The 121,841-nt window shown below is 39.5% G+C and overlaps 2 protein-coding genes and 2 non-coding genes across 8 annotated transcripts; all 4 read left to right on the forward strand.

Annotated features, from left to right (window-relative positions):
* Nucleotides 1-9,113: 9,113 nt before the first annotated feature.
* Slc25a30 (solute carrier family 25 member 30) lies at nt 9,114-42,817 on the forward strand. Of its 4 annotated transcripts, none has more exons than XM_074043358.1 (11): nt 9,114-9,280; nt 9,503-9,665; nt 25,948-26,067; nt 27,559-27,706; nt 31,574-31,668; nt 32,761-32,846; nt 35,589-35,684; nt 36,482-36,606; nt 38,934-39,072; nt 40,329-40,409; nt 41,492-42,817. In XM_074043358.1, the coding sequence occupies exons 3-11, from the start codon at nt 26,004-26,006 to the stop codon at nt 41,531-41,533; spliced, it is 876 nt and encodes a 291-aa protein (XP_073899459.1). In that variant the 5' UTR covers nt 9,114-9,280; nt 9,503-9,665; nt 25,948-26,003; the 3' UTR covers nt 41,534-42,817. The 4 variants fall into 4 exon arrangements, 3 of the variants coding, with proteins under 3 accessions (XP_073899459.1, XP_020007449.2, XP_073899460.1); XR_012436223.1 differs by lacking the exons at nt 9,114-9,280; nt 9,503-9,665 and adding an exon at nt 20,041-20,162 and having other exon boundaries at nt 41,492-41,660; nt 41,798-42,817; XM_020151860.2 differs by lacking the exons at nt 9,114-9,280; nt 9,503-9,665 and adding an exon at nt 20,041-20,162.
* Nucleotides 26,901-27,030, forward strand: LOC141413204 (small Cajal body-specific RNA 24). Its single transcript, XR_012438012.1, has one exon.
* Nucleotides 42,818-57,768: 14,951 nt separating the features above from the next.
* Nucleotides 57,769-115,942, forward strand: Cog3 (component of oligomeric golgi complex 3). Of its 2 annotated transcripts, XM_020151892.2 has the most exons (23): nt 57,769-58,070; nt 66,169-66,315; nt 69,105-69,166; nt 70,071-70,236; nt 71,824-71,898; nt 73,219-73,311; nt 74,710-74,835; nt 76,379-76,459; nt 79,197-79,240; nt 80,087-80,213; nt 80,955-81,046; nt 82,694-82,833; nt 84,805-84,965; nt 86,656-86,761; nt 91,117-91,241; nt 93,785-93,874; nt 96,470-96,590; nt 100,582-100,670; nt 100,781-100,915; nt 105,714-105,789; nt 109,856-109,983; nt 110,744-110,842; nt 114,081-115,942. In XM_020151892.2, exons 1-23 carry the CDS (start codon nt 57,900-57,902, stop codon nt 114,108-114,110), a joined length of 2,484 nt encoding a protein of 827 aa, XP_020007481.2. In that variant the 5' UTR covers nt 57,769-57,899; the 3' UTR covers nt 114,111-115,942. The 2 variants fall into 2 exon arrangements, 1 of the variants encoding a protein (XP_020007481.2); XR_012436224.1 differs by lacking the exons at nt 105,714-105,789; nt 114,081-115,942.
* On the forward strand, nt 72,771-72,974 carry LOC141413165 (small nucleolar RNA SNORA73 family). The gene has a single exon (XR_012437977.1). It is a non-coding gene; the product is annotated as a small nucleolar RNA SNORA73 family (small nucleolar RNA).
* Nucleotides 115,943-121,841: the final 5,899 nt, after the last annotated feature.

Raw genomic sequence — 121,841 nt, forward strand, 5'->3', positions numbered from 1 at the left:
AGTCCATTTGAAACTTATCAATTTGGTGACCAGTGACCAACATAATTCCCCATTTCCTACTGTTGAACTTGTGAACTGTGATTTAAAACATCTGGGCACACTAAAGAAATTTTAAACCAAGAGAGCATAGGATAGTATTAACCCAGGAAATAAGAATGCCCACATGACTTGCCCTGACTGTCTACCTGGCCTTGTTTCCCATTAGTCCAGATATGGCCACACAACCCTGTTACTGTTCTTAAGGCAAGCCAAGCACCCTTGCTTCAGAGCCTCATATGCTTGTCTCAGTTCTTAACTACGTTGTTCCCTCTGCTCTTACTCCAGATGCATACAAACTTGTGCTGTCACTTCGTGCAGTCTCCTCAGACACATTTCCCTGGCCACTATCATCATTCTCCTATTTATCCAGCTTTCTTTTGTCCTTTTTTTCTTTTTTTTTTTTTTTTTGCAATACTGGGGTTTGAGCTCAGGGCCTACACCTTGAGCCACTCCACCAGCCCTTTTCTTGTGATGGGTTTTTTCCAGATAGGGTCCCTGAACTATTTGCCTGGGCTGGGCTGGCTTCAAACCGCGATCATCCTGATCTCTGCGTCCTGAGTAGCTAGGATTACAGGCATGAGCCACCAGTGCCTGGCTCTTCTTTCCTTTACAGACAGTGTCTGACTGTGTTGCCCACGCTGTTCTGGAACTCTGGGCTCAAATGATCTTCCTGCCTCAGCCTCCCAAATAGTTGGGATTATCTACAGCCACGTACCGTACATTCAACTTTTTCTTTTTGGTTTGTTTTCTTATGGTGCTGGGAATTGAACCCAGGGCCTTGTGCAAGCTAGGCAAGTGCTCTACCACTCAGCTACACCCCCAGCCTCAGCTTTCTTTTTCTTTCTAATATTTCTCACTTGACAATATTTACTTGTATGTTTGTTTATTGTCTACCTCCTCCTAAGCATTGGGTAAAGTCCAAGAGAAAATGACATTGATTTATTCATTGCAGCATGCATTGTGCCTACTATAGTGTCTGGCATATCAATAAAATGAGTAAATATGCAATGACTGAGTACATGTATACACAATATTTTTTGCTGTGCTGGGTATTGAACCTACCACATGTGAGGCAAGCACTTTACCACTTAGCTATATCCCCAGTTCAAGAATATGTATTTTGAAAATGTAACTAAATGGATGCCTTAAAACTGGAATGTCATCACACCTTTTTCATTCTAAATATTTTAGTTGATTTAGATCAAGAATAAAACCTTATGAGAGCGAAGTATTGAGGAAATGAGACTTGCCTAGTTTTCAGACTACATTCAATTTCTTGGTGCCTATTGGATTTCCTGTAAGTCATAAAATCAGGCCATAAAGGAGATACAGTATGATATCAGTTATATTAAGCTCTAATTTCCAATTAGAAACCATGGAAAGTTGTTGCTTCAGAACTGGATGCACAGCCAGCATAAAAGGAAGCATCAGTTGGGGAAAATGAATAGTCTTTCCAAACACAATCAGGGCATCTGACCTCCAAATAACCAAATTATAAAGGTAATTGCTGTCTTGATTTCATGTTATTGCAACCAGAGACAGTTGAACTTTCTGAGACTTCATTTATTTAACATATGAGAGAATGGGATAGACAACTTGAGATGTCCAGGGTAACGATGATCTCTGTTGTAAGCCTCTCCTTTCATTTTTACATAAGGACCTGGTGGAAGCATAGCTGAGAACTCTGAATGATAACCTAGGAGTGAATATACGGGTGCCACCAGATTTTGTGGACTATAGGGGCTTGCCTAATGACTCCAAAGGATGACTAGGTACCAATTCCTGCACACTATAAATGTTAACTTACGTGTCAAAAAAGGCTTTGCAGACAAATAGGGGTCTTGAGAGGAGAGTATCACTCTAGATTTTCTGGGTATCTCCTAATTGTAACCACAAGGATCTTCATAAGAGGGAGACAGAAGGAGACTTGACTACAGAAGAGGAAAAGGTAGTGTGACAATGGGAGCTGGGATTGGAATCATGCCCTTTGAAGATGGAGGTAGAAACCACAAGCCAAGGAATAAGGGCATCACTAGAAGATGAAAAAAAGCAAGGAGATAGCTTCTTCTCTCAGAGCCTCAGAAGGAACCAGCCCTGCTAACACTTTGATTGTGGCTCACTGAAACTGAGTTCAGATTTCTGACCTACAGAACTGTAAGAGAGGAAACTAACACTTGTGCTTTCTGGGAAGACTTTGCATCTGAATTATTGTTGTTGAGACAGGGTCTCACTATATTTTTCAGGCTGGCATCAAACTTGTTTTTTTTTTTTTTTTTCATAACTGGGGCCTGCCACTCTGCTAGCCCTGGCATCAAACTTGTGATCCACCTGTCTCAGACTTCTGAGTAGCTGTGAATATTGGCATGTGCTACCTACCATGCCTGGCTGGGAGCAGCTGAATCAGAAGCAAGCTGTGACATTGTGCACACTGGCTACTGTCCTCAACTTCTAGAAAGCAGGATCTGCAGCAAAGATTTCGATGCTAACACTTTTTTAGGTCTGCAAGCCTGGGGCAATGAGTTGAGAGAGCAGGGCAAATGAAATAAGGACCGATGCCTGCATTGGCTCGAGATCTGTTGCCGCTTTGGCCATTGATTTGTGATGAGCTGTGGAGAGACATGGCAGGTTTGCTCAACTGGCACACCCACTCAATATGGAAGGTCATGATGAGGATTCACACTTCAGACTAGTCCGCAGAGAAAGAAGGGAAGATGTACGGTCTGGCTCCCTCCTGTTTCCCATATCCAATTGGTCAGGCTTCACCCAGGAACAGTTAATATCCTCAGAACTTCTGGTTTATTCCATACAGTCTCTCCTCAGAAGCTGCCCAGTAAATAATATTCCAAGACTTACTTTATGCTGATTCATTTATATTAAAAAATGAAGTTCAGATTCACACAAGCAAAGATGCAAAAAAGAGCAATGAATAGCTGGCAGCCTCTGGAGGCCTGGCTCAGGATGCACACAGTGGACTTCCAGCACTTTCTACTGGCCAAGGCAAGTCATGGAGCCAGTTCAGATCCAGCATGTTTATAGAAATGGATACCATCTCTCTCTCTTTTTCTTTTTTGACATACTAGGGTTTGAACTGAGGACCTTTAGCTTACCTGGTAGGAACTCTACCACTTGAGCCATGCTCCCAGCCCTGGTTTGCATTTTTGTCTGTTCTTTGAAATAGTGTCTTGCCTCAAACTCATGACCCTCCTGTCTCAGCTTCTCAAGTGCAGGGATTCAAAGCATGTGTCACTATGCCAGGCCCTGGATGCTATCTCTTGATACAGAAGCTGTGGAATTACTTCTTGGGCCTGGATCCCAAAAGGAGAGTGCTTGAGAATTATTGCAAATAATCCACCAAGAAGCCAGTTAGAGCAAAGAAGTGGAAAGGGCCCAGTCAGAGCTCAGAGCGCAAGGACTGGGTGGCCAAGTACAGCACATTTGGCAAACTGCTCCTTCTTTATTAGAGCTGAAGCTCAGAGCGGCTGAAGCTGGTGACTCACGCCTATAATCCTAGCTACTCCGGAGACAGAGATCAGGAGGATCTTGGTTTGAAGCCAGCCCAGGAAAATAGTTCATAAGACCCTATCTTGGAAAAAAAACAAAACCAAAAACCCATCACAGAAAAAAGGGCTGGTGGAGTGGCTCAAGGTGTAGGCCCTGAGTTCAAGCCCTAGTACCAAAAAAAAAAAGAAAAGGTAGGATCTGGGTCAAGAAGGCAAGAAGGTTCTTGTGTGCCATGCTAGGACACTTGGATTTGCTTGAGAGCAGCAGGGAAACAGCAAGGAGAGGCAGATGAGCAGATTTTCATTTCGCAAGACCTTCACATAACATTTGGCTTAGTGTAGTGTTTATGTTGTCAATAGCAAACCTTTAAAATCATATGATCTCACCTTGTTTTCTCTAAGTCCCTGGAAAATGTTCAAAGAATTGACTGTCAGGTGAATTCTGCTGTAGCTTTTTCATTTGGCTAACTTGTCAGCTCTAACTACTCATGTCAAGGTCATCTCCCAGTTAATAGTGTCTCATGCACAATAGTTCACAGCACAAAGTAGTTATTTGGCCTAAGGGCTTTTTCAGTTTGGAAGAATTCTTCTCAACATATTTTCTTCAGTTACCCAGAATGTTTTACCCAGGGAATCTTAGTTCCGCTTAATGGCCCTTTCTGGGTCTTACTGTTTTCTCTGGCCTGTTCTAGGATTTTCTGGAGATGAGGTTTACTAGAGGCTAGTGTTTAAGATCAGAGGATAAACAGATATAGAGTAAGGCTGAGTCTGGAGGGAATTGAGAGGCAAAATTCTAGTCTCAATCAAATATTATTGCTTAGCTATTTGCACAAAATACCTTGCTCACTAATGCTAAGGTGAAGCATAAAGACAGGGTGATAGATAAACACATACATTAAATGATGTAAGAGGTGGTCGTTAATATTAACTACTGAAGTAATAGCATCAACCTTTAATGAAGGAAGATTCTTTTTTATGAAGTCAGATTCATTTATTCACTTTGTCCTAGGCATCTGGGACCTAAGGTTTCTCAGTGAATAAACCATGTGGTGAGGCTTTCTAGAAGATGGGAGATTTGACCTGGCCTTGAGTTACAGGAGAAGAGAAGGAAATAATGGTGTGAGCAGAGGCATAAATTCCATGCTGGATTTATGGCACTGTAAGAAACTCATTTGAATCATTTGTTCCAAATGGATCAGCTAGACTTGCATCCTTTTAGTAACTCAAATGAAAGGAAATTGTTATGAGGCTTAATGTTTAACAGAGCAGCTCTGAGCTCTCAAAAATAAGGTCAGTTTCTTTTACCTTCTGATCAGAAAAGGTCTCTGTTGTACCGGAGCATGGCACAATAGGTAGGATGAGGTCTGGGACAAGCTTGGGCTACTTTATAAAAGCTGAGAGTAAAGTGGGAACTGACGAAACCCTGAACCCAGCTTCTTCGCAGCTGTGCAGATCAAGCACAGGGCCTGCGCCAGCAGTGACTCACACTTCCCAACACCTGTGGGGTCAGAGGCCCTGCAGGGCCCCAGAGGGTCTTCCAGTTACTACCAGGACCCCAGGAGCTCCAGGTCATCCAGCCGTGGGAGAGTCATGTGACTGGATCTCATTGCACCCACTATTGACCTAGTGGGATTTAGTTTCCTGGAGCCCAGTGGGACCCCTCTTGGCATTGAGAATTCTGGTAGAGAGAGGGCTAGGACTGTATAGTATTAAGGGAATCCAACCTTGTAGAGGAAGAGGGAAACTTAGAGGCCACCCAGACTTACCATCCAACAGGATCACACAGCTTGTTAGTGATGGAGGGGACTTCATCTCTGGCATACTTCCCCATCTTTTGTGGTAATGTTTTGTTGTCCAGCTCCTAACCTAGTGCATGCACAACTTGTCCTAGATAGTCTCCAACATGTCCCCGAGGCTCTCATTTATTGCCATTTTCTTCCTCTCCAAATCATCCCTTTATCCTCCTTTGCCCTTTCCTTCTTTCTCGGAAGAAAAGGTGATATCTTCCATTACAAAGTTTAAATTATTTGCTCTGTTTTAGTCAGTTAGGAGTGCTATAACAAATTGCCATAGACTGGCTTAAAGAAAAATGCCTTTTGTAGTTCTAGAGGCTGGAGTTCAAGACCAGGGTTCCAGTACAATTGGGTCATTTTTTATTCTTGGTGGTACTGGGTTTGAACTTAGGGCCTCACGCTTGCTAGGCAGATCTACCACTTGAGACATTCTGCCATTGCACAGGTGGTTCTTGAGAAGAGATGGCTATCTTCTCCTTGGCAGAGAGAAGAGAAAGAGGAAGGCAGCTTTCTCCTGTTTCTTTTTGTCTTCTTCCTCCTCCTCCTCTTTCTTCTTCATCTTCTTTTTGCAGTACTGGGGTTTGAACTCAAGGCCTACACCTTGAGCCAATCCACCAGCCCTTTTTTGTGAGGGTTTTTTTTGAGATAGGGTCTCACAAACTCTTCGCCCAGGCTAGCTTTGAACTGCAATCTTCCTGATCTCTCCCTCCTGAGTAGCTAGGATTACAGGCGTGAGTCACTGGTGTCCTTAGCTCCCTCTTTCTTCTTATCAGGGCACTAATCCCATTACGAGGGCCCCATTTTCAGGACCTAATTACCTCCTTAGTCCATTCCTGCTGCTATAACAAAACAACACAAACTAGATAATTTATCAATGACAGAAATTTATTTCTCACAGTTCTGGAGGCCAGAAGCACAAGATCAAGGCTCCAGCAGATTGTACGAATGAGGACTGCTCTCTATTTCCAAAATGGCACTTTGATGCTGTATCACACTGGAGGGGACAGATGCTCTGTCTTCACAAAAAAGAAGAGACAGAAGAGCAAAACCACATCCTTCAGCCTCTATTATAAGAGATCTAATCCCATTCAAATGGCAGAGTGCTCATGACCTAATCACTTCTGCAATGACTCCACCTCCCAATACTAATTGGAGATTAGGGTTTCCACATATGAATTTGGGAGGGGCACAAACATTCAGTCCATAGCAATCATGATGTGTTGGTCACTTCCTCTTCAGCTATGGGGCACTGTCCTCTCCTGCCTCTCTAGCTCCTGTTTTCCCTGTTGGCACCTCCTGAAGATGGTCCTAACTTGCTGCTCATCTCACTGCCCCCAGGAACCTTCCTCCACAAGCTACTGCTTGTGTAACTTCAGTGATTCTAATTTATTTCTAGCTCATCCCTATAAGGAACTCTAGACCTATATAGCAAATTGACTTTTAGACCTTTCCCTTCAAGTGTCTTACAACTGTTAGGCTAGCATATCTCAGAGCCATCACCTTGACATCTAAACCACCCTTTTCCCTAAAATCTCTGCTGTAGAAGTGGTACCACCACATACCTTTTGACACTAGCCAGTAGCCTGGGCATTTATCTCCATTGCTTCTCCTCTGCCTCCACAGCAGATCAGCCCAGTTCTAGGGGATCTACTTACTTACTCTCTCTTGAACCTACTATCCACCTTTCACTATTGCATTCTTATTTTGCTCGTCCACTGGGGAACCTATATTCACGTTCAAGCCTTGGTCAGCTCCAGTGTAACTCTCCTAGGAAGCTTTTCAAGAGCCTGTTCAGGCCATTATGTAATTGTTGAGTTATTTTTTTTTCTCTTCCACCAGAAGAGTGTGTAAGGGTCATGTTTACATGTGTGATGCTTCCATTTTTACCTATTGCTTTCCACAATATTTATGAGGTTGTTTTTTTCTGGGTGTATTTTCTCTTGTGTTTCTATTTCATTCTCTATTAAATCCAAAAGGAAATAAGACTCAAGACTCGGGGACACTAAGGGGAGGTCACTAATGGGAGGAGGAGGGTAAAAGAAGTAAAGAAAGTATATAGCTGATATACTTTCAACACACGAATGAATATAGAATTTTTAAAAGTGTCAAAATTACCATAAGAAGAGGATTAAAGTAGAAAGGAAAAAAAAACCAGAGGGGATAAACCATTTTTGGATATAATATACATGATACTGGAGTGTTGCTCCCGAGTTTGTGTCTTGGCATAGTCAATGGTTGAAGACACCTGACCTGGAGTTAAGAGTTAAAGCCAGAGCAAAGCTTATTGAAAGGATAGCAAAGCACCCTGATTGCTGCCAAAGAAAGGCTGAAGTCTAGGAGATGACATAGGGCATTAACTGGCTTAAGTTCAACTATTCTATATTTGTGATTGGTTGGCATCCAGTCAACTTCTCATTAAATCCAATCACCTGTCTGTTCCTCTCCTTATCAAACTGGATATTCCAGGAGGATCTGGTCAGCTCGTCCTGGCCTTGGAAGTTTGCCCAACAATTCTGGCCTTGAGACCCACTACCCACATGTACAGCTGCATCTTGTTACTTTGGTGAGAGGCTTGTTATTTCTCTGAGAAGCCCGTTGTTTCCCATGCCTCTTTAGATGTCTGTTTCTAAATTGTCTCTCTCATACAAAATGGAGTCACCTCTGTCATTGGTTCCCTTACACATATATACTTAGAATGTCATAGTGAAACTCCCTGTATAGCAGTCTTAAACAAAAATGTCTTTTTTCAAAAATGAAGGGCAGGAAGGTAAAACAGGTCCTGTCTGGGGGTTGGTACCAGTGTGGAGGGGAGGATATGAGGAAAGGGTGTAGGAGGACGAATATGATGAAAATATTATGTACTCATGAATGAAAATGGAAAAATAAGACCTGTTGAAACTATTCTAAGAATGGGAAGAAAGGGATAAAGGAGAATGATGGAGGAGGTGAATCTAAGATGTATTGTAAGTACTTACAATAAATCTGAGGAGGTTTATTGGAGATGTTACTAAGCAGTAGAATGCTTTCCTACCATATACAAGGCCGTGGGTTCAATCCCAACCATGAGTAAGAGAGAGAGAGAGAGAGAGAGAGAAAGAGAGAGAGAGAATTTTTTTCTTTTCTTTTTAGCATACCTGGAAAGAGGACAAAGAACATCACACACAAACCACTTATCAAATCTTCTTCAGCTTTTTTGTTTGCTTGTTTGGGGTCCTGGTTTTGGAGGTGGGAGGTGTAGGGGTCGCATCTGGCAATGGCCTCATTGTTGGCAGAGTCTGAAGGTGGCTCAGGGCCTCACTCGGTAAGCAATGTGTGGCCTCTTTACCTTTCTATTTCAGTGAACTCTGATTAAAGAAAACTTATTTGGGGGAAAGGTCACCCTGTTTATTTATGTAGGACTTTAAAAAATTGTGAAATAGACACCCACTGTGTCAAAGTAGAGAGGACATTCTCTGAACTAGATCAATAAACCCCAACCAAGGTCTTATCACTTTTCAGGTAAATAGGTGAAAGGGTGACAGTGGTGATGTAGGTACTTTGAGCTCTGGTTGCAGAATTTTTCCCAGGCTGTTGGAAAATCCAAATTCATGACCAGGGATTCCTGGTCATAGAGCCAGCCCTCCATCAATTCAAAACCCTTTTGTGATGTCCACAGAACAAGTCTGGAATTTGTCTTTAAGAGGAATGCATGTGCATGTGACTTAAACCATCAAGTGAGTAATGACCTTGAGCTGTGGGGAAGGATGAATAGAAAAGGCCAACACTGTGCTGTTATCAGTTCCAACATTAGCACAGTGTGAACTCTGCCGCTGCCTGAGCTGCTCTTCTGCAGAGGAATTTGCTGGTTACCCAGCATTTGTTGGGCGTCTGATCTATTTCAAGCTCTTGCCACATGGACTAGCTAAGTGTGAGATCTTTAGGATAATCATCCTGAGCATCTGGGAAACAGTACGTGTGTACCTATGTATTTCTTTAAGAGTGAACCTTGAATACTTGCTTAATATGATGTTCATTTTAGATTCTGCACAGGGTCCTTTCATTTTTCTTTTACCTAGTGTTTTAATTTTTTTACAGCTTTATATGTGGTATAATTTATACCACACACATATATATATATGTGTGTGCATCAAAGGTACACATATTTGAGATGTATAATTTTTTTTGATACAGGGTCTCATATGTATCCCAGGCTGGCCTTGAACTTATGATCTTCCTGCGTCAGCCTCCCAACTGCTGAGACTGCCGGTGTGTACTGCCATACCTAGCATACGATACACAATTTGATGAGTTTGGGCAAAATGCATATTCCTGTGATCCCATTGCCACAATCAAGGTAACACACCATCATCTCCAAAAATTTCTCTGTGTTCTTTTGTTTTGCTTACTTATTTACCATGAGATTGAACTTCTCAACAACATTTTAAATACAGAACACTATTGTTCAGCACAGATACTGTTATACAGCAGATTTCTAGAACTTAGACTATGGAGCAGAGCGCCATTGCCATTACTATTCTGATTGGTGTGGGTGAGGGAGAGCAATAAACTTCACTCTTTTAAACCAAGGAGATTTTGTAATTATCTGTTACAATAGTTAGCTAATCCTGATGAACACACAAGCAGACAGACAGACAAATACACGTGATAACTTTGAATTTTTAATAAGATTTATGAAGGAAATAAAATGATGGAGAAAAATCATAAGGAAGACTACTTCAAAAAGGGTGTTCATGCCCAGGACTAGGGAGACTGAGGCAGGAGACTGCAAGTTCAAAGCCAGCCTTGGTGAGACCCTGTCCAAAACAAACAGCAAATGAAAGAAAGAGTGTCCATGAAAGGCATTTCTCCTGAGGCTCCAAAGAGGAGAAGCGGTAGTTCTGAGGAGAGGGAGAGAAGAGCTTTCTAGATAAAGAAAGGATAAATGCAAAGAGCCCACTCAGGAAAACATATTACATATAGGTAAGAGGATAAAGGTGACCAGTGTGCTGGAAGCAGAAGCAAAGACATAGGCTCCCCTTAAGGAAGGATTCACAAAAAGTCACTAATTTTAGTGCATCTCCTACAAGTGTCAAACATCTGAAAGGACATCTGTGCTGGAGAGTGACAGGAGACAATGCCTTCCCCTGTTCTAACTGATGCCACCAGGTGGGGCATCAGTGAGGGAGTGTGATAGGACTTGCTTTTTTTTTTAATTTTTGATCTTTTCCTGGGCTAGCAATATGCAGCATCACACACTTTGGGATTCTAGGCAGCAGCTGTGAGCCACAGCTCCTGTCCACCATGTATTCACAAGAAACAACACTAATCTACAGTATACCACGTACGTTGCTAGCACTTTTTGATGCAGGTATTCAACCCTTTATTATACAATAGACTTTGCAACAATAAGTGTTCTGAGCATGTTAGGCTCACGTTAGCAGGTACTTAGCTATGCTATGATGTTCTTTAGCTTAGATGTATTAAACAAGTTCTTTTTGTGGTACTTGGGTTTGAACTCGGGGTCTACACCTTGAGTCACTCCACCACCCCTATTTTTGTGATGGGTTTTTTTGAGATAGGGTCTTGTGAACTATTTCCCAGGACTGGCTTTGAACCTTGATCCTCCTGATCTCTGCCTCCTAAGTAGCTAGGATTACAGGTGTGCAACCAGCACCTGGCTTAAACACATTTTTGACTTAATATTTTTAGCTTATGGTGGCTTTATCAGAATGTAACTGCATTGTGATTTGAAGAACATCTGTACATCACTATTTTTAGTTAAATCAATATGTAGTATTTTCATTTCTCTGATTTTGTATATGTTTTCATAACTGAGACATTTAGTATACTAGGATTATATTTCCTTTTTTATATAACCTTTGGATTTTCCTAGAATTATTAGGTATCTTCATCTAAAAAATGGAGGGGGGGGGCACTATTTCTAATTCATCCTCAAATTCTTCGTTGGAAGCCCAAAGTCTCCTATCAGTATTTTTACAAACATCAGGTGAGGCTTTGTTTCATTTTTTTCTTGGCAATATCTTTCTAGTATCTCTGTGCTCTTGTTCCAATTTGGACTGTTTGCTGCTGTCTGAGATTTTTTGTACTGTCTTCTTGGGGATTCCTTTCTTTACCCCTATCCTTCTGTATCTATCTCCTATTTCTTGGCCCCCATATCTTCCTTTTCTGTTTATCTCTTAGTTTTATGGAAACACATCCTCTATTAGCCTTCCTGAGGACACATGTGTGAAAAATCAGACCTTCAACTGTTACTTTTTATTTTCCTATTGCTAGTTTGTTTAGGTAATTATTATAATAATTTCCCTGAAATTTCAAGCATAGTTCCCTTGTTTTCTGAGTTGCAGCTGAGAACTTTGAAGTGACTGTTATTTTTAATCCCTTCAATGTGCTGTCTATCTATCTAAATCAGACTATAAAAGTTAAAACCAGACACAAACAAATTGGGCAAAGGAATAACTTGTGGGAGAAATGCCCAGGAACAAAGGTCTAGAAAGTAAACTTTAATTGAAAGGCTTAGAAATGAGGTCACTGCTGCTGGATGAGACGCAACTCCTGTATAAAAAAGGGAATCACAACAATATAGCTTCCACTGTAAATGGAATGTTTTACATTTCAGATTTTTTTTTCAATCATCCATTTCACTCAGCTGATCTGAGCTGGCAAATCTGTTATCATTTATATGATTATATAACTCCAGAAAGGTTTAGAATTAAATATAGAAATGATGAGCTAAATTACACTCATGGTACTAATATTTTTAGTAGCTGCCATTAACTGTAAGACAATCCGCACGGGTTTGTTATTTATGTGAAGTGTAGAATCTGACAGGTTGCCCTGTGATTTCAATTTAAAATGTACAATTAATTTTGTACTTATGATTTTAAATAGAAAGTGCAAGAGAATTTGACTAAGAGTATAATCTATATGACTGTACGAAGAGACTCTGTTGCCAGTCTGTCTTGCAAGGCTGTGAGGAGCTCTCCCTGAGGGTCTCGTGACAGTTATTCTGTGACCACTGACTATTACAAGGTTGTGCTGTTCCCCCTTTACCTAAGGATGCAGAGATCAGACTGGGAAACTTGAAAGTGAATGTTGCTAAAGGCTAGGTTAGGGGTCTGCAAATATTTGCTGTTAAGGGCCACACTGTTAATATTTTACTCTTTGCAGGACAAAAGACAAAATCCAGAGTATTCTGTAGACACATAATCACTTAAAATGCAACCATTAAAAATGTACAAAAACTATTCTTAGCTCTAGAGTTGTACAACAATAGGCAACTGGGCCATAGGCATAAAAATTAAGATGTCTCTCCAAGGCTTTACATGTTGAAATTTAATCCCCAATGTGAAGTCAAGGGGGAAACTTAATGTGGTTATTTAGAGGGGAGACCTATAGGAGGTGATTAGGGTTAGATAAGGTCATTAGGGTACAGTCCCCATGACTGAACCCTGGTGGCTTTATAAGGGGGAGAGACCTGAAGATACACATCACACACATTCCCTGTCTTTTGTCATGTGATGTCTTACACTGTCTTGGGACTCTGCTAGCAAGGCCATTACCAGATGTGGCCTTTCAGCTTTGTATCTTCAGAAACATAAACCAAAATAGACCTCCTTTCTTTATAACTTACCCAGTCTATGGCATTGTGCAATTGGTAGCAGAGAGGAGACAGACAGACGTTAAAATAAATACATGCAGAAGTAATATAACATTAAACAATAGATTTCTAAGTACAGCTCCCCAGACTTTATGTGGAATCCCTGCACTCTTGCTCTTTACACTCTTGCTCTTCTCCACTAGAAAGCGCCTAAAGACACAAATGAACATTTGTCACCAGGTTCAATGAGGCTCCAAGGAGATCCCCAAGAGAGAGGGGACTTTTACCTGGCCCATGTAGACCCTTGTCTCTAATGCAGGAAGGAATCTCAGGCTGAGACACAGGTAAAAGACTAGCAGAGTTTTCTTTAGCAAGCAGAGCAGCAGTAAAACCCAGGACAGAGCACGCTCAAGGTAGAGTGTGGACATGGAGAGGAATTAAGAGTCTTCTAACATCAGGGATATCTATGGTAAAATTGGACAGGGGATTTAGCCTAGACATTCCTTTAGATAAGTGCTCCCTTCTTCTGAGCACCTGTTATATCCCATCATTCTTGTTGTTCCAATGTTTTGAAGTGATCAATCTGGCCCAGAGACTTAAGTCTTGGTCAGTTTTACTAAATCTGAGTCATTGTTATATAGAGGCCTGCCTTTTCTGAGAATGTTTCTGACCAAAGGAGTTGTCTTACCAGTATTTTCTTTAAGATACATGTGCTTAGTTCTCAGGATACACTAATCGTCTGGGTAAGGTCAGAGGGAATGTGGATGTTTTCTGTCATATGCCACAGCTAGACAAGGAGTGTGACACTAAAGGAAAAGGCATTTGTGCTCCTAATCAAGTTATTCAATACAGCATTTATTCACAGCTTTTGGCTCCTGATTCCCATGCCTCACAGTCCCTAGCCTATCCTACCTTACTTTGAGCAGGGGTTACAATTGTGATGAAATCAGTGAGATAGACCATTTGAAAAAGCCTGTATCCAGGCCTTCATCTCCTTGCCAGATCCCAAATCTTGTCAACTTTTCAAATGTGCCTATATTTACTGGGTGCAAGCCATACCAGGTGCTATGCTGAGCACTGGGTATACAATAGTGAGCAAGTGTGGGTCCCTACCCTAAGGAGCTTACTGTCTAGTGGAAAACTGGCAAGGACATATTTCCTTCTATTGCAGTATAGCAACTGTTCTGATAGCAGAATGGATACACACAGGGCTACCTACTTCATCCAGTGTTTAGGGATTAGGAGAGAATTCCTGGAGGAGATGAAGTTCAAACTGAGAGTGGGAAGGAATTAGCAAGAGAAAGGAGTAAGCAGGTGCAATGTCATCTATGCCAAGTCACAAGGCTGAAGGGGCATGCTTGGGGAGCTGTATTTTACACAACTCCTCACTGACTCACACGAAAAACAGTATTCTCAACAAAGCACCTGGAAACAAGACAATCATGCCACGGCTCCATTTTTATAAGACAGGCTTTCTCATACTTCTGTACTGTTGCCATTTTGATAATTCTTGGTCAGGGGAGCCTGTCCCAAGCATTGTAGGATGATTGGCAGTGTTTTTAGAAGCCAGCGGCAAGTATCCAGTTGTTTGTCTGTTTTGCCAGCACTGGGTTGAACTCAGGGCTTAGTGCTTGGGAGGCAGGTGCTCTATTGCTTGAGTCACACCTCCAGTCATATACCCAGTTGTGAAAACCAAAAAAGTCCAGCTATTGCCAAATGTCTCCTGGGGAGCAAAATCTGCTGATGGAGAACCACTGCTAAAAGATGTAATGACAAAGAATCTCACTGGTTCACACCCAGGACACAGCTGGGAGCACCTGTTCTAGGTGTTCTTAGTGATCCACTTAGCAGAGCAGAGAAGACCAGGTGTCTCAGTCAGATAAGCCTTCTCCCCCGACCACCACTGAAGGTTACCTATAAAAGTGGTCTGATTAAAGCCTTTTACTCAGTGCGATGCCAAGCAGCCATCAAAACCCAAGAGACTCTTTTTTCTTTTTTTGCTTTGTTTTCTTTTCTAAGAGAGACTCTTTCTTTTTGTAGAGCCATATTACAGTGGAATGCTCTGGTACTCTAATGTTCCAGAATACGCATTTATTAAATTCTAGCTGATTCCAACCAGGTGCCGGTGGCTCACGCCTATAATCCTAGCTACTCAGGATGCAGAGATCAGGAGGATCACGGTTCAAAGCCCACCCAGGCAAATAAGTTCGAGAGACCCTATCTCAAAAAAAACCATTCACAAAAACAGGGCTGGTGGAATGGCCCAAGGTTTAAGTTCAAGCCCCAGTACTGAAAACAAAAAACTCTAGCTGATTGCAAAGAATTTGCCACTCATCAGTACTCTAGAGTGCAAACACAACTGCTAAGATGCTGAAAAGCCCGATGAGGGTGAGGAATGGTTCCTGATGTTCAACTCACCATGGGGATGGCCACTGTTTACCTCAGGAGTGTCATACTGGCTTTTGGCCCTGTCGACTTTACTGTACCAAAGACTGGAATGCAGTGTGCTAATACAAGGCCTAAATGCAAATAAGGCTAAAGTTCAACCACCTGAGAAAATGGCCAGACTTCAGAATGCAGGGTTAAGAGGTGGGTGAATGGAGTAGGAGGAAGGAGAACTGGTTCCTGGGCCTGGAAAGATCAAAGAGCTGTAGGGGCAAGGACCTTATTACACAGCCTAAGGGCTTACCCTTAATATGGAGCACATTGTGGAGTCAGTGAAGAGTTTTAAGCTGGCAAGTGATGGGGACAGATTTGGAAGATATTTCTACAGCAATTCCATTTCGCAAAGTTTGTTTTGCACACTGCTATAATTTGGATCTAGAATGTCCTCAAAGGTCCCTATGTTAAAGGCTTGGTCCCCAGCTTGCTGTTATTGGGAAGTGGTGGGAACTTTAAGAGGTGGGGCCTAATAGGAGGTTTTCAGATCAATGGGAAGAGTATGTCCTCGAAGGGAATTGTAGAACCCTGGTCTCTTCCTGTTTCTCTCTTTGCTTCCCTGTCATAAGGAGAGTAGATTTTTTCTACCATATGCTCCTGCCAGGATATGCTGCTCTTACGACTAGATGTCTAAAAGCAATGTACCTGCCTAATCACTCCAAAATTGTAAGTCAAAATAAGCCTTTTCTCTCTACAAGTTGATCATCCCAGGTGTTTGTTATAATGATGGAAAGCTAACATTCATGTATTACCTCATATAACATTCTGTGGGGTAGATATGTCAGCCTCTAAGGTGGTACTCAAAGATTCCCGTCTCCTTGTTTTCATGTTTGTATGCAATCCTTTACCCTTGCATGTGGGCTGGTCTTGTTGACTTGCTTCTAGCAGACAGAATGCAGCAGAAGTAATGGGATGCCACTATTATCTTAGGTCACAAAGAGACTGAGACTTCTGTCTTGAAAACTTCATCCTCCCACCCCCCTCCATGCACACTCTCAGCAAGGTGCTATGCTGTAAGCAATTTCATGCAGAGGTTTATGATACAAGAAACTGATATCTTCAAGTGTTGTGGATTTAACTGTGTCCTGTATACCCAAAGATATGTTTGGTCCTAACCAAAAATCCTAACCTGCCGGGTACCTGTAGTGCCACTTTATTTGGAAATAGGCTTTTGGCTGAGGTGATAAAGTTAAATGAAGTCATTCTGTGACTATAACAAATACCTGAGATGATCAACATCTAAAGAAAAAAGGTTTATTTTGGCTCATAGTTTTAGAGGTTTTAGTCCATGATTGTTCCTGTTGCTTTTGGGCCCATGGCAAGCACACAGGTAGCATGTTGCAATACTGCTACTACTTACCTTACAGTCGAGAAGCAGAGAGAAGAGGAAGGAGCTGGGGTCCCACTCTCAAGGGCACACCCCCAATCACTGGAAGACATCCCACTAGGCCCCACTCTTAATGTTTCTACCACCTTCTAATAGTGTCAGGCTTTGAACCAAGCCTTTAGTAGATGGGATTTTGGGGTACATTCCAGATCCAAAGCATAACATTGGATTGTCGTGGGCTCTAATCCTCTTTTTTTTTTTTTTTTTGGCACTAGGTTTAAACTCAGGGTCTCACACTTGATAGGCAGCATGCTCTTACCACTTGAGCCACTCTACTGGTCCTTTTTTGTGATGTGTGTTTTCGAGATATGGTCTCACAAACTATCTGCCCAGACTGGCTTTGAACTGCCATCCTCCTGATCTCTGTCTCCAGAGTAGCTAGGATTACAGGTGTAAGCCACAGGCTTCAGGCTCCTACTTCTTATAAGAAGGAAATTTGGATACAATCCCTTCTCCACCCCCCTACCCCGCCCCACACTCATAGAGGGAGAGAGAGAGAGAATACCATCTGAAGGCAGAAGCAGAGATCAGAGTGACACAGCTGCAGGCCACAGAGTGTCAAGGATTGGTAACTTGGAAAAGCTAGGAGAGACTCCAGGAAGAATTTGCTCCTTGCCCTCCACAGAGAACACAGCACTACTTACATATGATTTCTGACATCTAGCCTTCAAAGCTGGGAGAATAAATCCATCTTTAAAAAGCCATTCAGTGTGTGGTAACTTGTTATGGCAGCCCCATGAAACTTACATCAGCCAATGGCCAGCCAGGACGTGAAGCCTGCCAACAGTCACAAGGGAGCTTGAAAGAGGATCTGAGGTCTGCCAACAGCCAGCTATGTCAACTTGGAAGTGGATCATCCCTGGGTGAGGCCCTGAGATGACAGCTCCAAGTGATACCTTACTGCAGTCCTGTGAGAAATTTGGAGCCAAGGTACCTACCAAAGTGGCTCCTAGATGGCTGACCCACAGAAACTGAACTGCTAATTGTGTAGTAATCCATAATATAGCATAGATAACACACACACAATATTAATCGGGGGAAGGAAGGATAATCTATAAGCTAACAATGGTCAGTTACTTATAAAAGGTGGTCACTGACATCAGGGAGTAGTAGCATATGCTTGCAATTCCAGCACTCAGGAGCTGGAGGCAGAAAGACCCTGAGTTCCATAGTGAGACCCCGTCTCAAAAACTAAAAAAAAAAAAAAAAAGTGGTTACCGGTGGTTTTTCATAGGGGAAACAGTTCAAGAAATAGGAATGGAAGTGAAATTTCTCCAAAAGTAACTTTTATATGATTTGACTTTGAACTGTGTGAGTGCTTTATATAGTCAAAAGATAAAGATGAAAAAATGAGTCTAAAATTGAATCAAAGAAAAGAAACAACTGTAACACTGTACTAAATTGATACTCTGACCATTAATTCAAGCAACTTTGGAACATAGTACAATAACTGCACACCAGTTAGAGGGATATATCATAAGGACACAAATCCTGAACGTAGAGTGTTCTTTGCTGGTGCTATTGTGTGTAGGTCATGACTGCTTTGTGCTAATTGTAGGATAGAAAAAAATGAGTAATTTTATTGATGCTGGTGGGAACCAGGATTTTCACTACAGAAGACAGAGGATACGCATGTGGAAAGGGGAAGGCTAGTATGAACCCTGTGGTGCTGGATCTACCCTGGGTAGATGTACACTGTTTATTATTATATAGTGCAATATGAAAGGAAAAGTGCAATGGAAAAGATTTAGGGATTATAATAAAATTATAAAAGTGCTGTTGCAAGGAAAACATGGTAGAACTGGAAGGTCTTGTGCCAGAAAGCTCAAAGATTGATGGAACAAATATTCCAAAAAATCTCTTTTTTTTCGGTGGGACTGGGGATTGAATTTAGGGCCTTGTGCTTGCTAGGCAGGTACTTTACCACTTGAGCCATGCTCCCAGTAGTGTGTGGATTTAAAATGAATCCAGGAGTCTACATTATTACTCAAAAACAAAGAAGAGGAGAAGGAATTGTGCAGGGGAGGAAGATGAAGAGAAAAGGAAAAAAGAGAACAGGGAAAAAAGGACATACTCTTTTTGTTTTATTTATTTATTTATTTTATTCATATGTGCATACATTTGGGTCATTTCTCTCCCCCCTCCTTCCTTCCCCTCTCCTCCCCCTTTTTTTTTTTTTTTTTTTAAAGCCAGGAATGCTAGCTAAAAAATCAGAAAAACGGATAGAATTGCAAAGTCCCCAAATTGTAAGTGCTGTAATAAGCATTCCTTAATGTATTCTATATCCGTTGGGTAAAGGGTTGTTGGGGACATAATATTCACCGGGATTCAGTCCATCCGTGCAGGTATTAATCTCGGTCCCAGAGGGTAGCTTTGTTGAGAGAAGAGCCAGGCGCACTCCTGACCACGTGGTTGAACTTGGCATGGTGGATAACGATAACAAACTGACACTAAGTGACCCAGAAAGTGGAGAAGTGAAACAACGGAAGTACACACCATTACTCCTACTTTTCCCACTAAAACGTTTAATCTGAATCTAATCAAGAGGAAACAAGTCCATCAATCCAGAGTGTGATATAGTCTACGAGACAACTGGCCTGGACTCAAGTATAACGAAATTATGAAGGATTTTAAAAAGCGAGGGTACTGTTCTGGAGTTAAGGCGTGAAATCAAATGCATCGGGATGGTCCTAGAAGATCCTGAATTGAATACACGTGTGTATGCAAATGACCTTCTGGGACAGCAAAGGAAATATAAATACGGGCGGCATATTGGATATGATTGAAATTTATTCAATTTCTTGTATGTGATAATAAATAGCAATTTTCCAATGGTTGGGGGCGGGAGGAGGACAATATAGTGATGGAGAAAGCAAATATTACAAAACGTTAGCGTTTGGTGACTCTGGGTAACGGTTCACAATACGGTTCTTTCAAATTTCTTGTCAATTTGTACATTTTCAACCTAAAAAAAACTGGTATTAAAAAGTGCAGCCCTCCCTCCCACCATGGAGGTTCACGTGGACAGAGACCCACCCTCTGAGAAGGCTTCTTTTCCATGGCTGCCCCACGTTTCTCTTACACTGAGGAGTCGATGTCATTGTCACTGTAGAGGTCATCGAGACCCCCGCAGCTCACTGCCCAGCGGGCGGGAGCCGGAGATCTCCAGCTGGGCTCCAGCCTGGGCCCACCCTGCCGCGGGCTATAAGAGGCGTGTTAGGGGGGGCGGGACTGGAAAGACAGCAACCAATCGTAGCGAGGGTGGGGCGTGGCCTCGAAGGCGGGGAGGAGGCGGGGCTGCGCGCGGGCTGCGGGGCGCCGGCTGCCTTTTCTCAGGCTCCCGCACCGCCGCGGGTTTAGGCCGCGGCTGAGTCTGACTCGGGGCAGGTGGAAGGCGGCCGTCGCGGGTAAGTTCCCGGTCCACGCCCCGGGAGTTGGAGGTATGGTTGGGGCCGCCGCCCGTCCCCCGAGCGGACACGGCTTGGCGTGCTCAGGGCGGGGCTCCGCGGGGCACGAGGTTCCGGGAGCCCGGCCCTGTCTCTCGAGGCTTCTGCGGCGTGGGTCGCGCGGGTTCTGCGGGAGCCGTTGCGGGTGGTGTGGGCGATTCTCTTTCCAGAGCCTTTGGGATGCCAGCGTGAAGCGCGTTCTGCAGCCGAGCGTTTGCACCTGGCTGTCGCAGTCGGGTCCCCTGCCCGCGTGCGTCCCTCCTCCTCCGGGCACCGCGAGCTCAGTGCGCTGGGAAAGCGCTCGCTACTGCGTTGCTCCAGGTTGGCTCACAGTGGCAAGAGCCAGTCGAGGGAATTTGCTTGGAAAGTTCTGTAGCTCTGGGTTTTAAGGTCTTGCGGGGTGTCATTTCATAGAAAGCAGTCGCAGGAATCCTCAGTTTTGTTCCTGCGCAAGAGTAGATAGCAAAACCACATTCGTCCTCCCCGTGCAGTGAGAAAGCTGAAAGGCATGGACTGCCCTTGCCTGAGCCGTGACCGTGCGTGGCTCCGTTGATTCTTGCGAAATGAGAATAGGATTTCTAAGATTCCTTTTAAAACTCACGTTTCGTAAATCAGTGCTGAGTTTTATTTAGTTAGTTTTTTGTTCTGCACTTTTTAAAAGGACAGGAAATAGGAAAAGTTCATGAAAGGGCAGTGGAGCAGGGAAGAGAGGTTTATGAGAGCACATGGAGACCGGCATGGGATTACAGATTAACGTTGCTGACTGCAAAGGGAACGCCAAGTAACACTGAAAGACTTTATTAAGGATTAATTAATTATATGAGAGAAACGTGGAAGGCTTTCAGAAATACCAGCAGCGAGTATCATATCTAATTACCTTTCCTTACAGCTGTACCAATAAGGTCAGGTGAAACTATTAAGTAACCATATAACAATATACAGTAGAGAGAATAGGTAAATGAGCATATACCTTAAATGTGGGGAGAATCTTTAAAATTCTTCATTTGTACAGACCTCTTCATTCAGAAGATGCTTTCTAAAGAATAAGAGGTTTTGCATTTCTTGTGCAGAAAAACCCCATGTTTTACTCTTCCACCGGCTTTTTTTTTTTTTTTTCCCTTTTTTTGTGGTGCTGGGAATTGAACACAAGGCCTACTACATGCTAGGCAAGTGCTCTACCACTGAGCTACACCCCCCAAACTCAGTATTTATTTGTTGGTAGGACTGGGGTTTGAACTTGGGCTTCACTTTAAAAAGCAGGTGCTCTACCACTTGAGCCACACTTCCAGCCCATTTTGCTTCTGGTTATTTTGGAGATGGGGGTCTCACAAACTGTTTGCCCCAGCTGGCCTCATACTTAGATCCTCCCAGTCACAGCCTCTCAAATAGCTAGGATTACAGGTATGAGACACTGCCTGGCAAACGCAATATTTTTAAAAAGCCTTTGGAAGATGAAGTACTTAGAGGAAAGACCTTGCAGTTCTTCAGAGGACTTTAGTTTGAAAGCCCTGTGTGATTGAGGAGAGTCCCTTTTCTCTGAGGGCTGTTGCTTCAGTTGTGAAATGTGGGTAATGATCCCTATTTCTTAGGGTTGTGAGGATTAAGTCAAGTCCCTTGTGTAGAAAATGTGTAGAAGCAATGCCTGACATCAGGTATTCTGTAATGGCAACTGATGGCAGTTAGCACTGTGTTCATAATACAGCAAAGAGAAGTGCTCACTGGGTTTTAGTCTGACTTAAAGAGCAGAATGGGAAGTGGTCTCCGACCACTGCCTGATCCCTGGATTTCTGCAAAGTTGTAACTCCTTCCCTGGATCTGACACTGCAGGCCGCAAAGGATCCATCCATCTCTGACTCTCATTCTTGGTACCTCAGTAGACAGAGCTGGGATTTGTCCAAAAAACTGCTTGGCAGTAAAGGAATGCATGTGAGGAAACCTCCTCTCTCCAAAGATAGTTCAAAAACAAATGTGTTGTTTTACTGAACAGAGATACAGCCTGAGGCAACTGTAGTCCTGCCAGGGCCAGTTCAGGTGGATACTGGCTCACCTCCTCCAGCCTTAACCTGAACCTCTTCTTGTTTGGAAGTTTTTCACTCCTGAGGCTGTCTGGTTCTTATGTAAGCCAAATTATTCTTTCACTCCACAAACATTTAAATCGTGAAGGCCCAGTGGTCTTAATTAATTGCTCAGGAATCTTGGCATTTGAAAAGGAAATGAGAGGAATCAGAAAGACAGACGTTTTTTAACCTTCTTACTAGCTAACTTTTAAACACTGCAGTTGAATCAAAATACTTTTTTTTTTTTTCTCTTTTGGGGATTGAATCCAGGCCTAACAGCTTGCTAGGCAAGGGCTCTACCAGTTGAGCCACACCCCCAGATTCAAAGCATTTTCTTGTAGTTTAACCAAGGATGCTGATAGAGGCATGGATGCTCATTGGTGGAAGGCCGGTTTTATTTTGGTGATATATCTGAAAGCTGATGGGAGTGCTAGGCACCCCATGTGAGGAGTCACTTGTACCATTGCTCTAGTTGGGTGTTTGCACTGGAGGATTAACCCAGAGCCTTTGTCAACTCAAAACTTAGTATCAAAACTTAAAGACGAAAAAGCAGACTAAACTAGTGACAGAAAACTAGAATGTTAATTAGTGAGATATGATCAGGGTGTATCGCAATAGAGTTAAGTTTTTTAAAAAATTAAAGGTCAGTTAAAATCCCATTTCCTGTAAACTTTTGCTGATATTTGGGAGGCTGTGTGTGTGTGTGTGTGTGTGTGTGTGTGTGTGTATATGTATGCATGCGCATTCGTTCTCCCAGATGTTACCTATGTATTGATTGTAGGGAAAACAATCATTTTTGCCAGAGTCGGTGGCTCAGTCTGTACTCCTAGCTGATCAGGAGGATTGTGGTGCTGGGGTTTGAACCAATGCCCTTTTGCTCATTAGGTAGGCGCTCTACCTCTTGAGCAATGTCCCCAGCCCTTTTTGCTTTTAGATACTTTTTTTTTTTTTTTCTCTAGGTATTTTTTGAATAGTGCTGCAAGCTTATGCCTATGCCAGCCTGGGCTGCGATCCTCCTTATTTATGCTTTCTGTGTAGCTGGGATAACAGTAGTATACTACCATGCCTACCTTTTATTGGTTCAAATGGGGTTTTAAGAACTTTTTGCCCAGGCTGGTTCAAACTGAGATGTCCACTCCCAAATAGCTAGCATTACAGGTGTGCCTGGCTTAAAAAAAAAAGGACTAATGTGTAAGTTGAATAACCAGGTTTACACCTACAATCTCAGTACTTGGAAGGCTAAGGCAGGAGAACCATGAGTTCTAGGCCAGCCTGAGCTACATAGCGAGACCCTCTCTCAAAACAGATGAGTATAAATTAGATGAATAAAAGGAACAATCAACTGTAATGTCATCATTGAAATTAAGTATTTGAAAGAAGAACTTATGATCTCAGTATCCTCTGTATAAATTGGCCATTGTTTATTTAATTCACTGATTTCAATAACAAACAGACATGTGGGTGGCATCCCTACTGTCCTCATTGATGGGGCCCTGGTGTCTGTCTGTACCTTTAAGAAGCTCTGCACCAGATTAAGATTCCTCACACAGGTTAAGTACCTCACACCTGTAATCCTAGCTACTTGTGAGTCAGAGATTAGGAGGATTGCTTCAAAGTCAGGTCAGGCAAGTAGTTTGCAAGACCCTTTCTTGAAAAAAATCCCAACCCAAAATAGAACTAGTAGAGTGGCTCATGTGGTAGAGCTCCTGTCTAGCAAGCATGAGACCCTGAGTTCAAACCCCAGTACCACCAAAAAAAAAAAAAAAAACCTTGAGAAAAAAAATCATGTGAACACTAGTGTGTACCATTGCTGTATACCAGTTTTTGGAAAAACATTATATATTATTGCCTTTTAGAATAGCTACCTTTTGCTATTTTAAGATTTTTCTCTTAAATTAAGCACATTTTATTGTTTAGAAGATGCATCCTATCAGACTACCTTTTCAATTCTGCTTAGCAGTATTTCTTCCTTAATTAAAATTAATAGAGTATCTTTATCACAACCTCCTTGTGGGTTCTCACTCCTTTGTGATAGTGGACAGCCCCAGGTTGTAGCAGAAAGAGCACCATGCTTGGAGTTAGAACAAGGTGGTGCTGGCTCAGTTCTGCCCCTATCAGCTGTGTGACCTTGGGCAAGGCACCTTAAAGTGACTAGTTTTATAGTCTGTTTTTGAGAATGGTAGTATTTGTTTCTTATCCCAAACTTGATGGGGGATCCACTGACATCATTTATATAGAACATGTTGGTTATAATGCCACATGCACTGTTAGGTAATCATTGTTTTGCTTTTCAACTTGGCAGTCAGCAGAACCCAAAAGAGGGTTGAGGAAGTTACTATTGGATGGTAAATGAATTACTAGATTTATTATTAATGTGTTCTTACAGTCAGTCAGTCACTATACAGTTAATCATTATAGTAACTGAATTCAGTAGGCTAAGAATTAGTTAAGTGCAGACATTAGATGTCTGCAAGGTAATAATAGATAGATGGGAGGAGTTTGGGGGAGGGGGTTAGGGCTTGCTCTTTGGTTCTGAAATAAAAACATGACCTTTCTGATATATGCTTAGGGAGGCTTCTACCCCACTTGTTTGCAACTGCTCTTAATTTGGTTACTAGCCATAAGTAAGGAATAACTGTTACCAGATTTACAGAGGGTTCTCTTACATTATCTCTTAGCTCCTTGGCTTTGTTGAGAACTGACACTTTAGGCAGCCATGATTCATGGTGGACTTCTGGGACTTGTACAGTTGGGAAATTCCTAAACACATACAAAATAAAAACACTTGTTAATAATGACCCTAATAAATTAGAAACTATTTTAAACAGACAACAGTTACAATGGATAGTATATATACAAAGGTGTTTCTTTTGTGTTTCCTGATAATGGGCAGATTTATCACTTCACAAAGAACTACAGAACATGTGAACGTGAAGCTAGAAGCAAAGTTTACTGAGTGTCTTTAACATACATGATACTTAACCCCCACAATAGGCCTTAAAGTGAGGCATTTCATTTATCTTAGTAAAAATGTATGTTCTATCTTAATTGGTTGCATCAGCTGCTGTGGTGATGATAGTGATGAAGAAAATACCTAGCCTCGGGTTATACAGGCACTTTTGTAGGAAGGACACGTGTGGCTCTGACCTGAGTCTGCTTTTTTTTTTCCTTTGTGCCAAGCTGCCTCCCAGCTAGTAACATAATCTGGTTAGGAGAAGTGACCTGGCATTTACAGAGTGTGCTCTAGAAGTAGGTTGTGGCCATTTTAAGTAATTAATTGTCATTTTATCATATGTAGGTTTACCTTTTCCTGCTCCGGTGTACCTGAGCAATATGATGCCTCCCCTTAGGGGCTCGCTAAGGCAGTGGCAAATAAATAGCAAATGTTTATCACACAAAGAATTACAGATCTAAGATAAAATAGAACTGCCTCCTGCACCACACTGAATGCATGCACATGAATCAAGGTGGCAGATTGTTTTGAGGCCTGGATGAAAGTCAGGCCAGTGGTGAAATGAGAGTAGACATTGCTGAGCTATGTCTCAGCAATGTTCATTGCTTGAACATTGTTGTAGAGAGCTTCAGCAATAGCCCCTGAATGCACTCTCCAAATAAAACCCAAAGACTTCAGCGAAGAAACCACCTGTGTGAGAAGTTATAACTTTGAGTCATTTTCCTTTTGTGTCCAGGAAAAACCCTGTTGAAGGTGATGTTTGCATAATTCAAAGGAGAAGCCACAGTGAGAATGTCAGCCCTCAACTGGAAGCCCTTTGTCTATGGAGGGCTGGCCTCCATCATGGCGGAATGTGGTAAGTAGCCCAGGGTCCTGAGGTCTCCTTGCCTGTTGTGTGTGTCTGTGTTTAAAACCTAAGGTTGCCATTTGATGTTTGATGTGCATGTTACTCTAGTGCAGAATATGAGCTTTTGAAACATTTACCTCAGAATTCAAAAATGCCTTCTTTTGGTGTTTTAAAGACAGAATAGTCGTGTTGGCTACTTATTAGCAGCTTAGGGTTCAGAGTTCATTGAGGAGACAGTTGAGCTGTTGACCAAACAGAAGTTTTATGAATCCTGTTTGGATTGCATCTGTCTCTGTTTTCCTTGTCTTTTCCCCCACTTTGTCATTGCTAACCCCCGTGGCTGTCAGCAGTTTGGGAAGCGCCAAGGTCTTCCCTGAGCCACTTTAGATTGATTATACTTTTTCAGTCACTTCTTAATTTTGTACATCAGCTGTGTCCTATTACTGACTCCTTCATCAGTGGTACTCCACATCTGACCCCGGTGTCCCTGTGTTGTTCTCGGGAATCATTCATTCAGCATGTGCTGACTGAGCAGCGTCTGAGCCCTCTTACTGGGCTGGACAGTTCATTGACTCAGTTGCCTTGTAAGGCATAATAAGCACCCATCCACCCACCAGCTTAGGTGCTCTGTGCTGCTGGGCTTTCAGTGAATGAAGATTCATTCAATGAGTGAGTTAACATTGATCCAGTGAGTCAAAGGTACTGTCTGAGGATGGACTGTATATATTTGGGTCAGCTGTTAGGTACTACATTAGTCATGTTTACCTGCATTATCAGATTTAATTTTAGACTATAAAACATCCTTTCCTAAATGAGAAACTTTTTAGAAAATGAATTTTATATGGACATTTATTTTTATTCAGTTTCTTCTCAAGGTGAAGACAACTCTTTGTAAATGTCCTAGAGAAATATAGTAGCTCTCTGTTTGCCCTTTTTAAGTGAAAAGGGTGGATCGTTCCACTACTGACATTAAAAAAAAAAAAAAAACTTTTTAGAAATCTCTTTTCAGTCATGTTGAGCCCAGTTTTAGGCTTCACATACATAAAGGATGATAACTTTAGGTTTTAAATAAATTCCTTATTTGCATAAATAATTCTGTTTATTTTCTGTGGCAAGATCCTTGGATCTTTTGTAGAATAAAATGATGTATAAGTAAAAATATAAAGAAAGAAAAATACACTTATGCATTTTTTGTTTCTGTTAGTCTTTTGGTTCCTTAACTTTTTTTGGTGGTACTAGGGTTTGAACTCAGGGCCTCACACTTGCTCATCAGGTACTCTACCACTTGAGCCATGCCCCCAGCCATAGTGCGTTAGTTTTTTAAATAGAAAAAAGCTACACAGTGCCTGCCATTTCTTAATGTTTCTTACTTCATGTTATAGTTTGAATGCTTCCTTAGTAATATGTCACTATATGTATTTAGTGAAGTGTCTTTTTATTCAGTGTAGTATTCCTTTATGGGTTTTTACAATTTAATTGTCTTTTATTTATGATTTTAAGGCACATTTCCAATTGATTTAACCAAGACACGGCTCCAGATTCAAGGCCAGACAAATGATGCCAACTTTAGAGAAATTAGGTACCGAGGAATGCTGCATGCTTTGGTGAGGATAGGCAGAGAAGAAGGGCTGAAGGCCCTGTATTCAGGGTGAGTAAGCCTTTGTGTGTTTTTATGTCACTGTTGACTCTTTGACATTTGTAAACTTGAGACTAGGACTTCTTAGAGAAACAGTAAAGACTTGAGGTGGATTTGGGAAGGGCAATTTGCATAGTAGGTTTTTCCACTTTTAATTTCAGCTGGTTTTTTTTTTTTTTTTTTTTTTTTTTTTTGATGGGACTAGGGTTTGAACTTAAGGCTTCACACTTGCAAAGCAGGTGCTCTATCTCTTGAGCCACATCTCTAGTCCATTTTGCTTTGGTTATTTTGGAGACGGGGTTCTTGAGGACTCCTGATCTCAGCATCCCAAGTAGCTAGGATTATAGGTGTGAGCCACTGCTGTCCAGCTCAGCTATGTTCTACATATATATGTTAGGTAGCAAATATTTTGGTGAAATTATGTTCAAATGCAGACAAAAAAGCAAAACTTTTTTAAAGCACTAGTTTTTTACTTTGAAAGAACAGTATTTTCCTTCATTACTCTGAATTATTGAGATTTTGCCATAATGAAAATGACGTAGCATGGGAAGAATTGCACTGAGCTGCTTTTTCACCCATTCAGTATTTAATCCACAGCATTCTGTAGGTTCTGGTTGGAAGCGTGACAGACAAGGCCCTGCCCTCTGCAGGAAGCAGATTCACTTGGCTAGTTAAGTGAAGGGTCTTGAATGAAGGGAGTGTTAAGGGAACAAATGAAGGTTAGATAGTCTCTGGAAGCTGCAAGTGAACTTGTAACTAGCCCTAGGATCAAGGGCAAGAGTAGTAGTACAAGAGCCCACGAGGGCTGGAGCCTTGGGGGAGAGGACAGCAGTTGTCAAAGGATACCTTGGTAGCTCTCAGGGAGGGGAAGAAATCCTCTGCTTTTTTCTCCTTCATTCCTCCCCCACTGGCTGAACCCTTGGGGAGTCAGCTGGAAGGAGCCTGAGTGATGTGGTCTGTGACAGCCTCTCGGGGCACAGTGAACATGACCTCACAGGACAAGAGAGCATCATACTTTCCTTAATGAACTATCATTAGTGGGGGCTACAGATGTCATTAGTGGAATCTGTAGAGAGAAGGCCTCAGTCCCAGCCTGTGGAGTAAGAAAGGGTGGGGAGAGCTGTTTAATTTAGGAGGCACTTTTGCAGACTTTGAAGGATCAAGAAGAGTCGGCCAGGTGAAGTTAGAGGGAAGTCATATTATCGAGAGCCAGGAGTTTGTGCAGGCGAGCATGGAACAGTCTAGGAACTGCAAGCAACTGAACATGCATATGGTGTGGGGGTTGGTGAGTAGAGAAATGGGGCCAGTCTCATGCCATGCCAAACCCAGGTCCCAACTGGGAGCCCACAGCCGCTCCATGCACCCACAATCCCAGGATTTTGTTTTTCAGTTGAATTAATATGTTAGTTTAGTTTTTTGCAGTACTGGAGTTTGAACTCAGGGCCTCTTGCTTGCTAGGCAGGTGCTCTACCACTTGACTCACACCCCTAGCCCTTATTTCATTTTTGAAACAGGGTCTCATTATGTTCCCCACATTGGCCTTGAACTCCTGGGCTCAAGCACTCCCCTGCCTCAGACTCCCAAAGTAGCTGGGATAACGGGCATATGTCATTGTGCCTGGCTGAGCTAGTATTTAAAAATGAAAAATTGCACATAAATGTCTAGGACTCCTTTTTGTGGTTGGTGTTTATAACCTGTGATTCTATCTTCTCAAGAAAAGTCAGCATCAGGCCTGCCTCCATTCTCTATGATAGTAGTCACTGGAGTTAAGGATGCTTTCTGTGGTTTATAGACGCTCTGATGCATGGTGCATGTGCAGTTGGACTGAGCCTGCTCCACTCACTCACGTATCTGCCTGCTACCTGAAAACATTTGAGTTTCACACACCTATGGCAGACAGAAGCCACAGAAGGGTTTTAAGTAGGACTGATCAGGTTTCCATTGCAAAAGTCACTTGGCTGCCATGGGGAGGAAGGGTTAAAGGATGGGAATCCTAGAGCAGGGCTGTCACAAGTAGAGAGGAGGAGCTGAGCTGAGGGTTTGGTCTTGGAATAGAGAAAGAGAAAGCAAGCTGGAACTCTAGTCTGTGGGATCAAGAGCATTATGTCACCTCATCTTTGAGGCCCCCCAAATATGAGACAGGGTGGGGAGTAATGGGGAATAAGGCTAATGGCTTAGTTTCTGGTTTTGGCCAATGTGTAGCTGGAGGTTCATTCCCTGGTGTAGGAAACACAAGAGTTGAGCTGGTTGTTTGGAGGAGGAAGGTAATTAGTTCAGGGTGGAACATTTTGTAGGAAGGAGGATGTCTAAATTAAGGGTCTGAGAAACAGCTGGAAATGTGTTTCTTTTTTTATTTTTGATTTTTGTCGACACTGGGGTTTGAAGTCAGGTCCTCACACTTGCTAGGCAGACGCTCTTATCACTTGAGCCACTCTGCCAGCCCTGGAAATGTGTTTTTGAATGACTGTTAGAAACATGGACTTAGGAGTCATCTGTCTTTATTTACATGGTCTTGAAGCCATGAGCGTGGATGAGTTCACCCAAGGAGTGTGTAGTAAAGGAAGAAGGTAGGGTAGAATTCTGGGGACCCCACAGGACACAGGTTGGATGCTGTAGAGAAAAGGAGAGAAGTGGGAGAGGGGGATGCTGTATTAGGTGAGGGAGGAGAGTGTTGTTGTAGGACTGAGGGTGACTAGGAGCAAATATGACCAAGAAGTTATGGGAGATAGGGCTTGAAAAGCATCATTTAACTTAGCTGCAAGGTTGCCAATTGCTTACCTGGAGTGGGGTTTTGAGGGAGTGGGGAGAGTCCAGATTGCAATTCAAGAAGGAAGTAGAAGTGCAGAAGGAGAGCAGGGAATGGACAGTGGAGGAGCATCCAAGATGGAGGAAAGTTGGCTTGTTTTCCTGCTTCTGTCTTGAGCTTGTTTCAATATTGTGGGAAAGCTTCTAGGGAGAGGAAATTACTCAGTTAGGAGCCACAGGGGTTAGATGAGTTGTTGGTTATTGCAGCATGCCTGGCTCTGTTTCCCAGGTGCTTTGTACCAAGAATGGAAAGTCCTTGCATTTTAATGCAAATTGGGAATGAACTTCCAGTTCACTTATCTCTTCATTTGAAGATAATTATGTATGAGGGGCCACGCTTCCACATGATGAACTGATAACTGACACAAATTTTATCAAACCCTCTTGTATTTTTATTGGATTTTGAATGTTAAAGAGATCCATTTAAGTATAGTTTCAGCCAAATTCAGTGGCTCATGACTGTGATCCCAGCTCCTTGGGAAGTGCAGATCAGAAGGATTGCAGATTGAGGCTAGCCTGGGCAAAAAGTTAGGACCTCCCCCCATCTCAATAAACAAGCCAGGTGTGGTGGTGCACTTCTGTAATCCTAGCTGCATAGGAGGTATAAGTAGGAGGATCACAGTCCAGGCTAGCCTCAGCAAAAAAAAAAAAAAGAGAGACGCTATCCAAAAATAACTAAAGCAAAAAGGGCTGGAGGTATGGCTCAGGTAGCACTTGTCTATCAAGTACAAGGCCATGAGTTCACATGCCAAAAAGTAGAAACTAAAAAATTAAAAAGTGTAGTTTGGAAGGTGACTCATCTCTTTGAATTCAACTGGAGCTACGTAGTGAGACTCTGTATCAAAAAAAGAAAGAAAAAGATTATGACAAAACAGGACACTTGAATCATTGAATTTCCACATTATGATTGAATGCTATGACATTTGTAAAAGAAAGAAAAAGAAACTGTAGAATGTGCCTCTAAGATGTAGCACAATTTTCCTTTTACCACATTGTGTCTCTCTCTGCATGGGGTCGTCTTGAGGATTCAAGTGACTTCTAGATGTTTTTTTCCCCTGCTTTTTTATTTGACAGGATTGCCCCTGCAATGCTACGCCAGGCTTCCTATGGTACCATCAAGATTGGCACTTACCAGAGCTTGAAGCGATTGTTCGTGGAGCGTGCAGAAGGTGAGTGGGAGTTGCCTGTCCACTTGGGGACAGCAGGTGGGTGGTTGGTCTTGTGTTATAGGTCTGTGACTTCACTGAGAAGGCCAGGGAGAAGTTAGTGCAAAGTCTAAACTCTTTGTGCCTATAGCAAGTCTGGTCTCAGCTGAATGAGTGGGGATGACACTCACAAGGAGCCATGCTGCAAACATTTTAGTTAGTTGTCTTCCTGTCCCAAGTGACTATGCTAGAGGGTATGTTGTTATCATTTAATCTGACTTAAATTTTATAAAATCATAGGAACTATCACCTGCTCTTCAGGAAGCCATTGAATCCCTTTCTCATGCTAAGTGTGCTGAGTTCTAATACTCTGTGTAATAATACTCGGGCTGCTTGGTTCTATGATTTTGTTTTAACCATACAATTTTGTTTTTTTTCCTCCCCCAATGGAATGGGGAGCTCTCTTTTATGTGAGAGTAGGGATCAAGAGTTTTAAAAAGGGCTGGCGGCCTGGCAGAGTGGCTCAAGTGGTAGAGCACATGACTATCAAGCATGAGACCCTGAGTTCAAGCCCTAATTCCATCAAAAGGATAAAATATAAAAGCCTTGAAAAAAGGGCTGGCAGGCTTCCTCAAGTGATAGAGCACCTGCCTAGCGAGTGTGAAGCCCTGAGTTCAAACCCCAGTACTGCCAAAAAAAAAAAAGCTTCAAAAGATGCTTTGGGAAGTACTTTGATATATGTCGTACTAGATACACATGATGTGCTTTAAAAACTTTCTGTGCTGAATAAATCTCCATGTTAATCAGAGGGATATATCTCTTCTCCTGACAGGTATGTCTCATCTTAATTATGATGATTTGAATATACACACACAATTGAATTGGTAGATGGTTACTCACTTTGCATGGTAATTTAAATTTATTTTTAGATATCAAGAAATTTTGGTAGGCAGAATTCTTTTAGTTAGCAGGATTCCTTTTAAAATTACTTGATTCATAAAAGCACAAATTTCTTTATCTTACGATGAATTAAGTTGTGTGTAAATAAGGAACAATTGAAGTTGCTTACAGAAAGAACTCTGTATCGTAAATCAAATAATTTGTCTTTGTTTACAGATGAAACCCTACTGATCAATGTTGTGTGTGGAATTCTCTCTGGAGTTATATCCTCTACCATTGCTAATCCAACTGATGTTTTAAAAGTAAGCCATGATAGCTACATCTTAGAGGCACAGTCCACATCTTTCTTACCCTGTTTCTTCCCTCCTTGCTTCCCTCCCTCCCGTGCTTCTTTCCACCTTTCCCTTCCTGCTTCCCCTCCCTTCCTTACTTCCTTTCTTCCCTTCCTTCCTCATTCCCTCCCTCCTTTCTTGACAGGGTCTCTCTATGTAGCCCAGGCTAGCCTCAGAGATTGGATCCTCCTTCTTCCACCTCCTAAGTCACAGGATTACAGGCATGAGCTACCATCCCCCGATCCTAGATTTCACATTTTCTTACTGGAAACAGCATTCACATAATGAAAATCTGTGAATATAACATATGCTGTGTGTATGGGAATCTGTTTATACATTGTGTCATGTAGAGTCTAACTTTTAAGTGTTCACTAAGTAGATTTCCCACAGGTACAGATGAGCTCAGTAGTAGAGCTCATTTTGGAGATAAGGATTTTGGTGACTGTGCAGAAAAAAAAATTAGATGTGGATGTGTTTGATTTCTTTTTTCATGGAAAATCTCCCTTATTTTTTTGTTTCATTAAAAGTAGCTGGTGCTAGTGGCTCACACCTGTAATCCTAGCTACTGGGAAGGCAGAAATCAGGACAATTGAAGTTTGAAGCCAGCCTGGGCAAATGGTTCACAAGACCCTATCTCAAAAATACCAAGACAAAAAAGGGCTGCTGGGGTGGCTCAAGTGGTAAGAGCACCTGCCTAGCAAATTCCAGGCCAAGTTCAAACTCTAGCAAATGTGAGGCCAAGTTCAATTTCCAGTACCACAAGAAAAAAAGGTAGATGGGCTACTAGGCATGGTGGCCCAGGAGCTCCTGCTACTTGGGAGGCAGAAACAAGAGGAACTCAGGTTTAAGGCCAGTTCTGGTAAAGTTAGCAATACCGTTACCTGAAAAACAATACAAAGCAGAAGGACTGTGGGCGTGGCTCAAATGGTAGAACACTTCTAACAAACGTGATGCCCTAGGTTCAATCCCCCATACTGGGGTGAGGGGTAGGAAGGGGAGAAGGAAGATAGGCTACAAGTTTTACCCAAATCTAGGCTGCTTGTTAATAAGTATTTCTGAAGGCATTTTCTGACCCACTATTTTAGTTTCAGGAAATACAAGTGAAATACTTACTTGCTGTAATTAGCTGTAACACATTAGATGAACTTATTGAGAATATTAGGTACACAGCCTCCTTAAGTCTTTTTTTGAATAAAGCAAAGGAATAACTAATAAAAGTTCTACGTGAGTTACTTTCTGAATCCCTTGGGGTATTCCCTCCTCCACCCCCATTATTTAGTGTTTTGTTCTTCTACGTTGTACGACGTCCTTAGCATCCCAAGTGAGTAGGAGGAGGGCCCTGCCCTCAGACAGCCTTCGGTGTAATAAGGGGTTCTGATGAGCATTGATGCTGTATGTGACATGTTGGGTGCATTGCAGTTACACATGTCCTATAGATAGGGCACCTTTGCTATAAGTTTATCATCTTCAGTTGGGGTAAAAGAGCTACAGAAAAATAACCAAACTCCTATCATATGTCAGGGCTTATGGGAAGGCAGATCCTGTATTTTGGGTTTTTTTCCCCCATGTTACTGTGGCAGCAACAGTTCTCTTTAGAAGTAAGAGGTCCTGTATTTTTCCCTGAATAAATATAAGGTACCAATTTTTAGTAAGAAATCCCTTTTTATTGTTAAGAAGGGAAAGAGCTACCTCAAACATTTCTGATGGGATCTTGGTCATGTGGCTGCCCTGGCATTTGAGAGGTTCCCTAGTAAGGTCAAGTGTAACGGTATCATGTGACCATCACATGGCCAGCTTGCCTGTGTGCCTTTTGCTTCAGTGAGTGAAAATAGTAGTGGCTTGTAATAATTGAACTCTGCTTCCCTGTGTGCACTGCAGCCAACTACACTGGATAGTGCTCATTAATTATGTTAAATCTTTAGAATTACCATCTCTTCCTGTCCTTCCTACTTAGTAACCTGTAGGGAAATAAACTGTTTTCTGTCTTTCCCAAAGGTCTTAAAAAGAAAAAAAAAAAGTTTTTTGAGACTTAATAAAATGCTGTAGATAAAGGGCAGGGGAGGATTGGGGCTTAAGCCAACCTGCGCAAAACGTTCATGAGATACCATCTCAACCAATAGCTGGGTGTCGTAATGCATGCTTCACATTCCGGCTGCGGGAAGCACAAATAGGATTGTAGCCCAGGTGTAAAGTGAGAGAGACCCTATCTCAAAGATAAACAATACGAAAAGGTCTATGGAGTGTCTCAAGTGGTAGAGCACCTCCCAATAAGCATGAGGCCCTGAGTTCAACCCTCAGTAACATGCGTGCGTGTGCATGCGCGAGCGCGCACACACACACACACGGCATATATAAGTCATGCACCTGTGGCTCATGCCTGTAATCCTAGCTACTCAGAAGGCAGAGATCAGAAGGATCAAAGTTCAAAGTCAGCCAGGCATATAGTTCATGAGACCCTATCTCGAAAAAACCCTTCACACACAAAACAAAAAGGGCTGGTGGATATAGCTTTAGAGTCCAGGGTTCCTAAGAACTAATCCTTAGAGGCTTTTAGTCTACTGAGAACATTTTAAAGTAGCATCACAGTTGTGTGTATGCTATACTTTTCTTCTAAGGGTTATTAAGCAATAGACTGAATGCCTGTCAGAGGTATGTGGTGTGGTGGTGGGGAAATGTGCCAGTTTCCTTCTCACGTTGGTCTTTAATCTTCAGATACGAATGCAAGCACAAAACAGCACTGTTCGAGGAGGAATGATAGGCAACTTCATTAACATTTACCAGCAGGAAGGGACAAGAGGATTATGGAAGGTAAGCTTGAAGAACAGCTCTAACTAACTTAGTTCTTACCCTTTTTTCCTGTGTAAAATTTACGTCATATTTCTGTCACTTTATTTTATCCAAGTGGCAAAATGGAGTAAGGGCAGAAGAGTGGCATTTTCTGCTTTTGAAGATCTTTTTCCTTTATTTTCCTATCTGTAAAATGGGAATGTAATGAATATGTTATGATTTTCAAGTCTAAGAGGTTTTGTTAAAGTTGAGCACCTTTCTGTTTGTTTGAACCTTTACTTATTTTTGTTGTTGTTTAAATCCTTACGGAAAATGTCTCTAGGTTCCACTTCCACTGGATGATTATCAGTGTGACTTAATGGCTATTAAATGAGATCTGTGTTATTAGGCAAGGCTGGCGTGGAATGCTATTTCCTAATTTCCTACTGACTTCATAGAATAGACCCTAAATGTCATCCAGTATGATCCCTCATGTGACAAGGAAACCAGAAGCTCTGTATGGTGATTTGTCCTAGCCAAGGCCTGGCCCAAGGTCATACAGTTGGTGTCAAAGTCATCGCTTTTGAGTTCTTGCTCTGGTTTTTCCTACTCTTTGTTTCTACCTACTAATCAGAACACATAAGAAATTGGTTGTAGTTTGTGGAGAGGAGCCTTTGCACATTTGTGTTCTATGGAGGAATATCTGAATTTTTTAATTTTAGCAGGGATTTATTTTAGTATAGACGGGTGGGGGCAGAAAGAGAGGGAAACCTTTCCTGCCCTCATGCGGAAGTGGGAGCAGAGACCCCATCTGAATCATTTTACTGATGTTTTGCCAGGGTGTGTCCCTCACCGCTCAGAGGGCTGCTGTTGTGGTCGGCGTGGAGCTGCCGGTCTATGACATCACCAAGAAGCATCTGGTGCTCTCAGGCCTGATGGGAGACACTGCCTACACTCACTTCCTGTATGTGTGTGGATTTTTTAAAAATTGAATACTTTAGGTATGCATAAACTTAGGCAATTTAGTATGAATTTATAGTTTATTATGAAAGTAACTATTTTATATTTGAAAAATTGCAGGATAGAAAGAGAAAGTAAAAGTATGCATAGGTAGCTGTTGACAGTGTGGTTATAACAGTATATTACATGTGCTTTATTGCACAAATACGATCACACTTTGTATTCTTATTTGCTTTTTAAAATTTAAGGATATATTCTGATATCTTCCTGCATTAGCTCTTACAAACTTCATTTATTTTTATAACTACAGATTACTACATTGCATGAACATGTCATTAGCAGGGTGGACGACTGGGGAGCAGATAATGAGAAGCCTATGAGAACTTGACATAAGCACAGTTGTGCTTAATGATCTACAGGCTGAGTTTGGCATGGCCCCAGCTGCAGAAGAGAGTGAAGGCAAAATGCAGCACAGCTGCTTTTCTTAAGTTGTTTATGTTTAGAGAAGTAGGAATGCAGGTTTCTCTTGTTATAGTGTCATGCCCCTCCTGGAGAACTGTTGCTCCACCTCCTTGTTTTTTACAAGGATTTTGATTGGCTGGCTGAGGCCTGCTTGTGAGGCTGCTGCAAGAATGACACTGCTGCTGCTGTGGCTGAGTTATGCTAGCGATTAAAGGGAACATGGGGCGATGCAAGTCAGAGGGCCAAGACTTTAAGAGAGGTTAAAGAAAACATGGGACAGAGTGAGTCTAAGGAAAGAGACTTTAAGAATAGAAAAGCAAGGTTTTAAAGAAAGACTTCAGAAGTAAGATTTTAAAGAATAAGAGAAAAGAAGCAATGAGGTTGTTGTGCGTCTCCATCCGAGCACCCAGCACACCTGGCCCCAACTTTCTGCAGCTCTGTCTTCTATCCTTTGTCCTTTCTGCATCTCCAGTTGCCCCCAGTTAGGTCAGGAGAACAAGAGTTTGTGGGAAAGCTCTCACGGGGCGACTTTGTCCAAACTGGGATCTGTTCTGATTGTTAGTGATAGGAGGAGTATATCTGGTATCTAGTGGTAGAGGCTCTGCATGGAGCTAAATGTTCTGGTGTGTTCAGGACAGCCTCCACAACAAAGAATAATTTGCCCAACATGTGAGGAATGCTGAGAGTGAAGAACACTGTCTGAGTTAGTGGATTCTGTTAAAAGTCTTGGACAAGTTAAATTTAACACAGTTCAATTGAGCAGAGAAAAGGTTCATGAACAGGGCAGCACTCGTGATGAAAAGTGGTTCAGAGAACTCCATCCCACAGTGTGTGCAGGCAATATTTATAGCCAGAAAAATAGAAAGGGCTTATAAGGTAAGTACACCCACACAACCATTCTGTTTTTTACTTGTTTTTTTTTGGCTGTACTAGGGTTTGAACTCAGGACCTCAGGTGTTCTTATCACTTGAGCTAATCCACTAGCCCTGTTTTTACTTTCAATGCTATTTAAGAAACTACAGATAGTCAACCTTTTAGTATAAAATAGCCTTTGTGTTAGATGGTTTTGCCTAAGTGACAGTTAATGTAACGGTCCTGAGCACATTTAAGGTAGGCTAGCCTGAACTATGATGTTCGGTAAGTCAGATGCATTAAACACATTTCCGTTAACGGTATTTTCAACTTAGGATAGATTTACTGGGCACAATCCCATCCTAAGGTCGGGAGCATCTGAACAGAAATAGTCTTTTTGACTGAAATTCTGCATTTGCCTTACCTGGATGTTTTTGCAACTTTCAGCTGAATGTTTGGCTGAGACTTGGCTGCTTGTTACAGAGCATATTTTCATGGTAGGTTGCAGGTTGTTTACACATTACTTTAGGCTATATTTAATTATAAATGGAGGCACTTTCAGCCTAATGTAATTCAGTTTAACAATTTGTAATATGTCCTATTTGTAAGACTGGAAGTCTAGTAGAATCTGCGGCCTCTGGGGGCATTACAGTGAGGAGATCTTTTTGTTTGAGCAATATGAACATGATAGGGCCACAGTTACTGTGATCCTACTTAAGGTGACTAGATGGAATACATCATGTTGGACTCATTCTTCGTGTTTCTTTTACTCTTTGACTTCTGGAACCCCAAAGGTGTCCTTGCTGTGGCTGGAATTTGTAAGCCAATATAATCAGTGTCGATGTTAAGGAAGTTTGTCTAGCTCCCCAGATACTGACCTTGTTCTTGGTACATTTCATGTTGCTCCCTGTGTTGCTTTAGCATAGTTCTGGGAGGAGGCTGTTTCTGCCCTTGATAGTAGTTGTAGTCGAGTGCTGGTTATCTTAATGCCTTTTTCCACTATTACCTTCTTCGTAGCTCAAGCTTCACCTGTGGTCTGGTGGGGGCCCTAGCCTCAAACCCTGTTGATGTTGTGAGAACCCGTATGATGAATCAGAGAGTCCTTCGAGATGGCGGGTGCTCTGGCTACACAGGTACCCTGGATTGCTTGTTACAGGTGAGATGAGTATCTGCTCAAGGTTGGGAATTTTACACACACACATAATGTGCACACACACATACATATATATTTATATTTAAGTAAATTATGACAGCTATTAAAGATGAATGATGCCCTAAAACCCTTAGATGTACATATGGCACACTTTTCGCCACAGTAGGGTTAACTTTTGTTTGTTTTGTTTTTGAGTCAGGATCTCACTATGTAGCTGGTTTTAAACTTGCCATTTCTCCTGCCTCATCCTCCCAAGTGCTTGGATTTCAGGCATGTACCACCACACCTGTCCAAGGTGAACTTTTATAGATATAAAATTTAGGTGAATGTTTAGAAGTGAAAGTTTATTTTGTGTTTAATTTCACTCTACTGTGGAGGATAATAAAATAGTAATATTTTCTGTGATCACAGAAATATGTATCCTTCTAAAATACATCATCTTCCTATTGAGTCAGACCAGATAAGTATCCCATATCTCGGAGTCTTGCTGTAGTTCTTAGCTCAGATAATTGGTCTACTGTTAATGAATGGATGAAAGTTTTTGACTGTCTTCCCTGCTTGACTGCCAGCAGCCGAGGACTAGGGACCACTTGTTCCTGTTCTCTGGCATAATACTAGCACATCTTACTCTTCAAATATTGCTTTAATGAAGCTAATATATTGTCACTTTTATCTGCCTAGCAACTCAGGAATTAGAAGTAGCTTGAATAATATCCTTTTTTGGGGAGCGGGGGTTACTGTGCTTGTGCGCGGGACCTTGCACTTGCTAGACAGACAAGTGCTCTACCACTTGAGCCATGCCCCCAGTCCTCTGAGCTATATCTTTCCATCATTACTTCTTTATTTCTTGACCTGTTTAGTAGCCAGAATGGCATGGAAACAAATGACCCTAGTTGGAATTAAATCTAATTTCTTATTCATTCAACTACTGTTTGTCTGTTTTGTGACTACCCTTTATACGTGGGGTTGTTTGGCAGGGAGCTTTAGTCTTCCACCTGTGCAAAAGCCTTGAAAGAACAAAGACAGAAGGCAGAGATTTCTAAACAGTCCTTCCAAGCAGGATTTTAATTTAATTTCTTACGGAGTTGGAGATGGAGCCCAGGACCTTATGCATGCTTTGCAAGTAAGCAGTCTACCACTGAGCTACACTCCTAGCTCCAGGATTTAATTTATGAGAAAAATAGATCAGTCTGACCACTACTCATACATTTGATATAATTAGAAAGTTTGAAGTTAACTCTTTTTTTTCTTTAAAATAGACATGGAAGAATGAAGGGTTTTTTGCTCTATATAAAGGGTTTTGGCCAAATTGGTTGAGGCTTGGTCCTTGGAATATCATTGTATCCTTTTCTGTTATAGTAGATCTGGAAAAAAAGATGTAGCCAAGGAGTACTGTTTGTATAAAATATCAAATTATTAATTATAATTTAGAAGTAAGTTCTTATCCTTTTGAGTTCCTTTGATTTTAAGAAATAACTACTTAGTTTCTGTTTTAGGAAATACAAAATCTCTGTGCTATACACCATGGATCTTTGTTTAATGATGGTAATCATTCAAAAATAATTACCCCTCAGTAATCATTGAAAGGTAATGATACTCATAAAAATATCTCGTGGGATTCTGCTCGGTAAGTTTGAGGGTATTTATGATTTCAGAGAGAAATGGGAATTGATTGTATATTTCTCACTGTTCTGGGGAAGGATGTGGTTGGCAGCTGGTCCAAACATACTTCCTGTAGACTGCAAACAGTAATAGGAATTAACTCTTCAAGTGTCTGCCTGGTCTGTATTTTTCCTTCACAAAAAGCAGGAGGCAGGAATGGAGTGAGAGTTCAGTAGATATGAAAGGACAGAACTAAGGAGAAATGTTGGGGTTCACCATCCTCTTATTTCTCTTCATCTGCTCCACCCTCCCAAGGAAGGCTGCCTAGTGGAAGCCCTGAAGGAAGATTTTCCAGGCTTTTCTCTCTTTGTTACACACACACACACACACACACACACACTCTCTCTCTCTCTCTCACACTCACACTCTCTCTCTCTCTCTCTCTCTCTGGACATCATCCCAGAGAAGAGACACACACACACACACTCTCTCTCTCTCTCTCTCTCTGGATATCATCCCAGAGAAGAGACAGACAGACAGACACACACACACACACACACACACACACACTCACACACTCACTATGGACGTCATCGCAGAGGAGGCTGAGGCTAGGGACTTTATAATCTCAGCTGTGATGTCTCTCTGTTGGGGAGGTGGTTTAGGATGGAGTTCCTCATGTTTAACTGTGTATATGCTGTAGCTCTGCCTGTGTATTTGTTAGCAGATGTGCTAGTTGTTAGTCTGTTTTTATATATTAGAGCTGAGAAGATGACATTTTCTGAATTGAAGATTTGTTAGCCTTAACCCATAACTACAGTTCTTTGTGACATATGAGCAGCTGAAGAAACTGGACTTGTGACAAGGCCTCATGAGACATCCCTCTGAAAGTGCAAACTTCTGCACAGTAGAGCTTCCTGTGTTTCTTTCTGCTTTGCACTGTTCGGCTCTTCACAGGTTCTGGGACGAGAGCCACAGATGAAGACAGGGTTAGTTCAGATCACTGTGTGTGTTGGCATCAAATGCTTCATCAGTGTTAATGACCTGTGACACCCAGGCACAAGTCCTTACCACTGAAATGCCCTTCAACATCTGAGATAATATATAAAAATGCTGTTTTCTTCAGGGACAGTAACTCCAGATGCTTCTCAGCTTACAGCTGGAAAAACTCATGAAAACCATCGATGGAGCCTCTAAAAGGGTGTTACTGTGCTTGAATTGCTGGGAGCTTTTGCTTCTTGTCAGCTGAAGACCTTTCACATGTGGAGACCCAGACTTTTGAACCCCAGCTGTAACCAGTGCAAAAAATAGATTCTTGGGGAATTGTACTGCTTTATAACTTCCTATTTTGGCAGGAACTTTCACTTATAATAAGTGATTTAAGCCTTTGAAGACTTGACCTTTGTGAGGAATTGTTACAGTATATTAATACCTGCATTTATGGTGTGATGTGTTGGCTTCAAAGGTTATTAAGGTATATAAGGTATATGTTGGTAGAAGGTGATTTCAAGCCACTTGTCTTCTATCTTCGGTAACATTAGTAATTTGCTGTATGATTTTGCAGCAACGATTATTGTTTCCCAGTCTGTAAAGTGACATCTATTGATGTAGGGATCAAATGAAGAAATAATAGTGTTACTATATGACACACTTACATCATGTTTGCAGCTGTGATCCTTCAGTAAGCAGCCTGTATATGTAGAAGGAAGTCTGTTATCACGGGCTTTTCCCGTAATCATGACTGAAGCCTTTTGTTAAAGACCTTGGTAAAGAAAGAACACTGGGAGCTAGAAGTATGGCTCACATGGTAGCAAATATGAAGATCTTAGTTCAAACCCCAGTACTGAAAAAAAAAAAAAAAAAAAACCACAGAACACTGACTTAATGAAGGTTTTAATACATTTTATTTAGCAAAATGTTACTAGTGAATCAAAGAGTTTGGATTTTTTTCCCTTAGATTTTTATCTTTAACTAGTTTATGCCATATTTGTTAAAATATTTCCTGTCTGGATTTCCCAATTAGATTGGGTGGGGAACACTTGTTTGAAATTTTAAAAACGACTTCTTTCTTTCCTTTTTTTTTTTTTTTTTTTTTATTTGCAGTGCTGAGGATTGAAATCAGGGCCTCAGGCATGCTAGGCAAGGTCTCTACCACTGAGCTACACCCCTTACCCCCAAGTAATTTTTTTTAATACATCTCTTTATCTAGTTTCTGATAAAAGGTATATGTTGTTTCTCCTAATGATGCTATAAATCATTCTCCTTCCTCTTTTTTCAGGATAAAAACTCTTAAGAACCCCAAGACCTTTCCTTTTCTAGGAGGTGGGAATATATTTACGTGGGTCCCCTTACCTCTACTTTTTGATTACTTGCAGTGCTTGGGACAAACACAAGGCTTCACATGTGTGAGGCAAGCATCCTGAGCTACATCCCCAGACCCAGGTGTACATTTTGACACCCATACTAAATACTAACTGGGTGCCAGGACAGGCCACTTCTGCATTATGTATGGGCAAATTCCCAGTTCTTCCAGCCACTAGGGCTCCTACGTGCTTGAGACAGAACAGAAGGAATGCAGGTTTTCCTTGAGGGTCAGACAACTTTATTCCTAGCCATTTATACCTTGTTTTCCTTATTAATGTTTTCTTTGAAAAATATTTCCAAAGACGAACAGAGAGAGGTCATTGGTGGCTCATAGTTGTTAATTGCTTAGACTAAAATACAAGTGCACATCTCCCTGGCGGGCACTAGATGGCAGTAAAGGACTGAGCTCAGGCTGGCCATGCACCTGAGGCTGAACCACAGGTTAGAGATTTTTTTTTTCTTACCAGAACATTCCATTGAAGTCATAGACTTTCTGTAGAGGCTTTCACTTTTGAGTTCTTTGAGTCAAAAAGATTGCTTTTTTTTTTTTATTTTGAACCACTTTTTTAAAATGCAGAAGGCATTATTTTTTAAATAATGCATATAATTTCTGAAATAGAAACAATTCATTTTGAAGAAGCATATAAAAAGTGAATGTTAGACAATATTCTTTTATTATTTTTTTTCAAATTACGTACATGTCAATACCAGCTTAAAAGGAAATTAAAACTTTACTGTAAAACTTCAGAGCATTTGATAGAAATATGATATAGATGTAATAAGTGCCTTATAGATCAGGATCTTAATCTGTTTTTTTTCTAAACTATCTTTTTCTGTTTCCTGAGCGAGTTAATGGAATTGTTAAAATTTTTAACCAAGAACAACTTAAGGAATTGAACAACTTGGTCCCTTGTTTTCAGGGGTATGGCTGTAGTTCTTCCCTCCTTGGATATTGTTCTTATATGGCAAAAGGATTTCTAGTTTTTATGACAAAGTTGTGTTTCTGTTTGTTCACTTACAGGTTTGTGTAATCATTGATGCAAAATGTTGCTTATCCATAATACAAAAATGGCTCCCTTTCTCCATATTTATTCGAGTGCTGTTATATAAAGAGAGTACATTTTTCATAAGCCTTTATATACTTCAAGCTCTTTATTTAACATTGTTGGAATATATGGCATAAACCCCATTTTGTTTATTTAATATATTATTTGTATAGTAATAAATGATTTGTGGTTATTTCAGATAAGTAGAAACATGTAGACAGAGACAAGCTCCAAAATCCAGAAGGTAGGGTAGAAGCAGTGCTTGTGACATGGTTATGGACATTTCTGTTGTGTGGAGAAGTTGTTGGATTCATCTTCCTCATTGCCTGGTATTCATTAGATGAACTGCCCCCCAGCTCAGGAGAGGCCAGTGAATTTGATTCTAAGGCTGGCTTCGCAAGGCAGCCTGGACATTCATACCAGTGTGAAGACGTCAGTGTCCCAACTGTCATATTCCCTCAGTACTTCTGATGCTGGGTGATGCTAGAAGCAGGAGCTGGGATCCTTGGCCAACTGTGGACCAGGCAGGGACAACTGGTTGGCAGAAAACAACCAAACTAAATGTGAACTTGGTTCATTAACGGTTTTACTTAAAAGGAGTCTCTAGCTAGGCGCTGGTGGCTCACACCTATAATCCTAGCTACTTAGGAGGCAGAGATCAGGAGGATCGAAGTTTGAAGCCAGCCGGGGCAAATAGTTCAGGAGACCCTATCTTGAAAAAAGCTTTCACAAAAATAGGGTTGGTGGAGTGACTTGAAGTGCAAGCCCTGAATTCAAGCCCCAGTACTGCAAAAAAAGGGATTCTCTAGGTGCCTGTTTAATGAACAAAGAGATTTGTTTAAAAAAAAAAAAAAAAAAAAAAAACTAGAAGTGGGTAAAAGAGGGAAACATTTGTTTTTTGTAAATTTATTTTTTAGAGCAGTTTTAGGTTCCCAGCAAAATTGAGTGGTAGGTACAGAGATTCCCATATATTCTCTCTTCTCCCATTTTCAACATCTACATTGACACATCATTGTCACCCATCCATAACTTATCACAGGGTTCACTCTAGGTGTTGTACATTACAATATGTATATGTATCCACCATCGTATCATGCAGAACAGTTTCATGCCCTAGAAAGGGGGAGACTTTGTCTTTGTTCTCCTACCTAAAGAGACTGGATGTCATTAACCCTACGTGCTTTGACTATATATGAGAGTCAAAGCTGGCTGCTGGTGTCTCTCAAATGCCTGTAACAGTGGAACTTTCACTTGGATGATGGCACCTGTTAGATAAATTTGGCTTTAGATCCAGGGTATTTATTTTTAAACTGGCAGCTGGAAAAATGTGACAGGATAAATTTTTGGTAGATGATAAGTAGATCCATTCTGTAGCAAAGCAGGGGAATACAAGACAAAGGTGGTATATTAATCTGTTTCTCAAAAGCGTGATGCAAAAATGAAACCAAGAGTAGCAAGAGCAAGAAACTAGAAACAAGTATATCTATTTCACTGTTCACCTGAACTATGATCCATCCATACAGTGGCTTACTGTGTGGTTCATGAGAAGAATGAGTTAGATCTCAGCCACTAAGAGTTCTTTATGGCCAAAGAAATCAAAACCTCTGTCAGCTAGTGTTTGGTTTAGCTGAGATGATTAAAAAAATTTTTTAAAAATTTACCATCCTAATCATTTTAAAGTTCTATGGTATTAAGTAGATTCACATTGTTGTGCAACTCTCACTACCACCCATCTCCAGAACTTTTCTAAGACGATGGTTTTAAGTGGATCTTGGTCCTTATTGCATTTAGCAGTGCACATCCTTTGGCCCTGGTACAGTCCCAAGTTGGAAGATAAGAGCCCAGACTTGCATTTGAATACTTGGAACTTTCCTTGCTTTTTGGAAATTCCTATAATTCCCTGACCTGATCTAGGAAGAGAAACTAGCATATGTCAAGCAAATGGTTGTTATTCAACCAGCCTCTTTCCTGGGCTTCTTATCCTTTCATATGAGGAATAAAGCCAAACACCAACAGCTGTTTGATTGCTTTAGATCTCTCTGAAGTGCTGTTCCAGGTAGTTCTTTTTTTTTTTTTTTGATGATACTGGGTTTTGCTCTCAGGGCCTTGCCTTGCTGAGCAAGTGCTCTACCACTTGAGGCACACTCCAGCCCAAAGCAGTGTTCACTGATTTTCTATTTTTCTTTTCCAAGTATTTCTATATCTATAAATAGGCAAGACCTCACTGAGCGCAATACAGAGTGGTCCTATTTACAGTTGCTTTTGAGACATTGATTGTTGGTGGCTGTGGCCAAGTAACTCAAGGAAAGATTGCCCACCATTGCTCAGCTGTTACTATGCCCATGCAGAGATGAGGGGGAGCTGGAGGTAAGGGCAGATTCTACACTAAGAGCAGCGACAGTGGTGTTAGACCTGGCTCAGTAGTATGTGAGAATAGTTTGTCAAATTGTCAGTTTTGTGAGCTAGTTGTTACAGACATTATTAAAAATTAAGTTATATAAACTTACAGGTAAGGTAATACTTAGAGTTCACCACTTTCTATTTTCCTGGTATGTGTGCTCTTGAAATTATTTCTGTCTATTGTGTCTGTGTGGTAGAAGCACTATCTCATGATGTGTTTGTATATCTTCTTTCCAACTCCATGTTAAGTGGCATCTTGTTGATAGTTTGACATTGGCCATGGTGAGAATATTTACACTGCAGATACCAACAAACACTACAAACCCAGGCTTTGTTTTGTTTTGCTTTGTTTTTGCATGAGGGCTCTTATTAAACATTTACCAGTATACTTGTTCACCAGTTGGTAGGAGGGAAGAATGAGTCATGTAGAATATTGTAGAATATTCTCTAAAGTTAGACACCTAACTCTGATGGAAGCATGCTTATGCAGTTATTATCGTTGTGCGTCCTATGTGGGCCTCTACACTAAAATGGTAAGAAATTTTTTCATTGATTGTGTCCCCCAAGAGGGACCCAGAGAACATTAAAGTGCCAAGGAGAGCCCAGTTTACTTTAAAAACTTTGCAGTGGGTGTCCTCTGCTTGCTGAGGTAATAATGAGAAGTGCTATCATTTAAATGGGCTTCATGATTTCAGAGACCATGTGCTAGTGTTTTATACTGGAGACATCCTGCAGGATGTAGGGCCATAGTGACAGAAGAAATGCTTTGACTTCTAAGAGTCTTTGGTGGTACCTCTCGGAAAGACCTAGATGGTCAACCTACTAAAATATGGTTTGATCTACGAAACTGGAAATTCTCAGGTAAGCAGAAATCTAATTTGGGTCACCCTAATAAACAAGCCACTCAATTTTTAAATCTGAGTAAGTTCACAGACCTGGAGCTCTTTGACATTGCTACAATACACACCAAATATCCTTCCTCAAGCCTTAAGAGATCATACCATGGGGAAGGAACATGCTTAGGATGGTTTCAGGATTTTGAATGCTGACTCTGAACTGATGCCAACCTCTAGGGACAGTATATATTTGTTAGGCCAGGTTACTTTGGTAACAACACCAAAAATGTCAGTGGTATACAATAACAAAAGTTAACCTCTTGTACGTGCTACATCTCCACTGCAGTTTGAAGCTGTTTTCCACTTACCTTCACTCTGGGATCCCCTCTGTCTGGAACATTGCTAGTCTTATGGTACAGGGAAGATACATCATAGCAAAGCATGCATCAGTTCTCAAAGCTTCTGTCCTGAAGTTACCCATGTCACTTCTGTTCACATTTCACTTGCTAAAGCAAGTCACATGGACAAGACGGAATGGGGTTTGGAAAGTATACAGTTCTTCCATAGGACAGGAACTAGAATATTTAGCAGCTAGTTTTTTTTTTGACATTTTAGCAAAGGATTAATTTTAGTATAACAGGATAAAGTAGGAAGGTGGATACTTCTGCTCTCCATGCAGGAAAGACAAATGATTTCTTATCTCTCCATTTAACTTGCTTATTTGGCCTGTGCAAAAGCAAATGGGTCTTAAAAGAATGAGACCTATTTAGAGAGTATAGTAAATTTAATGAGTTGCTACTTCTGTTCCAAATAAATTATCCTGGGCTGGAGGCATGGCTCAAGTGGTAGAGTACCTGCCTAGAAAGTGTGCAAAGACCTGAGTTCAAACCCCACTACTGCCAAAAGAAAAAAAATTCAAATTTATTCGAGTAAATCAACATGCCCCTTGGTATTTGGGAAGCATCCATTCATCTAGAAAATGCTTTCCCCCTCTGTTTGTTAGCAGATACTTCTGGAAACGGTTTGATTTCACAGCAGGGACAGCAGTACACCTCCAGTATTTTAGCTCCTACTCTGTCATAGGAGAGTAGTACTCTGATCAAGGATCTTGGTAATCACAGCGTCCCACAACTTACAGTCAATTACATGAATGACATGGAAAGCATGTGATCTTTATAGAAGTCCAGTGGCCCGAGACTGGTTATCCCCATCAAAGTGAAGCTAAGTTGCTGAATCATGCATGTTCGACACTCAGAAGAAATTACAATACTTGGTGGCTCTCTTTGGAGGGAACACGGCATATTTGAGCATGCTGCCTGATCCATTTATGAAGAGCTTTGTGAGGGTGCTGGTTCTGAGGGGGTCCAGGGCAAGGGAAGAGTTGCAGCAACTCCAGGCTGTTGTGCAAGATAGGTATGCTGTCAGCAAGCCCTGACAATCAGTGCAGACCCCTGACGATGGTATTGGAGCAAACCTGTCCTTTATTGCAAATAACTTTTTCCTTTGAGAAACAGCTTGTCTTGTCACTGGGCCCTGATAGACACTGATCATTTGATCATGTGATCTGTGCTATCCATCATGAAACTGGTTGTTACTGGATCCACCAAGCCATGAAGTTGAGTGTGCACAACAGCACTTTGTCTGCAAACGTTACACAGAGCATCAAACTCAAGCAGTTCCTGAGGCATGAGTGGCTGGCTCATGGCATGCAGTTCTGCTGCATTGCTATCTTCTCCTCAGACCACACCCATGGCAGCATGGCACTTTCCCTATGGCCAGTTGGCAGAGGGAGAAACAACAGGTCAGATCTACAGACGGTCTGAACAATACGTAGGCAGCAGACAGAGAAGGACTCCTGCAGTGTGACAGCCCCAATCAGGAGAGTCTCTGAAAAACAGTTGAAAAAGAAAACCCTCTATGTGTTTGGAACTTCAACAGTACATGTGTGCTTCTAGGAATGGGAGCCTTGAATCCATGATGAAGGACAAGGTGGTTAGTCTCCATTTCCCCCCAGGTCCGTTACATTTATGACCTGCTCTGTGTTTTTGGATGCTGGTTCTATGGATGTGGACTTCACTCAGTTTCCCTTATCTTCTGGCTTCCAGTTAAATTTAGTCAATGGAAATACCAGCAGGAAATTTGAAGATGACATAGAAGAGAAAATTTTTTTCATTGTTTTCCCTGCTTCACTGCTGTGTCCGTCTGTGATCATCGCTCCTGCCAAATGGCCCACAACACACAGCTATAACCTACACTGGACTCTGATAATGCTTCTTAATCTTACCTCTTCAACCCCATAGTGCCAATGGTTTTCTACTGTTGATGCTCCCTAATATTTTTCTCTTCCCTCCCTCCCTCTTTTCTTCCATCCCGTCGTCCTCGCTCCTTTTTTGCAGTGCTAGGGATTGAATGCGGTGCCTCCTGCATACATGCTAGGCAAGTGCTCTACCACTGAGCTTTATCTCAATCTTCACTAGTAGTTTCTTTAACTCTGCCCACATCGCTATAGTTATTTACTTTATTAAAGTCTCTTTATTTGAACCATTCCAGAGAAATTGTTTCTTGATGGTATCCTAGCCAAATACAACCTTCCCATTCTTTCCTCCATGTCACTTCTCTCATTTTCCATCCCCCTTTCTCATGCTGTTTGGGAAAACTCCTCTCTGTCAACTTCCCAGTTTACTAGTTCTCTCTTCAACTATTTACCCACTTAATTACAACAATATCTTTCAGTTTTTAAAAAAAATTTTTTTTTGCAGCTCTGGGGTTTGAACTCAGGGCCTCACACTTTCTAGGTATATACTCTTACCATTTGAGCCATTCCACCAACCCTGTCTTTCAGTTTTAAGGGCTTTAAAAATCTAGATTTTTGGACTTGGGGTTTAACTTAGTGGTAGAGTGCTTGCCTAACATGCATGAGGCTCTGGGTTCCAGCCCCAGCACTGTGTATTTTTTTAAAAATATTTTTTAGCTTATGTATAAGGTATATTATTTTCATTTATAATCCTGTGAAATGTTGCTTGGCTATGTCTGGTAGCCTCTTTTCCCTAGTTGGTTTACTCTTTCCATTTTACATGTATATGACAGCCATGCTTCTATTCCCCCCACCACCAAAATTATTTTTTAACAAGGGTAAGTACAAAGGGGGCGGGGTAGGTGGAAGAGTGTAAGTCTAAGATACATTGTAAACATATATACAAATATCACAATGTATCTCCCTGTACACATATATGCTGATAATGCTTTTTAGTTTTGCCTTTTTAAATTTTTATTTTTTTTATTGTATGTGGGGTACATTATGACATTTACAAAAGTTCTTATAATATATCATAGTTGAATTCACCCCCTCCATCATTCTCCTTTATCTCCCCTCCCCCCATTCCTGGAATAGTTTCACCAGGTCTCATTTTTCCATTTATATACGTAATAGTTCCACCACATCCACTCTCCTACACCCTTTCCTTATATCCTCCCCCTGTGCTAATAGGTTTTTTTTTTTTTAAAGAGTAAGTACAGGAGTCCACAGGAGTGTGTATTATGGGAGGCTGGACCTCCCTGAGAAGTTTATTAAAGCTGAGAACCAAGTAATCTCTAGCCATCTGTAGCTGTATTCTAATTGCTGGACCCCAGGCCCAAGCCTAGCTTCACAACTTCCTCTTTCACCCTTGGAAAAGAGCAACATCTCTGGTTGTTGCCTGCATCTTGCTGGGGGTCACTGTAGAGCTGTCTTCAGTGTTTTCAGGCGTTTCCCCTCCACTGTTGACATGCTACACTGGGGCCTGGGACTTCACTTTCTATCACCATATTTAGGAGGTGAGAGATACATTTTCTCTGTTCTCAGAGCTTTCATGAACCGCCCTATGCCCCCAGCCAGACAAGTGCTTCTCAAAAGCTTTTGCAGCAAGTCCAAGTGAGAAACTGCTCTGTTCCGTTCTGATGACTTCCATTCTTCCCTAAGCCATCTGGCTCCAGACATAGGACAAGGTGGATGACATATATTTCCAGTATTTGTTTTACATCTGACTGGCTGATTTTAAAGCTTAAAGGTAGTCAACTGGACATGGTTGGTTGGTGACATTTCTCCCTTGAGGTGGTGAATGCTTTCGAGTTCTCTCTCCCTCCCTCTTTACCCCTCCCTCCCTCCCTTTTTCTCTCCCTCCCTTTTTCTCTCCCTCCCTCTCTTTCTCTCTCTCTCTCTCTCTGTGTAAAACATTCCCACAGCATCCTTCATGTCCATATCTGATCTGCCATTCTTTGCCAAACCATCCTCTGTGTCTGCTTCTCAGTAAAAGACACATGCATATGTCACTACCAGTCACTCTGTCCATTTTTACATTCAAGGTCAAGTCTTGTGTCTTTATCTTCATAATGTCTTTTCATTCTTCCTCTTTGTGTCCACTTGACACTCTTGAGGTCAGGTCATTTAGATGACTGACACAGTTTTCACTCTGTTTTCCCACCTCCAGCCAGTCTCTTGTCAATGCATGTGTCACTCTGGGACTTTTCTGCAGAGTCAATGTGGCAATGTCCTCACTGTCCTCAGCACAGAGGCCAAACTCCTTAGCATGACATCCAGGCTGTGTCAACCAACCCCATATTGCTGTAATTAAAAACCTGAGACAATTAACTGAGAAAAGTTTTCCTTAGTTCATAGTGCTGAGATTCCAATGAAAGATAGGGTGGTTCCATTGCTTTGGGCTTCTGCTGAGGGTCTCAGACAGCAATGTCAGGGAGTACATGACAGAGCAGACCATCTACATCAAGACCTAGGAAGCAGGAAAAAGCCTGAAGGCCTGGGGTCCCACAACCTCCTTTCAAGGCCATGCCCTCAGTGACCTAAGGACCTTCTACAAGGCCCTACCTCTGAAAGGTCCCACCATCTCCTAATAGCACCTCCTGGGACATGCCTTTAGCATGGGTTTTCATAATCTTGTCCCTAATCATCTTTGGCATCACCTCCTATCTATCCTTCCAACTTTTCCACTTCCAACTCCACACTTCAGCTTTGATGGCAAATTGCTGACTTCCTACCAATGTTCCACACTCTTCCTTCTTGACCTTAGCACACATTATTCTGTCTAGCTTGAGCAGGTTTCTCCTCTGTCCTATTGCCATTTAGATCTGAATTCAAAATCTATTGTTTACTGCAGCCCAAACACTGCTTAGAAATCCTTTACTTTGGGAAACCTACCTCCATTCTCCTAGAATGGATTAGATACTTCCTGTAATACCATCCTGTGCTTACTCACTGGCACCACTTTGTGTATGTGTGTGTGTGTGCACGTGTGCTCTCACATGGTGCTAGGGATTGAACTGAATTCGGGGCCTAGAGCTTGCAGACACTCTACCACTTCAGCCACACCCCGAGCCCTTTTATTTTCAGTTTGTTTTTCAGGTAGAGTCTATTGCTAAGTTTTCCCAGACTGACCTTCAACCTTGATCCCCCATCTCTGCCTTCTGAGGAGCTGGGATTATAGGCATATGCCACCATATCCCACACTAGTATCACATTTATGTTGAATTTCCCATCCAGCATTTGTCTGCCTGCTTTACCAGGCTATCAGCTCCTTGAAGGAAGGAAATGTTCTTACTTAATATTGAATACTCAGGGGCTGGTGAAGTGGCTCAAGTGGTAAGAGTGCCTGCCTAGCAAGTATGAAGCCCTGAGTTCAAACCCCAATGCTGCCAAAAAAAAAAAAAAATATATATATATATATATATATGGATAACATTGAATACTCAGGCCAGCACACAACTTGACACAGAGTAGGTATAAGATAAATATATTTGATAAGTGGAAAAGCGAATGAATGAGAAATTGGTATGTTATGTGAATGCTGTATCACACACGTACACACACACACAACAGACACAGGAATAATTATGATATGACTTAGTATATACATATTTAAAAATATGGAAAAAAGCTGGGAGGGATAATTGAGTTACATTATATGTACATATGCATATCATAGTATTTAAAATGTACACTTTGATTAGTTTTGGTATTTGTGTACCCTAGTAAGACCATTTCCGTCACTTCTAAAAGTTTCCTCTTGTCCCCAGGCAATTCACACTGTAGTAGAAGCAGAATCCATACACTGCTTTGTTCCTTTTGCATTGCTGGGCATTGAACCCAGTGTCTTGCCTTTCTTCTTTCCTCTTAATGGTGCAAAGTATAGGATCTGTGGTAGATTAAAAATGCTGCAAGTTCTTTGCTGCTTTTATCATTGGGAGGTGGGTCAATTTCTTTCCTCTCGAATCTGATGTATGGTGACTTGACTCCCAATTCATGCTGGGGTCAGTGGAGGAGGCAGAGAGACAGAGAGAGGCTCAGAGGCCATGCGAAGATGTAGAGAGTGTGGCAAATCCCCAGCTGTCCAGCCTGTAGCCACTGGAGTCATTCCAGCTGTGACTGTGGACATTGTGGGAGGAGACAGGTCTTTCCCAAGGTGCCCTATGGAGATTCCTGTTGCACAAAATCATGAATGATCATAGTAAATAATGGTCATTTTAGGACATGATTTTTTGTCTTCATCTTTTAACATATAATAACAGGAACAAAACCAGTCACCAATTGATAAAAATTGTGTCAATTTTTCTCCATTACAAACCATCTTGTATGTATGCTTGTTTTTTTTTAACATGTGCAAGAATTTCTCTAGGATAAATTCTCAGCTGGATCAAAGGACTTTCCCCTTTTTCCCACTTTCCCAGTCTGTTTCTCTAGCTTGTGTTTTGGTAGATATTGGTAAATCTCCCTCTTGAAAGAGTGTATCATCAGCACCCACCAAAAAAAGTGAAGTTTCCCCTGCACCCTTCCAAAAGTCTTCCACAATTCACTTCATCTCCTGCATTTCATTTGCTTGTCTCTAAATGGAAGATAATAACCTTGACCCTGCCTACTCACAGGGCTCTGATGGAGCCATTTAAAGTGGCCTGAGGGGCATTGGCTCAAGTGGTAGAGCCCTTGCCTAGAAAGGCAAGGCAAGCTTCTAGGTTGAATCTGATTCAGTCCTGTTTCTCCTCCTCCTCCCCCAAATGAGATGAAGACCCTTTTGTTATTGTTTTTCTTTTTCTTCTTTGTTTTTTTTTGATATGGGGACTTTAATAATTTTGTCATTTTCTTTCTTTTTCAGTACTCGGCTTGAATGCAGGCCTTTGCACATGCTAGGCAGGTGCTCTGCCATTTTAGTCATGCCCCTAGCTCCCCCACCTTTTCCTGCCTTTTTTTTTTTTTTTTTTTGGTGAGACTAGGTTTTGAACTCGGCTTCATGCTTGCAAAGCATGTGTGGAGAGAGTCCCCATTTTCTCTCTCTCATACACATACACACAAGATGAATACTTTGTATTTATACAACGCAATGAGTGTTATGTCAGTTTGGATACTTTTATGGGACCGACTTCCAATACTTAAGTAAACATACTGTAAGATTTGTAGGAAATTAAAACTTGTGTAGTGCTTCAAGGGATAAGCGAACACCTGAAACGGGAAGAAATTTGACTTGTGATACAGAGTATAGAAGTGGATCCATTACAGGAAATTTGTAATTTTTGAGGGTGGGAGGACTAGACAATGTTTTTTCATTCAGAAAAGGGCTGGAAGTGTGGCTCAGCAGGGAGCATTTGCCTAGCACGCTAGAGGCCCTGGATTCCGTCCCAAGCACACATATACACACAAGTCCAGAGAAGAGACTAGAAACTGAAACAGAAGGATTCAGTGTGTTGTATACCAGACTTTCCACTACATTCTGATCAACACTGTATTGTTTAATGTGAATACCTCTATGCTAGTGCTCTACAAAATAAAGACACCTGTAAAACTTGCTGTTACTCTGTTTCATTGTCTCCCCCCTCCTCCTCTACAGAGCCAGCTGGTGACTTCTGGCTCCTCCAGGCCCTGCTGCCCTCTGCTGGTTCCCTCAGTTCCTCAGGTCAATGACAGACCAGGCGTTGTGCTATGCATCTGTCTTCCTGTCTTCTCAACTGACCTCACAGGAGCTGATTAAACCTCCATCCAGCCCATCCAGCCTTGGCCAAAATCTTTTCCTGAGTTTGGGAGTTTAAATGTCCCCCCAAAAGGCTGTTTGGAAGGCTTCTTTCCCATAGAGGCAGTATTTGGAGGTGTTATGTTTGGATCTCACATGTGATCCAAAGGCCATGTGCTGAAGGCCTGTGGTACTATTGGGAGGTACCACCACACCTGTCTAACATACTTCTTTTTTCTTTTGTGGTACTGGGGTTTGAATTCAGGGCCTCACACTTGCTAGGCAGGCGCTCTACCACTTGAGCCACTCCACCAGCCCTAACATACTTAAGTGCAAAAGTCATTAAAAAAGAAGAAAATTGTAAATAATCTTAACCATCTGTTGATGCTTTGGGAGTGTTTCCTTTGATCAGTAGGACAATATTTCATTTGTCTTAATTATATCACAACCATTTTTTCTCCAAACAGATCGATGTTTTCTGTAACATGAGATTTTTAACTTTTCATTTTGAGGTAATTTTACTTATTTTTGGTGGTACTGGGGCTTGATAGGCAGGTGCTCTACTACTTGAGACACTCCTCCTACCCTTCAAGATAATTTTAGACTTCAGAAAAGTTGTAAAAGTACTTAAAAGTTACCTAAAGTATACACCTTATTTTGTTTTATACTTTTATGCTATATTTTCACCACAATGTTATTTTTCTAACCCAGAATCCAATCCAGGGTTTCACATTGTATTGGGATGTTATATCTCCCTTGTCTCTCCAAAATGGAACAGTTCTTCAGTCCTTTCTTGTTTTTTATTACCTTGATGACTTTGAAGAAAACTTGTCAGTGTTTTTGTACTACGGATGTCCTTCCGTTTGAGTTTAGTTGATGTTTTCTCATGACTAGAATGAGGTTTGCATTTTTGGTAAGAACACTAGGTGTATCATGCTGTCAATCCATCATGTCAGGATCCAAACTATGGAATTAGCCTAAGTGTCCATCAACTGATGAATAGATAAAAAAATTACACAATACAGTATTATTCAGCCATAAAGAAGAATGAAATTATGTCCTTTGCAGGAAAATAGGTGGAACTGGAAAGCATCATGTTAAGTGAAATAGGCCAGATTGAGAAAAACAAGTATTGCTTGCTTTCTCTCAAGTGCAGAATCTAGACCTAAACAAAAAATGAACCACACAAATGTAAAACAGGGAGGATTATTTGGGGGTGGGAGCCAACAGGAGGGAAAGGTGAGAAGAAAAGAGTGAAGGAGGGGTGAATATGGTTGATGTATTTTGTACCCATGTATGCAGATAAAATAATGAGTTGCGTTAGAAATTGTTCAATAAAGGGGAGTATGAAAGAACAATAGAGGGGGTGAATTTGATCAAAGTACATTATATGCACATATGGGAAATACAACAATGAAATCCTTTGTATAATTAATATACACTTAACAAAAAAATTTTGTGGGGAGATTATTTGGGCCTATGAAAATTTGTCTCTCCTTGAACTTTCACCCACTCATTTTAGTACCCATCTTTCCATCTTGCCCACTACAATTATTAACTGTGGTTTCCTAATGATTTTCTGTTTCCCTAATTTTTTCTACATTTATTGTTTGGAATTCTTCTGTAAGGTATAAGGTTGTCCCTTCTCTCTTTATTCTATTATTCATTTATGTCAGCATGGACTCAAGGGTATTTATTATATTGGTTGTGATCAAATACTACCATTTGGTTTCTCAGACCTATAATATGATTTAAATGGCAGAATAACATTTAATTACATGTCTGTACCACGAATTATGGATCCAGTTCCTCGATGTTGAATTATTAGGTTGTTTCCAGTTATCCAATACTATTAATGGTGTCTGATACCTTAATTTTTGGGGTGCTTCTATAAATTTTCGAACAGGGAAATTACTGGATGTTGGGGATTATTTTTTTCTTTTCAGTACTGGGGTTTGAACTCGGAGCCTACACCTTGAGCCACTCCACCAGCCCTTTTTTGTGTTAGGTATTTTCGAGATAGGGTCTCGCAGAATTAATTGCCCGGGGCTGGCTTCGAACCGCGATCCTCTTGATGTTTGCCTCCTGAGTAGCTAGGATTACAGACGTGAGCCACCAGCGCCAGGCAGTTGAAAAGTATTTGCTCTCGGTTTTGATCTAAGCGGCGGAAACTCAACGTGGAGCTCACACACTGCACCCCGACTGGCGGGCTGTGAGTAGAGGCAGTAGATCAGGAAGTTCAAGCAGGCGCCTGCCGGCTGGGTGAGCTAGCTCCGTTGTCAACAATCTGAACCACACGTAACAATAAAGTTGTTGTTGAGGAAGAGACTTCCGGTAGGGGCATTCCTATTTCCGTCAGCGCGGGTCTCGGTCACCTTCTTCTACATTTCAACCGGAAATACTTGTTCTCCATGAAAAGCCACGTCTGTCCTGGCCTCTGTCCCGCCCCCGCACTGGAAGAGCTTCCGGGGTCAGGGCATTCCGGCCCGCCCCGGCGACGCTGGAAGCTCTGGTTCTCCCGGAACTGGCCCCAATCTCTCTGTTTGGGTCCGTTCTGCCCGGCTGCTGCTGAGGGCTGCGGGGAGGCGGTGGCGATGGCGGAGGCGGCGTTGCTGCTGCCGGAGGCGGCGGCTGAGCGGGACGCTCGGGAAAAGCTGGCTCTTTGGGATGGGAGACCCGACACCATTGCGCCGCTGACGGACAGGCAGACTGAGTCTGTGCTAGAGCTGAAGGCGGCGGCGGAAAACCTGCCGGTGCCGACCGAGGTGAGGTGATGGGCGAAGCGGGCTGCGGAGAGGGGTCCGGGAGCGACCTCGGCCTTGCCGTCCTCCGCACAAGGTCTCGGTCACTCCTCCCGGGCCACGGTGGCAGATCCGGTGGGAGGGGCTCGCATGGCCCCTGCTGTCAGCCTCGCTCTGCCGGCGGCGGGACTCTGCTACTGCCCGGCGAGGCACTCAGCCCTCCACCAGCGGCGTGGGACGTTTGGCCTGGAGCCGCCTTGGGGCCTCTTGCACCGGGTAATGCTCGGGTCAGCCGAGGCGTAGTCCTGCTGCCCACCATCTGCCAGGAGGGGCACCTAACCCGAGGTGCTCTGCTGCAGGGCACGGTCCGGTTGGTGCCCCTTTGCCACCTTCAGGGACAGTCTAGCTTCCTTTTTCCCTGAGAGGACGCGGGGAGACCACACCTTGGTCCTGCGTGACAGTTTCATTCATCACACATTCAGCATGGACTCTCCATGATCAAGTGTAGGTTATAGGAGATAGGATTTATTTTACCCATAACAAAACAGTAACAATGAGTTAGTACATTATTAAATAATGCTAGTTCTCCGTTTTAGTGTCCACGTTTTTAGCTACCTACCATTGGGATATTGTGCATGATAATGCTGTGTGATTCAGTTCAATTAGTTATAGCAAAAAGTACGTTTTATGAGTTGTCAGATGTTTAACAGACTTTTTTCTAGTTTTGAGGACCAGGTTTAGGAGGATTATTTTCTAAACAATGATCGTTACTTTTGATGTTGGAAATAATTCTTTTTATACGATTTGGAATTTATGTGTAAATGCAGATTGAGTTTAGAATCTTCACCTTTGTCAAACTTCAGAGGTTTGATTTCAAAGTTTTCTTCAGGTTTCCTGTTGCCATTAAAATAGGTGTTGTTGGGCTGGCCCAGTGGCTCAAGTGGTAGAGTGTTGCCTAGCAAGTGTGTGGGAGTTCAAAGCCCAAGTATTGCAAAAATAAATAAATAAATAAAATATGTTTAAAAATAGGTGTTCTACATCTTGGGGTTTCTCTGTCCACTTCCAGGATGTTGTGCAGAAGTGGATATGAAGTAAATGAGGAAGCAAGTGAAAGTTTCTTTGAGGAGGCTATCAAGGTCTTTTTTTTTTTTTAATGGTGCTGAGGAGCCATCCCAGGGCCAGGTGCACATTAGGCAAACACCCTACCACTGAGCTACATCCCAGCCTAGAATTTTGCTCTATACTTTTTCCAGTTTGCTTATAATTGAGTTGGCCTATTACTGAGGCAGGGTGTCTGGACTTTTACAGCACCAGGGGAGGTGGGCATGTTCTATAAGAAAATTTGTTTTTATTGTTCTTGGTTATAAACTGCGTAAGTTATTATTCTCATTGAGCATAGACACAGTTTGGAGTGAAGTAAATGGAATTTTGTCACTTTCACCCCATTATGCATGAAAATTACATGTATGCAGTCATTTAACACATATTTCATGCCTACTTTGAGCTAGGAATTAGGGATAGAAGGATAGATGGGAAAGAAGAGATCCTTAGCTTCACTGAGCTGACATAGTTGAGAGGATCATGAGCACGTAATGAAAAGAATGAGGAGGTAAGTTCACACAGGAGCCACGATGCAACAAAAATAAAATAGGATGATGTGACTGAAAGGGATGAAGTGTGCCTTTTCAGGGGAGGCCTAAAAGGCGAGGGGAGGCCTTTCTAAGAAATTGACAGTTTAAGGTGAGAACTGATGATGGAGAAGAAGCCAATCTTTGAAAGGCTAAACAAATAACATTCTAGCTGGAGGAAAAAGCATTGCAAGGTCATGTGTGGGAACATGCTTTAACAAGTTCAAATCTTCAGTGAGGGGCTTCTAGTACATGTTGCCCTGGTATTGGATTCCTGTGAGAAGGAAATAGCTGTTATTTACTGACCCTGGAATCTTTGAGGAAATCATTTTCATTGCTCTTTAGCTATCTGTGCCCTTATTTCCTTTTAGTAAAGTATTGTATGTCTGATGGGAATATTTTGGAATTTTCTATCCTTGATACCACTCTTAACATTGATATCGAAAAAAGAATACCTCAATTTTCATTTGGTCCAACCAGAATATTTCCAAAGACATTCTGTAGTGTTTCACAGTTTTCATGAGATAAATTACTTCATGAACAGTTGGAACTGGGCAGGTTAGAAGAACAGCAGGAGGGCAGCTATAACTCTCAGTAAATATCATAAAGCTATTAACTCTCCATAGAAGATAGCTTTCTCACTTGTAAAGAACTAGTTCTTATCTTGAAAAGTTTTCCTGTTTTTTTTTTTTTTGAAGGAGTTATACTTTCTCTTGCATTAAATAAAAGAATGTGCAGGAGACTGGTTTCTTGTATTCAGAGCAATTTCTTTCTCAGCAGCAAGGACCCTCAGGGCTTCACGCTTGATGTGTAGACAGTCTACCACTTGACACGTGCCTCCAGTCCCCCCTTCTTCCTTTTCAAGTTCTTCATTCTACCCTCAAATTCCATAGAAAGATTTCTCAATTACAAACATTGGTTTTGCCTCAGAGAAGAATTGGAAGGGGATGGAAACTTACTTTTCACTTAAATATTCTATACTCTTGGACTTTCAAAATAATGAACCCAATTATAGCTTAATGATAAAGAATTATAAATTTAAAGAGTAAGTTATATTTTTCCTTATTCTCTATTGAAGAGACAGTTGAAAATGCTGCATCCTAAAATGAAAAAATCAAGGTGTGTATAGTCTACAGTTATTTAAGTTAAAAAAGTATACTTTTTTTTTTTTGTAAAGGAAAGTTACATAAGAAACTAGTGGTAATACTAGCCTGTCTCTGAAGGTGGAACTGGATAGCTGGGACCCATTTTTCCAGGGGATGGAGACTTTTTACTGAATACCCTTTGAATTTTGTGCTATAAGAATTTACTACCTATCAAATAAATACATTTAAAAGGACTACTCAATATGTATAATATGGTCAGCATTGTCCTATAGTTGAAGGTCCTATAGGTCTTATTTATTTTGACATCTTTTTACAAATGCATTGTATTAGGGTGTGACTATTCTGAAATATGCTCTTATTTAAAGTTTTGAAATTTTTATTGTTAAATGAAACATTTTGGTGGTTGTAACAATTATTTGTGTAGATACGAATATAGTATTTTATTTAAGAAAATAAGCTTTACATTTTTTTGTGTAGTAAAAAAATAAAAAGGATTGATCTGTTATATTACAGATAATTCTGGAACAAGAACAGCTTTATTTTTTATCTGGAATTTGTTATTTATTATGAGGTAGCACCAGAGTCGTATAGCATAAGTCCTTATTAACTCTTATAGAATATGATTATTGTATCATTTTTTTAAATTGAAAAAAGTAGAAACAATTGTAGATTGATATGAGTTGTAAAAACATTATAAAGAGATTACTCAACTTTCCTCAGTAACATTTTACAGAATTATAGTATCTGGTATCACAACTGAGATTTTGATTTGTAACATAGATTGTATACCTTTTTAAAGGCGATTTAGAATATTTCTTCTCAAAAGAGATTGGATTAAAGATGGATATGGTTCTAGGTAGTATTGGATGAAGTTTGCTAGGTCCTCTGTGCCTTCAGAATTTTTATTGATTATCCCAGGTTTGTGATATACTACTTTAATTAGTCATAGTGCCACCTCATGTACAGTATTAGAACCTTACAATAGTATTCGTCCCATTTTTCCTTTTCCTCTCTTGTGCTGCTGTTGTCAGGCATTTTACTTTTACATGTATCATAACACATAGTATATTGCTCTTACTTCTGACATTTCTTTTTGACTGATTAAAAAACTGTCATTTATTTTCATTTTAACCATTCCCAGAGCTGCTCTCCTCCCCCTCCTCCTCCCCCTCCTCCTCCCCCTCCTCCTCCCCCTCCTCCTCCCCCTCCTTCTCCTCTCCCTCCTTCTCCTCCCCCTCTTCCCTCCTCCTCCTCTTCCTCCTCCTCCTCCTTCTCTTTCTTCTTCTTTTCTTTCTTTTTTTTTTTTTTTTTTTTAAAAGATCCAGGTTTTAATCTGTGGTATACTGCTATCTGCCTGAAGAACTTCCTTCAACATTTCTTATTTCTTATGGTATAGGTCTGCTGTAATAAACTTTCTCAGCTTTTGCTTACTTAACCTTCTCTTATTTCTCCGTTTTTTTCTTTAAAAAAAAAAGATATTCTTATTAGGTAGAGAATTTTGGGTTGACTTTTTTTTTGACACTTGAAAGATGTCACTGTTGTCTTCTAGCTTGCATAATTTCTGATGAGTAGTCTGCTGTTCCTTTTTTTTTGTGTGTGTGTTTCTGGAGTTTGAACTCAGGGCCTTAGGCTTGCTAGGCAGGCACTCTACCACTTAAGCCATGCCCATGCCCCAGTCCTGTCTGTTGTTCTAAGTTTTGTACCTCTTTTCTTTTTTTTTTGCAATACTGGGGTTTGAACTCAGGGCCATCACCTTGAGCTACTTTACCAGTCCCTTTTTGTGACAGGTTTTTTTGAGATAGGGTCTCACAAACTGTTTGTCCTGGCTGGCTTTGAACCATGATCCTCCTGATCTTTTGCTCCTGAGTAGCTAGAATTACAGGCAGGAGCCACCAGTGCCTGGCTTTCTGTGTATAATGTTTCTTTTTCTCTGGCTGCCTTCAAAATTTTAATCTTCGGTTTTCAGGAGTTTAAGTATATTGTGTCTAGAAGGGTATGCATGTGTATATGTGCTTATACCTGGGGTTTTGTGAGCTTCTTACAAGTGTAGTTTACTGTCTTTTCATTATTTTTAGAAAATTCTCAACTATAATCTCTTCAAATACTTCCTCTACTCTGTTCTTTCTGTTTCTTTTGTCTCTGTCTATCTCTCTGCCTTTTGGAATTCTACTTACACATATCAGATTATTCAGTACCACTACATAGTTCTTGGATGATATATGCTGTATTTTGTTTTCTGTTTATGTTTCATTTTGAATGATTCTCATTGACCTAATTTCAAGTTTACAGATTCTTTCTTTGACTTTGTTGAGTATACTGATGAACCCATTGCAAGTGTTTTCTTCTGTGTTATCATGGTTTTTATTTCTAGCTTTTCCACTTCATACTTAATGGTTTTCATTTTTCTGCTGAAATTCTATAGCTGTTCATGCATGCATCTTGTCTGTATGTTACACTAGCGCCTTTAACATAGTAATCCCAGTTACTTTAAATTTATTGTCTGATAGTTCCAGTATCCTGGACATCTGAACCTGCTCTGTTGGTTGCTTAGTCTTTTGACAGTAAATTGGGGTGTGTGTGTGTGTGTGTGTGTGTGTGTGTGTGTGTGTGTGTGTTTCTTATAGTTTTAAATTAAATACTGGATATTGAGTGCAGGACAGTTGAGAAGGATGGCCTAGTATTTATTAATGAATAGCAAGGCATACTTTTGTTAGGTTGTTTTGTGGGAGGTTGAGTCATTTTAGTTAGGAATTGAGCTGGCGTTAGGTTTCGTTATTGCTGGGGTTATTTTTGTTTACAGCTGGCTTCAAGTTTCTATGCATAACTTCTTGCTTAGGGTGGGAAATAGATTGTTGCAGGGTTTTAATAGTCGTTCTCTATGCTCAGCTTTTGGTATGCTGTGTTCCTGGGTCTCAGGGTATCTCTTTGTCTTTGTTGCCTCCCTCATGGTAGCTTGCTGGTGCTTTATAGCTTGGTAGTAGTAGGTAGGTGTTTTCTGTCATCTAGGTCCAGTCTTAGTCTTAGGCAGGCCCCCTGTCCCTGGGTTTTGGATGTGGGACTTTCTCACTGATTTTTATTCCTTCAGTAGTTGTAGGTGACTTCAAGTATTGTGTGTCTGATGGTTTCTTGTCCATTACCATCCCTTTCCCAACCAAAGTGGGTCTTCTGAGCACTAGGGTTGATAATTTGCTGCCCCTTTTATCAGTGGTGTAAGACTTTTGTTCCAGTGGGAAGAAGAATCCAGTTAGGGCTTTGTGTTGGCCTTTCCTATGCAGTGCAGCCATTCTCCTCTTCCTGGCCTACACCACCTTGTTCACATTTCCACTCCTGAGCATCCAGTGGAGGTCTGTGGAGGAGACCATGTAACTGGGTGTGACCTCCCCCTGGCTTCCAGGTGCTTCCAACTCACCCTTTAGACCTAAGTGACACATGAAAAAATTTAGTTGAATTCTGCTACCTGCTTGCATGGTGCTTGTCATCCGTTTTCTTCCCCAGGGAAGCCTGACTGTCCCAGAGATGCCCATCAGGTTTTAAGCTGCATGGTTATTCTGAAACCTTAGCTCTGACAGGTTGAAGAGTATTTACATTTTGTAGGTTATTTGGCTTTTACTTGTTGTTAGGGTACAACCAACATTCTTTCTAGCTCACTTCAGCCTAGCCTAATCTCCATGTGTTTCTCAAATCTGAGCCTGATGCAGAATCCCCACTCTGCTTTAGATTTTACCTAACAGTGCCAGTAGAATTAGGTGATTGAATTTTGCTGTGACCTGTTCTTGTAGACTAAATTTTACTGCGAATGCAATATTGTAAAGATAGCTTAGCGATTCTTCTGTTCCCAAGAAGCAGTATAGATTCAGATTTACAGCTTTACTTTCTCTTTTGCTGCTAATACATAGGAATAATAAAAATACTATTAATCTGAGCATTTACTCAGTGGCAGGTCTTAGGTGAAGTGCTTTCATGCAGCATTGTCTCTGGTGGGTTATATCTCCTCCCTGCCCTCCAAGGAGACAGCTCCTTATAGGTAATTAGGATAGTTCCACAGAGCAAGTGTGGATCCTTCTTTGCTCAGCACAGCTCCCTCTGTCCTCCAGAACCCCTCCAGCACAGTTGCTGGTGACATTTTAGACTCAAAATGAGTTCTTGTTGGGTTGGTGAAACTTAATTCTTGCTGGGCCATAGTCCTTTTTACTCAGGGATTATGTTACCATTCAGAAAGTCCTAATAAGACATATTTACCTATATACAGGACCCTCCTGGCTCTTGAGTCAGACTCATTTGTGGGAGAAGGTTGATCATGACTGTCCTTACCACTCTCTGTCTGCAGCTTCCTAGCACTCTAAGAAGCCAGTTTTCCCACACTTGTGTTTTCTTCTTTGCTCTTCACAGTATTCTTAAGATACAGATTAAGTAATTTGCCATTGTCACACAGTTTATAAGTGATCAAGAGCAGTTTGCAAGCCAAGCTGCACAATGCCATAAGAATAGCACCATTTGCATCCATATACAAAAAAATCCCACATTAAAGTATTGGCTTTCTGAATTAGTGGTGGTGCATTTTGCATCTAGCTTATTTGAGCTTTGAAGAGAAAATACTGTCTTTAGATGAAGTATCTGCATTTAGAAAAATAGGCAGCAAGCACTTTACTAACTAAGGCTTTTGATCATGTTTTAAATTGGTGGCACTGAAACTGGAATTGAACCTAAACAATAGGTCCCTTGCTTTCCCCAGCATCTGCCTCCCCCCTCCCCCTCTCTTTTAAAAGTAGCTTGTCTGTAGGACTTCAGGTAGATTAATACCTGAACTACTTTTAGTAGTGGAGAACTAGAAAGTAATGGTGTCAGAGTGAGGTCTTGTCCATGGGTCTTCTGAAATGGATAGGAAACTCTGAAATTCTGTTTTGTTGTAATTTCAAAATCTGACATTAAGATAGCGTAGGTCAGGTGTGCCAGTGGATGGAAGTGGTAGGAGGAGATAGAGTTTGCCTGTTAATGCTTGGGTATGATTTGTTAATCCTTTTGGTTGGCTAGGCTCTTGTGTGAGATCCTGGGAGAGCAAGCTACTTTGAACAGCACACATCTTTCCCCTTTGTATGGTGACAATTCACAACAGGTGCAAGTGAGAAAACGTGGATTAGCATAGCTTCACTACCATTGTTAAAAAGCTAACTCAAAAATCATACTTAACTAATTTTTAACATTTTGAGAGTCGCATTTAACACGAGAGGGCCTAGTTAAAAGTGTTAGTACTATATGGCATTTGTTAACCTCATGTGATTAATGGAAATATCCCTGTATCTTTCAAAACAACTCAGATGGAAACCCAATTTTGAGTTAAGTTCAGAGGATTTTCAAATTATTTATGTACCTGTGACATTCTTTTTCAAGCTCCCAGTGGAAGACTTGTGTAGCTTAACATCCCAGTCACTGCCTGTTGAGCCAACTTCAATAGTGCCCGAATCTACAGAAGACATTCTTTTTACTGGCTTCACTTCCTTAGGAATGAAAGAAGAAAGAATCGAGACTGCACAGCAGGTAAATGGCAGTATGTTTCTTAAGGATGTTTTAGCTGTCTCAGGACAGGCTAATAAGTAAGGTTCTAATTAAAAGGTCTGAACATTTGACCCTGTAGTTAGCATCAAATCTGTCTAAAACATTCTTGACTTTGTTATGTCTTAAGTGTTTTAAATGAATATGTGGCTCCATTATATTGTAAATATATCTAAAAATATGATAGTCAAGGTGGATGTTGATTTTTTTTGTGTGTGTAGTACTGGTGTTTTTGAACTCAAGGGCCTTGCTCTTGCTAGGCAAGCACTCTGCCACTTGACCCATGTTCCTAGCTCTTTTTGCTTTTTTAGTTATTTTTCAGGTAGTGTCTCGCTTTTTGCTTAGGGCTGGCCTTAGATTGCAGATCCTCCTACTAGTGGCTTCCAGTATATATGGAATTACAGGCATATAACACTATGCCTGACTTTTTGAGCTAACTTTTCTGCCCAAGCTGGCCTCAAACTGTGATCCTCCCAGTCTCTGCCTCCTAAGTAGCTGGGACACCATGCCCATCAGATTGCTATATTTATTAAGATTTTAAGGTGCTGGTGATTTAGCTCAGTAGCAAGGCCTTGAGTTCAGTCCCCAGCACCAAAAAACCTCTCCAGAACCTCAAAAAACAAAACCAAGGAGGGGAGAGGATAAAGGAGAATGATGGAGGGGGTGAATTCAAGTATGATATATTTGATATATTGGAAGAACATCTGTAAATGCCATGGTGTACCCCCTCCTAGCACAACAATAAGAAAAAAAATTAGCAGAAAGGAATTTTTAAAACCAGTATAATAAATATGTTAAAGGGAAAAAAAACCAACAAGGAAACTATTAAGATTTTAAAATTTTGTGCACTTTTGATTTTCCTTAATGTATGTCTGTTTCAACCTGTGCTGCCAACATGTGAATACGTACACATACATAAACACACATACATGTACTCCTCTGCTTGTTGCTAGGTACTCCTTTTTGAAAAACTTAAATATTCTCTTTAGATGAAGGTTTATAGTTTTTTTTCCAGTAATTTAGCATTTAAATTACAAACCTAAATATGTAGCATTTTCTTTAGTTACTTCCTTGTTTTCTCTTTTTGTCCTGTTAAGAGTTAAGGCTGATTGAAGCAGGAGGATCTTCAGTTTGAGGCCAGCCTAGGTTACATAGTGAGAGTCTGTCTCAAAAAAACAAAACAAAAAAATTAGTGAAAGCAGAGGCTTTTCCCAAGTAATATGTAAAGTGAATGTACTGAATTGCTTGCATAGTAAGTTGAGAGAGGCAGTGATGCAATCCAGTTAAGAGCTCCAGCTCTTGAGTTAGGCTGGCCTGCATCTGAATGTTATCTCCATCACTTACCATGCTGTGAGCTTAGGCAAATTATTTACCTTCTTGGATGTTTAACTTTCCGAATTTGTTTAAAAAAAGAGAAAAGCATGATTTTATACTTATCTCAGGATTTTTATGAGAATTAAATAAGGTAATGCTGTAAATGCAATGTGTGACAGGTACACAGTAAATGCTTAGTAAATGATAACCAGGGTACGTGGCAAGCCTACATACTCTTGACATTGAATTCCATTTGAGAACTGTAGAAGGTCATCTTGCACCATGTCTGTGAATGTCTTTGGACTGTTAGAAAACAAAATCTTCTGGATTAAATTTGCATCTACATATCTCATATAAACAATCTAATACATTGAGTTATAATTTATGTATGATAAGTTTTAAGTGTCAGCTGAATGAGTTTTGACAAGTGTATATACTTGTATAACTACTACTACTATAAAGATATTGTATAGTTTTATCACCCAAAAGTTACTGCATGCTTGTGTTTTGGTTTTGATCACTGGTTTTTTTTTTCGTGGCTCTGGGGTTTGAACTCAGGGTCTCACACTTGCTAGGCAGGCTTTCTTACCACTTGAGGCATTCCATCACCCCTTCTGTTTTGGTTTTGAGAAAGTCTTGCTATATATAGCTCAGGCTGGTCTCAAACTTGAGAGTCCCATGCCTCAGCCTCCTAATTGCTGGGATTATAAATGTGCCCCACCATGCTCAATCCTGCATGTTTCATTTTCCATAACACTGGTGGTAGGACCACATTCAGATTAAGGTTTAGATGATGCCAAAGTCTATGTTCTTAAACCACTATGTAATACTATTTTTGAATTTGTATTCTCTTAGTTCTTTTTTTTGGCAGCACGGGAGTTTGAACTCAGGGCCTCATGCTTGCTAGGCAGGTGCTCTTACTGCTTGAACCACTCCGTTAGCCCTCATAGTTTTTTTTTTTTTTTTTTTTTTTGCAGTACTGGGGCTTGAATTCAGGGTCTACTCCTTGAGCCACTCCACCAGTGATGGGTTTTTTCAAGATAGGGTCTCACATACTGCTTCGAACCACTATCCTTCTGATCTCTGCCTCCTTAGTAGCTAGGATTATAGGTGTGAGCCACCAACACCCAGTCATAGTTCTTACTAGATAACATTAATACAGATTTTTACCCCTAACTGTTCAATTTGGCAAACTATTCAGTAGTCATTAGCCTCTTAGGAAGAATATTTATTTTTACATTTTGTGTCTTTAATACTATTCCTTACTTGACTCTAGAAATGGCCGGTGTTTTCAATATCTTTTGCTTTTCCTAGCGTATATTGCATATGTAATAAGGTTTAAAGCTAATTATTAATATCTGAGCCCTAACTAATAAGACTTAGTGTCTACCCTTTCTGTGGTCATTGTTCATTTTATCTTTTTTGTCTGGTTGACAGTATAGCACTCTTTATTTTTCCAGTTTTTCTCGTGGTTTGCAAAGCTGCAAACTCAGATGGATCAGGATGAAGGAACTAAATATAGGTATGTGTAGCTCTTTTATTTGTTGGGTATCCTAATTTTTAGATTACAGTCATCTCAAACATATCATATTCTGTGTCTTTAAACAAATTAAGTTGCAAAGAAGAAGGATTTGGGTCATTATAACTGATACTAGAAGTGTGATTTTTAAAAAACGAATTTCAAAAAGGATTGGAGTCAAGTGGGAGTTTGACAGGAATCCTGAAATATCTGCAAAAGACTAGGGGTGGCACCTAGACGGGGTATAGTTCTGTTTGTGTGTACTGATAAGCTGGGGAAAATGATGGTGTGCAGTTTCTCGCTGTTTTGGGACGTCAGTTCTGTATTCATGCTCAGGTTACTTTATTGATGGCTGTTATCGCTAGGCAGTGCATTAGGCTCTTTAGTATATGATCCTATTTACTCTCCATAGCAGCTCTTCAAGGAAAGATGTTACTCTTCCCAATTTACAAATGAGTGAACTGAGCCTGGAAGTATTAAGTGACTTGCTCACTTGGACCCAGGTCTTCTAACTTGACATCCAGATTTCTTTTCACAACATCACACTGTTTCTCAAAAGTGGCAGGGATTTGAAGGGTCAACCTTACTTGCTTTCTTGGGATGTCTTACTCTCTCTGTCTTTGAAATTTGAGCTGGTGATGTATTGCTTTTCTTGGGAAAAGTACGATTATGGCTGTAAGGCTAATTCCTTTTGTCCCTTATAATATCAGTGATTTTCCTTCTTAAGTATTAAAACAGTATATATGAGGTAACTTTTGCTATATTTCTGAATATAATCAATTTTTGTGAGCATATTCTTTCCTCCTGGAACTCAAGCATTTTGGGGAAAATGAGACTTTGTTTTTTATTGGCTGTGTTTATTGGGGGAAAATATTATTGCCAATCCCCTTTTGGTTCTGTTTTCTAGACAGATGAGGGATTACTTGTCTGGGTTTCAGGAGCAGTGTGATGCTATACTGAATGATGTAAATGATGCCCTGCAACATCTGGAGTCATTGCAGAAACAGTATCTTTTCGTGTCCAATAAGACGGGAACTCTACATGAAGCCTGTGAACAACTCCTGAAAGAACAGGTAATTGGTATACTTTACTATTTATTTTATTATTATTATTATTATTATTATTACGGTACTGGGGCTTGAACTTAGGGCCTATACCTTAAGCCACTCCACCAGACCTTTTTTTGTGATGGATGTTTTTGAGATAGGGTTTCGAGGAACTATTTGCCCAGGCTGGCTTGGAACCATGATCCTCCTGATCTCTGCCTCCTGAGTTGCTAGGATTATAGGTGTGAGCCACCAGCACCTGGCTATTTATATTATTTATTTATTTATTTGGCAGCACTGATACTTGAACTCTTGGCTTCATGCTTGCTAGGCAGGCACTCTGGTGAGCCACTATACCAGCCCAGGTGTTGGGATTAGAAGAGAGTGTCAGTGATTAGCTTGAACATTTTATTTTTAATTAGGTGAATATAATTTAATTTTAGTTTTCTTTCTTTAAATTCGTTTATTCATATGTGCATACAGTTGAATACATTTTCTTAATTTCTGAAAATACATGTTGAAAAGGTTTTCTGTAGAATGTGCAGATTCCTGTGAGGTCAGCCTGCTTTTACAAATAAACTTATGTGAATGGGACAAAGGCAAGCCTTTTTTAAATTAAATTTTTTTTATAGTTTATTAGCATATATTAGTTGTACAAAGGGTTTATTGTGATATTTCTGTACATGCATGCAATGTACCTCATCAGATTCACCCCTCTGTCACTCCTTATCCTCTCTCCCTCCTTCTAAAAACAGTTTCAGCAAGTTTCATTGTTCTGTTTTCATACATGTGTATAAAGTACTTCCACCATATTCATCCTCTTCTTTCACCCTCTCTCCTTCCAATGGTACTTTCCCCCAAACAGGACCTGCTTTATGTTCTTTTAATTCTTTTTTAAGGACCAGACTCTGCATATGAGAGAGAACATAAATTATTTGTCTTTCTCAGTCTGGCTTATTTCATTTAACATGATGACTTCTACTTCTGTCCGTTTTCCTACAAATGGCATAGTTTCTTTTGTATGGCTGAACAATACGCTGCTGTGTACATACACTACTTTTTTTTTTTTTTAAATCCATTCATTTATTGAAGGGTACCATTGTGAACAGTGCTGCTATAAACATGGGTTTTCAAGTATCTTGACTGTATGTTGACTACCTTCCTTTGGATATAGAAGGGCAAGCGTCTCTGTGTTTTGAACTGTTAGGTAACAGTACGATTTCAGAGTGTAGTGGATATCCTAATATTCTTGATCTGCTCTTTATTATTGATATTTTTCAGAAAAGCAGAATGATTTACTATTGGTGAGGTTTTTGAAGATCAACTGATTGAGGTTGCAATTAAACTTGTGACTTAGAGCATTGAAGTTACTATATATATCTCAGAACTTAATTTTTTTTGGTGTTTTTAAAAGGCATTCATAAAAATTATATGAAATTTACTGTAATAATTATTGCCTCTTTTAGTTCATGGCTATAGAAATAATTTGAGAATTATTGTGAAATCTTATATCTGATATAAACCTAAATGTCTAATTTAAATCTGTTGAAAGTAATTTTGAGAGTAGAGTGTTGATTCTTATAATAACAATTTTTCTCTTTTAATTAATGCAAGTCGGAACTTGTTGACCTGGCTGAAAACATTCAACAAAAACTTTCTTATTTTAATGAATTGGAAACCATTAACACAGTAAGTGTTTTTTGCTTTTTTATAATATTAGTTATTTAACGTTTCCCCTTTTTAATGTAATCTTCAAAGTTATACATTGGCTTGAGTGATATTTTAACATAATAGTTTGCTTATTAATAGGTTTTCCTATTATCATTTACAGAATTTTTCAAATGTAATGTAAACGGTATTTCTTAAGTTGTGTTACTGTTATTAAAGTCTCTTTGTTGGTTGCTCTTTATTGTATCGTACCTGTAAGCTGTGAAGATTAGAAGAAGAAATAATTTTAATACTGTTGTGGTTGTGCTACTGTAATATCAGTCAAAACATTTTTTAAACTAATTTTCATGTTTAGTTTGAGGAAACGTATAATCCTGATAAACTGTACTTGAATCCCAAATAATAGTGCCAGTAAATTTAGGCTGTTAGGTAAATTCTATTTCTGTATATTCCTGGTTCATAATTTGTCAAAATTATGTGTAAATCATGTCATTAAATAATCATTACTATAATTTTAAAAAGACATAGTAATAAAAGTAGCAACCAGTTAATTAAGGAATGCAGTTGGAATTAGTCCACTGGCAAGCTATTTGTCTGTCAAGATATATAATAATTGGCTGGTAATGTGTGACTGTGTGTGTGTGGTGCTGGGGTCTCATATATGCCAGGTGGACACTCTATCATGGAGCCACACTACCCCTAATATTTGGCTTCCATAATGTTACTGCTAAATACTGTGACTGCTTATTAGTCCTTTCACCATCAGAACACTGCCAGTGTTCAAAACTGCAGACATTAAACATGTTGTAAAGTAGTAGAAAGCGGGAAATACAGGTACTTAATGTGTTATTTCAATCTAACATTGCACAGTGGTGTAAAAAAAAATTTGCTAGCCAATGTGGATACTCTGGGAGGTCACTCCCCCTGGGCTCTGTCCAGGTGGCATATAGGAGCTTAGGGCTCGGCCCCAGAGTGTGCAGTCCCTTCTCACAATGTTGGAAAGAAGCTGGGCCTTGAGACTGTGACTCCATATTCCGATGACTTCTCAAGAGTCCTTTGGGCAGTGACTGAGGAGGCAAACCAAGCAGGAAACAATGTAAAAAAAATTTGCTAATTCACGTATAGCCCTATTAAAGCTCATTAGGAGTAAACTGAATTAAATCAGTATTCTTTCCTACTTCTTTCCTCATTGTTATATAGGGACTACATTGAAGATATTTTTAATGATTTTTAAAATATAGTGTTAAATACATTAGTACACTGTATTACATCCTAAAGGGAAATACATCTTTCTTTCTGTCAATTGATTTATTTTCTTTATTTTTTTTTTTTCACTTGAAGAAATTGAATTCCCCTACGTTGTCTGTGAATAGTGAAGGATTTATACCTATGCTGGCCAAGTTAGATGATTGTATAACGTATATCTCATCACATGTAAGTCATGGTATTTTTGTATGTTTTAAAGAAATCTTAGCATTCTTATTATATCACGTCTTAGGTTGTAAAATAATTATTTCTTCTGAAGGGAAAATAGAGTCAACCCTCTGTATCCATGGCTTCTGCATCTGTGGATTAAACCAGAGTCAACTGTGAATCGAAAAAACTTAGAAAAAAGTGTGTTTGTATTGAACTTGTACAGAAGTTTTTCCTTGTCATTATTCCCTAAACAATATGGTGTAACAAACTACTTTCATAGTATTCACCTTGTGTTAGGTACTATAAGTAATCTAGCGATACATTAAAATATAAGGAGGATGTGCATAGGTTATATGCAAATATTGTACTGTTTATATAAAGGACTTCGGCACTCACGGATTTTGATTTCCTTGAGGGTCCTGGAACCAAATCTTTGTCAATACTGAGGAATGACTGTATATATTCCTAGCATGTTGAAGAGAAACTGTAGGAAATTCTTTGTTGTTATAAGTAATGCTATAGAAATGAATTTCAGTTTCTGGGGTGTCCCTGGGAGTGGACAGGGTCCTGTTTGACTCATTTTTATCTTACATGTAAGATAGAAGGATAAGCTTTTTTTTTTTCTTTTTTGGTGGAACTGGGGTTTGAACTCAGGCTTTGTGCTTGCAAAGCAGGCACTCTGCTGCTTGAGCCACACCTCCAGTCCATTTTACTCTGGTTGTTCTGGAGATGGAGTCTTGAAAACTATTTGCCCAGACTGGCCTTGAACCATGATCCTCCCTCTCGGCCGTCCAAGTAGCTAGGACTATCAGTGTGAGCCACTAGTGCCTAGCTAATATAAGCCATTTTTAAATTTTTGATATCTGGATCTAGAAGTATCGTTTTAAAGATACTTCTTTAGAAACAGAAAGTGTTACTTGGGGGGAAGTAAAGGCATAAGCCCTTTGATTTAATAACCCTCTTTGTCTCCCAAGGATTTATTTCTGTGTTTCTCTTAACACCTATCCTTTTTGTAGTAGGGTCTTACATATCAGTCTCAGAGCCCATGGGGTACTGAAAATATATTTTGCTCACAGCTGCAAATATGTGGGGTGTGTGTGTGTGTGTGTGTGTGTGTGTGTGTGTGTGTATAGTACTTTGGTTTGAACTCAGGTCTTCATGCTTGCGAGGATTGAGCTATGCCTCCATTCCACAGGTGCAAATATTGATTGAGCTACTTTGTATTGAACACAGGAGATTTGGCTGTGACTAAGTTAGTCATTATAGTTATCTTCATAGCTCGTGATCTATATGACCTTTTTTTGAACTTCATAAATTGCTTTATATAAATAATACCTTGGTTTTTTTTTTTACTATAAACTTGCTATTTTGTCAGTGTTTGTTTCTTCTTTGTAAAGCTTTGTCTTTGTTTTACAGCCTAATTTTAAAGATTATCCTGTATACTTACTGAAGTTTAAACAATGTCTTTCTAAAGCTTTGCACCTTATGAAGACATATACTGTGAACACACTACAGACCCTCACAAACCAGTTACTAAAAAGGGTGAGTTAAGATCCCAAAAAATGACTTGTTTTTAATTTTTTGATTCATTTACCTTATACAGTCTTTGTCAGAAATTAGTACTTTGTAATTCCCCAAAAATCGTTTTTTATTAAATAAAAGTATATACTACTACAGTTTTATTTATAATGGAGAAAGTGACCATATAAGTGTGCACTGTAGTCTTACTTTTAATAATATTTAACAGAGATGTATCCAGTACTATTTGATAAATAATTGAGATAAGAACTATTTGAAACTTAAAACATTTCTTTTCTAGCTTTCTCATGAAAATATTGGATGGAAACACACCAAAATAAAATAGTAAAAGTGATTCCATCTGAGTGGTGGGTAATTTTTTTTTTTTTTTTAAATTTATGGTACTGGAGATTGAACTGGGCACTCTTACCACTGAGCTCGATCCCCAGCCCTAATTGTTTTTCTTTACCTTATTTTTAGCATATGCACATGCACGCACACAGGTGTGTGCATACATACTTTTTTTTTTTTTTTTTTAATTTGGCAGAGCTAGAGATCAAACCTAGTGTCTTATACATGCTAAGCAAGCACTGTACCACTGAACTATTTCCTTGGCACTTGGTTGTTTGAGACAAGGTCATGCTATGTAGCCTAGGCTGGCCCTTTATGAGATCCTCCTGCTTCTACCTCCTATATGCTTATAACAGGTGTGTACCACCATCCCCAGCAGCAAACATACTTCCTAATGCTTGGTATTATATCAGGACACTAAATAGTAGGAAAAGGAGCTAGCAAGCTTCTTGCCTTCATGATTCTTTTATTTAGGAAAAATAACCAGAGAAGAACAAAACAATTTAGTTACAAGTTGTAGTAGATGCTAGGTAGAAAATTAACAGGGTGTTAGATTAGGAAGTAAGAGCAGAGCTAGCTTAAGGTAGTCATTGAACATATTTCTTTCCTAAGAAAGAAAAACTATAATAAAAAATAGAAACTGTAAAGGTTATATTTTATTTTTTCGGTTTACTTTCTAAAAAACATGTAGTGTGTTCTTAACTTCAATTCAAAGCCATTTTGCTTTTCACATTGCTCATAGCTAACATAACCTCCAGACTGTATATTTTTCTATTTTGTAGAGTTCTCAGAAAGTTAACTAAAGTCTAATAAGTACCAGTGCCCACTCTGCTAGTGCTTTACTGTCGACTGCACAAAAGAGCTATGAGTGTATGCTATGGTAACTTCATGGGTACATGAAACTCAGAGAAGTAAAGAATTTGGCCAGTGTCTTACACTCAATAAATAACAGTATGAATCTGAACTCAGCTCTGTTTACTGCCAAACTCAAGTAATATAGAGTAAACTTTAGTTATAAAGGGAGAGAGATGACAGTTCCACTAATTATTTCTCATTTGTAGCAATAATATTTAAATCTCTTTGAGATTTTTCTCTTTAAGCTTTTGGTTGGTATGGAGGACAAACTAGTCATATCAAGTGCTGTATGTTACATTTCCTGAATAATTATTTGCTTGCTAATTACCTTCCTTCCCTATCCTCCCACATGTTTCTTTAGGATACTTCATCTATACCGAATGCAGACAATGCCTTCACACTATTCTATGTGAAATTTCGAGCTGCTGCCCCAAAAGTCAGAGTAAGTTTGTTGACATGAAGAGAATATTGTTATGAAATTTTTTAACCTAGCTGTTTGGAAGTCCTATTGTATGTTAGATCCTTTGTTTCTTCCAGGAGAATGAAAAGAACGCATTGTCCTTCAACATTTCAGCAGCATATCTTAGAGATGTATCCTGGCTTCTGATTGTCCACAAAACGGAAAACACCTAGCTTAGGAAGGTTTCTAGATGAAGATGATAGTTAAGCTTAATTTAAAAGCTTGGATTTTTTTATAAGGATATTTTATACAGAGAATGGCATTATAGGGAAGGATGTAGAGACATACCAGATACACATTTTGAGTGGACTCCATGTAATTTTTAGGACTAGAACACAGAATGTTTAGTAGGATGTGATAAGGAAGAAGACAGGAAAGATGGCTGGACCATCTCACAATGGATGTTACATGTCAGGCTAACTCAGGAAAAGTGAGAACAAATGAGATATCTTAAACAGGAGAGTGATTTGACCAGATTTACCATCTCATAAGATTAAGGATACAGTATAAGAAATGGATTATGTGAAAAGAGACTTGAGTATGCTGATTAACAAAAAAGGTTTTGCAGCAAATTGGGTGAGAAATAGGAGTTTAGTCAAGGTATTGATAGTATATTCCATGAGTTTGGGTATGAGCCTTATTTCCTTAGTATTATCTGATACATAAAGAAATGCACAATATATTTATCTTGATTAAGTGATTGGAAATGGAGAGGGCAAAAGTTAGTGTGTGTGTGTACATGTTTTATAACATATCTGAGATACAGTTAATTGGATCTGATACATGTATATTCCTTCACTAGAAAGAATAACATACTTTTACTGCCTATGACTTCACTTTCTTCCTTGTTTCCCTCTTGAAAGTCAGTCAGTTGAAAAGAGGATTTTGTTTTAAAATGGAAGAAACTTAATTTTTGTTATAGAAGATGTAGAGAAAAGAATGGTTAATTGATAATAGATTTATTTCAATGACAAAGAGCGTAAAATATTACCTAGCAATAACCTTAATGGAAATATAGCGATGAAGAAAATGACAAACTAGACTGAAAATTAAAAGACTGAATAAATGGTCTGTCTATCTTGTTCCTTGTTGGGGAGACTTCATTTTTAAAGTGTCATTTTTTCCTAGTATAATTTGTCAATTGGAACATACTCTTAACAAAAAATCCAGTGAGATTTCTTTAAAAAAATTTTTTTATTAGGGTATGTTCTTTGTACTGGGGGGATTCATTGTGAAAATTTCAAATAGTCTTATATTGTACATTGGTTAGATCACCCCCACTGTCTCCCCTTTACCCTCTCTGCCCCATTTTCCAGTGAGATTTCTTTTGCATGTTCCTAAACTTTACCTGGGAAATAGAAAAGACTAAACAAGAAAAATCTGAAAACTACAGTGTGCCATTCATTCAAGAATTTACTGACAGATCATTGGCATGGAAAATTCTAAAATGCAGTATAAGTTGGGCACTGGTGACTCACGCCTATAATCCTAGCTACTCAAAAGGCAGAGATCAGGAGGATTGTAGTTTGAAGTCAGCCCAGGGAAGTAGTTTGCAAGATCCTATCTCGAAAATACCCAACACAAAAAGGGCTAGTGGAGTGGCTCAAGTGGTAGAATGTCTGCCTAGCAAGTATGAAGCCCTGAGTTAAATCCCAGTCCCACCAATAAACAAACAAACAAACAAATAAAACATAGTATATAAAGAAACATTCCAAATCATGAAGGAGGGGCTGGAGTTTTCCACATTGTATTTGAAAAATTTGCTAAGTATTTGGGGAAAAAAACTTTCACTTCATAGCATTACCTAAATACATTCTAAATGAACTAATAAATATCAAAATGATAAGTAGTTACCTTCCCTCCAAAATAAACTAGAAAACATTATTGCAAAAATGATTAAAGATAAGAAAATTAAAAAATTTGAATTTTAAATAGCAAAAGCAAAGGCAGAAACTTATGTTTGTAACAAATAGGTAATACACTTAATATTTGTGAGTACCTGTAAATCAGTATAAGAAAGATGAATATCATAAAATGACCAAATTTTAGCAGAGCAGATCAAGAGTCTGTAAAGTACATCTCTCTTTTGACACAGTGAGTGTGTTGATGTCCTCACTTAAGAGGTAGGTGCCGTTTTTATACCAGTTTTATATGGAAGGAAGTGGGATTATAGAGAAGAGAACTAACTTGCCTGGGCTTAAACAGTTATGGTGGAGCCAAACCCCTTAGTTTCACTCCAGGCCCTTAACCCATGGCTGTAATTCTTTGGAAAGAACTTAAATGTGTAATAAAATTGTTGGGTGACTTTTGGTGCAACTACTCAGTAGGATATGTAGCCATTTCATGTAATATTTTAAATGTTATTTATATGATTCATTGAGTTTTACTGGGCAATAGGTACTGTGCTTAGGCCTTCTGTACATAAGCATCTGATGTTGAAGATTATTGAATGGTAGGAAAATATTTATAAAAATGTTATTTTAAAAAGGGCATAAAGCTAAATATTTACTATAATTCTAGTTTAAAAAGAAAAATACAGTAACTGGGTACAAAAAACTGAAAGAAGATATACTGAGATATTAAGTGTGATTACTTTTTATATTATGTAGGTGATTTAGAAAATTTTTTATATTTATAGTTTTTTGAGAATGTGATACTATTAAAATCAGACAGTAATGAAAAGTATAATTAAAACAATAATTTTTAATGCATTTTTCAGACTCTTATTGAACAGATAGAACAACGATCTGAAAAAATACCTGAGTGAGTATCCAAAAGTTCTTTGATTTCCAGATCATCTTCCTCTATCGTACTGTTTATCCAAACCTGGTTATGTCACCAGTTGTTTCTAGCAATTGCCTTTAAGCTTGTCCTTGTATTGCACACCTTGTTTTGGGGAGCAAGGCCTCAGACCTGACTTTTGTGAGTTTGCATAGGTCCAGTGTTTCCCATCGCAGGGTTTCCTTCTCATGTGGACAGACATAAGGTCCCTGTTCTTCATTTGATCTTAGCCAAAAGGCTGAGAAGCAATGAGGTCTCTGTTTTTGCAAGAGAGATCTTAACTGTTAATGATGAAGTCATTTTTACTCTGTGTAAATTGTACTTCAGTAAAGCTGATTTTGAAATAAAATCCTTCCAATGGCTCTCAAAAAAAACCCAAAAAACAGGCTGATGTGGTGCCTAGCCTAGCAAGTGAGGCCCTAATCAAACCCCAGTATTGCACAAAGAAAAAAAAAAAAGGTAAGTCCTTACTAAGACTTCATTTTCTTTTTTGCAGTACTGGGGTTTGAACTCAGAGCCTACACCTCGAGCCACTCCATCAGCCCTTTTTTGTGATGGGTTTTTTCGAAATAGGGTCTCTCGAACTATTTGCTCAGGGCTGGCTTTGATTGAACCGTGATCCTTCTGAATAGCTAGGATTACAGGCATGAGCCACCACTGGTTTTGTTTTATATCTGTATTTCTAAGCATTTAATGTGGGCAAATGGGAGGTAAACATTACAGCTTTAGAGGCTTGCCACTTACTCTGGAGTTTAGCATCAGATTTAATTTACATATCTGAAATCAAAAGTTCTTACCCTAATCTTATTTTTATTTGCCTTCCATCAGATACCAGCAGTTGCTAAATGATATCCACCAGTGTTACCTTGATCAGCGGGAGCTCCTTTTGGGCCCTACCATTGCCTGTACTGTGACAGAGTTAACCAGCCAAAACAACAGGGATCACTGTGCCTTGGTATGCTTCTGCCTGTTTTGGTTTAATGTTAAGTCTTCCTCTGAGCTATTTTGATATCCTACTTGATTTACTTTTTTCTTGTAGTACTGGTCTTCCAAGTTTGGTTATATCCCTGGTATTTTCTGAGCATTTCCTTTAAGCTTAATCTTGTAGCATACAACTGAGTTTGGGGAGCAAAGTCTCAGTCATGACTTACCAAGTTTATATGGCTTTACCTTCCATATCAACAAACTAATTTCACTTTCACTTTTGGAAAATCTAATTTGATAATTAATCTTATTAAGCTTTACAAAATATTCTTATGTTTACTTAATTATTTTTTGAAGTGTAAACAATCACAAATAATTATTCCTTGAAAGATGAGATTTCAAAGTTGGTAGATTTATGTTGAAAATTTAATTTTCATGTAGCTTTTGATGCAGACATGTCTTTTTGTTTGGTATAATTTTAATTCATTCTATGGAAAAATAAATAAAGGTTCTTTTTTGTAAACTCCCCCCTCCTCAACTAGAAAAGTAATTTATGTTCATTATCAAAAGTTTAGAAAGTAAAGTATTAAGGGGAAAATAAAAATCACCTATTATCCATCTTATACTAATTCATTGAAAATCAAACATTTTCCATTCTTTTTTGTTGTTGTATAAATACATGTGCACAGTTTCTTTGCGAGCAAAATATAGGCTTTATTTCATCAGCTGTGTGCATCTTTAACTGTAGGTGGTATGTGTTTGTTTATTGCAGGTTCGCAGTGGCTGTGCCTTTATGGTCCATGTATGCCAGGATGAGCACCAGCTTTATAATGAATTTTTCACAAAGCCGACATCAAAATTAGAGTAGGTAGTACCTGGGATCTAGCTGTTGTTGATAAGATTTAAGTTGCCATTAACCATAATGGACTAGTATATTATAGGAATATGAATTCCCCAGTTAACAGCTTTTTTGTGTATGTAAACAGAATATTGCTGGGTGGGACAGTGATTATTTTCTATTTTGACTACTGGAATTTGAACTCAGGACCTCACACTTGCTAGACAGGTGCTCTACCACTTGAGCCACTTTATCAGTTCTTTTTTGTTTTGGGTATTTTTGAGATAGGGTCTCCCTCCCTCCTTCCTTTCCTCCTTTCCTTCCCTCTTTGTCTGGGGTTGCAGTCCTCTGATCTCTGCTTCCCAAGTAGTCAGGATTATAGACATAAGCCATCGGTGTCTATTTTCTTGATATAAATGTGCAGTCGAAAGGCCAACATGCTTTCATATTTTTTGTAGTACAATTATGGAGACATTGTGGAATGATAGCAAGAATTTTGTAAGGGAAACTAAGTCTTGAGATCTAAAGCCCCTTGTCTCCACTAAGTACAATTATTCCTTCTAGTTTAAAAATTGTATAGTTCTAACTCGTAAAAAATACTTTTAAAATACAGATATTATTTAGTAACCTTTTAAAAATTTTTTTCACTTTTTTTTTTTTGTGGTCCTGGGGTTTGTACGCATGGCTTCAGGCTTGCTAGGCCACACCCCAGTCAAGGAGCAAAGGGTATGTACTTCTGCTTGGGAATTTTTTTATCCTTTTTGGCAGTACTGGGGATTGAACTTGGGCCCTTGCAAGGCAAGGACTAGGTCACTTGAGCCACAGTGGAATCTAGGGCCTTGTGCATTCAAGACAAACACTTTACCACTGAGCTATACCCCAGAACTTCTTTTTTTATTTGAGGTATAGGAGTTTGAACCTAGGGCTTTTGCTCTTGCTAGGCAGGTATTCTACCACTTGAAACATGCCAAGCCTTATTTTTCTCTTAAGTGTCTTTCAGATTCACTGTCAGTCACTTTTGATTTCTTCTTGTTGTCTATTTTTACTTTTACAGAGATTCTAAGATTATGACTCTTGTAACAAGGTAGACCAAAATGTATTTTATAATTTAAGTTGGAGTGATCACTTTTGATGAAATACTGTATATAGAAGAGTACTGTTGACAATATAAAGAATATAGACAACCTCGGTTATTTTTCTCCTTTCAGATGTTTAAAATTTCTCAAAATAATTGGTAAATGTACAAAGTACTTTGAGTTTTGTTTATGTAAATCTGTATGCGTTGAAGATGCTTGAGCTTGGCTTTTCTGCGGGCAAAATACCATTTGTTCATAATGAAGTAAAATATAAAAAGTAATCCAATAACTTGGCTTTTGAAAGGACATATACAAAATTATTGCTCAAAAAATCAGTTATAATAGGTTGGCTTTTGGTTGGGGGCAGCTAATTTGAATTAACTGCTATAGATTGCCCATTGATTATGAGCTGTTAAGACAAAAACAGTTTACAGAATTACTCTTTTCTTTCAGTTCTCATTTGTAATGTTCCAGATACCATTTTCTAGTAGATATTTATTATTTTTTTTGGTTAGAAGAAGTCAATGAAGCTTTTAAAGTATTAGAAAATCCTAAAAAGATTACTACTCATAACCATATTTTATTCTTTCATTTCAGTGAGCTTTTGGAGAAACTTTGTGTGTCATTGTATGATGTCTTCAGACCGTTGATCATTCACGTTGTTCATTTAGAGACTCTATCAGAACTTTGTGGGATTCTTAAAAATGAAGTGCTTGAAGATCATGTACAGAACAATGGTAAATAAAGAGAAGTGGTCGTCTTAAAGGTCCTTTTAATTATATCTGCAGCTCAGTGAACTTGAAAAAAATAAGATCATTCTTCCCCCAGCTCTCTCCCCCAATACATGCATATTGAATTTTTTTTAAAGTTCTTTATTTGTTGTAATTGTACTGGGGATTGAATCCTAGGCTTTGTGCAGGCCAGGCTATACCCCTAGACCTTTTTTTGTTCGTTTCGTTTTTTGTTTGTTTCGTGTGTGTGTGTGTGTTCTTAAAAAGAACACACACACACACACACACACACACACACACATAAATATTTTAATTTTTGATTTGTCATGCATTAATAATAGGAGAGGACTTCATTGTGATAATTCCATATACATGCATACAGTTTACTTTGAACAAATTTACTCCCTCTATTATAGTCCTATTTCCCCTTTCTCCTAAAGGGCCTCCCTGACTTTGTCTGATGTTGATCTTGAACTCTTGATCCTCCTGCCTCTGACTCCTGAGTGGCTGGGATAGGCATGTACCATCATACCCAGTTCAACATTTTTGATGTTTTAAAATTGTAAATAAAAATTTAGTATTTTAAAAGCTTGTATTGATAACTTGACTTGCCCGTCTTTGAATCAAGATGCACCATATTCTGTGACTAAACGTATAATTAGATAGGACAAAAACTTTAAAATCTGGGCAAAATTAGTAATAAAATAGTTACTTTTCATTCTGGCGTCTGGAATCCAGAGAAAACTTACCATTGGTTTTAGTTTGGCATTTCTTAGCACAGTGTTACTAGAATATATAAAATAATAACTTTTGCTTAAAAATGTGGAATTATTTTTAGCATACTTACATAGTAATGACATCATTTTTAAACTGCAAATAAAGAAAAACAGTTCTTTAGAATAATTGCTTTATCCATGTGACCAATTAAATGAAATTTGATTTGTCATAGAGAACATAATTTTCCTAATGAATACTTATGTATCTTTTAAAATATGCCTTACAGTAATCATTTTATTCATTCAATCATTGTCTTCATTTTGGCTTTCATTAGTAGACATGTGTCACTCTTCCACAGTTACTCCCACTGCATTTTCAGATGTACACTTTCTCACGAATCAGTGCTTCTGAACTTAATTTAATTTTATGTAATATGAGTGCTTTATGTTATGACAGTGTATTTAACTCCCTGTTCCTTGGAAAGATGTTATGGAATTACTGGTGTGTGTTAACATTGATAGCATCTTAGAAATGAAAAAATAATATATAAACTCAGTTTTACCTAGTTTTTTGCTGTAAAAATATTAATGTCATTTAATAATCTGGACTCAATTTATTTGTAAAGTGGGGGTGGCAGTAGCTCAATTAATAAGCTGCCTAGCTATCTATTAGGATTAGTCTGAACTTATATGAAATAGTTTTTAAAGAGCAACAAGCACTTTTAAAAAACCGAGATTCATTATTCATATTAATAATAGAAACAATCTTACAGAGTTCCAGGAAGAAGGTATACAAGGGCCAGTTTATTTCCTTATTTAATTAAATTAAATTAATTTATTTATTGCAGTACTGGGGTTTGAATCCAGGGTGTTGTGCATACTATGCAAGTGCTCTACCATTTGTGTATACTCTCAGCCCTTTTGCTTTTATTTTGTTTTGAAACAGGGCTCACTATGTTTTCCTGGGCTGGCCTTGAACTCTTGAACCCCTGTCTATATTTACCTTCTGAGAAGCTGGGATTGCAGGCATGTGCTACAGTGCCTGGCTTATTGCTCAGTTTTAAAAATTGGGAAAATTGAAAGACATAAATATGTCTTTTCTAAAGTCATTGAGTTATAGTGGAATAAAATACAGCTGTAGTCTCTGAAGCAAAAGTAGTTCATACTACTTTTTTGAAGAATTTAGAAATATCTTTGCTTATTTATAAGAAAATAGTTTCCTAAATCTAAAGGAATGGGTGATTGCGTGCTTTTTTACTAGCTGAACAACTAGGGGCATTTGCAGCTGGGGTAAAGCAGATGTTGGAAGATGTACAAGAACGGCTCGTGTACCGAACCCATATCTACATTCAGACAGACATCACCGGCTACAAACCAGCTCCTGGAGACCTGGCCTATCCTGATAAATTAGTCATGATGGAGGTACGGTTTTCTCACTTCATCTCCTTTCTACCTCTCCGCAGTTTCTCAGTATTTTATATTTGTTCAAATAGGAGTATTCTTAAATTCTTACTACATTGTAAAATTAGATAAACTTGTCATAAAAATTATAGGAAAAATTGTACAGAAATAATTTGTTGTCCTTAAGTTATGTTTCTTAAATGTTCTATTCCTTTCTCTTCCCTTTGCCAGGAAATACTCATTCTTATTTTTTTTTTTTTGAGGTACTAGGAATTGGACCCAGGGCAAAAGTGCTCTACCACTTAAGCTACACTCCCAGCCCTTTTGTTTGCATTTTATTTTTGAGATAGAGTCTTGCTGACTTTGCCTAGGCTGGCCTCAAGCTTGAGATCTTTCTGAGTAGCTTAGATTATAGGTGTGTACCACCATGCCCAGCTGCATTCTTATTTTTTAAATTGAATTAGTGCTTTCTGTAATTTCTATGTTTCTTTTGTATGTGACATAGAAGAGGATTGATAACATAGGGACCACCATAGTTGATGGTGATAATGTAACCCTGTGTCAGGCTCTCATAAAAATCCAGATCATCATCTCTAAATTATATAGTTGCAACATTAATTTCTCTCATGAAGGCTAAGGTTTATCTCACTGATCTTTCAGACCCATATTGTACCTTCATTTTCTTTGACTTTTGGATACAGTGTAAAGAATGCCTAGAATGTTAGTGTTAGAACAGAATTATTAATGGGAAATTTCAGCTATAAGCAAAAATGTAGATAATAGTATAATGAATTCATAGGTACCCTTACCCCAGCCCAGCATGGCCAGTCTGTCAGGTACGGCTCCTTTCTCCTCTTTGCTCTCATTATGTTAGAGCAAATTTCAAACATCATTTTTCAATTTGTAAGTACTTTAATAGGTAACTCCGAAAAGTAAGGGCACTTTATTTTTATTTTTAACATAACCATAAAAGTTATCACACCTAAAAACATTTTAGTTCCTTAAGTAATAGACACAAATATCAGTTGAATCTGTAACTTTTCCCAGATTCACCAGTTGTTAATGTTTTGTCAAACTTCCTTTATCTCTTTGTGCATTTTTAATTGCCAAATCATTTGAAAGTAAATTGAAGAATCTTGATTCTTTACAGTTAAGTACTTTAATTTTATTCTAAAAATAAAAACATTGGTCACAAAACCTCAGTACCGTTTTCACATCTAAGGTAAATAGCATTGATTCAGGAATGTTTTTTACATATAGTCCCTAGTTGTGTTCAAATATCTTTAATAATTGGACTGAAAAATTAAAAAATAAAGTTGCACCCAAGCAAAGTTGAACCTGTGTTGCATTTTTTTGCTTCTTGTTTTTATAACATTAACTATTTTGAAGAGACTGGGTCAGCTTTTTTTTAATGTGATATATTATGGATTTGTTTGATTGTTTCTTCTTGCATAGAGTTAGGTTAAAAAAGTTTAATTTTTTTTTTTTTGGTAAGAGTACTAAATAGCTGATGTGTACCTCTCAAAGGTACATAATGTCAGGTTGTTCCACTAATGGGTAAGGTGGTAATTGTAAAAGTGTATTTCCTGTTTTGTAATTAATAAGTATTTATGGCTGGATTTTATGTGAGTTTCCCAACATCAGTTCAGCCAGTTCGTATTGCTAAACATTGCTGAAAACTAGAACATTTCATTCTGATTTCTCTATGCAGCAAATTGCTCAGAGTTTAAAAGATGAGCAGAAGAAGATACCTTCAGAAGCTTCGTTTTCAGATGTTCGGTTAGAAGAAGCAGAGTCTAATAGTCTAACAAAATCTGGTATGTTTAACTTCCAGCATTTACTTATTCAGTTAACAAACTTTTATTGACTTATGTCCCTGGCACGAAAAACAGCTTGTGTCTTTGAAGAGTCCAGAGTAATTGGGGGAGATTGTTAGACCCCCAAATGTAATTCTGTGGTGAGTGAAATGCTGGCAGGATGCACAGAGTATTTTTAGACCACAGAAGATCTTTGAGGCATGGAAATTAGAAAGGGAATGCCTCTGAGTGCAGGAAGGTAGAGTCAGTGGGAGGAGTGATGTCTGAAAGCTGAGTGTGGTTTTGTAAAGACTGTGAGAGTCAGGTGAAGTTAGATTGTTTAAGATAGGTAGAATAGCATGTAGGGAGGCATGGAGGAATGGAAGACTATGGCTGCTTTGGGGATGTCTGGTGGTTGTGTGTTTGGGAACTTTGTATGTGGGGAAAAAGCAGGTTGGGCAGGCCAGATGTGTGATAGTATCATTGCCTTTGGACTTCCAGCTAGTCTAGTGTGTCAGGGTAATTACACCATCAGATTTTGTGAACATATTGAGTGGCTGAGACTGTAGCAAAACGTTATTGACAGATGTATGGAATAGCTTGGATTTTGCAACGAACAAAATTACTCAAGGTTCATTTATGAGTGACTTTGATAAGCTAGATGGGTTGTAAGGCCTACTTCCCTCCCAGCTGTTTGGGCAACATTAGAATTCAACTCCCTATGGGCTAGCTGGAAGTGGGGGTACTGTAACACTGTGGGGCTTTAAAGAGCCCCAGCTTCCTCAAGATCCCCAGGTTTAGAGCATTATCAGGTACTCTGAGTCAGCTCAAAATCCCCAAATTCCCATCTGACAAAGCCATTTTATCATTCTTACCCTATAGGGTGACACACAAGAAGCTAAAATTTCTCTTCTGCAATAGAACCCATGGCATGTCCTAGTATACTTTGGCCTTAGTAAGCCTCTTTAAGAGTTTTTGGAGAGACAAGAGGACATCCCTGTCTTGCCAACTCTGGCCTTGTGTGTTTTCTCCTTCTCCAGTAAAATGTATTCTTTAACCCATGCCTGGCATTACAATGAAGAAGTTTTGGCTGAATTGTGAAGACTGGGTAGGATGCTACTGTGTTTTTTTCCATTTGAAAGATGCAGGTGGTTTGAATCAGATGAAGGGATGGAGAAAAGTGCAGAGATGAGGGGTATGGTAAGAAGTTTGAATCAGTAGAATTTGATGTCAAACTTGATGTGAGGGTGAGGTAAGAGTAGAGTAAGACTGGTGGGGGACAACGAAGAGGATCTGGATTGTATGAATCTAGAGTTGTGCTGTCCAGTGTGGTAGCCACCTGCCATTCATGTGAAATGTAGCTAGTTCTTCCAAATGTGCCAAAAATGTGGAAAATACATACCACATTTGAAAGACTTAGGAGAAGACAAAGTATGAAATAAAGAATGGAAAACATTAGTGATTTTATATTGACTGTATTTTAAAATGATATTTGGGATATATTGGATTAAATAAAATATCTTAAAATTCTACTTGTTTCTTTTTATACTTTCAATGTGTCACGCTTATGACTCATGTTATATTTCTGTTGGACAGCACTGCTCTAGTGCTATAAATAGGAGGACTGGTTTAGAGATAAAGATTGGAATAGTTGTTACTTTGGGCTTGTATAAGATCATCCCAGACAGAGAGTTGAGTGATTGTAGCAGAAGTCCAGGGAGAGACTTAGCCAGTGCCAACATTAAGGAGCAAGTGGTGGCAGAGGAGTGAACTGAGCTGACTGAGGGAGAAAAGCCAGTGAGCTCAGAAGTGGACAAGTGAGAGGGTGTGGTTAAGGCAGGAAGGAGGGCTTGGCCTTGCAGTTTGAAGGAATGGGTAAGAAATATGAAAGCATAAGGACATTGTAGTTACAGAGGGGAATATTGTTTTAATTCTTATGAAGTGGAATAATTGGAGTAAGAAGAAGGTCTGTAGAACGTAATAAGAATGTAATTCCATAAAAGTAGTAAGAAAATTTGACTCTGAGGGAAGATTATAAGGATGGACATGAAAATCTTAGGAATTAAGATCATAGTTATATAACCCACATGGGTCATCCATATAGGCATTAATCAGGATGGTGATAGATGATAGAAAGCAAGCCTGAATTAGGGGGCAAGGGGAGGAAAAAAAAAAAAAGAGTATAATTACTTTTCCTAGTTCCAAGTATTTTGGAAGTGAGAGAATGAGTCCCAAAGGTGACTTTAAAGGATGTGAGTTCATTGGGGTAGAATGAGGTCTCCTCCATAGAATATAGAGGGTCTTTCTGTGAAGAAGGCAATTATCAGTCCTTCCAGAAAGCATATGCTTTATTTTCTATGTAGAGAAGTCAGGAGAGTTGAGGGCCTGGAGGGTGGTGGAGGAGGGTTGATGGAGGAGAGGACATGTGAGAGGGCTGTGGGAGAAGCCCTGCTGCTGAGGTGGTTTTCCCTTTGAGACACTTGGCTTTGACTCCCAGGGAAGTAACTTTTAGACTTTTGCTTTCTATCCTAAAATCCATCACCATTCTGATAACACCAGTAACTGTGTGGGTAACCATATAGGTCTTATAACTTTGACTTTCTCAACAGTTAGTTAAGCAGGACATTGAAAAAATGAACAAACAAACCAAAACATTTGTTTTAGTAAACTTACTTGGAGTACTTTTTTGGGTCTTTATTTTAAAGGAGGGATCCTACATATAGCAAATACTTAGTAAAACTATAGATGCTTAATTTCTTAAATATTTATATAATTTGTTCTGTATCTTTTTTTTTTTTCTATCATTTTTACATTTACTTACTTGTGTGTACATTGTTTGGGCCACCTTCCCACTCAATCCCCCCCTCTTTTTTTCTTTAAGAAACTTTATATGAAGTAGATCTTACTTTAAAGTGAGGCCTTATTATAGGAGAGATTAAAAATTATGCAGGTTGCATGCCTTTGGGGAGAAAAAAATCTTATTAAACTATAAAGTGAAAGCACTAACCCTCAATTCCTTCATTTCTCTCCTTCAAATCCATGCCACACGGATTTGCCTAGCATGCACGAAGCCTTGGGTTCAATTTACATTACTGAAAAAACAAAAGGAACTGTGTTTATTCTGTAGCTTATTACCAACTATATCATGCATATGTTTTTACTTTTTATTATTGAAAAAATTTCAAATATATAGAAAAGTATGGAATGAACACCCATATTCACTGCCTGGATTCAATACTTAACATTTTTTCTTTTTGGTGAGACTGGGGTTTGATCTCAGGACTTCGTGCTTACAAAGCAGGCACTCTATTGCTTGAAGCACACCTCCAGTCCATTTTGCTCTGGTTACTTTGGAGATGGGGGTCTCAAGAACTTTTACTGGGAATGGCCTCAAACTGAGGTCTGCCTGATTTCAGCCTCCCAAGTAGCTAGGATTACAGATGTGAGCCACTGGCTCCTGGGAAGACTTAACATTTTATCATATTACACATAACACATGCATACATACCTTTTTCCCAATCATTTAAAAGTACATTCTCAGTATCATTGACCTTTCACCCTTGAATAAACATTTCTCCAAAAATAAGAACATCTCTTAAATAACCATAAATGATTATTATATTAAAACTTTAGTAAAATTTCCTTGAAAGTCCTTTAATATGCAGTCTATATTTTAGCATCACTTCCTGTCCCAAAGATTATACCAGCTGCACCTTTGTGGATCATTTGCAGTCTGGTCCTTGATGCTAAAGTGAGTGTGCTCCTCTGTGGCAGTCTCTCTGCTTAGCCACACTCCCTGCCTGACCCTCCACTTGCCAGAGGCTGCCTTTTCTGACTTGTCTCGTGTGGGGGAGTGCCAACTCTCATCACTTCTGAATTGAATATTCTAAGTAGGCCTGTAAGTGATACAACTCAGCAGGGAAGGCAGACTGACAGGCAAGCCAGCTTTGATTAATCTTCCTGGTTAAAATTGCTTTTTTTCCTTATCATTTTCCTACCTCCAGTGGTTTTCACTTACTTCCACATTATTATATATAGATCTACCTCCTAGAATCTGGTGGTATTCTAGAAGTGTTCTTTAACTTATTTCATAAAGATTATTGATCACAGTTTGGGAAAAACAATTTTGGCTTATATATGAGACTAGAATGTATATGATATGTGTGTAACCCTATTCACTCTCACTTAATGTGTTAAATCTTACCTGTCACTGGTTTAGATTTCTTAGGACATTCTTGATTCAAGTTGAGGCTGGAAAAAAACTGATACATTCTAGCTACTAATAACTAATGAGAATAAATAATTTATTCTTATTAAATTACTGTAAAACATATCCACATGCCTGAAATATATATTTTTTTCCATTTGGGTTTTAGCTTCAACAGAATCCCTCAATCCTAGACCACAAACAACGATTTCTCCAGCAGATCTTCATGGGATGTGGTATCCTACAGTTAGAAGAACTCTTGTCTGCCTTTCCAAATTATACAGATGCATAGATGTATGTTTATAAATTCTTATCTTTACTGTTAATTGCAAATTTGAATTTAAGGTCTTAATGTAGTATTTTGTTTGATATTCTTAGAATCATGATTTTTAGACATGGAGGTAACTTGAAAGTCAATCCAATTTAGGAATTCTCAACCTGTGCACTCTTGAGACCCTAGAATCTACTAATGGGCTTTGGGTAAGGCTTTAAACACCCTTAAGTTGTGGGTGAGTTTTATATATATGTTTGTATTTGTTCCTTTCTGATGAGAAGGACTTCAGTTTTCATCAAAAATTTTTTTAATCAATACTAAGGCTTGAACTCAGGGCCTTAATTTAGGTAGGTGCTGTACCATTTGAGCCATTCCCCTAGCCCTTCATCAATTCTTAAAGTATTTGACCTCAAATAAGTTTAAAACTGATTAAATTGCCTGCTTTAGTTTATAGATGAAGAAAAGAGATGCAGAAATGTTAAGTGATACATCCAATGTTACATGGGTATAATATACATTTAGTACCAAGCTCAATTATTTTAATCTAGGTTTTTTTGTTTTGTTTTGAGAGAAGGTCCTGCTCTGTAGCCCAGGCTGGCCTAAAAGCTTTCAGATTCTCCTGCCTCAGCCCCCTAAGTACTGGGATCACAGGTGTGCCACCATACCCAGAACTGTAATCTAGTTTTGGATTTACTTTGAATCAGCATCCTTAACAAAGAGTGTTAAGATTGCATGTTTTTCTAGCGATGAACTAAGTTTTTTTTTTTGTTTTGGATGGAGGGCAGAAAAGAACTGTTTTTAAACCTTAATTGTAGTTTTAGGCTAAGTTTAATAACTTGCTGAAATTAGCAGTACTTTAAAAAAAAATTTTCAGGCACCACCTTAGATTCTGCATTGATTTCAGGAATATTTACTTTAAGTATTCTAGTTTACTGATATGGTTATTATTCTCTGCAACAACAGATTTGTCTACATATTTTCTTGGAGTGGTTTGCTTCTAAACCAACATAGTTTATAAAATTTTGTGGTTTTAATTCACTTTTTAATTTCTTTATTTGATTGCAATAACCATAACTGCATGTAGAGAAATGATTGAAGATAGCAGTCATGTAATAAGTTGTCCTGACACCACTATTTCTTAAGGATATGATTCAAAAGGAGTATGTACACATCAGAGGTATTCTGTACTACAGAGTCCTAGGACTAAACAAAGTTGCACATTTGTCTCATGGGGTCACTTGAGTCCACAGTAGTCTGTGTTTAATTTAAACTATGTAGTTTGTGAGATCTCTTCCAGAGGGAAGTTTGGACATTTGGCATCTCTTCTCCTCCAGTTCCCCATTAGGTATATTGATAATAGCATTAGACTAGGATTCAGAAACTTCCTACAGTGGAGCCAGGATCCCAAAGGAAATGTGTAGGAGGTATGGTATATTCCACATAGCATCAACCCTTTGTTATCACAGACCCTAATGACTGAAGCCTCTGATGATACTTAGTCGGGACTTTAGCTAAATAATAGGTAGGTCTAAGGAAGTCACTCTGCCTGGTTTTGTTTTATGCCTCAGGCTTACCTATTTTTTTTTTTTCACCTAGCTCACATCTAAGTCTTAAAACTTCTCAGTTTTACTGATCAAAGGTGAGGGAAGGCGAATCCAATGAAAAACACATCAAGGCTGAGGAGGGATCAGCAGAGGCAGCTCTAATTCCTCCTTTCTCTAGAGGGAGAAAATTACAAAAAGGAGAGTAATGTCAAGTAAGAGACCAGGGCCAGGGCTGTGGCCTAATAATAAATGCCTTGTACATCCGTTTCTACGAGTTCCATCTCACATAGAATGGAGGCATGGAGGGAAGCAAGGGAACCCACGGAGTCACTGCCCAACCATTACATTACTCCTCTAGGGTGGTACAGAGATGGAGGAATTATTTGAAATTTCTACTTCACATTCTTTGTATAACCTGCTTTTCTTTTTCTACTTGATTATGTAAGAATTTTACCACCTCCCTCAGTGTCTTTTGTATGTACATACAGTATTCTACAGTTTAGTTTACTAGCATTTTATTTGTCAGCCTCCCATCATTGTACACTTATTCCAGGTTTTTTTGCTGTTTTAAATAACAATGTAATGAAGAGTCATAAGCATGAAGATTAAAACACGATACTGATTAATTACCTGGGGTAAAGTTTTAGAACAGAATTTGCTGAGGGTATGTTTTACAGTTAGGTTTAGAGCTTTAAAACACAGCCCCACAACATTTGATCATGCCGGAGTGAGGGCTATGTGCATCCAGAACCCTGCCTGCCTGCCTGTACTGCCTAGCATCTACCACAGTAGATGCCAGGATGTATTTATTGAAGGAGCATGAGTGTTTCTAGACATGAGTGCACATTGTTAAACCATGTGTTGGTCTAGAAAGGTTGCATGGGAATAGAAAACTCCACGAGTAATGATAACCAGTAAGAAATTAATCCATTGATCACTGTTTGTTGCCTTTATGGCTTAGAATTTTCCTGTGTGTGTGTGAAATGCCACAGGCTGATGTTTCTCTTTTATTCCACCAGAGGGCTGTATTCCAAGGATTATCACAGGAAGCATTGTCTGCTTGCATTCAGTCCTTACTGGGAGCATCAGAGTCTATCAGCAAAAACAAGGTTTGATGAAGTGTTAGGTGAAATTTTGTTACCTATAATAATATTGTTCAATACAGTATTTATTTATAGGCACAGAAATTTAAATGCATTTTGGCAGTAAGATGTGTTTGTTTACTATTGAATTTTGAGGCCCTTTGAAAGATGCTAACATTTCATGGTAGTGTTCAATAAAGACTGCATGCACTGTCTAAGAGAGTCCAACTTTCTAACATACCAAAAATGGCACTTAGGTTATAAATTCTGTAGGGTAAATGTTTCTTGTTACTACCTTAGCGACTGGGGAAATGGTATTGCTGTTGCCTTAGAATATCATATTGTTTCTAAGGAAACAGCTGTTTAATCATCCCTACAATATTGTTTTTAATAGTTAAATGGCCTCATCTGGAGGAAATCAGCCAGTTTTGAGGACAGGCAATTGTGGCCTTTAGGTTGTGTGAATAAAAGTAATTGCCATGACTGCATAGCTTAAGGTTTTTAATCAGGATGGCTCTGGTGCTGGCTTGTCCCATGACCTTGTCAGGAAGTGGAGCATGGTCAGCAGTGTTGCTCTGATTAGCCTCCACATAAATTCCTGTTGCCTACAGGGAGGGGGCTGTGGAGGCTGCATCCAGCCAGAATTTCATTGTTGCTTGAAGTGTTCAGACTCTGTAACTTCTAGATTTACAAACTTGATTTCTAACTTCAAGAAAAAAAAAAAAAGACTCCTCAGAGAAGAATTTGTCATCTTGTTGCTGGAAACAGCTCTACCTCTGTTTGTAACCACTGTATTTTCCCATTTGTGGAATGGAGAGTTGAAATGAAATTTTGGTATAGGGACTAGGAGAGGATGGAAAATAAAGTCATAGAAAGGCAGATTTAAATTTAAATAGTATTTGCGAGTCTGACCTCTCACTTAGGAACTAAATTGGGGCATATTCCATATGGTAGAATATTATACAGCCATTAAATTTAAAACACGAAACAATTAAATGTAACTTGAACATGTTAAGAGAAAAAAAAAGGCAATGTACAAATTAAATATTCAGTATGACTTTACATAGTAAAAAAATGTGTAAATGTGTTGCCAATAACAGTGAAAGCTTATAGGTAACTGCCTCCCCCCCATTCCCTGTACATTTCTTTATGTTCCAAATTTTCTACAGGGAACATATGTTTCTTACATCATGAGGAGGGAAAGAATGACCTAATTAAAATAAAGCACATATGTTTATGGCCTCTTGTACTGCTGGCCGTTTTTGTTTGTTTGTTTTACAGCCTTTTACATATTCTGTCCTCATTATCTGTAGACCATCCTCTCTTACTTAATTCTGTTTCCTACATATTATAAGTGGTTTAAGTATATATGAGGAAGCCTTCAGTTTGATAATGACTAGCTCATTTATTTTCGTGGTTGTGTTTTGGACTTTTGCCTTTCAGCTTTTTAGAAGTGACCAGTGAAAATGGCCTAATGTTTTAGTTTTTCTAGTTTTTGAAAACAAGAATTATTCTTCATACTTAAATTGAAACTTAGCTTACCAGTAAATTACCATGATACTATTTGCTGGATTTCTACAGCTTTAATAAAATAAACGAAAGCTAAATGATACTATTTTTGCCATCAGTTTTAAAAGAACTTACTTTTAAAATAGAGCAAGTATTAAAAATGTGTAGCATTTTGTACTTTTTTGATGCTCTAGAATGCAAAGTGAATTTCTATCCCATAAGTCATTCTTACATTGATTATGTTTATTAGAAGCGGGAGGAGAGAGAGCTAGGAAGGTGTCACTTTGTTTAATAACCCCTTTAAAATTTATGTTGCTACTAAAGGATTTCTTTATTTTTTTCTAATGTAATATAAAAAATTTCATTAGAGATATTTTCAAAATAAGATTCTGTTTTGAGACACAGCAAGAAGGAACAAATATAGCCTTGCTTTTACTAATATACAGACTTCTAACATGAGAGGTATGATTATTTATTATTTTGGGATTGAGTCAGGGCTTTGAGAACTAATAGTTTCAATCACAGGCTCTTGTGGATAGGTCATGAGGGGGCAGGAAAGCATGCAGGACTCTTAGGGTGTAGAGTCATTGTTCACTGGTAGCAGGATACTCCAAGATGGTGAGGTTAAATCATTTTACATTTGGAGAGTCCTTTTGTACTTTTGTGTAAATAGGAGTAAGTCTGATGTTCTGGATATTGAAATCACTTTGACCACATAGTGAAAACTGTCTTCCCAAAGGCCTTGAGAGGGCAGACTCATGCTCATACTTGAGGTCTCCTGCTCTTTGTTGACATTAGCTGCATCATCTCTTCTACCTCTGCACCATTAAAAAAGAATTGACTTCTCTTTCTAGATGAGGTGCTGGACAGCCTTTTGTCTGACTTTCTTAGAATTTTCTAATAGAGCAAGTGATAGTGTTGAGTTTGAAGCAAGATTTTTTCCACATAATTCTAACATGGGTAACATGGGGAGAACTCATTGCACAGCAAAGGAATATTGGCACTCTGAGGCTGTAAATTTAGGTAAATTAATATTGGTTAAGAACACATATTTTATATACTTCTATTGTGGTTTAATCTGGTAATATTTATTTTTTTGTCTTTGTAATTTAGACTCAGATTGATGGACAACTTTTCTTAATTAAGCACCTTTTGATTCTTCGTGAACAAATTGCTCCATTTCACACTGAATTCACCATTAAGGAAATTTCCCTGGACCTCAAGAAAACTAGAGGTATTTTGTCTTCCTGGCTGGCACACTTGGTTGTGTTTGACTTGTCCAGATGTGTCAGCACAGGTTATAGGTTTATTTTATGTTCATCTGCAATTTTTTTTGCATGCTTTGCTTGCTAATATGTGATACTTGTTCATACTAAGCTAACTTGCTCTATTTTCTCTTTGAGGGGAACTGTATCTGAAGCATTCTAACTTGTGATATAGTATTACTTCTCTTAGGCTCGGCCACGTATCACCAGGGCCAGTTAGAAAGAGAAAAATCAATGTAATAGCTTATTACTGAGTGTCAACTGATTGGGATGATTTTAAGCATTGAGTTCAATTTGTTGGCTTATGAAAATTGAGGAAGTCAGAGTAAAGTGAAAGACATACTTGCCTGTGAGTCTGAGTCAGACTTTGTTCCTGTTGCATCATGCCCTGGCTCTTGTGTGATTTTGGATGGATGTTTTAGCTTCCCTACCCCACCTTCCTAGGTAAAAGGAGCATGTGAGGGTGTCCTCATACCTTCACTAGTTATAAAGCTTATTAAGAATAATTTTTATTATTTTTATTAAGAATAATTGAAAATATATGTTAATATGTTAGGTTAATGTTCTTAAGTTTTAGGTGCTTAAATAAACTTACAGTTTTATTGTTAAATCAGCCGCTTGTTAAGTATTCTTGTAAATAGGGTCTTTGAACTGCTGATAAATGTTGACTCGCCTTGGGAAAGATGATTCATCCATCCTAATGATTTGTCTCTGAATTAAGAGATGATTTTTAAAAGATCAAAGTAGTTACTGTAGTTAAGCTGTAGATCTTAAGCAGTTAAGGATATACCATAAACATCAATCATTTCCCTTCATTACTTACACATTTTTATAAAACTTAATCATTTTCAAGAGCTTTAAGCTCTTATGCCTTAAGCCAATTCCTTTATGTAATGAATTAACTCCTCTTATCTGTTGGGACAACTAAGAAAACAGTGCCTCAAATTATTTTCTGTGATTCTGTGATTCAGAGCAACCCCAAGCACATAATTTCCAAAGATAGCAGGAGTTTAGCTCCCTAATTACTGTCCTTATTTAGAAGACAGTGGACGTAATTTAACTCAGCTGAGCTCCATTGTGGCTTCCTGATGTGTCATATTAAAACTATTTGCCCTGTTTTCCTCTTAATGCTCTGATTTGTTCACCATAGAGAATACTTTATGGTTTTGTAAAGCCTGTGTGTCTTACTTACCTACTTTGTCATTTTCTTTTTCGCACAGGAGGCAGATTTCTTGACTTTCGCTTTTAAAATGCACATTTTTATTTATTTATTTATATTTTTATTTTATTCATATGTACATACAATGTTTGGGTCATTTCTCCCCCCTTCCCCCGCCCCCTCCCTTAACCACCCCACCCTCTTTCTCTTCCCCCCCACCCCCTCGCTTCCAGGCAGAAACTATTCTGCCCTTATCTCTAATTTTGTTGAAGAGAGAATATAAGCAATAATAGGAAGGACCAAGGGTTTTTGCTAGTTGAGATAAGGATAGCTATACAGGGAGTTGACTTGCATTGCTTTCCTGTACATGTGTGTTACCTTCTAAATTAATTCTTCTCAAACTAACATTTACTCTAGTTCCTGGTCCCCTTCTCCTATTGGCCTCTATCGTTTTAAAGTATCTGCATTAGTTTCTCTGTGTTGAGGGCAACAATTGCTATCTAGTTTTCTGGGTGTCTTACCTATCCTCATACCTCCCTTGTGTGCTCTCACTTTATCATGGGATCACAGTCCAATCCCCTTGTTGTGTTTGCCCTTGATCTAATGTCCGCATATGAGGGAGAACATACGATTTTTGGTCTTTTGGGCCAGGCTAACCTCACTCAGAATAATGACCTCCAGTTCCATCCATTTACCAGCGAATGATAACATTTCATTCTTCTTCATGGCTGCATAAAATTCCATTGTGTATAAATACCACATTTTCTTAATCCATTCATCAGTAGTAGGGCATCTTGGCTGTTTCCATAACTTGGCTATTGTGAATAGTGCTGCAATAAACATGGTTGTGCAGGTGCCTCTGGAGTAACCTGAGTCACATTCTTTTGGGTATATCCCCAAGAGTGGCATTGCTGGGTCATATGGTAGATCTATGTTTAGATTTTTAAGTAGCCTCCAAATTTTTTTCCAGAGTGGTTGTACTAGTTTACATTCCCACCAACAGTGTAAGAGTGTTCTTTTTTCCCCACATCCTCGCCAACACCTGTTGTTGGTGGTGTTGCTAATGATGGCTATTCTAAGAGGGGTGAGGTGGAATCTTAGTGTGGTTTTAATTTGCATTTCCTTTATTCCTAGAGATGGTGAGCATTTTTTCATATGTTTTTTGGCCATTTGAATTTCTTCTTTTGAGAAAGTTCTGTTTAGTTCACTTGCCCATTTCTTTATTGGTTCATTAATTTTGGGAGAATTTAGTTTTTTGAGTTCCCTTTATATTCTGGTTATCAGTCCTTTGTCTGATGTGTAGCTGGCAAATATTTCCTCCCACTCTGTGGGTGTTCTCTTCAGTTTAGAGACCATTTCTTTTGTTGAACAGAAGCTTTTTAGTTTTATGAAGTCCCATTTATCTATGCTATCTCTTAGTTGCTGTGCTGCTGGGGTTCCATTGAGAAAGTTCTTTGCCTATACCTATTAGTTCCAAAGTATTTCCTGTACCAACTTTAGAGTTTGGGGTCTGATATTAAGATCCTTGATCCATTTTGAGTTAATATTGGTATAGGGTGATATCCATGGATCTAGTTTCAGTTTTTTGCAGACTACTAACCAGTTTTCCCAGCACTTTTTGTTGAAGAGGCTGTCTTTTCTCCATCGTATATAAAGTGCACATTTTTAAAAAATACACATTTGTATCAGAATCTTCCATCTCCCAACTCTTCAAGTTGATTTCCTTCTTTCCTTTCAATGTGAGGTGTGAGAATGGTGCTTTTACCTTGAGGAATTCCTGGCTACTGATAATAATAGGATACATTAGGGTTGAGGTTTTCTTCTTTGATTTTTTTTTTTTTTTCTGATTTTTAGGTTGTTGCCAGTTGGTTCTAGTGTAGCTTCATTGAGGTGTGAGAAAATGAAGTATCCTAAGATTTTGGCAAAATTTGTTTTCCTCCATATTTATAACACTTATATAAACCTACCCTATGGTAATTTGATTCTCTTTATTGGAGACAGAATGTTTCAGGTATCTTACAGAAGAGAACCGACACAAAGAACCATTAACTAAAGCTTTACTCTTAGTACTGAATCTGATAGAGGAGGTTCTTTCTAATTAAGACCAGGCAGTAAGGATTATTGTGGTGTGTGCTTGTAAAACCAGGGTTGGAAGCATTTCATACTTTGCTTTGTCCAGTGTGGCGAAGCATTTCATACTTTGCTTTGTCCAGTGTGGCAAAGCAAAGCACCGATCTTTTTTGTTTTTTACTATCCCTTAATAATACTTGCTATCTTCACTTTTAAGCCTTAACCTTTTGTGACTAACATATCTTATTGCATTTGAACATCAATGAGACCTCAGTTAGTACTTTGCATAGATTCTAGTTAGTCTGGAGGTTGAGGGGTAAATACGTCCTCTTGGTGTTTTCTTCCTGGCTGACACATTAGTTTATTCGCTCCCCTTCAAGTGAATAAATTCTGTGCCAGCCAGAATCTTAAGAATTTGGGTAAGTATATGCATATTTTAAAAAACCTACTTAACATCTAGAAGTAAAGCAGTGAAATTTTTATGGTGTTATACCATTTTTCAGTTTTCTTTTTTTTTTGTAAATGGATAATTGAGATTAATAGTCATTTTGCAATTCTGACTTCTGGAAAATAACTATGTGGGAACTATAGCTGTCACTGGTACTCCTGGAGGTGACTTGGTGAAGATGAATGCCTTCTGGCTTTATGACAGTAGAGAACTAGCATGTATTACACAGGGCTTCTCTGTTGAAACTGTACATGTTCACTGGATGAGTAATTTTGTTTCACAGATGCAGCATTTAAAATCCTGAACCCTATGACTGTTCCGAGATTTTTTAGGCTGAATAGCAACAATGCCTTGATAGAGTTCTTGTTGGAGGTGAGAAGAAGCCTGTTTCATTGGTGGTGGGAGGCAAATGACATTTTTACATGTCTAGAAATTTCTTGGCACTTTATAAAAATGGAAGAAATTGTCATCTTCTTTTTCAGGGTACTCCTGAGATAAGAGAACATTATCTTGACTCTAAGAAAGATGTAGACCGGCACCTAAAGTCTGCTTGTGAACAGTTTATTCAGCAGCAGACCAAGCTGTTTGTAGAGCAGCTGGAAGAGTTCATGACAAAGGTACAGACCAAGGTGTCTACTTGGTAAAGTCATTTGCATTCTTCCCTGGCTTTCCTTTTGCATTGCCATGTTGTGGTAACTTGGGTGGAAGGAGATGTAAGCCCACATCCTAATGAATCTGTGTAGGAAATCACCATGTGATTTTGGTTTGCAACTTTTATGTATGGTTGCAAAGTTTTAGTTTTGGAAGAGAAAGAGTGCAAATACTGCAGAGGTGATTCTAGCTGACCCTTGGAGAGAACGCTCTGTTATCTACAATGTGAGTTAACAGGATTCAGTTACTGTCTCTGGGAATCTCCCATGCTCCTAGATCTGTATGGGTGACCCGCAGTCTCTGTATCAGGATTTTCTCCCACTTAAAATAGGATATTTTCCTTGTTTTACATGCTAGTTGGCCCTTTCACTTTATATGAATAATTGAGAAATGAAGATTTTTCTATCAGTGCATTGTTAACTGCCAGATATATGCATTAAATATAAGTGGATTTGACGGTCTGACTCTCCCATCTCCTAAGTGAAAATCCATTGACTGGTGCGTGCCAGCAAAGAAAAAAGCAGATCATGGCCATTTGACATTTTTGTTTCAACCTAATTATTATTATTATGTTTGGTTTTTTTCTTGTAGTACTGGAGTTTGAACTCAGGGCCTCTTGCTTGCTAGGCAGGCACTCTACCTCTTGAGCCACTCTGTCAGCTTTTTTGTGTTGTACATTTTTGAGGTAAGGTCTCATGAACTATTTGCCCAGGGCTGGCTTCGAACTGTAACCCTACTGATCTCTGCCTCCAGAGTAGGTAGGATTACCAGTACCCAAGTCAAACCTAACTACTTTTTTGGAAATAAAATCATTACCAGGTCTTAAAGATGTTTTATAAGTCTTGAAATGCTTTCATTTATTAAGACTTTTCTTCCTACACTAGATTTGTGTTAGAGGACACTATAAAAAGAATAAAAATATGATGGCCTTTTCTCTCAAATTTGACTAGTCTTAACTGGCCATACAGGATATATCTCTGGAACAACTAGGAAACAACGATGCAAATTGTTCATTTGTAGCTTGTTGCTGGGCTCATCAACACTAATATGCCTAAAGTCCACGACAAAGAAGATATTAATTAAAAATAAAGACAACAAAAGGCAAATATAGAAATGTTAAACTATTCTTTTGTTCATCATTGATGTGTATTAGTTTAGTGGATTTTAATCCATTAATGCCACATATTTAGAATATGGGTGTAAGTGTTTTTTCTCCACCATAAAAAAAAATGTAAAAGGATGTGGTAGAAAAAAAATTTTAAACCAAGTTTCAATTTTTAAAAAAGATGCAAGTATTAATACTTTGTAATAGCGATAAGTTACCATTTTTACTGAAATTACATCCTCATGGAAAACCAGTGTATAGATTATAACATGTATTTTTGAGAAAGCATCCATATTAATTCTGTTAGGAAATATTATAGATAAGTATTGTACAATAACAAAGCAAAGTGAATTTTCTGAAATCAGAACCTTAGTGTAAGTTTGACACTGGTGTAACTCTGCAGTTGTGCCTTTTGAAAATCTCTAGATCCTAAGAATATTTTAAAAGGAAGGAGAGGTTTCTGTGGAAACTTTGTGAGTTTAAATTGTATAATGGTTCTCTATGGACATGCTGCACATGGATAGTAGGGATCCCTGAACAGCCGTTCCCAGGCTTTTTTCTTGAGACAGAGTCTTTGGTATGTAGCCCAGGCTTAAAACTCTTGAGTAGGACTTTGACTGGTAGTGGGCACAATAGAAAACGCATAGAACTTGAAGCCAGGAAAGCTGGGCCTGGACCCATTCTCCTACCTCCTGATGGAAATCATAGGCAAGTTAGTTTCTCTCAGCCTGTTTTCTAACCTTTGCAGTGATGGGGAAAGCTACAGCATCCACCCTCCCTACCTCAGGCCATTATGAGGACCACATAAGATAATACGTGCATGAGCACTTTGTAAAGTGCTGTATAAATGTTATTTTATAGGGAAAAACAAGTTTGAGGTGGAGATCTTGCTTTAGTAAAGAGTTTTAAATTAAGGCATTTTAAAGGAAGTATAATTTCATGTTTATATCTAAAATAACATGCAAAAAAGTTCATTTTCTTTAAAGTAACTTGATAAAATTTTGGAAGTTTATTTGTAGTATTCCCTCTGAAGTGTTACTGATTACTTCACTAACTAAATTTAAATTTTTCTTGATGTAGTACACATGTACCTACATCATGTAGCTTGATGTATAATATTCTTACTCTCAAGGAGTAGACAATCAAGATAGGAAAATATGTAAAGATTAAAATGTATATAGCAGGGTAATCATGAGAATGAGTTTTTGCTTATCCCTAGCTTTACAAAAAGGCTAACTGGGGAAGGCTTTCCCTCCTAAGAACAGCCATTTCTTACTTTCTCAGGAGAGATTATCTGAGAAATATAAATCTGGGAACATTTTGAAGAAAATGTTCTTTGAGGTTTGATTTAAAGATAAGTAAATTATCTGGATAGTAAGCAGAGATGAATATGGTTTGTGGTTTTAACAGTCTAAACATATGTCATTATGAAATTGGTTCAAGTCTGGAACACTTAAGTGGAATACTAGGCAGCCAATAGTATCAAAACTGTTAGATACAGAAAAACGTGCACAACATAGATTAAGTGAGAAAAAAGTTTACAGAGCATTGTGTTCCCATTTTTATAAATGAGTGCATGAGTATATTTGTATTTTTACACTGGAAAACATTAAGGATAATATACACTAAATTGTGAGTGTATTTTTCTTTTAGCATCACCTAGTTAAGCTGTAATCGTGAGTGATTTGTTTTTTAAAAAGCTGCATTTCATAATGAAAAATAAAGACATGGAGAGAAATTGAGCGAGAGGAGGCATAGGGCAATTGTATGCACAGGGAAAGCGTGAGCAAAGCCCTAGAGTGGTCCAGGAGTAGAAGGAGAAAGTAGAAACAAAATAAAAATGGAAAGAAGGCTAGAAAGACCAGAGTTAATGTGCATTTTTCTGTTCATCCTCTGTCTAAATATTTGGCCTATGAGAAAACTATAAAGAGTTGGTGCTTAAGTTTTTCTAATGAGTCTTCTTCATGAGGCCAAGGCCATGGCCAGGATCTTTGGCACATGACTACCCATTTAAAAAAAATATTTTATGTAATTTATCTCTCTCACTTTCTCCAGTCACCCCTTCTTCCTGTCACAGTGTTCTATCTTAGGAACAGCCCTATTCAAGCAGCTAAGTAGAGTTTTCTGTATTTGATTCTCTGTATTGTTGTGGAATGAAAAGAGATGAGTAGAAGATGGACTTCCATGTCTGTATCTTTAGCACTCATTGGCGACTTACTATGTTTTGGTGATACTCGAAAATCTTATGACCAGGTATGGTTTCTCAGGCTTTTAATCCAAACTTCAAGGGAGTGGGTGGAAATCAGAGGTTCATGGTTCAAGGCCAGCCCAGGCAAAAAAATTCAAGACCCCATCTCAACCAGTGGCTGGTCGAGGTGGCATGTGCTTGTCATCTCAGGTATAGTGGGAAGCACAAATAGGAAGATTACAGTTCAGGCTGGCCTGGGTATAAAGTGAGACCCTATCTCAAAAATACCTAAAGCAAAAAGGGCTAATGATGTGACTCAAGTGGTAAAGCACCTACCTAGCAAGTGAAAGACCCTGAGTTTAACCCCTAGTACTGTCAAAAAAAAAATCATATGTGTTATTTGTTTTTTTTTTTCCTTTTTCTTTTATTATTCATATGTGCATACAAGGCTTGGTTCATTTCTCCCCCCTGCCCCCACCCCCTCCCTTACCACCCACTCTGCCCCCTCCCTCTCCCCCCCGCCCCCACAATTCCCAGCAGAAACTATTTTGCCCTTATTTCTAATTTTGTTGTAGAGAGAGTATAAGCAATAACAGGAAGTGACAAGGGTTTTTGCTGGTTGAGATAAGGATAGCTATACAGGGCATTGACTCACATTGATTTCCTGTGTGTGGGTGTTACCTTCTAGGTTAATTCTTTTTGATCTAACCTTTTCTCTAGTACCTGTTCCCCTTTTCCTATTGGCCTCAGTTGCTTTTAAGGTATCTGCTTTAGTTTCTCTGCGTTAAGGGCAGACAAGACGTTTTTTGAGACAAGGTCTTGCTGTGTAGCCCAGGCTGGCCTTGAACTCTTGATCCTTCCACCTCAGCCTCCCAACCTGGGATTCCAGGTGTGTGCCACCACACCAAGCTGTTTGTGTTAATGACATTCTTTCTGCCTATGATTTGATCAAAGAACCTTACAGTCTGTAAAGATTTTGTCTGTCTCTGGCTGACATTTTTCTAATAACATAAGAGTTTGATATTAATATATAATCTACTTAAAAGAGACCACTTTTTTTTTTTTTTTGACATTTCTCTAGTACTTCATTTTGGCCTTCCAATCCTGAAATGTTCCAGGCAAAATGCTTATAGGACTTTGGCATGACTTTTTGCAGGATAGCAGAGGCTTTAAAATCACAGAAGTTTTGCTAAAATTTTTTAAGCTAGCTGTAAAGGATTGTGAGACATGATGTATTTTTGTTGGGGTTGCACATTTGATTATCAGTATGTTTTAGTAACAGGATTTTATTTTTGGAGGTAGTGGAATTTGAACCCAGAGCCTTGAGCTTGTTAAGCAGATGCTGTACTACTTGGACCATATTCCCTAACCCTATCAGTATGTTTCAATATATTTGAAAGATGTTGTGTATCCTTTTTAAGCAGTACCTGTCATTGGTGAACCGAGCTTTTCTTTTTATCTCTTCTACTAGGTTTCAGCATTAAAAACAATGGCCAGTCAGGGAGGCCCCAAGTATACCCTTTCCCAGCAGCCTTGGGCACAACCAGGTATTCACATTTTACTCTTTTGCATTTCTTTTTTAGGATGTTATTAATTTGCATTATATAGTCCTTGCTTCAACAGCTCGGGATTGATTTTCCTACTCACCCTGGAATACTAGATCTGAATTAATTCGAGATTCAGTTTGCAGCTGACAGGTCTTAATTGGTCAGCACTGCTTGTATCTTAACAAGCATTCCAAGGAAGGAAGAATTAAAAAATTTTTGCTTAGTTAAAAATAAAATGTGGGTTAGATGGAAACATGTTTGCATTGGCTGACTTCTGCATACCCACTATTCACTGAGTTAGAACTTTGTGAAAATAATTTGACAGAAAGAAATTTATGGAGAGAGTATACCTATTTTCAAGTATATGGAGAAGTGTTGCGCCACTATTTTATTCCACGTTTTCTCTAAGTTCCTCTTCTGCTGACATCTTAGGGTGTTCAAAAAATTGTGGTGTCAGTTGGGATTTAACAGATAATATCATCGCCTGGTTTGTAGACATATTTGAGATGTTTCCAGTCGTACTCTTTCCTAAATGTAAATTGTTTTGTGCTAGAGGCTTTTGTTTGTTTTGATGGGGGTCTGTTCTTCAGCATTAGATGTTAGACACATATTCCTGCCTAACTTTTCTGGGTTATTTTTGGTTTAAGTAGCCATTAAACCAGAATAAATCATTTTGTGAAATTGATAGCTCTGGCCATCCCCTGACCCATATTTTGAAATTTAAAAAGAACAAAATGGTGAAAGAACAGTGGGGTGTTTTGTTTTTTCTTTTCCTTTCCTTTTTTTTTTTTTGAGGCAGGATCTTGCTATGTAGCCCAAGCTGGCTTTGAACTATGAATCCTCCTGCTTCAGCCACTTAAGTGCTGGGATTATAGGTGTGTACCACCAATTTGGCTTAAGAACAGTGTTTTAATTATGGATAAGCTGTGTCCCAAGTTGGAAGGTCCTTTTTTGCTCATAGTGAGACAGAATCAAAGTGTGATTCTATGGAAACTGGCTGGTGCAGTAAGTGGTGGCTTAGGTGGAGCCTTTAATGCGATTGGTTTTCCATGTGGAAAGAATGGTCTAACTTGTAGATACTTATTTCCTTGGGGAAAAAGGATTGAAGCTGTTCTAAGCCTCCAGCATTTTCAGTTATGAATGCCTCTGGTTAGTTTGAAGTTGAACTGTAAATAGTAGCTGTGCGTCTCTTAAGGAAGATGTGTAAATGTAGAGTATTTTCTGTTGTCTTTGCAAGGAAGACAGAAGTTTATTTTGAAAGTTCCCTGTGCACACTTTGAGGTGATAACACAGGCTTGCATTGAATTGTTTTATTGCAGATAAAGTTGTGACATGCTTTTAGCCTTCTGTGTCAGAGATAGTGAATATTCTACCCTCTTTATTATTTTAAACATTTGAATTATGTACAAGATTGAAATATTTGATATTTTTAAAAGCAGCACACTGATGAGTAGCCTGTTCTGTCAGGAGACAGAAAAGTCAGATTCTTTTGCTGACACTTCTGGAAATTCTAGTCATAGGCTGCTGCCATGTTAACCACCTATTCTGTTTCCTCACAATCAGTTCCTAATCCAGCGTTAGAGGAATTCTCATGATTTTTGGATTTATTGGGGCCTTCAGCGTAAGGTTCTGTCGCTTACAGGACCTGATTTGTATTTTGAGTGTTTATGTAAATGAAACTCTTAGGTACAATAAAGCTTTCTTAAAATAGATAAACCAGCAAACAGGCATAGGCGTATTTCGTACAGCTGAGCTCAGGACATGGTGCGTAATTGATGTATTGTTGTTTTCCTTGTGGAAAGATCCTTTCTCTCAGAATAAGGGCTGTCATCTTTGGAAGTGGAGTCGTAAAAGAATTCACAGCGTGAGGAATATTGTGTGCTTCAGCATTACTCAAATTATTGTTAGTAAAGCAGGAGTAGATAAAAGAAAACATGGCAAAAAGACAGATTGGAATGGGACCTGCTGTTTTGTTATTTAACCCATTTGGTTTGTTTCCGAGTGATCTCAGTGAATGTAACAATGCCATTCAATATATCTTGTAGTTGTATCTTCTGTTCGTTTAGCCACAATGGACTTAGGGAGTTGATTTTTCGTGATCTGTAATTCATGAGGTCTATACTTCAATGTCAGAGATTTATGGACCTCTTGGCAAGGGAGAACAATTTAGGAACAGGCTTGGGTCCCACTGCTCTATGCCAGGCTCCCACTGCTCTATGCCAGGCTTACTGATTCATGAGACTTGGGGATAGTATCATGATAAGCGAATTCCAAGACAGTGAGTTAGGATGCTAGTTTGTTAATTTATTCTAAGGAATATATCTTTACAGGAATCAGTGGGTATTGTATTCACTAGCTCCTGCACCCACTTTTTGGTTATCAAGAGCTGTGAAATCTGATTTAGTGATCCCTGAAGTGTGTTAATGATGGTGGAACCAGAACCTAGAGAGTAAGTGTCTTAAAGGGAGCTTTCATTTATTTAGTGAAAAGTAAGAAATTCCTGAAGTATTTTTTCTTCAGAGCATTAGAATGTTCTTACCTTATTTCATCATACCCTCCTCAAAATTTTTTAACATGTATAAAATTTGAACTATGAAAAGGTATAAAATTTAAAATTATTATATTCTCTACCTGCAAACTAGTCCTCCTCTCAAAGATAACCACTATTATAGTTTCTTTCTTGAAGTTTTTTATGTGTATGCTAACAAGTTACTCCAGTGAGATTGTACAGTCTATCTTGCCCATGTCACTTCCTGTGTATCTTGCAGTCCTTTCTGTACCAGTGTATTCAGCTCTATCCATTCTGCTTAATGGATGCATAGAAAATGCTACATGGCATTATTTCTTTAGGAATTTTGTTAATGGATATTTAAAATATTTTCAGTTTGTTTTTTCAATATACTCCTTTTAATAAGTGTCTCTTTCCACAGTTATGTTGGTATTTTTTGAGTATTTAAATAGGATAATTTTTAGCTGTCAATATGTTAAGTGAAAGAGTATGTGTGCTTTCAGTTTTGCTAGCTGTTGCCTAATACCCCTCCCATCAGCAGCTGATGAAGGTACCTTGTCCCTTAGTAGCCATTCGGGGTAGGTTCCAGGATCCCCCAAAGATGCCAAAATGTACAGATGTCAGGTCTCTCAAATAAAATAGTGTATTTAAAAAAAAACACAAAAAAACCTGTGGACATCCTCTTGCATGCTTTCATCAGCTCCAGATTACTTATAATAACTAATACAATATAAATGCTATATATCTTTTTAGCACAGATGCAGTTTTTTCCTGGATATTTTTGATTCACAGTTGGTTGAATCCATAAATATGAAATCTGAGACTGTGGAGGGCCAGTGCCTATTTTCTCACACCCTGGTCAAACATGGATCTTCACCATCTTTTTGCCAGTTTTTGGTCAATCTGTAAATATCTCACTGCTTTTATTTACATTTCTTTAATTTTGAGCGAGGTTGAGCATCTTTGAAATTATCTTTTCCTTTGTAGCTGTTATAGAGATGATTGCTCTTCCTTTCCATGTTTCTCCTGCAGATACTACACCTGGGCTACATAGTTATTTTAAAGACTTCTGGAATTCTCTTACTTGTCCATAATACAGTATAAAAATGTAAGCATTAGATATTTACTTCCCCTTGGCAAGCTGGAAGACTTGCTGAATGTTATTCTTAGAAGGACAAGAGATAGCAGATAAGTCAGAAAAAACAGGCAAGCTGTGACCCAAGCAAGCTGGTAGAGAGCACCTCTGTGAGTCTGTTCTGCAGATGGAGAAGCTCATTTCTTATGAAGTAATTATTACTGGTGTCTCTAAAAGCAACTTCTTTTCAACCTTACGTGTTATCTCCACATTGCAAAGACACTATTTTGACCCTGTGAATGTCCTGGAGCATGCTGGGGGAGTTCTTTTGCTGCCGAGCCCTGTTTATAGGACATATGATTAAGCTGGATAAATAAGCAAGAAACATGAAAGAAATTCTTTGAGGGACATAAAGAGGTTTCTCTGTCTTTATTCACCTTTATTCTTGTCTGTGGTGCTAACAAGGGTACTTTCCTTTGCAGCAAAGGTCGGTGACCTCGCAGCAACTGCCTATAAGACAGTGAAAGCAAAGCTGCCGCTGACATTGAGGAGCATGTCGCTGTACCTGTCCAATAGGGATACGGAATTCATCTTGTTTAAGCCTGTTAGGGTGAGTGCACCATTATTTACCTGGATGCTGGCCAGTGACTTCAAGTGTGCTTCTCTCACCTGCCACTTTTCTCTTCCTCCAGACATTTAAAACGAACAAACAAATAAAAAAAAGTTGATGTACTAATCTAAAGATGTAGTGTAATAATCACTAGGACTCTTGAAAGATTTCAGTGCCTAATCTGTCTGATTAAATCTTTTATCCTCACATTGTCGTAAGTTTTTTTTTAATGCTAACTTTGAAAGTAGAAATTAATAAACAAAAAATCAGACCCTTATTTGGCATGTAGCTCATATTTAGAGAACTGCATTTCAGGAATTATGCCCCATTTTCCTAGTAAGTACTGGAAATAAATGGCTCACAGCACCCACTGAGGGATTAAGTGTCAGAGCAAATTGAAGACTCATAAACTTCCATTTCATGTTAAGCTCACATCTTTACCCAAGGCATTGGTTGATTCTTAAAGTACACTTTATATGTCTTGAAACTTTATTATCTTTTGTGTAAGAAATTGCTCCAGACTCTTGTTATTTTTTGGGGGCACAGGGGCCGCCAGAGTTTAGTTTTTCAAGGAAACATTATCTGATAAATCTTCATCAGCCGTGACAGCAAATGATGTCTTTGGCAATCTCATAAAAAACACATTTCTTCCATGAATTGTGGCAAAAATCATGACAACCAAACACTCTTAGTGCTTCATGTTTAATATGTGTGCCTGTTTTTTTTGACTTACCTGCTATGTCTTGTCCTTCTTTCTAAGAATAACATTCAGCAAGTCTTCCAGAAGTTCCATGTGCTGTTAAAGGAAGAGTTCAGCGCTGAAGACATCAAGATCATTGCTTGCCCTTCCATGGAGCAGGTAATCCAGACCTGATGGTCATTGCTACTTTTAGGCCCTCTTGGTGGTTTTACTTAAGTATATAATGTTTGAGCAAGCATGCTTTTAGTTTAAATTTAAAAACTTGTACTTTATTTTATTTGGATGATCAAGAATTCAAATTTTGAATTGCTGTCTCCAGCTTTAGGGGATGGTTTTAGAGTTTTCAGTTGTATTTTAGTCCTTAATGTAGTGAAAATTGCTGTGTTTAAGATGAATGACCTTTTTGTGAAAGACTTAAATCCTGGCAATTTGCTTGCTGAATCATTTTGTTTGAAATATGCATAATGATATGCAAATTTCAGATGAGAAAAATGAAAGCTATTTTAGGGATTAGAATATATGCTAGAAGTGTTTCATTTTTTTTTCCTTTGTAAATTAAAAAAATTGAGTATAAAGCCCAGTTTTTGTTAGCTCTCATTCATTATTCACTTCAGTCAGCAAATTCTTATTGACTACCTGTTACATATTAGGAGTAGCCTGTGCTTTGGACAATGTTTTAGTTCTGCCTTAAGTTTAGTGTGGTTTAAAAATTTGCTATGTGGTGAGGACAAGAGAATTTCAGATGGAGAGATAAGTTTGGGAGAGTCTAATTGCAGTGAGTAGAGATTGGCAAGAAGGGAACTTGGGGCAGTGTGAGTCAGTCTTTGTTTGAAGATTTTTTACTACGATGGGGTGGAGAAGTGGGGGTCTTTTGTTGAGATGATGCTATGAAATTCGATCTTTTAAAGTTCAGTAGTTTTTAGTATATTCACAAAATTGTACAACCATCACCACTCTCATTCTAGAACATTTTTGTCACTCCCAAAAGACACTTCTGATCTATTAGAAGGTTGTCTGTTCTTTCTCTTCCTACCAATTTCCTTTGTCTCTGTGGATTTGCTTTTTTGGGTATTATATTAAATGGCACGATACAATGTATAGCCTTTCTTCACTTGCATCTTTCACTTAGCTTGTTTTCAAGGCTCATCTGTGTTGTAGCATGTGCCAGAACTTCATTCTTTTTTATTGCTGTATATGTTCCTTTGCATGGATAGATAGGGGGTCATATTTTAAAAGGATACCTAGTTCTAGGGTTGTATAGTCAAATGCTTTTTTTGGGTGGGAGGTGGTGCTTAGGTTTGAACTCAGGGCCTCATGTTTGCTAGGTAAGCACTCTACCACTTGAGCCATGCCCCAAGTCTTTTTTGCTTTAGTTATTTTTTGAATAGGGTCTTATGTTTTTGCCCAGGCCAGCCTGGACCATGATCCTTCTATTTGCCTTCCTGCATAGCTGGGATTACAGGTGCATACCACTATGCCTAGCTTATTAGCTGAGATTGGATCTCAGTAACTTTACCTAAGCTGGCCTCAAATTACCAGCCTCCCAACCTCCATCTCCCAAGCAGTCAAAAATACTTTTTATGAGTCATTTGGAGTGACTGTTTTCTGTGTAATGTTACACCACTAACTTTTTTTGTGTGTGTGGCACTGGAGTTTGAACTCAGGTCCTCATGCTTGCTAGGCAGATGTTCCTACAGCTTGAGCCACTCTGCCAGCCCACCACTAACTTAATAGTTAGGCTTGCTTTCAATATTTAGAAAATATCCTATTTTGACTTAATACTGCTTTTTAATTACATAAAATATTTATGTGGTTCTCAAGTAAGAATTATAGAACAAGGTGAGTTTGTAGAAGTCTTGCTTCTCTTTCCAGTCCCCGCCAATCTTTCCCCTTCTTCCCCTATAGATTACTATTTTTATTACTTACTGAATTATCCTTCCATTGCTGCTGCTGTTAAAGATAGGGGTACATATTTGCATGTTCAGAGGGCAGATCCAGAGAGGGGAAATACCTTGAGTACAGGATGTGGGATGGAATCTCACGCATAGTTGGGTAGAGCCTTTGGTAGTCATGTAGAGTTTTGGTCATGCTGATAGAAGTCCAAGTGGATGGGCACAGATGGGGAGTTGATGGAAGCACTCAGCTCATCTGAGGGCATTTGTTTATGAGTGAAGTAAGCAAATTCAACACCAAGAGTGAGGAGCGAGAGGAAGTTTTAAATCTGTTTATTTTATTGTAATTTTGAATTTGCAGAAAAGATGCAGGAACAGTGTAAGGAGCTCCCATATATCCTTCACCCAGTTTACTATTTGCCCTGTTTGTTTTCTCCCCTCTCTCCCTGCGGCCTCTCTTTTTAAGTCACTTGAGAGGAAGTTGGGAGACACTGCTCCATCACTTCTGAATACTTCGGAGTATATTTCCTGAGAGGGAAGGAAATTCCCATATCCTACTCCTGCTCCTGTACAGTTATCAAAGCTGGAAATTTAACACTGATACTACTTACTATCTGAACCACAGCTTGTACTCAAATTCACCGGTATCCTAATAACCTCCTTTATAGATATTTCCCCCAGCTCAGTCCAGTCTCAGATCATGCACTACTGTCAGGAGTCACCTCTTTAGTTTCCTTCAACTTGGAGTACTTCTCCAGCCTTTCTTGGTCTCCACAGGCTGTTTATTTCGTAGACTGTTCCATGATTTGATATTATTTCTTTTTGTACCCTTCTCCTACAGCATGTATTTATATCAGAGATGAGGGTGATGATCGTGGCTATACTGTGGAGAGGTTCCTGGCCAGGTCCACTTTCCTCCAGGTCTCCCTGGGCTGGGTGACAGATGGTGCACACAGGCTGCCACTCCCCTCCTGTCACCATGGGAACCTGGCTCTGGTTTCGTGGCCCTCCATTATTGAGTGGTCATGTTGCTCCTGCACTCATCAGTTAGTGTGTCAGCTGAAATTTAATCTTTCTGCCTGTTCTTTGCATTTTAAAAGCCATTTAAAGAATTCAGTTTATATAGTTCTTTCCAAAACACATTCTGCATAGAAAAAAGTGCCTGCAATTTTATGGATGTGTTTCTATCATTTGTAAGTGTCTGTGTAGTGTTTTGCCATCATCATCCCTGTACTTGAAATGGCCTGAGGGTCTGGATTCAGTGATGGAGGGTAGCTCCTCTCAGAGTTCAGTGGCTGTAAAAATCTCACACTTCCCAGCACTTGCGAGGCTGAGGCAAGAGGATCATGGGTTTGAGGTCATTTGGGCCACATAGCGAGACCCCGTCTCAAAAAGAAAAAAAATCTTGGTCTTTTTCTCTTCTTCATGTTTTTTTGTGGCTCTAGACAACTCCTGAGGTGGTATTCCACAGCAGAACTAATGCAGCCCTTCTTGTTGCTTTTTAGCTGAACTTCCTGTTGTCGGACTCTAATTAAGCAGGCCAGTCGGGCTGGGCTGTGTGTGTTGGCAGTCTGTCCCACAAGCGCAGGCTGAGGAGTTTTGCAGCCTACAGGATGCTGAGGAACCCTACGTGGGAATGTACCCAAGTACCACATTGGCGTGCTGCTCAGTGCTGCCTACAGAAGGAAACGGGAGCAAAGCGAAAAGATTGGCGTTTCCCTTTTAAACACCACAATGCCAAAGACAAATTATTGAGCAGCAATAACTGCCTTACTTAAATGGTCACTGTTGAGAGGTGGCCAAGAGGGCTCACAGTGAAATGTTTCTTCACAGAAGTTGTGCAATAAAATAGGTTACAATAAGTAGTGCAAAGAACTTTATGGAAATTGAGCTGACTAGAAAGCTGCTAAGGGTAAGGTTTGCTAAAGCGTGAAACACTGCAACACTTTCAACCACCAAGCATTCCACAGTGACTATTTGTTTACTTCCAGAAATCTTATTTCTGTACTCTTTAATGTTTCTTCCATCATTTTGAAGTTTAGTTGGGAGTGGATTGTTTGCTTCTGAGAGTGCATCTTGCTTTCCTGGGAATTCAGGTGTCATCTTTCTCTGGATTTGATGTGAGGCCTTGTGTAAGTCCCCAACACTTGTGCTCTTTGAACTGCTAGGGTGCCTGACATAGATAGGTGTGGTCTTAAATGTGGAGCTCTACAGTGCAGTAGTGAGTGGGTAAGAGCAGGAGTGACCAATTAAGGTATCTTAAATCTGGCCCAGCAAGGAGAGAAGGAAGCCTGATGAGAGGCAGTCTCTCTCCTCTGATGAGTGAAGCCTGGTTACTAGCCTTCTGCACGCTGCCTTCGCTGCAGCCATTCTTTGAAAAGTGAGCACTTTCATGTGTCTCTCTGATTGCTGGTGCTGTGCTGTGTGCCAGCTTTGGAACCTCTGGCCCTGCCACTACAGAACACATTTCACCCACCAACAGGAGGATGACAAGTACTGCTCACACCATATCAGGGATCACAAATTGCAAATGTCTGTGAATTTTCCTACAAATTCCTGTTAATTTGGAACTGAATAGGTTTTTGCCTCTGTTACAGTAAATGTAGCCTACTTTTTGGTTCAGAAAGACTTCTTTCTGAATTCTGAGTTATTCAAACCCTGCTGTGGAGGTGGGACACTGACGAGGGATCTGGAATGGAGCCAGCGACCTAATGGTGCAGGCAGTGTGACTGTACAGAGGTTCAGCACTTTTCACGCACTTAGTGCGGGCTCTCACACAGTGTGTGTGGGTCACCTGTCCAGTGCCTGACATTTGGTAACGGCACTTGGTCTTCAGCCCAGTTTAAGTTGGTGGTGGACATTCTTTGATGGAGCTTATCACTGTATATTTTGGAGAAGGGTGTAAAGTGAAAGAGGGTTCATATTCTCTTTGTCATAAAATGAATGAATTAGGAAGATTGTATTTCCTTCCACTTACTGTTTTAAATAAAAGTTTAATGAAACTGTAAAATACACACCTTTGTATATTATGTGTACATTTGGTCTTTAAATAGCCTTTCCAGAGAAATGGGGGCATGATTTTTGTACAGTATTGTGACTGATCAGTGTGATGTACAGAGCAGTGCACGCTCTTCAGGATAAGAGTTTCAGAAACACTCGAGTACCTTATAAAGTTCTGGGTAGCCGATAGTGATTCAGCTTGTTTGCTGAATGAATATTTGTTTAAATCTGTACAGTTTCAAGTGCTTACTTATACAAGAGTGTACATACTTTGAAATAATTAATTTAAAATGCTTTATATTATTTGGCTAGAAATTGCTGTTTTTAATAAATGAATTTTTTAAAAAATAAAGATTTTTGCTTCCTACTTTGTCCTGGAATTTTTTTAAAATTTTTTAATTGAAATTTTTATTGAGATAAGTTCTAGTCACAAGTAATTGTGAGAAATAATACAGAGAGAGGTCTGTGTGCCCTTTGTCCAGCTCTGCCCAGTGGAAACATGTCGTAAACTTCACTGCAAGTAGTATAGCCAGGTTACTAGCACTGATACACCAGCAGCCCTACTCAGAGTCCCTCGCTTTTACTGGTCCTGTGTGGATTCCTCTGATAAGGTAGTTATTATAAAATGACATTTTTAAAGCATGTTTTTGGTGTTTTTTGGGAGTACTGGGGTTTGAGCTCAGAGCCTCAGACTTGCTTTCCACCAGCCCCTTAAGCATCTTTATGCTTCATTAGTTAAAAGATATACTAGTCAGCTTTCTGTTACTATAACAGATAGCTGGGATAAATCAACATATAAAGACAGAAGGCTTATTTTGACTCATAGTTTTGGAAGTTCTAGTATTGGTCCTGTTTTCTTTATGCTTGTGGTGAGGGAGAACATGATGGCAGGAGAGTGTGGTAGAGCTAAGCTGCTCACCTTGTGGCCCTTCCCAAGGGCTGGGTCTAGGGCACTTCTCTAGTGACCAGACCTCCCAATAATGGTGGCCTAGAGAACAAGACTTTGACCCATGGGCCATTGGGTCAAATTGTCCAGAGACAATTTGATTTTTTCTTTGTTTGCAGAACTGCCAATCTGAGTACTGTCAGCATGGATGATTATATTGAAATTTAGTAGCTATAAAAACAAGTTTGTATTTTTTCCCTGGTTTAACAACCTCTCATCTTTAAATTCTTTCCTTTACCTTATAAGTAAGATAGAACAATCACCTAAGTTCCTGCAAAAGAGCTGTTGGTTAAAGGAACTTGGTGATGTTGGGAAAGCCCACGTCTCAGGAAAGGGGATTTTATTGCTTCCTCTCTGGAGCACTTTCTTCTTCTTCGTTTTTTTTTTTTTTCAGTGCTGGAAATCGAGCCCGGGGCTTTGCACATACTAGGCAACCGCTCTACCACTGAGCTACATTCCCAGCCCCTAGCACACTTTCTTTTGCTAACTTGCCCATTTTTTTTTTTTTTGTGGCACTGGGGACTGAACCCAGGACCTTGTGTTTGCTAGGTAAGCGCTCTACCACTTGAGTACCCCCTCCTTTTCTTTGAGACAGGGTCTTGCTATGTAGTCCAGGGTGGTCTTGAATTCATGATCCTCCTGCCTCTGCCTCCCAGTACTGGGATTACAGGCATGTGCCTCCGTGCCCAGCTTTAACTCTTCTTTTCTTCCCCAGTATGAACCCTCTTGAAAAGCAACTGCTGGAAACTTGTCCAGTATCACCCATTTGAATAGTCATACATACATATTTTCATATATGCTCATTATTAAACATTTCTGTAGTGTCTGAATTTTAATGCAAAATATAATTTCCTCTTCCAGAAATGAGCCCCAAAAGTAAGCTGTTGTTAAATGTTTGGCATATAAATTCCAACTTTTTTTCTATGGATGTTCTAAAGTAAGTTGGGCATTTTTTTTTAGAGTGTTACCGGGGTTTGAACTTGGAGCCTCACACTTGCCAGGCAGGTGCTCTACTACTTGAGCTGCACTCCTAGCCTTCTTGTACACTTTTAATGAAATTAAATGGGTCTTAGTTATCAGTATATATGAGCAGACATTTTGCTAAATTATCTGTAGTCATTGAAACATTTTGTCCCAAAACTTCAGCATTCATCTCTAAAGAATATTCTGTTGCATAATCCTAATACAATTACCATACCTAAAAAGTGGAGTATTGAATATGTAGTCCATATTTTAATTTTCTCAACTAGCCCCCCAAATGTCTTATAGCTTGTTTTTAAAGTCCAAGTTCATATGTTTTACTTGGTTACATCCTTCTAATCCATTTTAATTTTAACCACTCTTATGGTTTTTGCTTTTTTCTAAGATACTGGCTTTTATTTTTCTAAATGACTTTTTAAAAAAGAGTCTAGCTATCTTACACATGAACTGTGGTCTCAATGTTCCTGAGTTTTCCCATTAGTAAATTTAAAATACTCTAAATTGCAAGATATACATTGTCTTCAAATACGTGGGACATTTGCCAAGACGTGCTGGCCAGTGGTGTCAACAAGTGGTCTTCTCTTCACGCCCCTCAGCTCCACGTGGCCACGTCTGGAGACATTTAGGTTGTCTTGACTAGTGTGCACATGTGTAGGGGTTGGTATTACTGGCTCTAGTGGGTAGAGACCAGAGATGCTGAACATCCACAGTGCCAGGATGGCTCCAAAAGGAATTACCCAGCCCATGATGTCAACAGTGCCAGGGCTACAAAACTTGCTAGGGATAGCACTTACTGCTCCCTCACCTGGTCTAGTTGTCCTCCCACCTGCCACATGATCCATTTTGCTTGATGGTGACTTCCCTGATCCTCACACCCCACCCAGCTGGTAGGTGTTCATAGCATTTGTTGAATGACTTGCCTGTCATACAGCCTTCCCGACCCTATCCCATCACTATAAAGCCCCACCTGTTCTCCATCTCAAATAGCTCTGATCCCTTCCCTTTTATTTCCAGTGCCATTCTCCTGGGGCATTTTTAATATTCTTTGCTGGAAATACTGAACCATTTATTTCAGAGTCTGGTCCTTAAACACCTCTCCTCTGCCTGCTCCTGGAAAAGAAGGCCTTGAACCAATCATGCAGGGCTCAAGCCCTGTGTCTCCATGCTCTTCTTCTACTCAGTCCTCCAGTACAAGCAACAGAAGACACATCACTGTGTGATGTGAGCAGGAAAGGACTTTATTGGAAGGACGGAAAAGGACTTACAGTCCCTCAAGAAACAGCAGAGGCTGGAGAATCAGAGGGCTAAGAACAGGAAGCATCACAAATGGATTGTAGCACTGTTGTAGCAGGGCTTGGGTATCTCTGTGACTGGTTTTTCAGGGTGTGTGTGTGTGTGTGTGTGTGTGTGTGTATGTGTGTCTCCCCAGGTCTCCACTGAGTACAGGAGTGGACGAGGAGTCTCTTCTGCATGCTAGTTATAAATGCAGTGCCTCAGCTCCAAGTCATCCTTTTGCCCAGCCTTGAGGTAGTGGAGCTGGACCTTGAAACATTTTCTTTCACTAGCTGCTGCAGTGTTAGGCTTTGTGGGACACTGGGATACACTGGGAGACATAGGAAAGGATGACTTTTTCTGGTACCTGTGACTATCAGCAGAAGGAAGATCTCAAGACTCTCACTCCCCAGTGAGTCTTTCAGGGAGGCCCATCAAGAAGCAAAATAACGAAAAGAGAAGTAGAGAGAGCCCTACTGTGTGCTTGCTGCTCCTTTTATTAGAGTTCTCTTTTACCCCTTAATTATTAACTTGTTAATAACCTACGTTACAGTTCCCTTGTTCTAATAACTAATGTGGTTTCTGACTAGACCCTGACCAATACAACTAAATTCTTTTAGTTTCTGCAGTTGGAGGCAGGTTACTTACTGCCTCCAATCAGTTAAGAAAATGGGGGTACTAGATAGCTAAAAAATGACACGGTCCAACATGCCTCCAGATGCAATACCCTTAAGTGTCTTTCCAATATGTCTGGCTCTGGGTACCTTTGCACACCACCATTGTCTTGCTCTGAAACTCCCAGCATGCCCTGTGCCCCCAGCTCCTCTTTATTCTGCATCTCAGTTCTGAAAGAGACTCCCCGTGACCCCTCTGCTAAACCTCAGGTTTGCCTCCACTGTTTTCCTTCATAAACCAGTTTCATTGCTTTGCCATTGCTTGCTTCTCTGTTTCTGCATTCTACAATCCAGCCTGCTTTTTTCTCCTTTCTCCTTTGTCTCCTCAGTACATGGTGGGTGCTGGATGTCTATTTGTTGCGTGGCCTGACACCCTGCTGAGGGCATTGAATGAGGCTTCATTTACCTCCGGGCATTTAGTTACCAATCAATTACCTTCCAGAAAATCCTCATGTGTCACCTACCAGGTTAGTATTGATAAACAGTCCAACCTAGTTTGTTTTTATTTCTAGAAGTGCCTTTTCCTGCTAAGTCATTGAAAATGAAATGATAATGAGTCAAAAGGATTTGTCCTCGTCAGGAAAGTGAGGGCTTGGGAGGTGTCAGGGATGTGAGTCAGAGAGGGTGGTATGACGTGAATTGTGTCCCCATCAAAATTCACACATTGAAGTCCTAAGCCCTGGTATATCAGAATGGGACCTTATTGGAAATAGGGTCTTTGAGGATGTGATTAGTTACAATGAGTTCATAGTGGAGTGGAGTGGGTGCTGTTCCATTATGACTGGCAGTCTTGTGAAAGAGGAAGTTTGAGGGAATTTCACACATACAACACACACACACACACACACACACACACACACAAAGCAAGTGGAGAATGGAGTGATGCTGCCATGAACCAGGGAACTTCTGGAAGCTGGAGAAAGGCCAGGAATAGATTCTTCCCCAGCACCTCCAGAGGGAGCACAGCCCTGCCCACACTTTGATCTTGGACTTCTCCTATCTAGAACTGTTTGTCATTCAATTTTTGGTTCTTCATCATAACAACCTTAAAAAACTAACACAGAGGTGAGTTTTACAGTTCCTGGCCATCGAGTGGCCACGTTTGTTATTTCCTTTCCAGTCTGAGGAGCCATGTGTATTGTGTTATTCTGTCTAGCCTTTGGTAACTGGCTCTGAGCAGCAATTACAATAGATGCCGGGAATCCATATTTCTATATAAAATCTTAACTTTTGAAATGTTGGCAACAAAACCTTTTAAATCGTGCTGGCCAAACAAAAATGCCTCTGTGAGGCCAGCTGTAATTAATTATTGACAGAAGAATGATTTCAGAAGTATTACAAAAAGACGAATATCATGGAGAAGAAATTGAGTGATAACGCTAAGAGCCAAGGCTTATTAACCACTGCTCTGAATGCTTTGCCCACGTTTTCTTGTTTAACCCTTACTACAATTTGTTTCTAAATTGTCCTCAGATACAGAGAAGAAAATGAATCACAGAAGGCTCACTACCTTGCCCAAGGTCACTCAGCTAGTAAGAGGCAGTGCCAAGACCCAAACTCAAGTCTGTCTGATTTCAGGGCACGAGAGCCTTTCATTCCATAGCAGGTATCTTCCTATCCTGGTATGTGGTGAGAAGACTGAAGAGGGTGGGTGGTTGGTGAAGCACTGGGGTTGGGTCTGAGAGATAGCTGCAGGCTTGGATGACTTGTTGGGAACTGAGATCTACTAAGGATGTTCTATTTTTAAGTGTGTTTGTTAGCTTTTTGTTGCTGTGATAAATGCCTGAGGAAAAATTTATAATGCCTCACAGTTTTAGACTCTGGTTGCTTGACTCCATCTCTTTGGACCTTGGTGGGCAGAATATCATGATGGAGAGTGCATGGTGGAGCAAAGCCACTCACCTCGTGGCAGCCCAGAAGCAGAGGTGGGGGGAGGGGGTGCTGGAGACCCACTATTCCCCTTTCAAGGGTACATCCCTAATGAACTCACTTCCTCCCGTTAGTTTCCTTCCATCTCCTAAAGTTTCCATCACCTCCCACTAGTGCCACAGGCTGGCAACCAAGCCTTCAACATGTGGTCTTCTGCGGACATTTACGATCCAACGATAACAGTAAGGAAAAGGAGTGTTTTGCACATATTGCATAGATGTAGAACGAACCAGGCACTGACACCTTGATATTGGGGTGTAAAGGGGTGTGACTCCAGTAGGGAAGTGTGTCATTTACAGCTCATTACCTTGCAACAAAGTGTGTGTTTTAGCCAGTGACACTGCTCTAGGCAGGAGCAGGTGGACTCCTGGAGGCTGGTGTGTGATTTGTGCAGTTAGCAGCAGCTTGGTGGCTGGGACTGGCCTCCAGAGCTCCCTGGGGAGGGGAGAGTGGAGTGGGAAGTA

Source organism: Castor canadensis, chromosome 10 (assembly GCF_047511655.1).
Source record: "Castor canadensis chromosome 10, mCasCan1.hap1v2, whole genome shotgun sequence".
NCBI lineage: Eukaryota > Metazoa > Chordata > Mammalia > Rodentia > Castoridae > Castor > Castor canadensis.

Excerpts from the sequence above, each read along its gene's own strand:
- Cog3 (XM_020151892.2), top strand. The coding sequence starts at position 57,900 with ATGGCGGAGGCGGCGTTGCTGCTGCCGGAGGCGGCGGCTGAGCGGGAC. Across the intron at positions 70,237-71,823 it reads AACAACTCCTGAAAGAACAG|TCGGAACTTGTTGACCTGGC; the intron begins GTAATTGGTATA and ends AATTAATGCAAG. Across the intron at positions 109,984-110,743 it reads TCTTGTTTAAGCCTGTTAGG|AATAACATTCAGCAAGTCTT; the intron begins GTGAGTGCACCA and ends CTTCTTTCTAAG.
- Slc25a30 (XM_074043358.1), top strand. The coding sequence starts at position 26,004 with ATGTCAGCCCTCAACTGGAAGCCCTTTGTCTATGGAGGGCTGGCCTCC. Across the intron at positions 26,068-27,558 it reads CTCCATCATGGCGGAATGTG|GCACATTTCCAATTGATTTA; the intron begins GTAAGTAGCCCA and ends TATGATTTTAAG. Across the intron at positions 39,073-40,328 it reads CCCTGGATTGCTTGTTACAG|ACATGGAAGAATGAAGGGTT; the intron begins GTGAGATGAGTA and ends TCTTTAAAATAG.